The sequence below is a fragment of the Lissotriton vulgaris genome, chromosome 7 (assembly GCF_964263255.1).
Source record: "Lissotriton vulgaris chromosome 7, aLisVul1.2, whole genome shotgun sequence".
Taxonomy (NCBI): domain Eukaryota; kingdom Metazoa; phylum Chordata; class Amphibia; order Caudata; family Salamandridae; genus Lissotriton; species Lissotriton vulgaris.
Genome location: NC_141695.1, coordinates 1,027,099,532 through 1,027,243,710, shown reverse-complemented (window position 1 = coordinate 1,027,243,710; position 144,179 = coordinate 1,027,099,532). Strand labels below are relative to the sequence as shown.

General features: G+C 46.7%; 1 protein-coding gene across 1 annotated transcript; it reads right to left on the bottom strand.

The window, feature by feature from the left end:
• Positions 1-31,777: 31,777 nt before the first annotated feature.
• On the bottom strand, positions 31,778-119,233 carry PFDN1 (prefoldin subunit 1). The gene is made up of 4 exons (XM_086928839.1): positions 119,011-119,233; positions 99,871-100,037; positions 73,876-73,960; positions 31,778-32,032 (listed from the first exon to the last, which is right to left on the bottom strand). The coding sequence occupies exons 1-4, from the start codon at positions 119,041-119,043 to the stop codon at positions 31,949-31,951; spliced, it is 369 nt and encodes a 122-aa protein (XP_086784965.1). The 5' UTR covers positions 119,044-119,233; the 3' UTR covers positions 31,778-31,948.
• Between the last annotated feature and the right edge of the window lie 24,946 nt (positions 119,234-144,179).

The following is a 144,179-nucleotide window of genomic DNA, read 5'->3' as shown; positions in this document are numbered from 1 at the left end:
ATTACCTTCTGGCCCTTCTGTAACGGATGGGGATCCCTTATAGCTTTCTTGATTGGATCCGACTGCTATATTGTAAACCTCGTGCCTCAGTCCTGCTAAATGGCTCCCGTTCAGCACCCTTTGAGATCCATAGGGGTACCCGGCAGGGATGCCCGCTCTCCCCAGTTCTCTTCGCGATCGCCATTGAGCCCTTGGCGGCCAAGCTCCGACAACATCACAATCACCGCTCTCTAATATACCCGGAACGTCAGCTGCTCGTCGCACTGTATGCTGATGACATGACCTTATATGTACACAAACCACAAAAAAACCTCAAACCCCTGTTGCGCGAAATTACCAAATTCGGGGCCATATCGGGGATACAAATTAACTGGTCAAAGTCTCCACTATTCCCCTTAACGGATAAGACCTTGCATTTCCCCCTGGACTACTCCCTAATATGGGAGACAGAGGAAATAAAATACTTGGGTATCACAGTGTCCAGGAACCGGGAGGCTCTCATTAGAGCTAATTATGGTACTGTCCTGGATAAATTGACCGACACCATCACTAAGTGGATCCATCTCCCACTGTCAATGGCGGGGCGCATCTCCCTTATCAAGATGGTGGTTCTCCCCAAGCTGCTATATCTTTTCACTAATATACCGTACAGTCCAGGCTCATACTTCTTCCGCGCCCTCAATTCCCAATTATCACGGCTCATATGGGGTGGCAAACAGGCCAGGATTAGTCTGAAGACACTCATGTTACCTTATCATCAAGGCGGGTTTGATGTTCCAAACTTTCAACGATATTATAACTGCCCAGGGCCACTTCGTTGCGTACTGGTTTCATCCTCCTCCCTTCATGGCTCACCTGGCGGTGGAGGACGGATATATGAGGCCCGTACAACCGTCGGGATATTTATGCACTGCAGCGCGTATCACAGACCGGGACCCAACCACGGTGGACTGCACGGTACAGGCTTGGAAGCGCCTAGCGGATCACATGGAGGTCGAGTTTCTATATTCACCATGTATGCCCCTGGCGCATAACCCCAGACTAAGAGTCTCCTGTGAGGAGATTGGCCGTAAAATGCTCACGAAACTGGCGATCCATACATGGGGCGATCTATACCTCCAGGGGCAATTTCGCACATCGGCCCAATTTTATGGGGATAACCATCCCTCAGTGATGGATACGTTCCTTTATATTCGGCTTCGTCAAAATGCTAAGGCGGTCACTCCCAGTTTCCCTGATGAGCCGGATACTATGGCGCCCCTACATGCCCTCCTACAAGCAGACACCCCAAGACATGTTGTCTCCATGCTATATAAACATGCGCAGGCTGCCCCATCGCCCCCACCACTAAAAGCACGACGTGACTGGGACGGCGATCTAGACGTCCCGTTGTCGGACGAACAATGGGAAGAAAGCTGCTCGCACACCAACGCTGTGACAGGCAATGCACATCACAGACTGATTCATTTAAAATTTTTACACCGACTCGACTACACCCCTGCCAAACTGTTCCGCTTTGGACTTCGAGACAATGACAGCGGTCTAAGATGCAAGAGCGAAGGTGCAGACTTCTTCCACCTGGCTTGGACGTGCCCTGCTGTAGCGGCGTATTAGAATGAGATATTTAAGGCATTGTCTGACATGATCAGGGTGGACATCGCTCCTTGTCCTAAGGTTGCCCTACTGGGCCAGTCGACTCCAGCGATAAAATCACATAGGAAATTTTTCGCGCTAGGCCTTCTATTAGCTAAACGCCATGTGGCATGTAGATGGGGTCGGGCGCCTAAATTCAAGATATGGCTGAACACGATGTCTACTTGGCAGGATCAACTGCACAATTATGCTGAACTTTTACCACATAAGTCACGTCCTAAGGACCTATGGGGTCCCTTCACTACATATCTACTTCGTGAGCAGGGCGAGGATTCGTCAGAGGTGGGAAGTAACAGAGAAACAAGCTAAACTAACCAGTCTCCTTTACCCGGACCTGACCCAGATAGCCAAGTCTAGCGGACTCCCTCCTCCCTTGTGCATCATTCCACTTGTAGGTCAGCCTGCATGTTAGGCCCTGGGGCGAATGACTCGGGACACTGTACTATCCTCTGAGATTGCAGGAGACTAGACCACATATTTCACCAGCGTCAGCTACCCGGCGGTTGGCTGATGTGCCGCTTGTCCTCATAACAAGATTGTTTACTCACTACATTAGAATGTTATATGTAGCACAGCATCCAAGGACGTTACATACTGTTAAACTCACAGATTGGATCATGGACTACACCCCCCCTTCCCTCCCATGTCAGCCAGAAGAGTTCATCGGGTGCTGAGTAACATTATCCCTGACGAGGGTCACTTTTTGACATAAAAGGTACCGCTCTACAGCTCTTCACCTCAAGGTCCTTTACACCACATACTGAGTATGGTGGGGAAATCATGGGAGGGAACAGTTTATGTTGGTTTTTTCAGTTTGTTATAAATGATAAAAGAAACCTCAAGTATATACTGATTGTATATATCGTGTTACCTTACTGGCTAGATAATGCATCCTTAAACAGCTTATATCAACTTTACATTGCGGCCGGCCCAGAAGGGTTGTAGGCGGCATGCTGTGTTAAATTACTATTGCCTTACCTTTTTAGACGTAAACACACACATGACTTTTAATTGATAGCTGCCGGCCTGCAGACGCAGGTTGTAGGCACGAAGCTGTGTACTCTTTATTTTGTCACTAATAAAGGTTTAAAAAAAAAAAGTTATCCTCCACCGTCCGGAGATCCTGCTGGAGCTGCTTCCAGACTCCATAAGTGAGTCCCATGCAGGCTCCCCTCACCACTGCCTTTAGGGCCTCCCATTTGGTGGCCAGCGAGAGGTACCCCTCCTCCCAATTAAGGTCCACATAGTCCAGAGAGCTGTTTCTATATGTTCCCTCCCTACCTAGTCTTGGAGGATATCCACTGGGAGTCTCCAAGTCTGTGGGCAGGGAAACCGGGGTCCCCCATCGTACCATGCATGCTACCGGGGAGTGATCAGATAAAAAGCGAGCCTCGTGGGTACTCAACATTCGCTACTAAGACCCTATCAAGACTACTATATGTGTTATGAGTGGGGGAAAAACAGGTATAAAATTTCTGCGTCGGGTTTGTCTGACGCCAAATATCCACAGCTCCTATATTCTCCATAACCTCCCCAAGCTGCGCAGTCATACAGGGTTTTGTACCCACTCGGGGTGGGAACCCATGTAGGACCGGGTCAAGAACACAATTAAAATCCCCGAACCAAAGGATTGGGGCCCCCAGATCATGAATCAGGACGTCCTGGAGGGCCCGAAAGAAAACCAGGTCATCTACGTTGGGTGCATATGTGTTCAATATGATAATGTTCCTACCATCTAATTTTGTCCTGAGAAGCAGGTATCTGCCATGTATGTCCGCTTCTACATATTGGATTGCGAAGGGGACACCAGGCGCCACCCAAACAAATACCCCTCTAGCATACGTAGAAAAGGAGAATACCTGACCCGCCACTTTTTTCCCAATTTCTGTGCTCTCTCATCCGTAAGAGGAGTCTCTTGGAGGCATGCAATTGAGTCCCCGTGTCTAAGAAGAAAAGAAAGGACTCTATACCTTTTAGTGCATGTGCCCAGTCCCCTCACGTTCCAGCTCAAACTTATACCCCATGTCTGATGATGTAGCCCGCTACCCCTGGTGTCCCTCCAATCCTGTGCCCAAAATGTAATACATGCAATGCCTAAAACATTCCCCTTCAACAACCCCTTCCAGAAGCCCCCCCCACCCACGAGCAATATACTTGCAACAAAACTTGCCAATATACCCTTCCCATGCTGGTGCCAGGACGTGCACAGCCACACCATTCGCCCGACAGGGCTAAACCTGGCAAAAGATAAAAAGGAAACTCCCCATCCCCCACCCAGCTCCCAGCAAGGACAGCTATCACATCAATAATACAGGGCTCGGGCCATTATAGTTAAGGATCCCACAATTTGTCCAATCCTTCGCTCCTTTACGAGCAGCCACGTCCCCTCCAGCATTAAACTGAGTGCAGTCCCACTTCTGGGAGAGGCCCCAGTGCGGCCGGCCACCAGCTCCGGAGTCCAACAAACCATACAGGAGCACACCCGGTCCTCAGAACAGGGCCACCGATATCTGCCCCTGAGCCCAGGCCGTCTCAGGAATCGTAGCACTGGTAGGTGAAATAATATCCGTGGTAGGCTGCAGTGCATCTGGGACCAGTACTTCTCCCGGAGGGCGGAGTCTTTGATGTCATCAGCAAAGTTTCAGACTCCGCCAGATCCAGGCGGAGGGCCCCATCCTCCCCCACCGTGACTCGCCGTCCCTCCTCTCGCTCAGCCGCATTTGATAGACGTCGTTGCCTGCTAGTGCGCCTCCTCCACGGTCGTGTTCCCCATGTGCTTCGGTTTCCTCTCCGCTCTCCTGGAGGAAGGGCATCCCCCCTGATCTCACTCCCAGACTTCCTCCGGGGCTTCGAAGAAGTGCGCCTTTCCCTGGGAAATTACCTTAAGCTTAGCCGGGTAGAGCAGCATATACTGTAGGTGTAACTCCCGGAGCTTCTGTTTAACTGTCAGGAAGGAGGACTTCCGCTGTTCCTGGACCAGTTGGGTGTAATCCGGAAAGATGGAGACCCTTGCATTTTCAAACGTTAGATCCGCAGTCTCCCTCGCCGCTCTAAGGCTGCAGTCCCTATCTAGATAGTTGAGGATCTTGGCTATGAGGGCCTGTGGTGGAGCTCCGGGTCTTGGCGGCGGAAGCAACGCCCTATGGGCTTGTTCAATCACAAAGACTTCAGACAGACCCGCAGGGCACAGTGTTGTACGAATCAGTTCTCCAGAAAGCGCTCTGCGTTACCTGCCTCTGCCTGTTCCGTATTACCAAGAACCCGGATGTTACTGCGGCGTGCTCTCCCTTCCACATCCTCCGCTCTCCGCTCCAGTGCCCCCGTCGTGGCAGTAAGTTGTGGAACTTTTTTTTGAGGGACGCCACCTCCCCTTGCAACTGGACGATATTCCCCTCCGCATCAGAAACCTTGTCAGCCACTTTTCGCAGGTCTGGCAGTAATAAATTCACATAAATGGATATCGTTTCAATGTCACGCTCCAGGGCAGAATAGGACCCCTGAATCGCCTTTATCAGCTCCGCCCGGGAGGGCTCTTCGGGAGTTGCATCCCCCTCGTCCTGCCCCGACTGGTGCGTGATCCTCTGCGAGGGGAGCCGCTGGGTAGTATATTGTGTTAAGGTGTTTGGCTGCGAGGCCGGGGCGTTTTATCTTTACTCATTGCAGACCTCAAATAGATTCACCCCAGGGCCCCTAGGAGGCAAAAAAATATTTCCTAACAGACCCACGCCAAGATCTGCGTGGATGAAGGCGATATAAGGCCTATTCCCCAGTCACTGCCTCTCACTCTGTCCGCACCAACTCACCACGGTGTCTCTCTAATGCTTCACGGGCCCATCTCGGTATGTCCTCTGTGCCGGAGCCCAACACCAATGCCGCGTCCGGGGCCAGTCCACTGCTCAGGTCGGGCACGCCAGGGCAATCAAATATTTCCAGGGCCACCATTTCTCCCCTGCTGCTCAATCAGGCGACCTTGTGGTCGAGGGAGTCCCTCAGATTCAGTCCACGAGGGCCGAGTCCCACACCTCCACCGGGGCCCGTCAGGAGTCACACGTTGTAGTCCAGCTTCAGTCACCCGAGTCCTGAACCGGCAACCTCAATCCTGAATTCACCATGCAGGATAGTCCCACACCACAAGCGCGTGGGCCAGCCAGAGGGCCTTGCGGACCCCCTGGCGGTCCACAACCGTTAGCAGGAGCCCTTTTGCCGTCTCTACAGCCCTCCCGGGCCTTCCACAAGCTTCACCTGGCTCCCGGGGCCTCCCCTGCCTTAATAGCAATGGCAGCCGCCTCAGCCCAGGCCGCCCGGAGCGCCGACCCGCAGTAGGCCGCAGCAGCACCAGTAGGATTACAGGCCCCCAGAGGCTCCTGACGCCACAGGGAGTCCCCTCCGTCCGATTGCTGCCCCTCGGTATCAGCGCAGTAGGGCCAGAGGCGCCGCCAGTCCACCGGGCTCACCTGCCTCGGCGCTCGGGCCCGATACCAGTGGGCGCCTCCCAAGCCGGATCGCCCCTCTAAGGTGCAGGCCCACAGGGCTCCAGCTGCGTACTCCGGTCCCCTCCGCTCCGTGCAGTCCGGCGCAGGGATCGCCTCCTGATTCCCCCGGCGCTGTTCAGCCTGCCTCAGGCGTCTCTCTCTAAGATGGGGCCCCAGCTGGCAGTGGGCCCAGCTCTTTCGTCGACGCTCCCCACGCCTCAGGGGGTCCCGATGTCAGTGGGCCTCCGTCTCGTGGAGGTAGGCCGCAGACCCCCGGCCTTGCTTGATTACGGCCCGCCTCTGCAGTGCCCAGGCCGTCGCTTCCGCTTCCCAGCCAGTTAACAGCCCCAAAGTAGGTCAGGATGTGCCCCTCGGCTTTTGGGGTTCGTGGACACCTTCTTTACTGCCCAAGAGTCCTGGGAAGGATATTTTTAACAGAATTTTTGTGGCGGCCTGCCGGGAGCCGACAGAGCCTACGTCCTGTCGGCCATGTTGCTTGGCCACGCCCCCTAGCATAGTTTTAAACCCCCCTACAAGAAGTCTCGCGCTGCACGAGAGTAACGCGCACTGCAACGCCAGGCGCGAGACCTAAAAAGTACTTGTGCAAATCAACACACTGATTCCAGGAGAACTCCATCTGCCACAACCTCAATGGTACATTGGCGCGGGGAAAACGTGCATTACAACATTTAACTTTTTTCCTCAGTGAAACATGTGTTTTTTCTGGTGTACATATCAATTCAACTTACCCCTGAAAATGGGGTAGTGTTTTTCAGAAACAATTTGCATACAGGGCTCTGTTAAAGAAGAACTCAGGCAGTCTAAAATTGACGGTTAGATGAGAGGTAAACTCAAAAAAACGGAACACCCAGTGGGTTTACCAGGGTTGACGTGGAAGAAGCAATAGTCTGCGCCTAGTACAAAACACAAACGCGCTACGAATTGCATTTATGAAGCAAAGGCAGAAAAAAAGGTAGTGCATCGGATCAGCCCATAACTGCCAAAGCCAGTGGTGATCCACACTTTGAGAAGGCGACCCGGGGGTCTGTATCTCTGCCAGTGTCAAAGCAGAACGCCATGCTAACGACCGCCAAGTACACTGAACATGCAGCCATGTTCGAACCAGGCAAAAGCCTTCAGCACCCACTTGCACTTACAATGACAACGCCAGGCACAATGGTGGCACTAAGTGACAAGGGATCCCTCATCACCCACCAGAAGGGCTCGCCCCATAAGCCTCCATAGAATCCCCCGGGGACACGCACTATCTATTCTAGAAACTCTTTGCTGCCCTCAGCCGACCATAACTGCACGCCCCGGCAGGAAATACACCTGAAGTGACGTTCCAGGAGTCATACCATATTCAGGTGCCCTGGCTCAGTGCAAAGAGTGCATGTTTTTTTTGTGTAGAAGTCTAACTTTCATACACACAACTCGCACTAACTTCAGGCAGACCAAGTCATAAACTGAGAAAGGAAATGTCTACTCACCATTTTCAGATTTGTTCTGTCTCTTGATGCCTTCGGGTTATTGTTTGCGCGGTATAAATTTTATTCAATCAATCAACTCGGAGAAATTCCATATTATGCATGATATGAGCAAGTGCATCAGGGTTTGCTAAAGCAGGAACCATACCCACGAAAAAAGCAGACAGGCAGATACAGACAAGAACCCCCTGTGCTGGCAAACGCCCCAGGGTTCGCATACAAATCTTAAGGCGAAAAAATGTTGGAGCGAACTTTAACAGGAGCGAGGGGCACAGTTTTTTATTTTATTTTATGGAAGTAGGAAAGTAAAGAAAGAGAAATACTTTTATGTATTGTTAGACAATCCTGTCTCCTGGTTGAGGAAAACTTTACTTCATTCCCACTGCGGATAGTCTTTGAACTGCAGTAATGAACATTAGTGGTAAGCAACTGGGCGATTCGCAGAGACGAACTCCTGCCCCTCACCCTTGAGAGTACCAATGTTATTGTCCACAATCATACAATTACTACAAAGGAAAAATCTGATGTACTGACCTATTTTTACACTGTAAAGTGTGATTCTCGGGCGGTAGAATCCTCAAATCCAGATGCTGTGAACTGCAATTTTGACCAAAGACCCTAAATCAGTTTTTGTAGAGCAATATGACATTCACGACCTTAAAAACTTGGAATGAGAAACAAGAAGGTCATTTACAACTTCAAAACATTTGTGAATTAGTCCTTTAGGCACAAAACCTATGTTCCCTAATATACAGTAGCTAAGTTTACCTTCCAACCCGCAGTCCAAACTCACCAGCCACCCTTAATTCTCCAGCGCAGTTCACCAGCTAAAGTACTCATGATTTCAAGATTGTTTTCCAAGCTGAATAACCACAGTGATCCTATTTTTCTGTTTAGCCTCGGTATGTCAACACTGGTTTCCAACATCAAGAAGTCAGCTTTGAGACCCCAATATTTAATGTCTCAATTTCAGAGCCCTACAGCATTTGCCTCCAACAGGCAGGAAATGTTGTTTATTTCATTTCCAGTTTTTCGGTTGCAATCTTGTCCGCGTGTAGGAAAACTGATATCCAAACGGAAGATCCTTTCACCACCTAGGTTTTGTGTATTTGGATCACCAATTCAAGCAACACCTGTAGTGTAGTTTCTCCCATGGAGGAAAGGGGAGAATCTATCATCTCCAGATATGCAGCAAAAATAGGATTACATTTGTCCTGCAGACATGACAGACTCAATGGTTTGTTGTAGTTAGCACCACTCTGAAGCACTCCTTTTAACCAATGGTGGCGTACTGCTTTGGTAGTCCAACTCCTGGGCTCAGATGAGTTTCATTTGAATTTTGTTTTACATAATTAAGTTACTCCAGGTGACTCCTGTACCACTGGGAGGGAACACATGCAAGGTCACTCTACCTGCCATCTCGCACCCTGGCCAACACTATTACTACACCTCAGCAGCACAGGTTTACAGCAGATAAGGCTACACAAATCCGCTTTACGATAGGATAGCAACCCAGGGACAACTACTCCTGGGCAGCTTTAGTCTACGAAAATCCCCCCATACAGTGAAATAAAACCATGGCTTCCAATATATATCTCATTCCTAAGAGTGGGGGGAGGGGAGGTCAATCTTGATAATATCTTCCACTGCTGGTGGGGAAAGACATGCAGAAGTTAAAGCAGAGATTTCTGACGAGAGAACCATGAAACGTTAACCAAACGTGTATCAGCAGCTACATTGGCCATTGGGAAGGTTAAACACAATTGTCTATAAAGTACCACAGTTTCTCATAGCCCAACAACCATCATCATCATTTTAGACTCAACAGAGTTCAGTCTGAACAAACAGCTGGCCTTTGAGTCACTGACCTCCTTCACACACTCACTACGCTGTTACATGAGTATCCATCTGTAAGGTGGTATGTGTCAAAGGAAGCCATGCAAGATTATTAAACATTGAACAAACCGGGTGAGAAATAACTTCAGGGCACACCACAGGCATGGATTTTTGATGAAAAAAAAAATGTGAAAGGCGCATTTCCCGAACTTTCTTATGAGAAGCGATTTATCATTAAAACCTTAGCCACCAATGCTGATCGCTAGAAGGCAATTCAACAGAAGAACATGTATCGGCTGTGAAATGCCAGAGAAATATCCAACACCGTCAACATACTGAGACACAGCTTAGAGGTCACCCAGTGCTCCAGTGCCGACTCCATACCCACATTAGGTTTAATCCCACCTGAAAGGCGTCCAATACTACACTATCCTCAAAGTAAATCATACGCTGACGAGTAATATGTGATTCAACGTTTTTTGTAGTAGCTGCAGTCTACTGAAGCTCTGCAAGAATACTTTGTCTAGTGTAGTCACTAATTGCATTGAAATGGGGCATGGCTCAAACTGTTGTGCCGACATGGCGACTACAAGTGGAAGTCCTCCACAATGTGTCCAACAAGGCAGGAATGGAGTCCTACAGACCACTATTTCACTGAATGCTGGTACGACTAATAACAGCAATAGAATGGATTGCGCCCAAGGACTGGGTTGCAGAGAAGGTGTATAAAAACAACATATGTTGAGGACGGAGAGTAAATGGAGAAATTAAACATGTCGAACAAAAAAATAAAGAAGCTTAAGGATCCAATGTGGCAATGGCCCATGAACAATTGCAAACTCAGGTTGAGGTTCAAAAGAAGTATAATGCATTGGCGGGGCGACTACAATGAGCGAATATTAAAAAGTATTTTGCAAGACAGAATGATAAAGACATCAAGGCCAGGACGTTGTTGGTGTGGCTGGTTAGGGGGAAATACTCCAATTAAGCCAATTTGTGCCCTAACTCAAGAAAGTAGGGCAACCACAAATTCTCAAGTTGAAATAAATAAGTTGGCAACCTACATGAAACAACAACGGTTCCCCCTAGAGTGGAAAACTGCCTATCTGGAGGGACTCTCTTTGCCGTATTCAAGACCAAAGAAGTGTGAACTGATAGATATGCTCTTGACACTTAAGTGACTAATGCAACAGACCAATTCACTAACAGTAAAACATCAGTTCTAGATGAACTGCTACTTGAATTCTATAAGACTTTCTATACATCTTATTCTGATATTTTTCTTGGTCTATACAGAGGGCTTGACTGCAGGTGGTGGTCTGATCAAAACAGAGCAGAGACACTGCACTGCATGATTTGCTGGGCCATGTTGGCCGGAATGTAACATCAAATACAAAAATCAATAACATTGGTTGTGGAAAAACAAAAAACAGGGTAGGGAACCTTTGGATGCGAGGTCATCTAAGCCACTGTCCCTACTAAACTCTAAATTTAAGATACTGTCGAATGTGCCTGCAAAAGGATTATTAATGGCCAGTTGACACACACAAATGTGACACCTTTTGTTACTACTAGGCAAAACTGTTCAATGCACCGGCATGCTGCGGCTTCATCACTAGATATAAATAGGTGTTTGGAACACTGTTGCCGCCATACTTCTTTGAAGTACTGAAGAAAATGGGTCAAGGAATGGGTATTAGGAACTGGATTGGGTTAATGTATTGCCAACCACTGGCCAGAGTACGTACAAAAAGGATACTATGAGGACATTGGCTTATATGTAGGGTGACAAGGGAGGTTGGCATCTTTCACTGCTGTTTGCAGTGGTGGTGAAGCCTCTGGCATGTGCTATGAGAACGAGTGGTCAAAACTGGGCTATACTGTAGCCTGACAGACTGCATCCCATCTCCCTTATAAGACGATGCACTTTTATTTCTGGGGATTCAGTTGATAGCTTGCCTACTTCTCATCAGAAACATAGGCAAATCCGGATTGGTCCCAGACCTGGTCACTCAGCTTACGAGGGAATTGGAAGCGTTCAGGTATTTAGGAGTTAAAGTAAATCACACAGATGACAAACTGATGGCAAGAAACATGGACAGTTGTAGCCGTGCCGTGCACCGTTACATTTTGGTGTAAAATACCCCTTTACCCTGATGGGAAGAGTGGCTATAGCAGATCTGCTAATACTACCAAGGCTGTATAATCTTTTTTGCATTGTCGCTCATACTCGGAGATATTTTTTTTCAAGAATTAAAAAAAACTTTGCTATCGGAACTAATCTCAGTGTAGCAACTGGGAAAGGTATACAATCACTGGGATGCAGGGGTGTGGGGGTATTGGTGCCCGCAAATTTTGATATAAACTATACAGTATCTCAACTCGAGTGGATGAGGAGATGGGTCTGACTTCGATAGTATGGGCTAGTTTGCTGGCACAAAGGGATAATCAATCAATCATGGCCTTGTTGAGAGCGACTACTCAACCGTAAGGCTCTCAAGGCGCTGGGCAGGTGTAGGTTCCAGTCCATCAAGAAGGAGGTCTATCGAAGAGCCATGTTTTGAAGTTTCTCGTGAAGAGGGGGAGTGAGGTCGTCTGTCTGAGGTGGAGCGGTAGGGCGTTCCAGGCTCTGGCCCAGAGGAAGGAGGAGCGGAATCCCGATCTAGACTTCCTGGCGTGGGGGACCACGGCGTAGGAGCAGCGTGGGGCTGCGAGAGGATCCCTTGGGGTGCGTGGAATTAGAGTCGGCTTCTCAGGTATGCTGGTCCGGTGTTGTGGAGGGCTTTGTGTGCGTGGGTGCTAATCTTGAAGGTGATTCTAGCCTCAATGGGGAGCCAGTGGAGTGTGCGCAGGTGCTGGGAGGTGTGGCAGTGTCTTGGCAGGTTGAGGACCAGTCTTGTAGCAGCGTTATGGATGTTTTGTAGCTTGCAGTGAGGTTTTTGTTTATCCCGGCGTAGAGTACGTTGCCGTGGTCAAGACTGCTGGTGGCAAGGGCGTGAGTGACTGTCTTTCTGTGCTCGAGGGGGATCTATTTGAAGGTCTTGTGTAGGAGATGGAGTGTGTGGCAGCAGGAGGATGCAACGGAGTTGATCTGGCGGTCCATTTTGAGTTCGGAGTCCAGGATGATTCAGAGGTTACGTGCGTGGTCTGTGGGGGTAGGCGTCGGGGTGTGGACCCATGATGAGTACTTCTGTTTTGTCAGTGTTGAGTTGTAGGCAGGTGATTTTCATACATTTGACGACTGCTTTTATTCCTTCTTGAAAGTTGTGTTTGGCTGCGTTGGGTTCGTTGGATAGTGAGGATGAGTTGGGTGTCATCTGCGTATGAAACCATGTTGAGTCCGTGGGTTCTGACGATGGGTGCGAGCGGAGCCATGTAGACAGTGTGGGGCTGTGAGAGGATTCCCTGGGGGACTACGCAGTTGGTTGGTGTAGGGTCCGAGAGGAAAGGAGGGAGTCTGACCCGCTGCATTTTGCCAGAGAAGAAAAAATGGATCCAGTCAAGAGCCTTGTCCCGAGTACCTGCGTAGTGAAGTCTACGTGTTAGGGTGCAGTGAGAGACTGGGTGGAAGGCCCTGAGAGGTCGGAGGAGGATGAGGGCTATCTCTCCTCTGTCCATGAGGGAGCAGATGTCATCTGTTGCGGCGAGGAGGGGGGTTTCCGTACTGTGGTTTTTTCTGAAGCCGGATTGGGAGGAGTCGGGGATGTTGTTCTCTTCGATGTATGTGACGAGTTGGCTGTTGATGGCTTTCTCAATGACTTACGCTGGGAACGGGAGCAGGGAGATGGGACTGTAGTTTTTGAGGTCGGTGGGATCCACCAAGGGTTTCTTCAGGAGGGGTTGCCCTCCGAGTGTTTCCAGTCGTCTGGGAACGAGGCAGTTGCCAGGGAGCGGTTGATGGTGTGGCAGAGCATGGATGCGATGGTGTCGGCGGCTCTGTTGGAAGATGTGGTGGGGGCAGGGATTCGTGGGGGGCCCAGAGTGTATGGACTTCATCGTCTTCAGCGTATCTTCGGTGGTGAGGGCTGCCCAGCTGTCGTTCGTTGGCTTCAGGGTGTCCGGGGTGGTTGGTGAGGGTTCAGTGTGTTGGCTGTCTTCACTGAAGTGGTCATAAATGTTCTTGATTTTGTGGTGGAAGAAGGTGCTGAGTTTGTCACAGAGGTCTTGTGAGGGAGGGATGTCTGAAGACTCGCTGGTGGGTTGGGTGAACACCTGCATGATGCTGAAGAGCTCTTTGCTGTTGTGCGCTTGTGTGGAGACTGTCTTTGATCGCTGTTTTTCTTGAATTTCTAATGAGTTGATGGTGGGCGTTGGTGGCGGCTCAGAAGTTGTTGTCGGCTTCTGTAGATTTGGAGTTCCTCCAGGCCTTTGAGGCGGCATGTGCGTCTGGACTCTCAAAGTTCGTTGGTAAACCATCTGGCGTTCTTGGTGTGTGCGTTGTTCCTCTTGAGGGGGACCATTGTGTTGGCGCTGTCGGCGATCCATCTGTGCAGGGTTCGGGCTGCGGTGTTGGGGTCGTCTTCCGCAATGGTTGGGGTTGGAGTTGCCGAGTGAGTAGGTGAGCTGGTAGTCAGTGATTTTGGTCCAGTTTCTTTGTGGGAGCTGGTGCTGTGGTCTGTGGATGGTGGGTGTTCTGAAGGTGAAGTGGATGCATCGATGGCCCGTCCACGGGAGTTGGGTGGTGTGTCTGAAAGGGATGGAGTTTCATGTAGTGAAGAGGGGGGTCGAGGGTGTGTCCTGCTGAGTGCGTGGGTTCGGTCACGATCTGGCAGAGTCCAATGTTGTGGAGGTTGTGCAGAAGGCACATGGTGTTGGGGTCTAGCTAGTTGTCGAGGTGGAAGTTGATGTCTGCCAGCAAGATGTAGTTGGTGGATGCGATGGCTTGCGGGGAAATGATGTCCGTGATGGAGTTGGTGAATGGCCCGCGGGGTCGATGAGAGTGCCTCAGAGGGTGGTGGTAGGGCTGGCCTGTATCTTGAAGTGTAGGTGTTCCATAAGGTCAGTAGGCTCATCGGAAAGTGTGCTCAGTTGGAGGGCGGATTTGTGGACGATGGCGATTCCTCCTCCAGGGCGGGTGGGGTGGTCCTTACAGGAGATCTTGTAGCCTTGGTGAATGGTGATGGCCGGTCCGAGGTGGTGTTGGTCCAGGTTTCAGTGAAGAATGTGACGTTCGGGGTGGTGCTGTCGAGGAGTTCCCAGATTTCGGTGGAGTGCTTGTGGAGGGATTGGACGTTGAGGAGGAAGCATTGCAGGGTCTTCAGTGAGGTTGTGTTCTTGCTGGCAGGTTGTGCTGGATCCATGGTCTTGGCGGTGCTGCAGGTGTGCCGGCAGCGGTGACAGCTGAAGTTTCCATGGGTGTCGGCTGGTGAAGCTAGTTTGCATTTGTTGTTGCGCCCTGGGTTGAGTGCGTGGAGTGCAGCTTGGTTGTAGCATGGAGGTGCAGAGGTCCAGGGTTCCTGGTGCTGGTCGTGTTCGGGTCGCAGACGGGCTTGCCTTTGGTGCACCTTTAGCACGCCAGCGGTGCATCTGCTGCGTGGCCGTGCAGCAGCCCTCATTAAGTAGGGGTTGGGGAGGGCTAGACAGCACGGAGGTGGGAGCGGGGAGGTGAACTGGCTTGGGCTGGCCGTGCTGGAGGGAAGGGGGGTCCTGCGGGAACAGCAGCTGTGGAAAAAAGGGCAGGAGGTGCAGGAAAAAGGAACGAAAAACAGCGCAAAAGTAGGAATAAGATAGCTGATTCTTACTTCCCTGCCCCCGCAGCGGCCATCATTCAGTAGGGGTCGGGGAGGGCTGGACAGCTAGGAGGCGGGATCGGGGAAGGAAGCTGGCTTGGGCTGGTCGCGGGGGAGGGGGAAATCGGGGGCAGTAGCTGCAGCATCAAAAATGGACGGGAAGAGCAGGAAAAAAAGCAAAAAAACAGCGCAAGAGTAGGAAAAAAGAAGATAGCAAAATGAAAAAGTGAAGAAAAGTGATGGAAAAAGAGTAAAAGGGTGAAAAATGAGGCGACGGAGCAGAAAGGAGAGGACAAAGGGAGCAGAATTCCATACATAGTATATTGCTGGGAGAGGTTGGATCATTGCATGATGACCCTAGGCTGTTAAGAAAGACTAGATACTGATCTCAGACTCATGAAAAAGGTAGACTGCCTATAAAACGAAGATTCCGCTATGGTGTTTGTCCAAATTTGTATCCATTCCATGCACGCACGGTTAATGACCATAGCAAGAGGGAAGGACACTGTGCAGGGGACCTACATACACAATGGACATCCTACACTTTTGATGCATTAATGGGGACATATGGGCTGAGAGTGAGTCAGGTTGTTGCCTACAATGGTTTTATGAGGGCATGTAAGCTTACAGGGGGTAATGAGAACAATGAACCAACAAACTCAGAGCTTTCTATGATTCTGACATAGGGCAATGTTGAAAATACAGTATCTTTAGTACCCAATGGTTTAGCACCCACTTATTATTCAGACATTAATATATTGAAACTATATTGGGAGGAGCAGTTCGAGAGAGATAACAGCGAGAATAGAATATTACGCTTGAATATGTTGAGTAACTGGTAACCTATGCTTTAAGTTTGCATTATTTAATTATCTGCAGAAAAACAGATACGCCCCAGATGAATATGTCAAAGACTGACTTCTTCCATACAGATGGGGGGATCCTTTGGGGAGCTTATTGCATTGATCTCGGAGGTCACGGGCAAAAGACTAGAAGCAATACTTGTGCTGTGCTTGGTAGGTGAAATGTACAGAACTAATAACTTGAAAGAGTTCTGGTGATTTATAGATTTAAGGTGGATAATTACATTTTTCCTACTAGCGGTTGCCAGAAGATAGTTATAGTTAGGACTTAGTTTCCATAGGAAAAGTGTTTTTTGATTTGCCATTATCTTTGGCGCAGTTTGACAATTCTTCACAATTCTTTTTTTTAACTAATTAGGCGCTCTGGTCAGCTCCTTTCTTGAAAGTTTTGGGGTGATTTGTCAAGCAGGGGCCCAGAAAAAAGGGGGTCCCAAAACACGTTTTCCCCATGTAAAATTCCATAGGTAAATTTTGACATGGCTACAGCTCAAACTGCTGAATGGAATTACACCAAATTTGGCAAAAAAAGTAGCTCTTGGTTCAGAAAGCAACCCTTTTTTAAATGGTGTAAATCAGTTCAGTAGTTCGAGAAATTAAAGAATTTTTTTTAACCCCTCCCATGCCCATGCCCATGACTAGCTCAACTCGTCATGAGCCAAGGTGCTCCGGTGCTCATGATGAGCTGAGCTTGTCATGGCCCGTGGAACGCTCGCACGCTGGGCTAATTCCCCTGCTGTGCTGAGCGTTCCATTAAACGGGCGTGGTCGTGACGAGCTCAGATCGTCATGAGCACCGGAGCACCGTGGCTCATGACCAGCTGAGCTGGTCATGAGCATGGGGGCGCTGTGCTCATGACTGAGCGCTGTGCTCAGGAACACCCCGACCCCCTAGGCCTGCTCGGGGGTCCCACAAGGACCCCCAGGCCCAAAAAAAGCATTTATAAAAAAAAAAACAATTTTGGCCGAATTCGCGCTGGGTGCGCAGATCCAGACAAAATTATTTTTTTAAAAAGCACGCTCTCCTGCGCTTCATTTGTTAAAAAGCCCCCGGTCAGCCAGGTCCCAGGGGCAATACCAAATTATGATGGGGCCCGTGGGAACCCCCACAGCCCCAGGGACCACCACCTCCACGGGGCCTTATAAATGTATGCATGGAGGGCACGCGGCTCCCCTGGGGACCACCACGTCCCGGGGCATAATTAAAACAAAGGGTGGAGGGGCCTCATGGCTCCCCCAAGCCCCGGGGACCGCCACGTCCCCGGGGCTTTGAAAATAATTAGTGTGGGGGGCTCGTGCCCCCTCACACTGCTCCGTGGACCACCACCTCCGCGGTGCATTGAATATGCTAATATGGAGGGCTGTTACGGACCCACGTCCCCGGGGACCACAACCTCCCCGGGGCTATGCTACTGGGGCCCTCCATGGCCCTGGGGACCTCCGCCAACCCCCAGGGCCGGCTCCTGCAATGTCCCAGGGTGCCCAACCCTGGGATATTGCGGTTTTCTATGGCCGTGGGACGGGGGGACAGGGGGGGGGGGCACAGCTTCCACCCTGTCACAGCAAACGCTGCTTTGCTTTTTGGACACAAGAGCAGGAAACCTGCTCTCGCTTTTAAAAAGCAGGGCAGGTTGCTTTTGGGAAAGGGGAGCTGCATGTCAGCAGCTCCCTTTGCCCAAAAGCAATGCCGGCTCCCGCAAGAGGCAGGGAGCCAGCTGGGACTGTGGGGGCATTGGGGCTCCCCCAACGTATGGCCAGGCCCCGGGGGATGGGGTCTACAGAGCCAGAAGTGGCCAAGAGGGGGCCACGCGGTGCCCCTCCATTTTAAATATTTTTTGGGGTTTTAAACGTAAAGCCGATCCTGGGGATGGGGTTCCCAGGGCAATTTACTGGTAAAAACCTAATAAATTATTTTTTTTAAAGTGCAAATCATTTGACAACTATCCTCATTATTGATCAAGTATCTAAACAGTTTATGATTGAAATAATATACAGGAAGACAGCACTTTTCCCCTTTTATTTTCCGTATTAATGAAACCAGAGGCTACAAGCCACAGTGAGAATGTGGATGTTCCAGGTTTCCAGTCTGAAGATTCTAACCATAAACTTAAATTACAGGCTGAGGATCTTTTAGGTTTAATGTCGTAATAAAGTTTTTGGGGATACAAACCAACACGACGCAGCCCACGCGGATCATTGACTTTTGTTGTTTCCCCTACGAAATTTCACCGGCTGCCTCATGATGGGCCTTTCCTCAAAGAACCCCATCAGGCTCCTGACTTCCGGCCATAAAGCCCAACGTTCAGTCTCGCCGAGCCCTCGGTACCGTGAGTTTATAGACTAGGCCACCTGGGCCAATCCAGTGACTTCTTGTAATGACAAACTGCTTGTGTTTCTTATTGAATCTTGCTTTATGCAGTTTGGTACAACTAGTACAATATACTCGCTATAAGGTGCCTTTTGCCTTCCAGGTAGGCTTCCACATACCTACATCTAATACTTCACCAACTAGGTCTTTGTTTTGGGTAGGTTGATTCAGCTGGTACACTATGCGCGTCATAACGCACCTTTCACATACCAAGTAGGCCGCTGCCTACATAGTTCCATTGCTTTATAGAATAGATCTTTGCCTACTTGTTTTCGAAGTTATACCAATACCTAAGTTGTCTCGCTTAATGGCATTACTGTTAACAAAGTTTATTCTGAGCCATATGCTCGTTTGATACACAGCCCACTACGTTCAACATTGGGATTGCTAATATGTCATTGCTACTGTTATTATTACTCCTGTTTCGCTTAGCAAGGTACTGTCGTCGTACTCCCTACTTACGTATTTGGGGGGGGGGGGGGGGGGAGAGGGAGGGGTCACCTGGGGAAATTGGAAAAGAGAGAGTATGTAAGAGATAAAAAACATCAGAGTTTAAGAGCTTTTTACTTCATTTTGTATTGTATTTTGTTTTTGATGGGGTCTGTTCTTTACAGATATAACATTCACAACCCAGCACACCAAGTCAGTTTGCTTCCCTACTGTATCCGCAACCCTATCTGTAGACTTGCATCTCATCACACTGCCGTATACAGCCTATCCTTAAGTTTCACACTGAAACTTGACCAACATTTCCAACTCATTGCGCATGAGTGTCACGACAACTCGCTCATCACACGGCTCTCCGCCAGCTCTCTATCTAGCGGTAAATTCTCATACCAATGTCCAACGCCAAATCATTAACAGACGGTCTTAACAATCTCCTTGAACGTCAAAGGACTTAATCATCCTGTGAAAAGGCGGAAAGTGTTTGAATATCTTGCTAAAACAAAAGGGGATATCGTCCTGCTGCAGGAAACCAAGCTATCAGAGGATGACTTGCGCTTCCTTAACATTCACTGGTCTTCCCATGTTCTGTCCTCTCCTGCGTCACACAAAAAGGGTGGAGTAATCACCCTTCTATCGAAAAAATCCAATCTGACACGGATATCACACACTCACGACACAGAAGGTAGACTATTAGTGACCCATCTACGCAGAGAAGATGACCCCATCCACGTGGTGAACATTTACGGCCCCAATTCAGATGACCCCGAGTTCTGGGACTCAGTCTCTCGCTCAATGGAGCATATCCCACAAGATGACCTTCTGATAGTGGGGGGCGACTTTAACCTTCCCCTCGATCCCATACTGGACAGGCAGTCCAAGTGCTCATTCCACCCTTCACGCTCGCATGAGGCCCTACTACGTCTCTGTGAGCGTTACTGCCTAAAGGACTCATGGCGTCTCCAGAATCCCGATGGGAGAGACTACACCTTTTACTCTGCTACAATTCCTACTCGCGTATTGATTTTATCCTAGTCTCCACTTCTTTCACACACTTGATTGAGGAAACCGACATTGCCCCCAAACTGGTTTCCGATCATGCCTGTATCCACACCAAACTTGCCGGCTCCCGCTCGATCCGTCCACCTAGAAGATGGCGCTTTAATGAGGAAACCCTAACCAACCCCAACGACAAACTTCTGATAGCAAACGCCATTGAGGAATACTTACTACTAAATAATATCCCAAACACCGCGCCTAACACCCTATGGGACGCACTTAAAGCCACGATCCGTGGAGTCATTATCAATATCAGAGCCAAAGCCAACAAGGCGCTAAACAAAGACCTGGAACAAGTGGAACAAGAAATCAGATCTCTAGAATCCCAACACACAGCCAACCCCCAAGATCCCAAGCCCCTCGACCTAATCAAAAAGAAATATGAATACAATGCCATCACTAGTAAAAGAGCGGGTGTATGGATCAACCGATTCAAAGCCCTAAAGTTATGCGAGGGGAACAAAGCGGGTAAACTGCAAGCTTCTTACCTCAAACACAAACTAAGGCTATCAACCATATCCTCAATAAAAGACTCCGCAAACAACACCCACACCAACCAGACCAAGATCTTAGACACATTTAAAACCTTCTATGAAGAGCTTTATAGGAACGACAAACCCCTGGACATAACAGCTTGCACCGACTACCTTGAGTCCCTCGACCTCCCTAAATTATCAGAAGCTGACAAACTACAATTAGGGTCCCCCATCAGTAAAACCGAGATTTCAGCAGCCATCAAAACACTGAAGAGCAACAAAGCCCCCGGTCCAGATGGCTTTTCTGCTTCTTTTTATAAAGCCTTTGAAAGCCAACTTACACCTACGCTCCAAACAGTTTTCAATTCTACCGCGTCTAGTGGGAGTATTTCCCCCTCAATGAGTGAGGCTACGATAATTGTTATCCCTAAAGAAGGGAAAGACCCTCTCCAAACCAAAAACTACCCGATGATTCTTGCTGGAACTGTATGGTGGAAGGTGGAGACCTTGAACACCTAATATTTAGATGCCCTAGTGTCACTGCCTACTGGGATAGAATCTTTGAGTTCATTACCAAAGTCCTACATATTTCTCTCCCGAGAGAATTTGCAACTCTAGTCCTGGGATTTACCAAAGCCGTCACTCTCAATGAAAATGACAAAGCCCTACTTGACCTACTTCTGACGGCGGCGGTTAAAATCATATTGAATAATTGGAAGGACACAGGTAAAGCCTCTTTCCCCCATTGGCTTAATTGGATCTCAAATCTTAGAGGAGCCAATAACATAGGTCTTGCCTCTACACCCTGGCGTCCCCCACATAGGAAACTATGGTCCTAACTCGATGCTCACTTCGACCTTTTCAAGCCTCCGTGATTGTCCCCTTCCCAAGATTCTGTTCTTCATAAATTGTACTGTTAATTTACACCTCTTGTTATGTGACAACTTCACTGTGTACTGATGCTATGTCCAATGTCCTTTGTTTCTTTATTTACTGCCCCCTCCTTTTGTTTTTGCTTTTGCTTTCGTCAAATATCTGTACCATGCTTGATATATGCTCAAGACTGTAATGCTCTTTGTTACTCCATCTCTCTCAATAAAGATTTTGTGAAATACAAAGGGTCCCAATATAAGACAGGTACCTGCGAGAGAATCCTGGTACTGAGCAAGTGTATGGGCCTAGCCCTACAGATGCAAATTCATTCTTTGCAGAAAATGTGTCATAGTAGCCAGTTTTAGAAAGTGGCAAATAACTTTACGGTGTCAGAAATGAAGTGATAGGAGGTAGCCATCGAAATGTCAAAGTACATTCACAAGTATATAGGTCTGAGGGTATTCACAAACCTTTCACAAGACATTCTCTAACCTGAAAGACTCAAGAAAAATACATTGAGATTTCCACAGGCTAGGAAAGCGAAAATTCCCATATTTCATTAGGATTTAGGGAAAGGAATATCTTAATAGAGAAAGAAGGCTTTAACTGTTGTGGATTTTTTTGACAGATTCTCTAAACGTACTCCTGTGGATTATACACACAAACAACTACACTTTGGTAAGATTCCATGCCGATCTATGATTTTTTTTAAAGCTCTGAATAATTAATACACATACAAATTCTAAGTGAACATCTAGGCACAGTAGGGTTTTCAACTTTACACTAATTTTGTTTGAAGTGGGCAAAAGTAGACAATTCTAAAACCGAGATGTACTAGAGTTGCCGAGCGATGGTGGGTAAATGTTTAAGATCCTGGTAAGTACAACCATTTTGGCTTGGAATGCATAAACAATCTTGTTAGTAGTCCAAAACAATATTGGGAAACAAATCTAACCTTTTACTCTTATACTTGCAAATATGTAATGCTTCGTTATTGCCAAAGGGAAAGAGTGGCATCGCTATATTTTTGGCAACGGTTATAAGCGGGGCCACTGGAAATACCGGAACCTGCGGAAGTGGCGTTATTCACAAAATTATGTATTTGTCACAATCTATCATCAGTTGCAGGATCTACAGATTTCAAAAAAAATGTTTTCTAGCTCAAGCAGATCAAAAGTTACTAAAATTCTACAGAACGCGGGTTGCCACGCAGTGGATGGCTCTATGCAAAGGCGGACTAGTCATCTTTCAGTTGCTGATTACTGTATTCCCATGTAAAACTGGTACTAAGGTGGTGAAATCTCTGCCTCAACAGTGTTAATATGTAAAATAAAGAAAAAATGATGCAGTCATTTTAGGCACTTTGACAGACTTTGTCTAAATAAAGTATTTTCTGATGATTGATTGATGATGCAGTAATACTATCACAAAAATGTGCAGCATTAGGTTGCATATTTGCCTTTGCTAGGTGCATCATTTAGTTAACCCTGCCACATTATTTAATCATCCTCTGCTGCATAATTCTAGGGGCCTGCTAAACTATGGCACTACTGGAACATTCAACTGCAGTACATTTGGTAAACTCCAAACATGTACTGATGAATACAGATATAAGAGTATATGGATGTTGGTATATAATATATTTTTCTTTCCGACTGTCTGCCTTTTTTATATGCATTCACTATTAGGGTGCAAATCAACTTTTCAATTGGTCTATCTCACAAAACTTGGAGGTTCTTGTGCCTTTGCCCTTTTTGATTTCCTCTATATACCTACACTGTATGGTGTTTGCACAGGTCTTATGGGGTTGCATGTACGTTATAAAACATTTGCTGAAATATCCTCTCTCTTTGAAGGTTAGTCTTACATCACAGTGTTTTTGGTTATGGCACTGCTCAGATAACATCTAAACCTAGAGGCTGATAATTACAACCAAAGGGAACACAGTTAGACAGACATCAGGGCACCTGTTAAACGTCTGAAAAAGATCACAAAGTGGGTCTTATTGCAAATTCTACAGCACATACCTTGTGCAGCTAAATATCACAAACTAAAGTTTTACCGGACATATGAGGAATCATAGAAGAAGAATTGTATCACTGGACCGCTTACTGGCCTTAAAACGGCCACCTATATAATTTTGCTTGGCAGTAAAAGTAAACAAAGATTCTAAGGATTAACAAGCAAATAAAAAAAAAGTGACTTAAAAGCTAAAAATGAGGATTCAGAGAAGTAATAAGTGTATGCATATTGGTTATACTCATAGGTAACTATCTTTTCATACAATTATATCTTTGTGTCCTCCCGAAAACCCAACAGCAACCCTAGGTCCATTTTGGCATAAACATGCAGGGTTAACACGAAGTTAAAGATTCTTAACTGGCATTTTTACAGCACACATTCACCATAAGATTTCCTGGAGCTGAGGAACAGCACAAGTTGCATAGCCAAACCATGAGCCAAAATCTAGATTATTTGAGATGATAGGCTGGCTGAATAGCCAAGTCTGGAGTGCTTTCCTTAACTGCAAATTGTCTGTCAACCTGCGTATTGGAAATGGCAGTGAATTTAAAATCATAGGAGCTTGCCAGGAAAATCAGAGCCAATCTGAGATCTTAGTGCGAGCTTGTTGTCAATTACGCCAATACTTTTTTGCAGACGTTTTGGGGCAAGGAGGATTCCCAATTTCAGTAGTCCAAAAAGAAGGATTTAACAAGCATTGGAAATGCAATAGGTCTCGCAGTAGGAAAGTTTGAGCTATAGGTGTTAATTATTTTTTTGTTTTTTATTTATGTGTTGTTTTTTCTAAATAGCTAAATTAATAGCTTTCTTCTTTACAAAGCCAATAGTTATAATTTTTCTAAATGTGACACCTCTAGCATTTGTAAAGCAACATGTTTTGTATTAACGGGACTTATATGTGACTTATATGTATTGATATAAAAAAAATCAATGGCTTTAAAAAACAATAATTAATACGTAAATAAAATGGATTTTATTTTATATTGCCAATAGCTTAAAGTATATTAAATATATTTAGTGAAGATGCTGTGGTTGCGCTGAGTGAGGGTGAGGGGTTGAGGGTGAGGGTGGGTGAGGGTGAGTGAGGGGTTGAGGGTGAGTGAGGGCGAGTGAGGGTGAGGGGTTGAGGGTGAGGGGGTGAGGGTGAGGGAGTGAGGGTGAGGGGGTGAGGGGTTGAGGGTGAGTGAGGGTGAGGGTGAGGGGTTGAGGGTGAGTGAGGGTGAGGGGTTGAGGGTGAGTGAGGGTGAGGGGTTGAGGGTGGGTGAGGGGTTGAGGGTGAGTGAGGGTGAGGGGTTGAGGGTGAGGGGTTGAGGGTGAGTGAGGGTGAGGGGTTGAGGGTGAGGGGTTGAGGGTGAGTGAGGGTGAGGGGTTGAGGGTGAGGGGTTGAGGGTGAGTGAGGGTGAGGGGTTGAGGGTGAGTGAGGGTTAGTGAGGGTGAGGTGTTGAGGGTGAGTGAGGGTGAGGCGTTGAGGGTGAGTGAGGGTGAGTGAGGGTGAGTGAGGGTGAGTGAGGGTGAGGGGTTGAGGGTGAGTGAGGGTGAGGGGTTGAGGGTGGGTGAGGATGAGTGAGGGTGAGGGTGGGTGAGGGGTTGAGGGTGAGTGAGGGTGAGGGGTTGAGGGTGAGTGAGGGTGAGTGAGGGTGATGGGTTGAGGGTGAGGGGTTGAGGGTGAGTGAGGGTGAGGGGGTGAGTGAGGGTGAGGGGGTGAGTGAGGGTGAGGGTGGGTGAGGGTGAGTGGTTGAGGGTGGGTGAGGGTGAGTGAGGATGAGTGAGGGTGAGGATGAGTGAAGGTGAGTGAGGGTGAGGGTGAGTGAGGGTGAGTGAGGGTGAGTGGTTGAGGTTGAGGGGTTGAGGGTGAGTGAGGGTGAGGGGTTGAGGGTGAGTGAGGGTGAGGGTGATTGAGGGTGAGGGGTTGAGGTTGAGGGTGAGGGGTTGAGGGTGAGGGTGGGTGAGGGGTTGAGGGTGAGTGAGGGTGAGGGTGAGTGAGGGTGAGTGAGGGTGAGGGGTTGAGGTTGTCGTATTACAAGCTGTGCTGTCATCTATGTGTGTACTCTGGAAAGGGAATTGCTGCACACTGTGTTTTTTTTTATTGTCTCAATCAGCGTTTGCTTTGAGCAACGCATCAACTGGGTGGTTGTCAGTGCCCATAATGTTTTTTGGGCGTGTTTTTACACACGCAATGCTTTTGACTACTTGGTCTTCTTATCGGGTGGCCAGAGGGGGCCTTCAGAGGTGAGACAAATATTGTTAAACCAAGACGGACGTGCACGCGCTTTTAAGCTCAATGAGCATGCGCATTGAGCTTAAAAGTCACGGGCACTGCAAGGAATCGCCACGATTCCTTGCAAGTTGGGGAAAGAGTGGATAAGTCCCAATACTCTTGCTCGCAACATGTTCTGCCTAAAATCAGCTCCTGCTGAAAATGGGGAAATATGTTTTTTTTTTAAATTGTTCATGAACTCAAATATATTTTAAATAATGAGAGCTTCCTCAATAAAACAAATGCATACAAGGAGACAGCTTCTCATACACATGTGTGAGTGGATGCACGTCCAGGAGGCCTCACATGTCGGTGTGCACGAGTGGCAATGGGCATTGTAGGGGCACTATATTGAGGGAAGAGAGGTGCTGACATTATTTGAACATGGCCGAAGCATACAGCTGTAAATAAATGAAAGTTCAAACAAGGACTATAAGTACAAAGTGCATATTTATACGTGATCGCAGTCTTTTAAAATACATAAATAAAAGGATGCCAATAGGTCAATCTCTCACAAATGCGAGACCTATTGCATTGAAAATGCTTTTTGTATGTTGTAGGCATGAGGTATTTGGACATTAACATATGTTAGCACAAAGTGCTTAATGTGTGTGGGCTTAAAGAAGTATGTAGGGGTAGATAATGTAGCAAATGCATTGTTCAATAGGTAGTAATTTATGAGCAGTTGGTATTGTGTTACATTGTGGAGTAATGGGTCATTTTAAAATATTTGTACGTACTGCAACTAGTGTAAACATGGTTGTATTTTTAGCGACAGGACATGGGGTATAAATGTGAGCATTGTTGTAGTAAAGGACTTGAAATTGGTACAATGCATGTGTATAGTTATAATCGCTAGTGACGTGATGGAAGGAGGAAGGTGAGATGGGTGGTGAGACAAGCGAGGAAGCAATGATCAAATTGTATTTTGTGTAGTATGGGTTACAAATTATCATGGGAATTAGTGGGAAAAGTGCTGCAAAACCCGTGTATAGCTTGTGAAAAGTATGGAAGAAATAATTTGTATTTAAAGGCACAATAAAAGGTGCATTAGCAGAAGGCTCGTGCTGCCCGTGCCGTGCGGGGTAATGTCCGGTGACAAGATTGTTATTGTAGCTTTGTTCCTAGTTTAAGATGGCTGTTTGTACAATAATCGAACGTGTCGTAAGAGTATTGGTTGTAGTGGTTTGGCATTGATCTAAAAGTATTGCAAGATTTGCGGAAATGTACCGGGCATATGCGCCAAGGGCGCCTTTCAGTCTGGCTGTTTGCAATTGTCATGGAAGCATTTACGAGGAGGGGTAAAGGCGCAGCTTGAGGTATACGAACGGGATAAGCTTGTTTTAGCGGCTAATTGAGATCACACATAGATGGTGTGATAGATTAGAAAAAGGAATGTTTCTTGCAGACAGTAAACAGCGCTGCAGGGCATGTGTTTGCTATATGGAAGTTTGTACTTCGCTAAAGATGCAGAGAACATAAGAATGCTCTACTGTAATTTGGAGTAATTGATGAAATAAGTTAGTGCTAGGACTTTAGTTAAAAGCAGATTGCTGCTGCTTAAGCTATGTTATCCATTTTTGTGGCAGAGAAAGTGCACATTTACACCTTCTTCGACAAAAGTGACTTAACCTACAGCAACCACTAACAAGATAAAATCCTGGCCCCACGGGAGGAGACTCAGGTGTTACTGCAGCCGAAGCCTGGCCGCGTGCTGAATGCCGGACCATGAGACGAATGGGAGCAGCGGCCTCTCACGCCTCAGTGCGCCCAGCACTAATGAACCCAGGGAAAGAGGCCCAGGGCAAGGCATTAAGACGAAGGAGGAAATACCGCGGTAGGCGAAAGGGACTGCCGAGAAAAGGGGACGGGGAAGAGAGCGATGGGGAAGGGATGAAAAAAAACCACCTTGCCAGTAGGGAGAGCAATGCATGAGGAAAAGAAAAAGTGGGTAATAAAGACGGAGGAATGAAGATGCTGGAAAATATTTTATTTTAATGGCCTCTTCTGTACAGTGGTTAATATATATATATATAGCCTGTCTGTAAGCAGTCCTAATGGCGGCAGACATCGGACTCGGGACCATGGATATAAAATGCTCGCTGTGCCAGCGGATACAAGTTGCACATCACTAATGGGATATAAAAAGGCCGAAATCGATGTGCGGTTGGGGGTGATGGTACCTATTGGAGAAGGGCCAAGGCTGATTAGCAAATGGTTGCTTTGTCTGGAGGGAGCAGCGGCCTCTCACGCCTCAGTGCGCCCAGCACTAATGAACCCAGGGAAAGAGGCCCAGGGCAAGGCATTAAGACGAAGGAGGAAATACCGCGGTAGGCGAAAGGGACTGCCGAGAAAAGGGGACGGGGAAGAGAGCGATGGGGAAGGGATGAAAAAAAACCACCTTGCCAGTAGGGAGAGCAATGCATGAGGAAAAGAAAAAGTGGGTAATAAAGACGGAGGAATGAAGATACTGGAAAATATTTTATTTTAATGGCCTCTTCTGTACAGTGGTTAATATATATATATATAGCCTGTCTGTAAGCAGTCCTAATGGCGGCAGACATCGGACTCGGGACCATGGATATAAAATGCTCGCTGTGCCAGCGGATACAAGTTGCACATCACTAATGGGATATAAAAAGGCCGAAATCGATGTGCGGTTGGGGGTGATGGTACCTATTGGAGAAGGGCCAAGGCTGATTAGCAAATGGTTGCTTTGTCTGGAGGGAGGCATGGAGTAAAACAAGCCGGTGGCTATATGTATGCAGTGTTCATCTCGAAACAGAAGCGGATGAAGTCGGAATAGAATAAGAAACAAGCTGTCGGCATTGCTGGGGTGGTGGGGGGGGGGGGGGCAGACGGGGAGCAGCAACCTTTGATGTCTTAAGCATGGTTAATAATCTGCAGTTGCATCTATATTTTCGCTGAAATCTCCAAAGTATGCAGCAGATAGTGGATTGTGCGGCTAATGCAGCAAATTCACATTTACAAATAAAAACGTATGGCAGTGAAGCGTTTCCAATTGCCCGGATTACGAAACAATGGCAATTCCAATATTATAAGTTCTTATCAGTTTCGGGTGCCTGAGCACCCTGCAGTTCTAAGAGTTTGATCGTTATGCGCTACTAGGAGTTTGACCTGTAAACCTAAGCACACCGTTTCCGCCTACAGTGCCCTTCCTCGTGTCACGCAGCTGCCGCTGTGATGTGTGATTAGCAGTGGGGCGGCGCCATGGGCGGGTCAGGCAATCCACTCTGACAGCTGCTGTTGCACATAGCTGAACTGTGAGTCAGGCGCTCGTGAGATTCATGCTCGTGATAAAGCACCAACCGGGCGAAGACAACAGCCACGGCCTAAAAGTAAACAAGGCGTGTGTTCAAGGTACAGAAGAGAAACACCATCCACGCCTCCCACGAATGAAGGGATGGAGCAAGGCGTGATGATGGAAGAGAAAACAGTAAACCCCAAGGGGCAGAGGAAGGAAAGGGGGAAGCAAAAGAAGTGTACTGAGACAGATTGAGCGAGATAGAAAGGGACAGACAAGCACAGGAAAAATGAACAAAAAATACATAGCAACGACCCAGAGAAAGAAAACAAAGTAATAATGGACAGATGATAGACCAAGAGAGAAACCGAAATGAGTAGAATAAAAATAAGAGAAAATATTGAAGAAAACAAATAAAATAACAAGGGGGAGAGAGCAGCGCAGAGGGGCGGGGGAGAAGGACATGAGAGAGAGACGCATACCTGTGTGAGACAGCAACAGGGAGCGTTGCGAGTGGCATACAAGGGGGAGGGGGAGGAGAAATGCGACACGGCGGGAAGGGGAGGGGGCGGAGCGGGTAAACAAAGACGGACGTGCACGCGCTTTTAAGCTCAATGCGCATGCGCATTGAGCTTAAAAGTCACGGGCACTGCAAGGAATCGCCACGATTCCTTGCAGTGCAGATAAAGAGTAGATAAGTCCCAATACTCTCGCCTTGCTCGATGCGCATGCGCATCGACAGGCGAGACCTAAAAAATCAGTTTTGACAGTCATTCTTTTCCTTGTTGAATTAAAAAAAAAAATTTACTCATGCAATCTATGGTATTTTGGAAGTTTCTCTGAGAGGCTAGGGAACCATCTAGTCTCAAAAGTAAATAGCATTTGCATACTTGTACAGTTCATGTTGCCAAAGGCCTGAATAAGAGGTCTAATATAGATGTTAAACCAATCAATCAGGATTTGTAGAGCGCTGCCGCATCATTAATTAGGGTCTCAAGGAGCTGGAAGAACATACTGCCTGTTCTTCTATTGGTTGAACATCCAGGTCTTGAGGTCCTTCCTGCATTGCTGGAGGGATGGTGAGACTGAGGTGCAGGGGGAGGTTTTTCCTGGTCTTAGCCGCCAGGTGGGAACAAAAGCGGCCTCCACTGTCCGTCCGGCAGATGCGTCGGAGCGGCGTTTCCTGGCAGGTTGGTGGAAAGTAATTAAATTGTTGAGGTACGCAAGTCCTTCATTGGGTAGTCCCTTGTAAGCGTGGGTGAGCAGCTTGAACTGGCATGTCTTCGCGACTGGTAGCCAGTTTAGTTTCCTGAGGTGAGGGGTGATGCGAGTCCGTCTGGGGAGGTCAAGGATGAATCTGGCTGCTGTGTTCTGGATAGTCTGGAGTATTGTTAGGAGTTGGGTGGTCGTTCCTACCCAGAGGGAGCTGCCATAGTTTAGTCTGCTGGTGGCGAGAGCTGGTGTGACTGGTCGTCTGGTGTTGGGTGGGAGTAATCTGAAGGCCTTTTTTTGAGCATTCAGAGAGTGAAGAAGCAAGCGGAGGAGACAGTGCTGACCTGCTTCTTCATGGATAGCTGGCTGTCGCGGATGATGCCAAGGTTGCAGGTATGTTCTGTGGGTTTGGGCCCAGCTCAGGTTTCTACTATTTGTTGTTCCAGAGGGTGTACTTGCCTTTCCAGAAGAGGAGTACTTTTGTCTTCTCAGTGTTGAGTTTGAGACTGTTGTTGTTCTCCCAGGCAGCAACTTCTATCATGATTCTTAGAAATTGTCCTTCGTGTTGTTGGGTCGTTAGTCAGGGAGAGGATGAGTTGGTCGTCGTCAAAGTAGGTGATGATATGGAGTCCGTGGCTCTTGATGATGTTGGCCAGGGGTGTTATGTATAATTTGAAGAGGGTTGAGCTGAGGTATGAGCCTTGGGGATCACCGCAGGTGACGTTCTAAGGGAGCAAGGAGTAGAGAGGGAGGATGACATTCTGTGTTCTTCCTGTGAGGTAGGATGCGATTCACTTGAGGGCTTCTCTTTGTATTCCGAACTGGTGGAGTCTTTCAGTGTGTGGTGAGATATGGTGTCGAAAGCTGCTGAGAGGTGGAGGAGGATGAGTGCTGCTGTTTCTCCATGGTCCAGCAGCATTCTGATGTTGTCCGTGGCTGCCACTAGGGCTGTCTCTGTGCTGAGGTTAGCTCTGAAGCCGGATTGGGGGAGGTCCAGAAGGTTGTGGTTCTCTACAGGTCTAGTAAACTAGATTTTGATGCAGAGATAAGGAAGAACCCTGTGAAACATGGCAATCCAAATGGAACACATAGGGCTTATAAGGGCCAAGCCAGACTAACTGAGCTTGTTCTCCAAGGAAGGTTTCAGCCAATCAAGAGCTGAGCCTCGAAATCAGCACCCTCCACACGGTACACCAACAGATTATGGCCAACCATAGCAAAGATAACTGACAGGTCTAACAAAACCAAGGCATATTTCTAAGCGTTCACTAAAAATTGTGCATATAATGCACAATTTTGTATTGGAGATGAAAGTATTTCTATTTAACTAAAAAATGCTATACTTGCAAAAAATTTCAGAAACATGCAACAGAATTTAAGTTATTCTTCCACAAACATAAATGTTATATTTTGCACAGCAATTTACAAACTTAGTATTTAAATATAGTAGGTATATTATGTATTTCACTTAAGGCTCTAGATAAATAGGTAAAGGAAGGTCACAGAAAACAAAGGTGAGCATGGTAGAACAGTGGTTAGCCAACTCACGGGAAGGGCCTATCATCAACTTCCACCTGGTATTTCCTCTATCTTGAAATATAGTCTGGCAATTTGCAATCATTCTCAGTTTCCAGTCCTGGCCTTCTAACGGACAACCAACATGATGGGCATGAAAAATTATAATCAGTACATATTTAAAAGAAAAGTATGGTATAGTAGTGTAATTGTTCACGATTAACCTGGGGTGGAGATAAACTTGGACAAGTTTAAGTCAACTGTGTTTATTTGCGACAATGAATATATAAATAATGAAAACGTAATTGTACGAACAAAATTTAGTCAGTGTACATATGCAAGATATCGCATGTCAATTTGTAAAGTTTTTTCAAGAACAAAACATCCTTCTGGGTATTATTTTTGGCAATATCAATTCCTGCTACTGTGCTCTTCTGGCCATCAGCATTTCCCTTATGTTATCTTCGGCATCTTTTACACTTCGTTCCAAATACGTTTTCTTCTGCTGCAAAATAGAATTAAAAAAAGTCAAGAATTTTCAGTAACTGAAGCAATAATGCAATTAGGTTATGTTTTCTTCCACGCAAAGCGGTTTGTATTTGTTTTTTTCTATTGATCTATGCTATCAGGAATGAATCTCAACAGGAAGAACACTAAAGGCCTTCTCTGAAAAACATTTCATGAACACACAGGGTTGCTGTTTCCTGTTGCTAGCACCAGAACTATGGAAAAACAACCAAATAGGAGAATACCTGCTACGAAAAACAACAAGATCTGAACAAGTTCCAAGGGGCGGATGCTAGCATAAAGAAAGCTTGACATGCTTTTCACTTCCTGGAGAACAAGTACAATGCACTCTACTTGCAGTTCAGTAAGTGCGCAGACTAGGCTAGACATTATTTATTGTGCAATTTCAGCAGACGAGATGCCAAGTACTGCTCTATTTGCAATTCCCCGATAAAAACTAATGTCACTGCAGTAAACAAGGAACTGGCAGAATATCTTGGCTTTAGACCCCCCCCCCCCCCGCACTAGAATAGACAACTTCTAGACTATGAACAAAACAGCAACCGTTTTTTATGAATTTAGCGATCAGAAAAACGAGAACGCTACTCGGAATCAACGTATTTGTCTCCAAAGCACAGCTCCACTTAGATGTTCAACAGTGCTAAACATCATTGGGGAGGAGGAGGGGAGGGGAGGGAGGGGGGGGAGGGAAGTTGGAAGCGGGTCACTCAGGCCACCATGTTTTTTTCATTCACACATTCCAATGTTATGGTTTAAATCTTTTTATTGGTTTTAATTTCCATTTTCATAGCGATATTATATATCGACATCATAAGCAAACACAGCTCCATTGTATTATGAATTACAAAAGGAAACTGATAAACTCCAAACTCCTCCCTGCCCCAGAACCAGGTGTTATGAGTGATGTGATCGTGCATGGTGTCCTAATTAGCACCTCAATGTTCGGGAACATCTGTCAATCGAATGAGACGGAGGTATTTGGGCCAGGTAAGCTCCCGATAGTATGAAGACCATAGAGTAATAAAGGTACGCCCGGGAGCATATGGGACATAATTTCTATCCGTAGTATATAGCAGAGGAGTTGAAGCCACCCCTGATGAATAGGAATCCGGTTAGAGCCCAATGTGTCAGGATATTTTGTAATGCAGCACAGAGAGCCAGAATAATCTGTCTACCCCTAGTGATTTTAAGGGGAAAGTGAGTGGGTTGGGAAGACCCAAGATCACGTAGGCTGGGAATCTGGGTAGTTGGGTATTCAAGTGGGCATCCACATCATCCAGAATCTGGGACCAATAGGAGGTTAGTTTTGGACTTTACCAGAGAAAATGCAGCAGAGTTCCTTTAGAGCCACATCTACGCCAACAATCCGGATTTCATATTGGGTTGCCCATGTGTATATATGGGGTAAGGTACCAATAAGTGAAAATTCTAGTAGCTGTTTCTACAATAGCCACATTCCTAGCAATGTGGCGTGCTCAATACTATATATCCTGGCATTCTCTGGGTGCCTGGGAACGGCCCAATTCCACCTCCCAACGTTTCTGACTTGTATGACTGACCCGAGGGGTGGGCTGCTGGAGGAGTTTATAGAGCTCAGTAATCAGATGCTTATCAGAGGACTTGGATACCATCCATTACTCGAAGGCAGTAAGCAATAGTTAAGCTCCAGGACGAACTGTAGGATGCATTATCTAATGCCGGATTACAGTTTCAGGTAATGCAAACTCTGAACGTAGTAGGCAAAAGACAAGGGGCTTTCTGTGCCAAATAGGTGGCCAAAGGAGGGACACTCAAGTCATTGCCAGGGATGGAGTTCCATGAAATTCAGCCCTGTTGGGGAATCTAAGTTACCCACAATCGGGGTGAGTAGGGAGGGGAATTAGGTCAACCCCCTACATACACTGACTCGATCCCAGACCTCTAAGAAAGATTTAGTGATAGGTGACGAATAGAGGGTTTATGGTCTAGGCCCCAGACTCTAGGGAATCTAGAAAGAAAAGGAATCTTCCAAAGGGTAAGCCTTTAATGTCGGTGAGTGTGAGTGCCGCCAAGACTTTAAAAGATGGCGCCTGCAAATCATGCTTTTTGTCTAAATTCGATCCCAAACCAACATGGCGCTCAAATACGAGCTGCCATGTTCATATCAAATAAGATATACATTTGTCAAGAAAATTCGGGATGTTTAAAGAAATTATGTTATTACCCATAGTATAATGACCCATGATAATAGACACGATAATAGTTTCTCTCCCCAATTTCTCAAAACTTTCATGATAATTGTGGTTGAACGATACTGTAACTTATGAGACGACTTTTAAGTTATATTACCACTTCAATTCGTATTCAGCTCGACTTCAACTATATAGATTTTAAAATGCTAAAACGAATAGGTTCTGTACTGATAAAATCGGGACGCCTAAGATGGCGCCCGCCGAAACTTGACTCACGCGATCGTTTACCCCAACCTTACAACCCAAACAAGCTTCAGGTGCTAGTAATTTTCCAATTTTAATCACTATAAAAAGACGCTTTTCAAGGTGATTTAGACATCACACGAGAAGACGCCACGCGATGGAGCCGGCCTGATCTACATTCTCAAGTAAGTTGTAAGCCGCCAGTACAGCTCTCTCCTAAATCGGGATGACGCCCCACTGTTTTTGTTCCTCGAGATAACATTGGGATTATTTTCACCAAACTTTGTTGGTTTGATTAAAACATTGGAGCCCTAACAGCACGCTCTTCAGGGGCTTTAGCTGTTATACTGATGTGGGATGTGACATTACAACATGGCGGCTCTTGTTCCCCACATAGTGATTTGAAGAGTAGCTTTCCTGGAATATAGAATTTTCATAAAAAACATGGGACAGGGTACAAAATGGGAGATAAATTTAGTTCCTTGAAGATATATCATGGATGTCATTTATATAATTAATCATTAGATGCTGGTAATGAACCTTTTACATATACTGACTAGAATGATAATACAACTTGAAATAATGTAGGTTCAGGGCATGTTTTTTTTTTCTCTTTGGTAGTAAAGATCTGTTTAGATGCCATGCAAATGCTGGCAAGTATGATTTTTATCCAACACGTTAGCGTAGGCATTGTACTAAATGCAGTTGTAGCTATAGATAAAAGCTCTTAGCACTTCTTTTTCGTCTTTTGTAGATCCTTGCTCTTGGGCTATCTGACCCTTACTGCACAAAACCTAACAAAACTGAATTGTCTCTTCATAAAATAAACGGTAGGCATTCTAATCAGAGGTAATACTCGTGAAATCATTAGTCACATAATATATGAAATATTAATATGGCTTCAAATCCCTTATTTTAGAACAAATCTGATTTTAAATTGGAATCTTCTCCGGATGGAATAACAGTTACATGACCTAAATTGAGAAGGGCTCACTCCAATTGGTAAGCTAACCCTATAGGTTTTACTATGCTAAACTGCCCCCATATAGACTCTTGATCCAACTCTGGTACACCCCTAGTGTCTCTAACCGCCCAGCATGTATCACACATGATATCTACCCACCAACAGTTTCTAGAATTATGAGGTTGATAGGCCCACCATTTCCCAGACTATTTAGGTTATGTAATTAAGCAAGTAGCAGAGTCTAATTGTATAATAATGTGTTTCTAATATGTGCTTTTGGCAAATTTGTAAATAGATGTTAATATTGTGTAAATAAATGATATTTAAGTAATTGGCACTCAACAGGGTTTGGCACAAAATATATATATTTTTTACTAACTGCCACAAGATTGAGGTTGTGGTTCTTTTTATCGTATTGTTAGTAATTGAGATGTGAAAAGTACTGTTTTGTATTACATTCATTGTATATATTTTAATTGTGTGTATATGTGTATATATATTGTTTGTAGCCCTGAAGAAGTCCGTGGAGGACGAAACGCGTTGGCTACTGGATTGAAGAAATGAATAAAGATTAAAAACTTCAAAAAACATCTGAAGACTCTGCTATTCAACTCACTTAATTTTTGATTGTTGTGGAATGGTTATTAGTGTAACAGATCTCTAAAATACTGACGTGTGTGCTGGATCAATTGCTAAAAAAAGACAAGGGGCTTTCTGTGCCAAATAGGTGGCCAAAGGAGGGACACTCAAGTCATTGCCAGGGATGGAGTTCCATGAAATTTAGCCCTGTGGGGGAATCTAAGTTACCAACAATCGGGGTGAGTAGGGAGGGGAATTAGGTCAACCCCCTCCATACACTGACTCGATCCCAGACCTCTAAGAAAGATTTAGTGATAGGTGACTAATAGAGGCTTTATGGTCTAGGCCCCAGACTCTAGGGAATCTAGAAAGAAAAGGAATCTTCCAAAGGGTAAGCTTCTAATGTCGGGACTCTCTCTAGTGTGTTTTGCTAGGGCTCCAAATACAGCGCAAATAATAACAGTGAGAGGGGACAGCCCTGGCGGCTGCCTCTAGAAAAAGAACACAGAGCAGAAGTCTGGCCATTAACTCTGACCGTAGATGTTGGGGAACTAAGTTACTAAGAATCTAAGAGCTAAACCGGGTCCCAAACCCAGAATCGTGGAGAGTCTCTTGTAGATAGAGCCAATTAACCAATTTGAATGCCTTCTCGGCATCAATAACTCAGAGCATTTGTTCTTGATTAGAACAGTGAGCTTTGTCAATAAGATAGAGAATTATTTTCGTGTTGTCACTATATTGGCAATGTTGAACAAAGGCCAGCCCGATCTTGGGCAATGATAGCGGGGAGGAGTGAGCACAGGCAGGCCGCCAAAATCCCAGTGAATATTATGGTCTACATTAAGAAGGGAAATATGCCTATAAGAGGCACATTGGTGTTTATCCTCATCTGGTTTCAGTATAACTATTATGAATGCCTCATTCATAGTTAATATTGGGGCAGGAGATCAATCAATCAGGGGTTTATAAAGCACGCTACTCACCCGTGAGGGACTCAAGGCGCAGGGGGGGGGGGGGGGGGACACGGGGGGCGGGGGCTGCAGCTCAGTCGAAGAGCCAGGTCTGGAGTCTCTTGCTGAAGGTGTTCAGAGTGGGGGGGGGGAGCGTCAGATGTGGACTAGGCGCTCATTCCACGTCTTTGCTGAGACGTAGGAGAAGGCTCTTCCACCTGCTCTGGTTCTGCGGATGCGTGAGGGTCTTTGCCAGGGTGAGGTCGGTGGAGCGAAGGTTCCTCTTGAGTACGTCGAAGACGGTTTTGTTTAGGTATTTGGGTCCGATGTTGTGGAGGGATTTGTAGGTGTGGGGGAGTAGCTAGAAGGTTACTCTCTTCTCCATGGAGAGCCAGTGGAGGTCTCGTAGGTGCGGGGTCATGGTCTCGTGGCGTTCTGAGGAGGAGTCTGGCTGCAGTGTTCTGAATGGTTTGGAGCTGGTCTAGCAGGGTTTTGTTGATTCCGGCATAGATGGCGTTACTGTAGTCCAGTCTGCTTGTGACAAGTGCATGGGTGACGGTCTTTCTGCATGTGTGGGGAATCCACTTGAAGATCTTTCTGAGGATTCAGAGGGAGTTCAACCAGGTTGAGGCGACAGCATTGATCTGGCTGGTTATGGTGAGGGAGGTGTCTAGGATGATGCTGAGGTACTGTGCATGGTCCCTCGGCATGGGTGGGTTTCCGAGAGCAGGGGGCCACCAGGAGCTGTCCCACGCCATGGGGGAGGGTCCAAGGATGAGGATCTCGGTCTTCTCTGAGTTCAGCTTTAGACAGTTGTCACTCATCCAAGCTGCAACGTCTTTCATTCCTTCTTCGAAGCAGAGTCTGGTGTCTTCGGGGTTCTTCGTGAGAGAAAGGATGAGCTAGGTGTCGTCGGCATAAGATACCATGCTGAGCCCATGCTGTCTGACAATGGTGGCGAGGGGGCCATGTAGATGTTTAAAAGCGTGGGGCTGAGCGAGGATCCATGGAGTACTCCACAGCTGATCTCTGTAGGTTTGGAGAGGAAGGAAGGGAGTCTGATCCTTTGGGTTCTGCCAGAGAGAAAGGAGCGGATCCAGTCAAGAGCGGTTCCTCGCATTCCGGCGTCGTGAAGTCTGGCTGTCGGAGTGCGGTGTGAGGCGATGTAGAAGGCTGTGGAGAGTCCGCAGGGTGGCCCTGGTAGAGCAGTATGCAGTGGTCATCGGTGACGGCGAAGAGGGCGTTCTCGGTGCCGTTGCTGCGAAATCTGGACTGGGAGGAGTCAAGGATGGCGTTTTCTTCGGTGAAGGAGTTCAGCTGGACGTTGATGAATCTCTCTGTGACTTTGGCTGCGTAGGGAAGGAGAGAGATGAGCCGGTAGTTTTTCCAAGCCCGTTGAGTCGGCCAAGGGTTTCTTGAGGAGGGTCTTGACTTCTGCCCGCTTCCAGTTGTCGGGGAAGATGCAGGATTCGAGGTAAGTGTTGATGGTCTGGCCTAGTTCGGGAGCTACAGCGGCAGCGGCTCTGTGGTAGATGTGTGGTGGGCAGGGGTCCATGGGAGCTCCTGAGTGTGTGTTCTTCACGATCTTGGTGGGGTCTTCAGTGGTAGCAGGTTTCCAGGTGGTGATGATTGGCCGGTTATCTGTGGTGGTGAGTGTGGTGGTGTCAGGAGTCTGTTCGCTGACCTTGTCGTAGAGGGCCTTAATTTTCAGTGTTATACTCCGTGCCGTCTAAGACCCCAGTAGATTATTATTGTGCCTGTAATCTGTTGGCTAACAGGCATTCACCAATCAGCCCCCACATAGTAAGGATGCTGATCGTGAAGTCCAGCATACTCTACTCTCTCTAGGTCAATGCCAGTTATTGGTGTCCGTGCAAGCATACAACTGACGCCAAACACTTGGAGCAGCGGTTCGCTTATGAATGCGTTCAAGTTCCTAGACTGGCCGTGTCAGTTGCTCCCTTTTTTCCCAGCATATCTTATTGTCAGCTGCAGAAATTGCATTAAATGTGCCTCTGACAGCTTTTAGAGTTTCCCACAACGTTACAATAGAAGTGTCAGGAGTGTCGTCTAGCGTAAAAAAGTCAGCTATTTTCTTATCAACCTGTTCGATGACCTCTAAGCGGAGTAAAAGCGTGTCACATAGCCACCACTGCCTGGAAGAGGATAGAGTCTGAGGGAAAGTCAGTGTAAGGGATATAGCTGCATGGTCAAATTAAGAGTGGGGGTCTTTCTCAGCAGCAATAACATTAGTTTGTATATCGGAGGTCCCAAAAAATACATACATACATTTTGTGGGCAAAAGAATAAAAGGTGCAATCTACTGTTTTGGGATGCTGTTGATGTCCCCAGATCAATCTCCCGCAGCTCCCATCTTCGAGAGCAACCCAGACTGGCCATAAAGTTGGGCAGATCTATCAGTCATTATTGAAGAACCGATTAAGGCAGCACCCTCCCCCAATAAGCACCCAGCAGTCTGTGTAGCCATGACCTCTGTAATTTTACGGCATAGAAACAGCTCCTGGACTTCATTGGGGCCATAGACAGTATCCCTGTGTAAATGTGTGATTGCCCATAGTGTCAAAGTGGGCGAGCTGCCGTCCTCGTATTTCTGCCAGTTTAGGACCTACTGTGCCCCGAAAAAAGTTAGAGATCAAAATTGCAACTCTTGCCGTTTTAGAAGGGCCAGCATAGAAAAATTGAAGTGGAAAGGCTTGGGATCACAAACAAGGACAGTCTGTCACAAGATGCTTCCTGAAGCAAACATAAGTGAGCTCCTGCGTGTTCCCAATAAAAATATATATAGCCCTACGCTTAACTGACTTATTTAACCCTTTCACATGGAGTGTAAAAATTCGCAGGCTCTGGGTCATAGTGAGATAACGTGGAATCTATAGGCTCTCCTCAGTGTGAAAACCCGGGTATGGTTAAATAGAGCGCTGATGAACTTGAGATGCCATATGCGGACCCAAAAAGATAGTGAATAAGGATCAACATCTGCAGTTTTCTCCCCACTCAAATAAAATGAAAAAACATCATAATTAAACATGATAACGAACAAGAAATTGTCCATCAGTATGGATATACAAGGTGAATTCCCAGGTGGTGTACGAAGTGGTGAGGGGCTATGTAGTGGCTCATGGGTATAGCCCCCACCCCAACCGATCAACAGAGGAGCCACATTATGACCAGATTCATGATTCTCCTGGAGCTGCCGAGTCTCCAGACAAGGAGTCTAAGATCGCCTGGTGCTCCTTTGCTATTGTCTCGAAGTCCGGATGGAGCACCTAGACCAAGGCCTCCACACACTGTTGTGCTCCTCTTGGCTGGTGTCGCGAGGAGGGCGAGGAGGAGGGCGAGGAGGAGGGCGAGGAGGAGGAGGAGGGCGAGGAGGAGGAGGAGGGCGAGGAGGAGGAGGAGGAGGAGGGCGAGGAGGAGGAGGAGGGCGAGGAGGAGGAGGAGGAGGAGGAGGAGGGCGAGGAGGAGGAGGAGGGCGAGGAGGAGGAGGAGGGCGAGGAGGAGGAGGAGGAGGAGGAGGAGGAGGGCGAGGAGGAGGAGGGCGAGGAGGAGGAGGGCAAGGAGGAGGAGGGCAAGGAGGAGGAGGGCAAGGAGGAGGAGGGCAAGGAGGAGGAGGGCGAGGAGGAGGAGGGCGAGGAGGAGGAGGGCGAGGAGGAGGAGGGCGAGGAGGAGGAGGGCGAGGAGGAGGAGGGCGAGGAGGAGGAGGAGGAGGGCGAGGAGGAGGAGGGCGAGGAGGAGGAGGAGGAGGAGGGCGAGGAGGAGGGCGAGGAGGAGGGCGAGGAGGAGGAGGAGGGCGAGGAGGAGGAGGGCGAGGAGGAGGAGGAGGGCGAGGAGGAGGAGGGCGAGGAGGAGGAGGGCGAGGAGGAGGAGGGCGAGGAGGAGGAGGGCGAGGAGGAGGAGGGGGAGGACGAGGAGGAGGAGGGCGAGGAGGAGGAGGGCGAGGAGGAGGAGGGCGAGGAGGAGGAGGCGAGGAGGAGGAGGAGGAGGGCGAGGAGGAGGAGGGCGAGGAGGAGGAGGGCGAGGAGGAGGAGGGCGAGGAGGAGGAGGGCGTGGAGGAGGAGGGCGTGGAGGAGGAGGGCGAGGAGGAGGAGGGCGAGGAGGAGGAGGGCGAGGAGGAGGAGGAGGGCGAGGAGGAGGAGGGCGAGGAGGAGGAGGGGGAGGACGAGGAGGAGGAGGGCGAGGAGGAGGAGGGCGAGGAGGAGGAGGGCGAGGAGGAGGAGGGCGTGGAGGAGGAGGGCGTGGAGGAGGAGGGCGAGGAGGAGGAGGGCGAGGAGGAGGAGGAGGAGGAGGGCGTGGAGGAGGAGGAGGAGGAGGAGGGCGAGGAGGAGGAGGAGGAGGGCAAGGAGGAGGAGGAGGAGGGCGAGGAGGAGGAGGGCGAGGAGGAGGAGGGCGAGGAGGAGGAGGAGGAGGAGGGCGAGGAGGAGGAGGGCGAGGAGGAGGAGGAGGAGGGCGAGGAGGAGGAGGAGGGCGAGGAGGAGGAGGAGGAGGGCGAGGAGGAGGAGGAGGGCGAGGAGGAGGAGGAGGAGGGCGAGGAGGAGGAGGGCGAGGAGGAGGAGGGCGAGGAGGAGGAGGAGGAGGGCGAGGAGGAGGAGGGCGAGGAGGAGGAGGAGGAGGGCGAGGAGGAGGAGGGCGAGGAGGAGGAGGGCGAGGAGGAGGAGGGCGAGGAGGAGGAGGGCGAGGAGGAGGAGGGCGAGGAGGAGGAGGGCGAGGAGGAGGAGGAGGGCGAGGGCGAGGAGGAGGAGGGCGAGGGCGAGGAGGAGGAGGGCGAGGAGGAGGAGGAGGAGGAGGGCGAGGAGGAGGAGGAGGAGGAGGGCGAGGAGGAGGAGGAGGAGGAGGGCGAGGAGGAGGAGGAGGAGGAGGGCGAGGAGGAGGAGGAGGAGGAGGGCGAGGAGGAGGAGGGCGAGGAGGAGGAGGGCGAGGAGGAGGAGGGCGAGGAGGAGGGCGAGGAGGAGGGCGAGGAGGAGGGCGAGGAGGAGGGCGAGGAGGAGGGCGAGGAGGAGGGCGAGGAGGAGGAGGAGGAGGAGGGCGAGGAGGAGGAGGAGGAGGAGGGCGAGGAGGAGGGCGAGGAGGAGGGCGAGGAGGAGGGCGAGGAGGAGGAGGAGGAGGAGGAGGGTGAGGAGGAGGGGGAGGAGGAGGGCGAGGAGGAGGAGGAGGAGGGCGAGGAGGAGGAGGAGGAGGGCGAGGAGGAGGAGGGCGAGGAGGAGGAGGGCGAGGAGGAGGAGGAGGAGGAGGAGGAGGAGGAGGAGGGCGAGGAGGAGGAGGAGGAGGAGGAGGGCGAGGAGGAGGAGGAGGAGGGCGAGGAGGAGGAGGGCGAGGAGGAGGAGGGCGAGACGGAGGAGGAGGAGGGCGAGACGGAGGAGGAGGAGGAGGAGGGCGAGGAGGAGGAGGGCGAGGAGGAGGAGGGTGAGGAGGAGGGGGAGGAGGAGGGGGAGGGGGAGGAGGAGGAGGGGGAGGGGGAGGAGGAGGAGGAGGAGGGCGAGGAGGAGGAGGAGGAGGGCGAGGAGGAGGAGGAGGAGGAGGAGGGCGAGGAGGAGGAGGAGGAGGAGGGCGGCGAGGAGGAGGAGGGCGGCGAGGAGGAGGAGGAGGGCGGCGAGGAGGAGGAGGAGGGCGGCGAGGAGGAGGAGGAGGGCGGCGAGGAGGAGGAGGAGGAGGGCGAGGAGGAGGAGGAGGAGGGCGAGGAGGAGGAGGAGGAGGAGGAGGAGGAGGAGGGCGAGGAGGAGGAGGAGGAGGGCGAGGGCGAGGAGGAGGAGGAGGGCGAGGAGGAGGAGGAGGAGGAGGAGGAGGAGGAGGAGGGCGAGGAGGAGGGCGAGGAGGAGGGCGAGGAGGAGGGCGAGGAGGAGGGCGAGGAGGAGGGCGAGGAGGAGGGCGAGGAGGAGGGCGAGGAGGAGGAAGAGGAGGAGGGCGAGGAGGAGGGCGAGGAGGAGGGCGAGGAGGAGGGCGAGGAGGAGGGCGAGGAGGAGGGCGAGGAGGAGGAGGAGGGCGAGGAGGAGGAGGAGGAGGAGGAGGAGGAGGGCGAGGAGGAGGAGGAGGGCGAGGAGGAGGAGGAGGGCGAGGAGGAGGAGGAGGGCGAGGAGGAGGGCGAGGAGGAGGAGGGTGAGGAGGAGGAGGGCGAGGAGGAGGAGGGCGAGGAGGAGGAGGGCGAGGAGGAGGAGGAGGAGGGCGAGGAGGAGGAGGGCGAGGAGAAGGAGGAGGGCGAGGAGGAGGAGGAGGGCGAGGAGGAGGAGGAGGGCGAGGAGGAGGAGGAGGGCGAGGAGGAGGAGGAGAGGGCGAGAGGAGGAGGAGGGGCGAGGAGGAGGAGGGCGAGGAGGAGGAGGGCGAGGAGGAGGAGGAGGAGGGCGAGGAGGAGGAGGAGGAGGGCGAGGAGGAGGAGGAGGAGGGCGAGGAGGAGGGCGAGGAGGGAGGAGGAGGGCGAGGAGGAGGAGGGCGAGGAGGAGGAGGGCGAGGAGGAGGAGGGCGAGGAGGAGGAGGGCGAGGAGGAGGAGGGCGTGGAGGAGGAGGGCGTGGAGGAGGAGGGCGTGGAGGAGGAGGGCGTGGAGGAGGAGGAGGGCGTGGAGGAGGAGGAGGGCGTTGAGGAGGGCGTGAGGAGGAGGGCGTGGAGGAGGAGGAGGGCGTGGAGGAGGAGGAGGAGGAGGAGGAGGGGGAGGGTGAGGAGGAGGAGGAGGAGGGTGAGGAGGAGGAGGAGGGCAAAGAGGAGGAGGAGGGCAAAGAGGAGGAGGGGGAGGAGGGCAAAGAGGAGGAGGAGGAGGGCGAGGAGGAGGGCAAGGAGGAGGGCGAGGAGGAGGGCGAGGAGGAGGGCGAGGAGGAGGAGGAGGAGGAGGAGGAGGAGGAGGGCGAGGAGGAGGAGGGCAGCGAGGAGGAGGAGGGCGAGGAGGAGGGCGAGGAGGAGGGCGAGGAGGGCGGCGAGGAGGGCGGCGAGGAGGAGGAGGGCGAGGAGAGGAGGAGGAGGGCGAGGAGGAGGAGGGCGAGGAGGAGGAGGGCGAGGAGGAGGAGGGCGAGGATGAGGAGGGCGAGGATGAGGAGGGCGAGGATGAGGAGGGCGAGGATGAGGAGGGCGTGGAGGAGGAGGGCGTGGAGGAGGAGGAGGGCGTGGAGGAGGAGGAGGGCGTGGAGGAGGAGGAGGGCGTGGAGGAGGAGGAGGACGTGGAGGAGGAGGAGGGCGAGGAGGAGGGCGAGGAGGAGGGCGAGGAGGAGGAGGAGGAGGGCGAGGAGGAGGAGGGCGAGGAGGAGGAGGGCAAGGAGGAGGAGGGCAAGGAGGAGGAGGGCAAGGAGGAGGAGGGCGAGGAGGAGGAGGGCGAGGAGGAGGAGGGCAAGGAGGAGGAGGGCAAGGAGGAGGAGGGCAAGGAGGAGGAGGGCGAGGGCGAGGTGGAGGAGGAGGAGGAGGAGGAGGAGGAGGAGGAGGAGGAGGGCGAGGAGAAGGAGGAGGGCGAGGAGAAGGAGGAGGGCGAGGAGAAGGAGGAGGGCGAGGAGAAGGAGGAGGGCGAGGAGAAGGAGGATGAGGAGGAGGGCGAGGAGAAGGAGGAGGAGGAGGAGGGCGAGGAGGAGGAGGAGGGCGAGGAGGAGGAGGAGGAGGAGGAGGGGGAGGAGGGCGAGGAGGAGGAGGAGGGCGAGGAGGAGGAGGGCGAGGAGGAGGAGGAGGGCGAGGAGAAGGAGGAGGAGGGCGAGGAGGATGAGGAGGAGGGCGAGGAGGATGAGGAGGAGGGCGAGGAGAAGGAGGAGGGCGAGGAGAAGGAGGAGGAGGGCGAGGAGGAGGGCGAGGAGAAGGAGGAGGAGGGCCAGGAGAAGGAGGAGGAGGGCAAGGAGAAGGAGGAGGAGGGCGAGGAGGAGCTGGGCGAGGAGGAGGAGGGCAAGGATGAGGAGGGCGAGGAGGAGGAGGAGGAGGGCGAGGAGGAGGAGGAGGAGGGCGAGGAGGAAGAGGAGGAGGGCGAGGAGGAGGAGGAGGAGGGCGAGGAGGAGGAGGAGGGCGAGGAGGAGGAGGAGGAGGAGGAGGAGGAGGAGGAGGAGGAGGAGGAGGAGGAGGAGGAGGGCGAGGAGGAGGAGGAGGAGGGCGAGGAGGAGGAGGAGGAGGGCGAGGAGGAGGAGGAGGGCGAGGAGGAGGGGGAGGAGGAGGAGGAGGAGAAGGGCTAGGAGGGGGGCGAGGAGGAGGGCTAGCAGGAGGGCGAGGAGGAGGGCGAGGAGGAGGGCGAGGAGGAGGGCGAGGAGGAGGAGGAGGGTGAGGGTGAGGGCGAGGAGGAGGAGGAGGAGGAGGAATCTGCTTGGGGATCCTCTATGCCAAGAAGTCTACAAGCTTCCTCTAGGGAGCGGAGCTGGTGAAGTTTTCCTTGCAGACATAAAACCAGCTGAAAAGGATGGCCCCAAGTGTAGGAGATGTCCTGATTGTAGAGGTGCGTCGTGACTAGGCGAAAAGTTCTACGCTTTATAAGGGTAGAGGCAGCTAAGTCTTGATAGAGTTGGGCGATGGTTCCCAGTGTGTTATCGGGGACACACGCCAGCTGTCAGCTAGTGGTGCAGAGTTTGGTCTCCTTGGGCCCACTCTGTGAATACGATCCAGTTTGATGTTAGTCTCCAGGAAGGTCTGCAGAACCAAGCAAAAGAGATTCGCAACAAACAGATTGATATCAGATCCCTCTGCACCAGTTTTTTATGTCTTTAATGTGGATGTTGTTGCGCATGGATCGATTCTCAAGATTTTCAGTGAGTGCATTTAGATCTAGAGTTTGGTCCCAGAAACTGACTCATTTGCTCGGGCTACTCTTCCCGGCTGGATTTGAGGTATTCTAGGGAAGACACTCTATCCCAGGTTGTCAACTATTTGCCATATTTCCTTGACCTCAGCCGAGAGGGCTTTTCTAAAGGTCTAGAGGTCCTCTCTATGAGAGGCAAAAGGAGCCTCCAAGAATAGTCTTGTCACTGGGGATTCTATCTCTCCACCTTTCGACGCAGAGCCTTTACCTTTTGACGGGAGGTGCTCATCACCCTGATGTCCTCTGGATTGATAAGCATATCTTTTAGTGTGTGGTCCTTTTCCCCTCATCCAGTGGCCATAATGCTTATGGGGTGGGGCAGTGAGGGACGTGTGACATTTGAATTTGAAACTAGTACTTAGCCACAGTCTTACCGCATTCGGGAGGCTGAGTTCTCTCACCCGCTCTAAAGGCGTGGGCTCTCTTCCAGGTTTGTGCTGCCCTTGTTTGGGTCCTCTAGGCTCCCGTAGGTTGGAGTGGGACTATCTTGCGAGGCAACAGTCCAGTCACGCAAGCTATAAAATTAGAAGCCTGTCGCGACCCCGCCGATGGCGCGCCAAAAGCAAGCCTGTCCGTGCCTTGACGGCACCAGGGGCCAGACACCTGCCACTGGTGGGCCAGGTTTAGTGCAATACTAATCAGACGAGCTACGCTGTTTCAACTGCAAGTGCAATATTACATGCCAGCATTCAGTTCAGGTTGACATGGGGCAGAACACATGCCAAGGGTGCTCCTTTGTGCTACACCTGAGGCCCTCCAACCCTGCTGAAAACCCTACAGGGGCCCAATATCTTCTATTAAATTGCTGATCCCTCCCAAAGCACAAACATGAAATAGCCGACCTCATTGTAGCTAGGCAGATGAGCGCTCTCTTCCTGGTAGAAACGTGGCTCCATGATCAGTCCTCTCCAGACATTTTAGATGCCATTCTTAAGGGTTATGCCGTCACCAGGCAGGATAGACCGCAGGGTAGGGGAGGCGGGCTTGCGGTGATTTGCAAGCAATAGCTATGGTGCAACTTCTCAGAAGTATAGATCAGTGGGGCCGAAGCATCCTTCTTTTCCCTTAGTATCTCAGTCCATTTGAAATGATTCCGTTTTTTGCGGTAGAGTACGCGCACTTCCTAATTTTAAGGGATTCAAACCTACATCTTGATGGTCCAACCTCACCTAAGAGCGTGGACTTAACGGAGGATGTAAAGCCACTCCAGCTTCATCAGTTGGTAAAGGATCAGACACACATACAGGGGCACATTCTTGACCCCATTTTTGCCAATCCCGATTTAGTGAAGGTGGCCGCCCCGATTCAGATTGCTTGGTCCAATCACTATACTTTCCTTTTCAGATTCAGGACATTGATCCCCCCGTTAAAGTAGCGAAGGCCCAACCACTAAAACTGGTCAAAGATTAGTCAGGAGGTTTTCCTATCTATCCTGAGCAGTAGTCCTCCATGCCTGGAAAAGTGCCCACAGGACGCCAACCAGCAAGTATCAGCAAGGTTAGAGGAGGCGTTAAGATATGATAGCGCCGCGTAAAACACGGAATTTCTCTTGCTTCAGACTTTCAGCAGGCTGGTTCATGGAGGAACTAGCACAAACAAAAAAAATATGCATGAGTTTAGAACGAAACTGGCAGAAGAACTACTTCTACCAAGACAAGGAGATCTATCTGCTGCTGCTAAAGGAATACCATAAAAAGATGAGGGTGGCTCGTTTGTTTTTTTTTACACACTAGTTCAACAAAGCTAAGAACGGACCCAGGGGGGGGGGGGAGCCAAGATGGCGGACGGGACGGACGTGTGAGCGCCCGGCTCCCCAAGCCGTCTGCTTCGCATAGATATCCTGGCACTAATCCTTGCTTACACCGCGCTGAGACGATGACATGAACGCGCTGATGACAGTCGCTTTCATTTGCGACTTCCGCCGGCCGTTTTGGATGAAGACTCGGGGAACTAGCCGATCACCGGGGCTGCCCACGATCCTTGTGCCGATTGCCGCCGCAGGTCACTGGTGCTCTTAGCCGGGCGGACGGGCTGTGGAGGTGCCGGCGTTTGGGACTGACCCGATTGCGGAAGATGGATGGAGTTTATCCTGTCCTGTGAGGCGCGACTCCAGTTGGCTGAGGAGTGTGTGCCTGGGAAACGGGATCCCTTTGTTCCTCGCTCTCCACTCCTACGCTGCCTCTATCCTGGGCGGACTCCATCTTGCGGCGTCCTTCTAGTCGCGCATTATCAGTACCCACGGGAGACGAGAGGGCTCTCATTGTGCATGGCCCCCCGCACTGGTAGCTGCATGCCCTTCCGTGGTGGGACGATGGCTCTTCCATAACGGAGTCGCCCCCCTCCCTCCAGTGTGGATCCGCGGGAGAGAAAGCAATGGCGCTTGCCCTCCAGCATGGACAGAGGGCTGTTCCCTTATCCCCAGTTTGCGCGGACCTGCCTGCAATTGACCCGGGCGATGATCCGAATGCGACACTGTGCGAAGCGGATCGGCTGGTGTTACAGAGCGACCTGACCTGTGGCGATATCCTTGATGCCCTCGCAGACCTACGAGCAACATGGCGGCGCAATGCTCAAGAACTGGGAGGTAAGATCGATGAAGCTGTGCTTTCCATAAAGCGACCGAGGCTGCCTGTTTCCCTACTGCCTACGTGTGCTTTTACAATGGATACAGTGTTGCTGCAAGTGCGAGCGGAAGATCGAGATGTTCCTGGCTACAATGTTGCGTGCCTCCCTACCGACACTGCTACTGCTACAAAGTCTCCCCTCACTCCGGGAACTATGACTCTGCCTGAACAACTGCTATCAGAGCTCCGCTTATCGCTCTCCCAGCTGTTTGCCCCCTTTGAGGGTGTAGCCTTCGGAGCCCTCTTTCTACATTGCCGGAGTGAGTGTCATCCTGCATGGCAGGGGGGGGTTCGTCATCCTGGCCGCTGAATTTGTTGGAGACTGGGGACGCTCATCTTCTTCTCTTCTGCTCCTTCCATGTCGAGAGCGGCCATTTTGCTCCTTTGTTCTGCTGGACAAGTATCCGCTGAGATGGTCATGCTTGGAGAGGTTTCGTCGTTCAGGCCAGGGTTGAAGGGGCCTCTCACCTCGGCTTGTTTGATCGGCTGGCGGAGACCCGGACTATTTTTCGTTTTGCTATGCTGACTGTTTTGCAATTGCAGCCTCTTTCCCATTTGAGTTTGCGACTATCCTGTACTGTTGTGTTCCTTGCAGATGGGAGGGCGGTTCTGTATGGGCCCGGGGTTCTAAATGTGAATGCTTTACTAATAGTGACTGGCCTTGTCATGTGCCCGCTACCATGCCGTGATTGGGGTAATTAATAACGCTATGGCTTCCCGTGTGGGCTGAACAGGGATTGGAACTGCTTTTGTATATGTTGTGAGCACACATCGTGAAATGATTTCTTCCATCTCTTCTATTGTTGCAATTTATTACAGCGCTGTTGCTTTCGGAGTAGGAGGTTTTCAGTGTGGGACACAGTGGATGGCCGAGGGTCCCGGGTGTTCTGATGCTAAGTAGGCTCCTCCCCACTTTCTTCTTTTGGGAGTGGTAGATTAGCTTGTCCTTTTCTCCCTCCCTATATTCAAGAGTGACAATTTTCTTTCTTTTCGTCTCCTTTTTTCCTTCTTTCTGCATTTTCTTGCTGTCCCTTCTCCTTTCTTCCGACTTTTCTTCTTCCTAAATTTCGGGTTTATAGGGCGACAGGCCGCTGCTAGGGGGGGGGTAGGCCATAGCCTCTGCATGTGTGTAGGGTGGGGGGTTATATTTCATTTTTGTTAGTTTCTATGGGACCTGTTTTGTTTCCTCTATGATTTTAGCTTTCTTGCCCATGTTTGGGAGTGCTGGGTGTAGGGTGGCAGTGGTAATGTGACTGGGTCATAGGTGCTACTCTGTAGCATAGCTATTGTGTAACCATCCTGCCTGGCGGGGACTTGATTATCGATATACGAATTGCTTGATACAGTTGCCAACGTCATGTCCCACCTGCATGGACCTTGTTCTTAACTTTTATTTTATCAGTACGGAACACTACGGCCTGACTTCGGTAGTTGCATAACAAAAAACTTTAAAATTTAACCTTCATTCATCCTGTGACACGGTGCTGCGACATCCTTCAGTCTTTCTTCCTTTAAATGTTTGCGGTTCTGCTGCAGTACTGTGTCGCCATAACGTAAGCTGTTGTGCTAACTGATTGTTCGTGGCCGGCCGGATGGTTGTAGGCCCGCATTTGTTATTTTCCTCATGCACAATAAAGGTTTTCAAAAATTTACAAAAAAAAATTTAAAAAAAAAAAGAACGGACCCAGAGATATTTTCAGGATTGTCAAATCGTTTACTTCTCTAACGAGGGTAGTTCCAGTTAGGGCTCCGAGTAGGAGCAGTTGCACTGAGATTGCCCATTTCTTTGTGGACAAAATCTCCTCGATATACACATCGTTTCCAGATATCGCATACAAGGTTGGCCTTTCCTCTAGGAGGGACTCATAGCAGCTCACGGAGGGCACCTTCAAGATTGAGAGCATCTCAGGGGATAAGCTATGCTCTCTAGCGGCTAAAATAGCTCAAATCAAATCTGGTTCACGGATAGACTCCGTGCCTCCAGCCATTTGGAAACTGGGGCTATCAGTTCTGGCTTCCAGCCTATGCTCTGTGCTTCACCTACCATTTGAAGCAGGCCGACTTATTGCGGAGTGGAAACACACAATGGTGGTTCCACTCTTTAAAAAAACCATCTCTTGACCCCCTCCAAACTTGAGAATTTTCACTCCATCTCTCTGCTTCATTTCCAGGCAAAACTGGCTGAGAAACACGTCAACTGCCAACTCGCAGAGTTTAGCACAGGAAATAATATCCTTCATAATACTCGATAGGGTTTCAGACCACAATATAGCACAGAATCGGCCTTGCTTCTGGCCTCTGAGACACTACGCAAAGTGGTAGATGAAGGGAAAATAGGGGCTCTGGTCCTGCTGGATATGAGCGCAGAGTTCGATACTGTGTCACACACTGTGCTATTAGATCGTTTGTGGACAGACGGCATAAAATGCAAAGCTTATGACTGGATTGCAGACTTTCTCTACAAGCACTCTTTCCAGGAAACACAGAAGTCCTACACCTCGGATATTATCACTTTACTGCAAGGAGTGACCCAGGGATCGGGAGTGAGCCCAACTCTTTTTAACATATAGATGCGCCCTTTGGCAGACCTAATCAAGGGACATTGGTGAGAATGGCGTTATTTGCTGATGACACTCCGCTTCTGATCACACTAGCTAATGATCACAACAGGGCCACAGCAAATGTAAAATTTTCTCGCTGACGTAGCAACATGTATGCATGCTAGCTGCTTGAAGTTTAATGCTGACAAAACTGAGGTGCTGGTAGTGGGGAAACAGCCCTCTATCTGGTTCTTGGCAAGGTGGCCGGCAGATCTGGGCCACACCCTAGCCCCTAAACCTAAACTGAAAAACTTAGGCATCTTATTCGAAACTCAGCTATCATTTGCTAGTCAGATCAGGGCCACAGTGTGCTCCCGTTTTGGAGTGCTGTGACCGTCAGACGTTTGAGGCGAATACCAGCCGCGGCACAAAAAACAGTTACGCAGGCCCTGCTGGTGTCGCCACTTGACTACTGCAATGTGCTGTATTTGGGGACCTCAAGAGACAGACTGGCACCGCTTTAAAGAGTACAAAACGCTGCTGCCCGGATGCTATAAAGAATACCAAAATGGACCTCCATTAGGTCAGGTTTGGCTCAACTTCATTGGCTTCCAGTCAGACACAGAATCTCGTTCAAAGCCCTATGTTTCACGCACATGATAATACACCAGAGGGGTCCCAGCTACCTCATTCCCTTGATCCATTCATACACTCCCGCTAGAGCACTTAGATTGGGAAATGCAGCACTGGCAGAGATTCCCAGAGTACGCTAGGCACGACTGGGGGGCTGCTCCTTTGTTCTTCTTACAGCCTAGCTGTGGAACTCTGTACCACTCAACCAAAGACTTGAACAGTCGGAAGCATGTTTCAGCAGAAATCTGAAGACGTGGCTCTTTAGACAGAGCTAGAGCCCACCTGGCCCGACTATCCGGACCTTGACATGATGCTACTGCTCAGTGCAGGGGCACTCCGTCCGGAGTAACCAGGTACTCTATAAATGCTAAATCAATTCATGGTTTCATTCATTGTGTGCAGGAAGCCGAGGTCTGTTAACCTGGTCATCTATCCTAGAGTGCCTTACTTGGCAGAGGGGCAAGCTGATAACGTAAGCTGCCAACATTAGAGTGTTATAACTGAGGATGAAACCCACGGTTTTACTAGGCCCTGCAGCAAACCAGTGTCTCTCTCTCTGGCAGGGAGACGGAGCGGGATCCATCACCTCGGTGTCAGGTCCCCACGGACGCACCGTACACACCCAGCCAGGTCCAGGACACTGAGGCAATCTGGGGTCCCGCGGGAGAGGTCAGCAATGTACAAGGTCTCAATGTAGACTCAAGCCCCAGTAGTGTAGCAAAATGTCCAGGAAGTAGCAGGAGTGCAAAAAGCCAAGAGGAGTCAAGGCTGTGTTGCAAGTTTTATCCAGTGGGGGGCTCGGGTCCACCCTACCAGCAGCAGGGCCCTAAGCCGAGCAACAGAGCGTGCCCCACCCCATCCTGGGTCCCAGGCGTTCCCCTTGTGCCAGAACCGAAGCAAAAACATTGCAGGAGGCAATCGGGATCCCAGGCATGTTGCACTCATGCTCTCCTGACGCAATGGCTTCAAGTCTTACAGGGCCTCACTTCCTCCTCCCAGGCCAAGTCAGCACAGCTCAGGCAGTCTCCCACCGCAGAGCTCACCATGATAACTCAGCAGGAGCCCCAGCCCGGAACTTCTCAATGTCAGAGTGGGGCCCATCTAGTTCAACCAGAAGGCTCAATGGAGCAGGGACCACTCCCCACTTGGGAAACGCAATAGGCCCCAGTCCGGCACTGCCAGTCACCTCCAGCACTGGCACTCGTTGAGGGTTGGCCTCCCAGTCCACCGCTCCCAGTTTCAGTCCCTATAGCGGGGGAACCAAAGAGCCGGTAGTGCCCAGTGAGATCCCTCTCTCTCAGGTCTCAGGGATGCACCGCCAACTGGGTGTATGGTGTGGACGCGGAGACTTCAAGCCGGGCGAGAGTTGCTCAAGATGGAGGGGGGACCGGCAGACAACACCGTGGTCTGGTGGTAGGCTATCTCCACCTTGTGCCCCTCTCTGGTGGTCACCAAGTCTCCAGGCAGAGGTACCCACAGTCGCAGGGGAATGATGAGTCTTCTAACTCCGCCCACCGTGAAGCTTCGGCTAGGGTGCCACTAGGTTGTGGGCTCCGCTCGGCAATCTTCCCTTGGCGGTTCCAGGCTTCAAGGAACCCCACAGATCACTCAGGCGATTCTCTGTGGCCTACACTGTCACCGCGCAGCAGCCAACAGGGATATTTTGCCGCATGTACCCGCTATCTAGAGGGCCGGATAGGTGGAGGGGACAGAGAGAGAAAATCACATCTCACTCATCCACCATCTTGGCCACGACCCACATATTCATTTTAGAAGACTAAAGAAAATTGACATATAATCTTTTGCATTGTAGAGGTCTTCACTGAAGTCAGGCACACAAACAATCCAACCAATATGCAGATTCCCTGGGAAATTATTATTTTTTTAAAACCTAAATTTAAAGTAAAGTAACTTTTATTCAGCATTGGTTACAACTTTATGTATGGTTAAAAAAAATCAGGAATTCATTATAGAAACAGTTAAAGTCCAATTACAGTTATGAAATAAAACCGAAAAACCACTGAAATCCACCAGTGCTGGATAGCTAGACAATCCATTACTTGCAAAACAGCAATACAAACCATAACAGAGCGGCCAGAAAGAGGGGAGACATAAAGAGGACTACCACCAAATACCAAAGAGCACTCTAACAATGTACAGGTTACATGCTAACACAGGCTACTCCACTTCTCATGCACCCAAGAATGTTTATGTGTGCTGTAGCAAATGGGTTCCACCCATTTAGTCCCCCTGAATTTTTCACATTAGACTACCTAGTTTTTGGACTGCTACTGTGAGCAGATTTCATTATCCAAGTCTCACTCACAATTAATTTATTGTAAATGGGCTGGGATTGCTTACACCCTGTGTGCGTCTTTTGAGAATTTTGCTGAATGCAACGTAAGAGGTGCAGAGTTGGCTACTCGAACATGTGCGCATGTGTGTGAGCTGCAGGTGTGAGTGTATCGCCTTGCTCAGACCTGCATCTGTACATAGGTAGTCTGCCCGAGAAGGGACTCATCAATGAATGGTACTGATTTGGAGTAACCCTCATCATGTTAGGGGGAATTCGTTGTGTAGGACTGGCACTTACTGCAGGTTTGTGGTGCTTACACTGCATTACACATTATGGGCAAAATCTGTCCTAAATTTTATTTTTGCGCTACTTGGGTCAATCTAGGGCATGGGTACTCGCAAACATTTCCCAGGGGCCACAAAGTAGTGACTGTGGCTTCCAGAGAGCCGCAACGATGAGGCAGGACAAGGGTTGGGGTGCTGAAAGGTGGGCAAGGTGGGCGTAGGGGAGATGCAAAGCAGATGCGTGGTAAAAATAAGTTGTCTAGGAAACATTATTTGCTTCTTTACCTTTAGTTTAATTGACATGCAAATAAAGTTTGCCCATTTCACAGCTTTTGGTGAAAAACAGCCCAATGCTGTGGTTCACCGGGGGCCATACTTAAGGTCAGGAGGCCGCATGCAGCCCTCGGGCCGTACTTTGAGTATCCCTGATCTAGGGCATGGGCACTATGATATTGAGCCCCAGACTCTGATGTTTAAGAGTAAACAGGCATCAGAGTGTAGATTTACAGTTCCTATCATACATACACTCCTTATGGCACATCAAGAGTTTTCATTTTTCCATAACTCAGCCCAAACAGATTCTAGGCATTTGTCCCCGTTTCTGGGCAAAGTTAATTACTCTGCTTTGCAGAAGGGTCAAAGGCAAGAGCACATTACAGCCATTAACAGTGCTTGACCCAGTTCATGGGAAAGAAAGAAGTTGGGAGAAACTCTGCATCTGTTAACTAGCTTGTTACACTGCACCTGGACTGAGATAGAGGAGATAGAGCAGGCCCACAAAACCAAAGGCTGAGGGTCACATTTCTGAAGCAAACACAGTAGGGTGCTCGCCTTGTAAGTTTTGATGGGAAGGGATCAGGCAGCTGATTCAGCTAGAGGCGTAGTACAGGCTCTTGGGTAAGCTCTTTCCACAGACAACTTGAAATCGCATTATTGGATTGTCTCAGGGAGGACAAAACTTGAAGCCCTGAGGACCGAACAGTGAATAAAACTATATGGCGCTTCGCAGCATTCTCAAGAAATGCACCCTCCGGAGGGCCAAGCGCCTGGGAGTCGACGTAATTACATACATTTGTTTGTTATGGGAAGGGGTGTGCATGGTGCCCCCTCCTCAAGCACAGTTTTGGTCCTGGGGCATCCTTCTCCTTAAGGTCGGTCGCGTGAAGTAAGGTTCCGGGGTCCCCAGGACTGAAGACTCAGCCAGGTGTGGTTCCTGCCCCCCATAGCTCAGTCTGTGCACATAGAACCTGCTCCCACCAGGTAGGAGCAGAAAAGATGATGTACCGGCTCTAGCATGCAGCACAAGAGGTGTGTGCCCATTGGAAGACGGCAGGGGCTGCTAGGATCCTGGGACTACCCCAGCAGTCATCTAACGATCCTGGCAGCACCCTCGTGCCTGGTGGGCATGGGCACAAGGGATTTAGAAAAAGAAAAAAAGTGGAGCAACGCCACTCCATAAAGCGAAAAGACACTCATTAAAATTGCATCACCTCACCAAAGGAGCACCCCAGAACCCCCGGACCACTCTGAAATCTCAATATTGCTTCTTATGTGGTGCCCCACAACGGAAAGGGGACATCACCAACCTTTCAGTAGATGTTGAGGAGGGCTACAGGGAGTGCAGCAGGCCCCCCAGAATGGTTCTTTGAAAAGTGACCCCAAATCTCCTAGGGGATATACAGATGATTCAGAGAGAGGCTTAGAATATTCCATGTGTCTATAGTTCTAGATATGGGCTCTGGAGAGCATTGACCTCTAGTGGTGGGTCCTAAGGATGCATCAGAAGCCTGGAGGGAATAAAAAAGTCTGGGCACATGTTTTTTAAACCTATTTGTTAATTGGCACGGTTTTCCAGAATACTAAATGCTATTGATGTTACCCCCGTTGACTTTAAAGGCGGGTTATAACATGGACATGCTGATACAGTCTACATTGATTTCAATGGTGTTACATTGGTGATATATTTATGTTGCTACTTGTACAGATGTGGTGATACTCTGGCAAAACAGTAGGCCTGCCTTTGGGATAATGACACCCCATATATTGTGATGTTGAATCTAGCATACATGGGGATATTGTGGGTATAGGGTTCAGAACCCAACACGGGTGTAATGCGATATGAGGGGGTCAAGCAATGCGGTTTCTATTAACTCCATTGTGTATTTGTAATTTAACTTGCAGTATTCAGTAGTGTGCGTAGTAAAAGCAATTTTCCTTTTTAAAACAAAAAGCACTGACTGGACAATAATTTAAGTGCTGCTGCTGTCATCTGGGGTTTCTAACCCACACCATCTCCGCAGAGTAGCCTCGGACTGCACTGCTTCGCTACGCAGCAAGAGTGAAGTGCTACGATGGGGGGGGGGTTAGTTCCCAGTAAGGAAACAATTGTGAACATATTACTTGTGCACATCCTTTGCAACTAATAACCTAATTTCATACATGTAATATAAATAATCGGGGCTCCATTCAGTCTATTCATGGCACATTATACCAAATAACATAGGGATATTGGCATTTAAAACAAGCATTGGAAATGTAATAGGTCTCGCATTAGGAAAGTTTGAGCTATTGGTCTTATAAATGATTTTTATTTATGTGTTACTTTTTAAAATAGCTAAATTAATAGCTTTGTCATTTACAATGCCAATAGTTATAATTTTTGCAAATGTGACACCTATAGCATTTGTAATGCAACATATTTTGTATTTACGTGACTTAGATGTGTTGATATTACAAATAACAATGGCTTAATTTTTAAAAATATTTAATACTTAAATAATTTATTTAATTTGTAATGGCAATAACTTAAACTTTTGTAAATAACTTTTGTGAAGATTATGTTCAGTTTTTTTTATTGTGACGAAAATCCAAGAACAGAAGTGAAATATTAACATCTTTTTGTGATTTGTAATGAAGCGTGAAAGCTTGAAAACAGCTTGAAACATTGAAGGAACATATTTGAACCAGTGATGCTGTGGTGGCGCAGAGTCATGCCGGGGTGGCGCAGAGTCATGCCGGGGTGGCGCAGAGTCATGCCGGGGTGGCGCCGAGTGATAATGTGGTGGTGCTGAGTGATAATGTGGAAGGGAAGAAAGAAAGAAAGAAGGGAGGAAGGAAAGAAAGAAGGGAGGAAGGAAAGAAAGAAAGGAATGAAAGGGAGGGAGGAAGGGAAGGAATGGAAGAAAGAAAAGGCAAGAAAGGATAGAAAGGAAGGAAAGGAAGGAAGGAAAGAAAGGATAGAAAGAAAGAAAGAATTCTAATTGCAAGTGTCAACATGAACAGGCTTGTTTTGAAGATGTAGTTCCCAAATTTGAGATTCCACGACAGAGAGGGGCTGTGAAGGACGGAGAGGCGACAGGCAGAGGCCACGGGGACATCAAAGGAAGGGTGGGAGGGGAAAAAAATGTGACACCTATAGCATTTGTAATGCAATATGTGTTGTATTTACGTGACTAAGATTTATTGATCTTTCAAATGCCAATGGCTTTTATTTTTTTTTTTATAATGAATATTTTAAAAAGTTGTGGCGAGAGCGAGAGCACTAAGCTGTGCAGCTCTAACACTTCCAAAAAGGCAAACAGCTCCTAGGCTAGGTTTATAAGGGCAATGCAAAAACACCACGAAGACGACATCCAAGTATTGATGTAAGCAAAAAATATAGTGGAATAGTTGCATGAATTTATAATTGAGCTTAGGTGTGGCTTCGTGAACCTAAGGCTACTGGAGAGTAAACCTCAAAAGTGTGCTATGACATTAGTTGTGTAAGAAACGATTGCAAGCAGGACTGGAGTCTTGATGTTTTATACTGTGTTAATGTAATTGTCTGTTAACATGGATCCTGCCGTTAGTTTAAAAAAGTGCATGCATGTTCACCCAGTGGGCCTACCTTATATTGTTTGTCTCTGTGCAAAATACCAAGTCTCAGTCACAGAAGTGTGTATAAAGCGTTAGTGTTGTGTGAGGAAGAATGTACAGAGTGACAAATAATGTACTGAAAGAGGATAGTGGAAAATTAGAATTAAAATGTCGCCATATCTCAAAATTTGGCACGTGATATAGAGACAGAAAGAAGTGGAATGGAAGTATGTTTATTTTGTGTTTGGAAGCCACGCAGATAAAGGGGTGAGAGAGAAAGCCTCCAAAATAGTATAAGCGTAGAGTTATTGCAGTATAATGAGAATGAGAGAAGGAAGAGATAGGGAAGCAGAGAGATTAAAAACTATTGCAGTGTTTGATGTTTTAAATCATGAAAGGTTTAAAGTTGCTAAATTGAAATGCCATATTTAAAAACAAAATATACTGTTAAATGTGCTTTCGTACCGACTTTAATTTCAATATAGTGAAAGGCTGAAAGTATTCCACCATGTTTACAATAAAATGTGGAACTGTCTAAGACAGTATTCTTAAAAAAGTACATTCTTTTTTTTTTTTTGCAGATTCAAAATGGTCCGAGTAAAGCGTGAATTAAAGACATCAATAAAGGCGGATGTCTCTGTGTAGCTTGTGCTCTCCTGGCACCTCGGGTCGGTTTAGTGTTAACACGTAATTGACAAACCCATTGTCAAGCAGGATGTCTCTGTTGTTGCCCACTGGCGCCTGTTGTCTGTTTCAAGCAGAGAGGAAAGAGCTGGGAGGGGGTACCCCCATCAGAATGGCTCTGTCTGCCTTGTCCCCAGTGGCGCCAGTTGCCGGTTCCAAAGTAACACTTGCTAATTATTATTTTAATAATTGTAGCTGCGCAAATGAAAACTAGATTACAATGTAATCAGAATGGTAAAAGGTAACAATGAAGAGCATGCTTCAGCTTTGTGCTGGGAATAATTTCAGTGCCACAAAAGGTAAGAGCAATATGCGAGTTAATGTCTTCGTGTGGGCACCTAGTATACACACGGGCCACAAATGAGGAAATAAAATGATCAAATGAATATTGCCTTTGCAATCCTGTAATTTTTCTGGGCACATGATCCAGGCAACATCTCTTACTGTGTAGTTTTTCAGTAGACTATTTGTTCTTCTTTGAAAATTAATTATTTCTTTACTTTAAGTGTATAAGCAGTTCTCATCATAACAGCAATAATAATGTAAGCGTGAGTAGATTTTTGTTTTACACAAATACACATTTTGTAATAAACAACGGCCCAGAGGCAAACGAGAGCTGGCAAGACTTCTCTAAAGAATATCATTTTTTTTTTTAAAGTAACACTAGGTGTTGGAGAGCAACAAAGGAGCCGATGGGGGCGGGGGCAGAATGGATAGTCGGCAGGGTGAGAGAGCAACAGAGGTGCTTGAGACTGACCAGCTGCACGAAGAGGACGAAATTATTAGCAGAACTTTAAAAACTGTAACATGCTCCCTGGAAAATGCATTTACAGTGAAGAATGTTCGTGAATGTGCTTGGGTTAAGTTTAAGTGAACTTTACGTGACCCTTCATTGAAGTTACTGGCTTTCTATAAGATAAGAGTGCCAGACTGCAGAAGGAAATAAAACAAACGAAAAGGGCTATAAAGGGACAATGGAGGAACGAGCCAAGTATACAATAAATAAAAAATAAACTAGGCACAAATGAATAGAAAAGGCGCGCCACGCGATGCGTGGGCAGAGAGAAGGCAGGCGCTGGAGAGGGAGGGGTGGGTTGCCTGCAACTCGAGCAACCATAAGGAGAGGGAGGGGGTGGGCTGCCTGCAGCTCGAGCGACCATATGGAGAGGGAGGGTGGTGGGCTGCCTGCTGGGAGAAGCTTGGGGCAGACAATGAAGAAAAGTCTGTCTAATTACAGATCGAAAGAGTAAGACATTTTGGAAAATACACAAAGAATTGATGTGTGTGCAGGTTACAAAAAGGAACAAAGTACAAGGAGAGGTATAACACTGCAATAAATGGCAGGCACTGAAACGGAAGAGAAGAGCAAAAGAAACGTGCTAGGAGGAGAGATGGGGGGGGGTCTAAAGGCCTCTGAGCACGAGTGTGAAGCTCTCTCGGCATTGCTGTGGCGGCGACCATATGGAGAAGGAGGGGGGGTGGGCTGCCTGCTGGGAATAGCTTTACACCCAAAGAAATTTGACGAGTGTGCACGTTACAAAAATGAACAAAGTACAAGGAGAGGTATAACGCGGAAGAGAAGAGCAAAAGAAACATGCTGGGAGGAGAGATGGGGGGGTCTGGAGGCCTCGGAGCACGAGTGTGAAGCTCTCTCGGCATTGCTGTGGCGGCGACCATATGGAGAGGGAGGGGGGTGGGCTGCCTGCTTGGAGAAGCTTGGGGCAGACAATGAAGAAAAGTCGGTCTAATTACAGATCAAAAAAAATTGACGTGTGTGCAGGTTACAAACAAAGTACAAGGAGAGGTTGGTGTTTGAGTGAGCAGCCTTTGATGTTCGAGCGAGTGGGAGGGAACAGCAGGGGGCGGAGCGGATACCTTAGAAGAGCTGTTTGCGGCACCAAGCTGGGGAACAGATGGCTGGCGATGTGCCCGTGCTTTTTAGGTCAATGCCCTTGCGCATTGACCTCAAAAGCGCACGGACACTGCATCAAATCGCCAGTTTGGTTAAACTCTGGATAAGCCCCTAGATCTCTCGCCAGCTCGAATGCGCAAGCGCATTGGCAAGCGAGACCTAAAAAAAAAAAAAGGGCTTGTATCGAACTACTCTTATTCAGCTGCCAACAACAGTTATTTCGGTCAGGTTCTGGTTTTAGGGGTAGCTGTCACTAATGTTAAATGGAATTCACTTGTGGCGGACCCCCAGTGTAATATAGTACTCTTCTGGTTATTGAGATACAAAATCTTGTAGAGCATTTATCAGGAGACTCAAGACCCATTCTTCTGAGAGAGAAAACATACCACGTCTATTAAAATGAGATGGTTGTCACATGGATGTTGTGCCAGTGACTTTCGATCTACCACTCAAACTGATTTGGACAGGCCTGCTCTCTACAAACCATACAGCACATTGAAAGTAAACACTGTTGCCAACCAACTGAATACTGAGAGGTATGTGGTGATATAGATGTTTGTTCTGGAGACAGCAGCCACTGCTGTCTACACACCATTGCAAGTCTCTCTTGGTAGCCTAAGAAATCAACAGTGTACAAGAACAATGCTCCAGCTTCTAATTTACAGTCATAAGTCATTGGATAAAAAACACTCCATGAAACAAGCACAAGGAATCACTTGAACACTGGTCACTATTAAATAGAGAGCTCTCTGAAACCACAAAGCTAGCCTCACTGTTGCATAGCTGACAACGGAGGCCATTAGCAATTTGCTTGCTAGAAAATTCTTTATAATGGTTGAGAATGTAGAAGAGACCATAACTCTAGTCTACAGAGAAGACAGAATAAAATGTTAGACTAAGCTCAGCCAAAGGAAACAGTGTCCATCAATAAAGTCTCAAACAGCAAAATATCAGTGAAAGGGCTGCTTGTGTCTGCCATAAAAGAAAGAAGCAAGGGCTGCAAACTTTTGAGAATAGGTTTTGAGGAAATGATAACCAGATTCTACCCCAGTCTAACAACCAGTAAACTCAAAGTATTGATATTGAAAAAATAACTTCCAATAAGGAAAAAGCAGGCGCAGATGAGCCACACTTATGGGGTTCACTCTCTTCCAAACTTTACTAACAAGCCCTCAAGTAGGTCTTTGTACATGGTATAAGCCAGATTTGTAGACGAACAGAGGGTCGAGTTGTTCGGAAAAAGCTTCATAGTCATTTGACCTCAACATACAGTGGAGCAAAGATGAAGTCAACTGTTCCCAACTTTCAACCGAGTACCATTTGAGTTGGTTTTTTAAAAGAAAACCCGCTCCAAACTAAACTGGGGAGTATGAGGAACCCCATGCCCTAATTATGTGTTTCTTTTCCACTAGATGGCTGGCAAAAGGCTTATAGCACATTTTCATCATACAGCTAGAACGGTTTGCCTGGATGCAAATCATTCCCTATTCTTTCATTACCTCAACGATTATACCCAGTCAAGCTGAATTAAAATTAATTCTACCATTAACTAGAGAGACTCTACCTCACCAGCAAATGTAGAACACTAACTCTTAGCATTAATCAGTTATTACATTTTTATTAAAATAATGTGCACTTGCACTCCTCCTTCCAAGTGGCTCTTCCTACTATACATTTTCACTTCCCAAAATATATGCGCAAACATAAATAAGATACAAGAAACTAAAAAACAAAGATCTGACATGGAAACTAAATATCAGTAATTGCCATTTTTGCATGAATGCCCTTTTAAGTAATCGTATATTAAGTATATTAAAAAGAAATGTTCTATCCCAGCCTACATTTCCGAAAATATCACACCACTTGCCCAACCATCATTCCTCCTTCACAAACAGCTAAAAAGTAAAGTGCATACTGCAGATGGTACACATCTTTGGAAGTCTGCCAATACTCATTCTGTTTGATCACAAATGGCAACACGCTTGGAACTATAACCGCAATACCTGGGGGCGTATCTCCTGCTACTCTGCAATGAGAATATCAGGCACCAAAAAACATGTTATGGACTAGTCAGTTCAGAACAAAGGTGTGAAAACTTCTCTTGTGCAAAATGTTTTTGCAGAGCTATGTGGGCTAAAACACTCGCTTAAACAGACATCCATCAAGTATAGGGTTACCATTCAACAACAAGTCACTAGAACATCTCTTAATACCCAATTTATGCTTTCATTTACAAGTGTGTGACTTTTAGTTTTGGGTTAGTTTAACAAACCCATCTTGTCATACCTGAAAATGAAGCCAAGATTAGAAAATGTGCGTCCTTTTAACACGGAGTCTTAAGATGCAACCCTAGTCCTATACATATGGAGCACTTTGTGAAGCCCTATATATTGCAATGCAATTCCTGAACAGGATATTTAAAAAAATCCCAAACAGGAAACCTTATCAGTAAAACAAAAGCATGGAAAAAAAAAAAAGACAACCACTGGCGCCGTAGATGACAAAACGAGAATTCAAAGATAGATGCATTCTCCGATGTTTATTTCCAGTAAACATTGAAGGACTATAATCTCTAACAAAGTATCCCACGTTCGGGTCAGTATGGTCTCACAATGAAACACATTAAACACGTTCAGCCTTGATATGATGGGTTCTTGTAACGACTAGAGAACACCAAAGGGCAAAGAACTGCAGATATACGTCTTTATAGTTGCATGCTTCAATTAGCAGAAGGGAGGTTAAAATATTTAGCATCCTGGTGGAAAACGATCACTTGTTCCACGTGTAATTTTCCACTTTCACAAATATTGTTTTCTCATTGCAAAAACAGTGGAAAAGGTCAGTTTCCTGAGCAGGAAGTGCTTAACTCTATTACTAGTGAAATTTTCCAAGTAAAAAATTAAAAATACAAATAGGCTGATATTAAAAATGGATTTCTTTACACTATGAGCGCCTGATAGTTACTTATACAAATCCAGCTCCCAAATTACTATTGTGTAGGATGTATTGTTCTAATGTAGATGTCAGAGTATACAGTATTTTTAGATGCCGAAATTATAAGTATGTTGTTTACAGGCAATATACAAAGAGTTTATCACTCAAAAATAAAAAAAAAAGTGCCATATCAGTACTTTGCTGGCTCTTCTAGTGGGGCAAAACCTGAGGCTCAGTAGGCTCCCGGGCTAGAATTCTGGTGATTGCATTACTGAAAGAGCACACAAATATTTTAACTCCAAGAACACCATAACACCACATCGGTTGTATGTGTAAGAGAACGTTGTAGTTCAAGTAGCTATGTCTGTGTTGGTCAGTTAACAAGGTTGGCAGTGGTCATTTCATTTCATAAGGCTTTATTCGGAACAAAGAACAATGTCCATAAAAGCACATTAAAAAACATTTAAAAAATATACAGGCAAAGGGTTAATAAATAATTAAAAACTCATACTTTTCCTTACATTGATTGCTTTAAGGAGGAAGGTAGCCGTAAAAAAAAAAACATCAGGATGGTACAGATTAAAAAGCAGTTTCATGGAGTCCTTTACAGTCCTCACTCCGAACTTCACAAAAATAGGTTTTAAATAAACAATTCGCAAATACCTATACATTTGACACAACAGAAGAAAGTGCATAGTGCTTTGTGTTGAAGTATTGTCACACGGACATGGTCCAACCGGGTGCCTGTTCTGAGTAGGGAAAGCCACCAGTTTGTGGACAATCCCGATCCTTAATCTTGTTAATACAAACCGGTGTGATGTTCTAGTCACTTGGGTCAGATATGGTTGGTAGCCCACAAATTCATTCAAACCATAATATGACACACAAGTGGATAGGTTGCCACTATTACTAAGCTGCCTCTCAGAAAGAAGATTCAAGAAGGACTTCTTCATTTCGGGTTTAGATAAATCAGAGGCACCGCAGTGATCTAGTTTAATATCGAGGCCATAGATTGCCTTGAAACTATCTAGATTATATTTAATCCATGGGATCTTAGAATAATTATCCATTGAGAGGCAGTCATTAATGATGGCTCTACATAGAGATGTTTCTTCTTTTATCCAGATAGATCGCCACAACATAAGGGGTCTAAGGAGAATCAGATCGGTAAGGTGTTGAATGCCGAGTTCTCTATGTACTAGTTCATTAGAGGCAGGATTAGGTAGACACAAGAGTCTTTTTAAAAAGACGTTCTCCTCCACTTGTAAGCTCCCGGCAGGAGCGAAGCCCCATACCCCGGCGCCATACAAAGCGGTAGAGAGACATCTAGACAGAAAAATTTTAAGCATGTCTCTAACCCGCCTATCCCCTAATTTTGTGGCCAATGTAAACACTCCGTAAGCACTCTTTACCATCTTGGCCCTCACATTTTTATGCTCACTAGTCCAGCTATTATTGTTAGAAAAAGTGATACCCAGGTATGAAAAGTTTTCAGTTTTTTGGACCTTATCTCCATCAATAAAATAAAAGGATGAATTTCTATTACGCCCCTGCCCACATTCCATGATATAGGTCTTGGATTTGTTGATCACAAGCTTTCTCCCTTTTATAAACTGTGAAAACCCATCTATCAGGCGTTGGAGGCCTATCGGGGAGCGTGACAATAAAACAGCATAATCCGCGTAAAGTAATACCGGGACGCTGACATCATTAACTTTAGGGGCATCTGCTGCAATGGTTTTTAGGACGGAATCCACTTCATTAATAAAAAGGGTAAAGAGCAAGGGGGCAAGAACACACCCTTGTCTAATACCCCGCCCAATCCTAAACTGGTTTGTACACTCACCATTGGTACCGTATCGTACACAAGTACGTAATTTGGTGTAAAGACGGGCTAAAAAATAGACGATACCCTCCGGTGCCCCCATTTCGATCAGCTTGGCCCAAAGAATTGCATGGTCCACCAAATCAAAGGCACTACTCAAATCTGCAAAGCAGAGATAAATAGTGCCCGGCTTGGCCTGCGTATACTTTCCGATCAACAGTTCAAGGTTTAGACACTGTTCGATCGTCCCCCGCCCCTTTCTAAATCCAAATTGACACTCAGCCAGAATGCCATTGGCCTCAACCCATTCCTCCAGCCTAACCAGAAGCACCATACTTCTAACTTTTAACGAAGAATCTAACAGAGAGATCGGGCGGTAATTCTTCACATCACCCCGGTCTCCTTTTTTTATAGATAGGGATGATGATCGATTCTTCCCAAGTAGGAGGCACCCCATTACAAACTGCTGCGTTAAAAAGTTTTGCTAAAATAGGGCCCCATAGTTCTGGAACTAATTTATAAATATCAATAGGCACCCCGTGCCTTCCCCCCTTTGCTTGCCCTAATGCTAGCTAAAACTTCAGTGACAGTAATGTCCAAAGGGACGATGGGCCAACACGCCTCTTCATGACCCATAGCTTTGTCTGTATCAAAAATTGTAGAAAAATGAGTGACCAATGTTTCTCTGTTAACCTTTGATGATAATTCAGAGACCTTCTCATCTTTAAGAAACGGACTGTTCACTGTAGCCCAAAACAAGGTACAATTATTGGTTTTGGTTGCCTGGGCCAAGTTATCCCAGGCCTCCTGCTGGAGTTCCAGTTTCCTTCTATTTAAAGTGACCCTATAGCTAGCTCTAAGTTTAAAAACCAGACTCTTTTCTCTAGGTTTGGCTACCAATGCCCTTTTTAGCTCTTTTAGCGCAGAAGAGCATGCTTGATCAAACCACCCCCTTAGGAGGTCTGCCTTGCGCCTAACTGAAATAGTAAGCTTGCAATCAATGACTAAGTTAATTTGGATAAAAAGCCGAATGATTTCCGCAGTGACGTCAACATCCTCAAGGATCTCAGTGATTTCAGATAGCCAGCTTTTTATAATGAGATCAGACGTCATTACTGCTTTATCCCCATTCCATCTAAGTCTTGTCCCATTAGACCTATGGGGTTCGATATTATCAATAAGCCCCGTACTAGATGAACTATTCTCTTTCCAGAGAAAGGCCTCAATAGTTAAACAGTTATGGTCGCTGAGAGAAATATCAATGACTTTAGGGGGCGAAATTCAGGGAACAAGGCTAGAGGAAGCACAAATAAAATCAATCACAGTATTTGCCCCCCGACCAGTAAAAGTGGGGATTATCTCACCTTGCTCATTTTTCTCATTGACCAAAATGTCCATGTCATATGATGCTAGTAGATTATTTAGGGACTCCTCATATTGATTATGATGAAAATGGAGATCGCCGTCTCCAAAGCAGTTGACCATCCCACATATATTAAGATTAGAAAGTGGGCAAACTGACATATTAAAATCCCCAGCCAAAAGCAAATCAAAGACAACATTGGAACCCATTGTGATTTCATCCAGTGCGCTCGTTAAAGCATTCACCACTAGGACCCTGGAGCTGTCAAAAATATTGTTATAAAATTTAATCAGAAGAATATTTCTACCCTTCTTCTGGGATAGCCATAAGATCTGGGTGTGTGCCCCAACCAATACATATTTTTTTACAATAAAAGTGGTCTTGACAGAAATCAGAACTAAAAGCCCACCCTTAGCTCTTTCAGAGATGGAAGCCATAGCAGGTTATTGATAAGAAACAAACCCATTATAACCTTTGAAATCTTTACACCACGTTTCCTGGAAACAGATGATATCAAAAAGTGCCAGAAAATCTGACCACCCCAAACAGTCAGATTTAGACGTTAAACCCGCGATATTCCAACTAGCAATATGGCAACTAGAGCATCCTGTTGCCACATTGTTATGTTGACTACCCCGTAAATTAGTTATGGGCGGGGTTATAATGCTTTCACAATCCTCTTCTTCACCCTCCAAACAGGCGATCATACAATCTGCATAAGCAGGATTTCTTTAGGTACAGGCCCTGAAGTTGTTACAATGGTTCTACTCCTGATAAAACGAAATCCTCATAGGTTAAACAGGGCACCAAACCAGAATCCAGTCAATCGTTAGAGTCTAACCCACTTAAACATTGAAAACGATTGAAGGTAGCCAGCTGAGGCCCACTCGGCATGTTAAACCTACTATGACCTTTCACTCTGTCCCATCCATGATCAATATTAGGCTGGCCAGTGTGATGTCTACAGAAATAGGCCAAGGGTCGGAGTGAAATACCCTGGTCATTTGGTGGGCGAGAAGTTGCTCTAATCAAAGCGGTGGTAGCAAGATAGGGGCTGTTAAAGTTGACAATAACACAATCACCCAAAATATTCTTGTGTGAAGTACCTATCCAGTCGGTTCTGGTGGTTACCAAAATCTGGTCTGCCAGGGCGACTGGAAAAACACATTCTCTGTTAAGCCAGGCCACAGTTTTGTTTTTTAACGATTCATGTGTTTCGTGGTTACTATCAGGTCCCTCCTCCCTTACTGGAGGGACATTAGTCAAGACTGCCACATATGGTGCGCAGTCAGGTGGTAGATTAGGTTGAGAATAGCCATAACGCTTTTTCTTAGCTACATTGATTCTCGGTGGATTCTCTGTAGTCAAAGTTGAGGGTATAGTTGGGGGCACGGGGTTAGAATTCACTACCGTATCGGTGCTTGAACCCCAGACGATTTCGAAGGCTCACAGGCGCTACCCTGAGCCGTTTCTACAGGTACCAAACAATTACTAGGACCAGAATGGGTTTGCACAAGTCCTCCTAGCCGTTTCAGTTCCCCAGAAACAATATCAAGTTTGTCCAGTAGGGGTTGTATAATTTTAACAAACCTGTCACCAATAATACCAACCAGCATCTCTAACTGCTCAGGTGCTAATTTCAAGTAAGTGTTATTTGTAGCATTGTCAGAGTCTTGATGGTCCCTTTGGGAGTTAATTCGATGTTTTTTTTATTTTTTCGATTACACCCCCGTTTGGACAAAACAGGCCTACTTGCATTTCTTCCAGAGCTTAGGACCCTCTGCACTTTTGGGGCTGGTGAACATGATACCACAGAATCGTTAAAGGTCTCATTCCCCGCAGGTGTGGACTCTGCATCGAGGGATACTGGCGTGATAGAAGGATCTGGGGGCTTATAACGCAGCTAGTATCCACGGAGGGAGTAAATAGGGGAAAGGAAGCCTGAATAGGAATAGGGAGGGGGTCTGAAGAGCTTCCTAGTCCTAAAGATTGTCGGCGTTCCTTGTTAATTTTGTCTACCACCTTGACAAGGTAATTGTCAAGAGTGGCTACAACAGGTCGAATATTCCCTCCGTTAGTTTTGGTCATTTTAAATATAAAAAGATGGCCCTTCCTAGTAGCAAATGAATATTAAATATAAAATTAAAAAACCGAAAAGCACAGTTTATGAAATGGTGATTACCCTAACACATGGGATATTAAAGAAGCAATCCTAGAAATTGCCATACAATACTCAAAAAAAGAGAAACTGTCTCCTATACACCACATATAGTATATGGGGTACTAAGTTGGGAAACAATTCACCATTACTGGGTCAAGTTCACTGTTCTACGTGTCCTCAAGGAACTTGGGGCCACAGCCCAGCCCAGCCTTGCCCTTGTCCCGGGCTTCACCCGGCGCCGACCCGCGGGGGGGTTGCCTTGATTTTAAGCGCCTCGTGGCGCGGGTCAGAGCGGCTTCCTGCCGCAAGGATGCTGGGTCTTGTAGTTCCCCGGGCCGGCAGCAGGAGGAGACCCCGGTCAGCAGTGGCGGCAAGGCGGTGGTTCGGGCTGCGCAGACGGCCTCACAAGACTCACAAGCCTCACAAGATTCCCCCAATCAGCAAGCTGGTCTCCGGACTGGCGCTGGTGAGTCTGACAATATACAGTGAGCAGCAGTGTGGGCAGACCTGGCAGCGTGCGAAGTGGAGGTTTGGCTGGCTTGGCTGAGTCCTCACCACTTGCCTCTATCCTCTGCCCTCATTGCCTCAGTTCTCTTCCTGCTGGCAGCCTCTCACTGCTGCCAGTCCCCCCCAATGCCCCAAAGATGCTTGCGCGGTGGTCCTGAGCTCACCGTGGGCGCAGCTTCAAATGTGGCACCTACCTGGTCAGTAGCAATCTGGCAGGCAGTTATCAGTCATGTCAATCCCGAGAGAGCAGGTTTGGGCAGGGCAGCGCTGCGACTCTGATGCGGATCGCGGGCTCTCAGGCTCTCAGGCCGACAGGCTCTCTCCGCTACCTGCAGCCGCCGCACGTAGCCCCAGCTCAGCTCCTCGAGCCTCTTGAGCCTCTCAGCTCCTCCTTCGGGTGCTCCGCACGGCCAGCAGCTGTGTCGGCTGGCAATACTAGGAGCCAGGCGGTTTTCACTGCGTCGGGATCGGACCAGGGGTCGAGTCGGGGTCGAGGGCTGAGGACTCCTAGCCTCCCAACGTTCTATCCTGAATTCTTTCCGACGGCCCGCCAACGTGGCAGTGGCAGTGGTCAAAATTCATGAGGCACCAAACAGATCCCTAAACTTGAGGCGTGGAAATAAGACATGGACTAGTGTATGATAGCATAGAGGGTTGCCTATGAAGGTAGGGGTTGTCCCAAGAATTGGGGCAATATTTGGAAGGTCGGGAATACCTATAAAGGTCAACTATGTGGAGTACTTGGTTATCCTGGTGCGGAGACGCTGCATCAGTTGGCTGAGACAGGAGTACCAAATGATGGGGATTGAAAATGGGGGGCTTTGGGGGCAGGGGTGTTGGAAATGAAGATTAATAACACTGTCAGATGTATCACAGTGCTAGGTTTCGAAACAGTCAATAAAAGAAATTTGTTAAAAAAAACTGTGATCAACATTTCCTGGCTTTGTAGTTTTATTTCCTCAATAATAGTTCTTGCTATGGCTGGAAATTTTCTTTTCACCCAGGAATACCATTATACCCAGGAATCAAGCAGGGCTGGCTTTAGGGCGGTGCAAGCAATGCATCCGCATTGGGTGCTGACTTTGGTGGGAGGCACTGGGTTTAAAATAACTTTGTACGTCCAGCAGTTTTCAGGCAACAATAAAAATGTCAAGATAACTCTGTTGATCAATGTTCCTACTGGTGAAAGATCGGAATTGTGTCTAGTGGCAGTTTTGACTCATCATAAAGTAGCCAAGAGGGTTAATGTACCTGCTACAAAGAACACAACACCATGCAGATCACAGAAGAGTGCGAGTGAACTCGGAGTAGCGGTACAAAAAACATGAAATGTCAGAGATGGATTATGAACACAAGGGGCACTGCTAGAGAGTGGTAGTGAGGGAATTAAGAGTAGAGGTAGGTCATATGGGGAGGGGGGCACCAATAAGGAATGGTGCATTGGGCGGCACTAGCACTAAAGCCGGCCACGGAATTAAGGCTGCAATGTTAATCGCATCAGTTGCTTCACTAATCGCTTAGACTGCCAGTGTGCAGTCTATAACTTTAAGGACACAGGCTTGAATTTCAGTATCTTGCATTGTTCAAATGTTTTTTTTAATTTTAGCAGTTTTACAGAGCACAAACTGCCTTAGAACACTTTACGTGAGAACCAGATTACATTACACAAAATCAGATTACTTTTGAGGCACAACGAGATTAGATCACTCGCCCAGAATCAAATCACATTGAGCCTTTGCCAAAACTCTAACCAAGCTCACAAAGTTCCAAAGCAGGCAGCTAAGACCATTAGGCCACAATTCTTACCCAGTATCAAGAGTACCACTGAATTGTGTACTAGTAAGACCGGTTTTATACAGGGCTACAAAACAGCCTAAGTGAGTTATAAAATGCTACATGGAAAAACCATATGAACATTATTACCACCATTACTGTCCCTGTTGCTAGTCTTTATATTAGGAAGGTAAGTCACACCAGCATAATGTAGAACAACCCGATACATTTAAAATCCATTGAGAAGTTAGCCACTTTCTTATTAGCCACTTAATTTGAATGGAGACAATTACCTGGCCATTTTCTGTAATACCCCAGCAGTGCCACAGCAGTTGAACTACAACACCACAAGGTAAGAGGGAGGAATTAGCTACCATGACGAGTTAGAAGAATGCTGAATGTAATGCTGAATACTGGTAACTAATCGAAGCATTAACACATCACCCCTCTTTTTTGTCAGTCTTTACATTATAAGAATATACTACTAAGCAGAGACAAGCATTTAGCAACTAACCCTTCGAGGTGCAACACATGTACAGTTGATGACCCCAATGTAGGCACTCATGACGAAAATAGGATGCTCAATTGAAGATAAAAATAATGGCTAAATAAGACTGATCATTTAATTTATGCTTGGGGTCATCAATCAACCTACCCAGAGGAGAGCAATCTTACTAAAACGATTAAATGTACAAATGACGCAGAAGGCCAAAATGACCCAAAAGACTAAATGAGACAGTAGCAGGTACTTTGGTATTCAACTTCCGATTACCAGTAATCTTCATGTGTAGTCAGGGGATCTAGCAAACGATAAACGCCATGCTCACAGACCAAGTAACATTGAAAAGACAATTCTCTCAAAACCCTCTCTGAAACAATAGCACAGCATAACTAATTTACAAATTAACCATAAAACATCAAAACTATATTGATGCCATCAAAGATTTCGAACAAAATGTAAGATTTTAACTGGGAAGTGAAGGCTAAGGAAAATCCATCGTCAGTGGAGCTGTAGCAAATTCTCAAGGCAGGGCCTGCAGCTTTGTACAGTGTCAACGCCATTTATTTTGCAGTAGAACCAGGTCAATCAAAGCGGCATCCTGAAAACCCCTCTCAAATAGGTCGTCTGACAGTGTCACCTGTCCCTAAAGAGCAGCAATCAGCTAACCGTGCTGAGTCTCTCAGCAAAATAAACGTGCCTTCTATGGGAAAGCTATGCCCTCATTTCATACAAGTGCAGAGACATTTGGTTACCAAAAGGAGAGTAATCAAATGCACCCCGTTTTCCCAGTGTGCAGCCTAGTCCATTATTAAAAGGAAAAAAGGGCAATGTTCTTGCACTATTTAACTTGAAGATTACAGTGCAAACACTCCACCTGCGTTTTTACATCGAGGATGTAACATTCAAGATGGCACACACGAGTGACAAGGAATATTTTTAAAACAAGTGCAGTATAGAGCGATCAGTATAATATCGGTGCATCACTGAAACCGATTAAAAAAGAAATATATACTTTTGAAGCAAACACTGTCAAGCTAGCAGTGTAGGTTACATCTATGAAGGAATTGGAATCAACAGGATGACAATCTTTTTAAGCATTAGGTTATGTTGTTGGGTCCTCTCTGTCTGCAAACTATTGAACAGAAGTAAAAGTTAAAAGACCATTTTCTCCAATATAATCTTTTTCTTACTTCAAAACTTTATTCGATCATCAAATAATCATAGAAGTACACAAGATAAACTATTATCATGAAACATTAAAATATCAATCAGTTAAAAAAGACAACAGTTTATACAAACAGTAAACTGACAATATTATTAACACCGAGAACATCAAAACAATTAAAACAATGTGACAAGTCAATTCCAATCCGAAAATTTCGAATAGATCATGTGGCTATTTGTCAAAAGTTGCCATTGATGCCAGTGAGAACTAATGAGCATAAAGTATGTGTAAGCCCAGGGGATAGTTAAATGATGCTGGGAAACAGGAAAACCACAGAGTAGAATTCAGGTGAAGTGCACAAGAAATGCCAAGAGAACAAGAATCCGTTGTAGCTAGGCTAAAAAGAGAGTGCTTCTTTAGAAAAGGATGGACGTATGAAAACCTAAACACATTTGAGGGAGTTTCTGGGTATGTATATGGACAGATACGTGTTTGCACCCAAGCTTTCAAAACAGCTATGTTTTAGGGTAAAACGATGTTCCAGTACTCAAACCGGTCTAACAGAACAATACTTGACACATAAAGAGGTTATTGAAAGAAGAATAGATATAGGAGGCAAAGTCAAGAGGAATTACAGTTAGCGTAAATGTGGGGGTGTCTGGTAACCACACTAACCCTCGTACTATTTACAAGAATATACAGGGCATACAATATTCAGAGCTCACTCTTTATGGGTATAGCTATGCTCTCACCTGCCACCACGAGTCTTGTTCGCTGTGGGACAGTGCTCCCATATGCCTAGGTCGAGTGCTACGGCAATAGAGGAGGTGATCAAAGAACAATTTACACTGGACTACACATGGGGAATACCAGTTACAGTAAGGAAAACGAAAAAGAACAGATAGCGAGATTTTCATGTTGCTGCTATATTTTAACATAAAATCCTCCAAGTGCAACACATTTAGCAAAACTGCTTTGCAAAATACTGTCAATTTGCAAACCACTGTAGGCTAAGATCAAAAGTAGAACGTGACAAACATAATTTAAGAAGATGGGCTGGCAAATTAAAATCAGTTATGATGAACTAAAAGCTTACCTCAAGTTCTTTAATTTTCTCATCTGCTACTTTTTGCTTCTCTTTTAGTTGATTGTGTATACATTCCTTGGATTGAAGGATGAACCTGCAAAATAAAGAATGTTACCAAGGGTTCTTAAACTGTTTCATGAAAGAGGTCATGAAAACCGCTACAATAGTAAACCTACTTTTTTTTATTAAAACTGTACATTCAATCATTATTCCAACATGAACCACAAGCTTTAATGTTACCATTCATTTTCAAAAGTTCAAACAAGACCCACTGTGGTATATAGTCGATACACGATTCAAGAAGGGCTCTGGGGGACCAATACCTATAGGCTTTTATAGCCGTATGGATAGAAAGAACGGAAAGTTGACTTATAGACAATAGGAATCGAATTATTCATGTCGGAGCACAAACTGCTGACAAGCATAGCCTGGCGTTGCGATTGGATACCTGACTGGAGAAGAATGCCAGATGTTGAAGACACTGAAGTGACTATGAAACACCATAAACAGCTGCAAAAGCTAATTTTTTTCCATGCAACAAGGATGTATTAATTACAAATCACCACTGGAATACTGGATCTACTACATGAAAGGAAACCTCAAGTGCTACTTGGCAAATCCATAAACGAGAAACCTATAAAGTGTTTTCAGATTTTGACCCCATATAGCCTTATTAGCAAATAGGCAACCCTAACCCTCACCTGAACGCCTTATCCACCAAAAAAAAACCTACAAAATACATTGAATCTAAGACGAAAACTCAAACCGAAACAATCAGCCAGCTTAGCGCAATGGCATGGCCTTATCTCATTAAAGAATACTTAGAACTAGACCGTGAGGTTTAATAAGTTCCCAGTGAATACAATCATGCACTATTATAGTCATTTGAAGCCACATAATTGCACAAGCTGCGACTCCACAGGAAATCACAAACATTTCTTGATTGATGGCAAGGTCCGCAATTCAGTTACAAAGACGAAAATCTGTATTCTGGGTCCAGACCAAGGAAACAAACAATTAAAAGACCCAAAAGTATCTTTAGAGTCTCCTTGACAAACAGTAAAGCTGCTACACTTTAGTAATAAAATGCATAAAAAACAAGTGTGAAATGTACCTCTGGAAGGTTTAAGCTATTCCTCTTCTCGGAATCCCCTTCCCAACTACCCTTTTTTCACATACCAATGCAAATCGACAAGCTAATAGGAGCAGGTTCACCCAACTTGAACATTATTGAATGCCAGCACACGTTGCATATTTTATTTTTATAAAGAAGTTGGCACTGTACCACAAAGATGTGGCATGCAGGCAGCAGCTCCAGGAAAAAACTCTGAAAGCGTATGCTGTACAACCTCCAGCCACCATTACTAGCCTCTTGAACAGCCACATTCTATGCTTATCATTCAGTCAACACTAGATGGAAGAACAAGTTCTTTACCATCAGGGGTGATTTTTATGATTGAAATGACGGCTCCTTCGGACTCCATTGTTTTAATTTTTTCTAGGCCTATGACTATCCAGAAACTTTCACAGGTCATCAGCACCACGTGGTGCCATACAATGGATGATACAATATTTAAGTGGATGCCGGAAATTGCTTTATGCAGACATGTAGGGAGCTACAAACACCTGTGACACCAGTTATACTTAACAGTTTCTGCACCTATTAAAGGCTTCCGTCAGGACAGAGGAAATGCAGCTTTTTTAAATACATTTTCCAAATCATCCGTATACGGGGAGAAGCAGCAGGCGGAAAGAATCTGCGCAAGCCGTCGTATCCACTTGAAAGATCATAATGACGGTAAGTAACTTGTTCTTCTAATGGATATAGGGTCGGACTGGCCTATGCTTTAATCAGGCAATGCCCAACTGGCTGGTCTGACAGCTCAGTATGTGGACCGTTTTAAAAAAAAGTTGTTTCTGGTTTCATAAATAGCAGCATCAAGTGGCATAGATAAATACAAAAAAAAGACAAGGAAAGAAAGTTCAATTGTGTGTACTCTCCAGGATGTCAGCGCAAGGCTAGAAATACTCCACATTTATCTCAATTTCATCTGTGCATGGGAAAGACAGGCCAGATGGCTTTTGCACAGTACTTAGTTCACTTTTTTAGGGCGGTTTACAGCAACATAATAGTACAAGACGAGGAAGAGCGAGAAAGACTTGGAGCCTAATTACAATGTTGGTTGGAAAGCCTACGACCACTGGAAGGAGGCTTTACGACCGACATTGTAGATTAAACTCCGACCGCCGCGTTACCATGACAGTAGTCGGAGTTTAAATCAGACACGGAATCCAACTCTGTTCCACAGGTTCAAGGAGCCCGCCAGTCAGTCGGAAAGGCCTCATAATTCCTTAAGGCGGCGTTTTCGCCATCGGGATTATGATGGCACTTTCCGACAGCAATTCCATGTTGGCCTTTTGGACATGGAACAGCTATCGGAAAGTGTCTTTGGGGGGCCCTTCCTCAATTCCCCCCCGGGACTCCGCATGTGTCTCTGGGGGACACCTATTGTGCCCCCCTTCACATCCCTGCACATTGTGGCAGACACCATGAGGTACCTGCTGCACAGTGCAATGATGTTTAAAAACTTCCATGTCACAATGGGAGTTTGTGCTGTGTGCGGTTTCGGCCGCTGCGCAAGCTCCCATTGAAAAATGCTAATTGCCGTGTCGGAACCACCGACCTGAGGTTGGTCGGTTCCTCATCCGCAGCGATGTCGGTTGGAGGCAACTCCGACAGACATCGTAATTAGGGTCTATGTATGTTGGTAAAAATTGTACGTTGCGCGTTAGTAATCATCCTGGCTCATCTGTTAACTCAGCCCAGGCACCAGACCCACCATCGCGCAATCTGCTTTCTGTGAAAATATTCACTTTTTAATAGTCTTACCTTCTTCAAATAGTTCTTCAAAATCTAAAGAGAAGTCATCTAGCCTAAAATAGGACTACCTATGAACATAATGACTCAGGGATAGTATAAGATTTAACCGTGTCCTCATCCTTTGAATGATGTGGAAGAGAAAATTGATGGTAATAAGATGCCAAACAAATCAATCGGCATGACCTTGTGCATGAATAAATGCCTTAGTCCGAGGGCAAGTAGATTGAGAATGTTGTGAAAGGAGGGAAACGAGATAGGCTTCAAATTTACCTACTCTCCTCGCAGTACTACTCCTAAAAAGGAGGTTTTTAATTTTAGAAATTTAAGAGAACATTAATACATAGATTCGACAGGAAAGCAAATTAGAGAAGAAAAAAAAAGATTCAAATCCATATCGGGGACTACAAAGGACCTTGGAGAAAACATATTTAACTCTTTGAAAAATCTTACTGCTTGCACAGTGACCTCTTATTGAGCAAATACATGGCCAAATGGCTGCCAATTAACCTTTAAATGCACCCACACAGAGGCCCTTTTTATCAAGTGCCGAGACGAATCTGGGAATCTTCTACCCTCAAGGAAGAAATACTGTCAGGTTTACATTTTGAAGAAAATAGAGACCATCTTCATGTTAGAAGGAGGAAACTTTACACACACACACACACACACACACACACACCACCACATATAGCACCACCTGAGGAAGATCATACCTTTTTGGAGTCAGTCTTCCAGGTTCCAAGCAAGAAAGCTAATCTTGGTTGTAAAAAGACCACTGTGCTGAAAGAGTAGACCTTCCAGTGGAACAAGCGAAACCGAGAGTCCAGTCTCCACATCAGGAGATTGAGGTACTAAGACCTTCTTGCCCAATAAAGGGCAATCACCACAAAGGCACCTTGTGTTCTTTAAAGTAGAGGCAGCTGAGATAAAGCAAAACGCAGTAAACAAAAAGCATACTGCCACATTAAAATACACACCATTAACTTTTTACCAAATGACCACTGAGAGTTGCACTCAATGAAGCAAAATCCAGGGCATTTCTTTTCATTACCAACAGATCGACGTGCAGAGCTTCACATCACCGAAAAATAAGCACCAACCAATTCCATATATTTGAAGCCATTTAGGCCCCATCATGGCATAAATGGCGACACTTTCCACATGGGCTCTCGACCGGACGAAAGGTATTCTATCCTAGACCAGTGACCTGACCCTATGGCTTTGCAGACCTGGTGACGCTCTGTTGAATTTTGTTCACATGTTTCATTATCGCTGATTCCGCTGTTCAACCCCAACCCCAAAGCCCCTTACCCCTCCCATGCATAAACCGCACCTCCCCATGGTGCTTTCCTTGTTTATCAGGGTGATGAATGGGATATAAATCCCCCAAGAACAGACAATCAGAGCGCTATAGATTACAGCAGTGCGGTCACTAACCTATCGATCTGGCATGCTATTTAGCTCAGATTCTTTTCCATGTTGCTTGGTTATACCAAACTTTGCATACTTCTCACCTTAATTGCGCCCCCCCTGTGTTGCAAGCTCGTAGTGGCGCTATCCTGTATCAAAGTGGCACATTATCACTAAACCTTCAATAAATAAACGTTAAAAAAAAAGACAAGAAAAAGAGCATCAACTTCGGGATGAAGGTGCATTTATGGATGACTAAACGCAACCTTTTGAGGCAATATGCATCCAAGTTCAAAGTTCCAGCTAAATGAACTGCTCACAACCCAATGTGTTAGTCTATTTGTTATAATTGGCGATCTGCGGTTTCATTGCAAAGAGGGATTAAGGAGACTTATACCCATTTGTTTATAAAAGTCACAGTTGTCATGCTGCCTGTCAATATCTATACTTGCAGACTAAGAATTTGATGAAGGAGAGCTTGAAGCTCCAAACTTAATTCCCTCAGCTACAAGAGACTGATGTGTAATCAAAACTCCTACTACAAACAAAGGTCACTGGTCAACACCTCTTCTAGGTGGGCCTCCCATTGGGAATTGTCATTCAACACATGAGGCTCTGGGTTTAGAAACACCTACCACTTGAAAAAGGAAATGAGAGACATTCATCAACATCATTGGGATAAAAGACGAAGGTAAGAAGTTTCTCTCTAACCACTTCCTCCAAAAACTGGTTCCATCAAGTACTAATACAGATCCAGGCATATAAATGAAGGCATCACACCCTAGTCTCAAAATCACCCAAGCAAAGCAGAGGGGGCACATGCTGAGCATCACCTGAGTGGCGTTTGACTGCCTGTTATGTGAAAGGGAAAAGGTGATCTTTTCACGTTTATAAGAAACCCCAGCAGCTGTTAACCCGTTCGATGCTGATGACGGAACCGCTCCGTCATCAGCTGCGGTTGGGCTGTGCTGATGACGGAGCGGTTCAGTCATGGCCCGGCCGCCGCGCCTGCGCGGCGCGTTCTATTGAGCGGGGCGGGCCATGACGAAACCGCTTCGTCACGAGCACAGCCCAACCGCGGCCGGTGACGAAGCGGTTCTGTCACCAGCATGCGGCCGCCGCGCGGCCGCCCCACCCTGTTAGCGCTGCGCCGGAATAGCCCCCGCAGCGAACGAGTTAAAGGGTAATGATATTTCACAGGAGCTTTAAAATCAGCCCTGGGAAAACGGACTTGATAAGACACTAGCTAAAATAAAGGTACAGATGCAACATCTGACAGTGCAGGAGAGCAACCTTTACAGCCAGGGCTAGGATAAACACCCCAGGGGACTTCAGGTTGGCATGCTGAAATACCTTAAACTGACAGTAGTAGCTACTCACCAGAACCTCGTGAATTGCCTGTCCTTGAATGTTATTGGTATGTGAAAGCAGGCAGCTTGTAAACCCAGCAACTCCTCTAGACATTCAACCAAAAACCTTAAAAAATGAACACTTGCTCGAAAACTGAAGATTTACCCTAGGGTGTAAACCTTAGTCTTTCTTCCATATTTTAAATAACATGTATAGTACATATTTCCTCTACCAGAGTGAGGAACTTTCTAAAGAATGCCTTTCACTGAAAAAGGTGGTAATTCCCTGCATTAAGTTGTGTTCAGTGGTGCTGGGAGCACTTGGAAGACTAAGAAGGCATAGATGTAAGAGCACGCGAATAACCTTTGTGAACAACCTTTATGACCCACTAGTCCGATGTAACTTTCACTTTTTCAAAGAGGACACTTCCAGCCCTCACCTGAGAATAGAATGGCTGAACCTCCAAGGGCAGAGATTTTTTTGGGGAAACTGGTGCATTAGGAGAGGAAGAGGGTGACTGGTTCTGCTTAACTATTTTCTCACCAACCCTGGGAAACTGCTGCTCTGCAGGCTGAGGCTGCAGGCTTACCCCATGAAAGCACCAGTACTGCTGACTAATTATCCTCAAGGAACAGGCCAAACCCAGAGCTCTGTAGCTTTAGCCTGCCTAAAACACCCAAATGAGCAATGACCCTTCTTCCCAAACCACCTTTGGTCGTAGACGCTCCTCTCAATGAGTGGTGGATCCATATCGCCTAAGCCAGAACCCTAGGCATACGCTTACTTGAATATCATAACTCCAGTACCCATACAGCATACAGTAGGGTCTGTCACATCAAGGCCAATTTGTAAAGACTGCTTAGCACCTCCAAACCATCATAAACCATGGACCCAAAGAAATCTCTCGTGCGCTAAGACTGTACACTGCCAATTTCCACTTCCCACAAAGAATGGGAGTACACAGCAAGCATGCAAGCAGCACACATTAGCTACCCACAGAGCTATACTCCCTGAAGCAAAACCTTTCCAACTCAAGGTATCCAATTTCTCACACTACCTATCCAGAGGACCAGTGGGAAAAGTATTACTTTAAGTCAGATTAATCCTTAATGAATTAGCATTAAAAGGTAATACTTAATATAAAAGCAGACACCAAAGCAGGAGCTCTGATGATGGGGACTTTGGAACAAGAGGTATATTGTTGTCAGGTGAGACTTTATGAACATAACATTTCTATAGGAAAGATCATTTATATGCTTGGATTGAAATGGGGTCAATGCATTTACTTGGTGAGCGATAACCATTTTGGAAATTGAACTGAGGCATATGAATGACCTATTATTAAAAGGAGACAAGTCATATTAATAGACATACTAAAATAGGAAAACGCTAAATACTCAGACAGGCTGTGAGTAAATCAAAGTAGAATCGTAGTTCTTATTTAGGGTAATGATGTCGAAGTTGCTTTAGAAGCCAATATAGAAACTGGTAGTATCAGAATACATAACAAGTCTTTTAAAAGACAATGAGGCAAGTGAATTTCTTGGCAACGGTTTATTAAGAGTGGTATGCCTTTGAGCAAGGGATATTTATACATGTTGAGTAGTTCACAAATCATGTGTTCAAGTACTATAATAAATTATTAAAAGCTGTGTGCGCTGGGTTACTAATAGCAAGCTCTAGAACACAGAGTATCTAGCAGTAGTGTTTAAAACAAATTAGAAGCCCCTGGGAAGCTGGAAAAACCATTTACAGAGAGTACTGCTGTACCACAAAATCTATCCTTTCCTCTCAGAACCCAACGAGTGCTAATGTAGTTTGGAAGGCCATGCAGACTCTTAGTACTGTGTTTTTTTGCCTTACGTTAGTCCCACCAGTTGCTCATACATCTGCACATTGCTTTAAGCAATAACAATTTAAAATTCCCAAATAGGTAGTAGCGAGAGTTACACTTTTTTGTGACCTTTACTATGACGATAAATACCACCTGACTTATTACATCCAGTACCTCCATGACGGCTCAGTGAAGCCCGGGGTACCGACGGACAGGTGAGCAGGCTAATATTAGACCGCTTTTGTAATCTTTGTGGGAATATCCTCTCCTTATTTTCCATATTTCCTTCTCACGATTAATATCCGTCTTTTGAAGAAATTAAGCTGGAGGCTTTACATTCTCTATCCGAGTTGTTATAATGAATACATTGCTTGTTGCTATAAGAACCTTTATGAAGTGTACAGAGTTAAACAATAGTCCCGGTATCTACGGGGTTTCAGCCTAGATATATTTGCCAGCTTTGTTGCAGGCTCCGTGGTGAGCATATTTATCGCGGTTTGTATTTTTGAGGCCGGGTTTACGAGTACTATGGTGACTGCTTTGTGCTCCATATTATTTACTCTACTACAAAAGGGAGTCCGAATACGTTTGTATTCTCTATATGCACAGTGTCTCTCTAAAAGTGTCATTTGGGACAGTGCATAATTTGTAGTCATCATATCTCAAATACAAAAACACTTTACCATATAGTTCAACATACAAGTTCATAAAAAGATATGAACCGGTTTCTATTGAACCAAGTGACTATAGACATTTGTTTTTATACATTTTCATGGAATTGACAGCCTAATCTGTAATTGTTGGCGTGTTTAATGCGGTCTGTTTTATGGATTTTCTTCTAGAGCGGGGCCTCACGTCCTGAGCAGTTGCCAGGAGAGGTGAGGGGATCTACCCATACATAAAGGGGCGAGTCATTAAATTTATAATTATAGTTTTTTCACCAATGAGTGTTGAAATATTGAGTACATTTGACTAATTTTCTATCACCATTCAAGTATGAGTACTGTATTTTAATTTCCATGTTCATACCGCTTTCTCTTTCTCACACAGATCTGACAAATATTACAGTCCATAATTTGTAGATCTGCTGTGTAAGGTTGTATCTGTTTCATCGTGAACAGTAACTACATAATTTTTTTAAGTTATTTTTTAGCACTTTTTCACCTTTTGCAGTAGCTTTAAATTATAGGTCCTGAGGAATGCTCTATACTCTGTAGGTCGCAGAAGCAGAAACATGTAGACCAACCCTCACATACTTGATAACGGCAGTTATTTTTTCAAACTGCACGAGCACTGTTTTTATTCCTGAAACCATGGGCTATATATTAAAGTTGTTAAATACACTTCACATTTTTTTCACTAAGCACTGCACCCATCACTGTAAATGATAGTTAACTCTTCACCTGACAGATCTTAGTGTATCCGTTGGTACCTATTAAAAACATCCCAGAGCTCCTCCCTCGTAGCTGAGGGGTTTGTAGCCCTCAACTGTACTAGGTTTACAGTTGAGAGGAGATCCCAGATGATGAATGATGTCACCTTTGGGTGAGTGATGGGATTTCGTCCTTTAAATAGGGCTTTCCTTTCAGAGGTCATGGTTGTGAACATAGTTTTTAGTATTTAGGCACAGAAATAGGATGCTTAGGCGCCAGGTGATGTATGAGACCCACAGCTATATTGTTGTATTTTCTAAGAATATAGATTATGCAATAAAAACATGGTTTGGGGGAAACACACTTTCATGATATTCTGGTACCATTAGTCTCTGCTTGCTTTTTAATTTGTTGTGAATTGCTTGCATCACAGGCAGGATTAAAAAAAACCTCTGATAACAAACGACGACAACTATGGGCCGTAACTAATCAAAGTTGTGCTGATTTGCCTATGGCCAAGATAAGAGATTGGTTAGATTTTTTGCCTAGATACTGCCCCACGTTTGACTCCTAGTCCATAAGTTATATTAGAGGAACATACATTTTCCTTTCCCTAATGGAGCAGTAGCCAACCATGGCAAATTTTGTGAAAAGATTAGTCTTTAATACAAGGCAATCCATTGGGCCTGTTGACCTTGGCATCCAAGGATTTTGATGGAGGGCTCCAGATGAACTTGTCCAGGTCCATATAGCAATGGACTAATCAGTTAAAAATATTTCAAATAACTGCTGAAAATGAACAGATGGAGCTAATCTCAAGAAAAGTACTAAAAACAGTCTTAGAGAAAGGACATACAAGGTCTTCTTTGGATATTTAGGTTCTTGTTCAGCACTAGAATCAGGAGCTTTATTAGTAATGTGCACATTTTCCTAATCAGGTAATGGAAGAACTGGTTCTTCCTTTCACGCCTAAGAAGCAGACTGTAAACACTCAAGTACAAACAGGAAAAGCAACACTATCAGGTGCTGGCATAGCAATTCTGTACTTTAAACAGGCAACCAGTGTATTAGGAAATACACCTGAAAAATAAATATGTACCTCGGTCTGTGTTATCCCTTTCAAGTGTAGATTCTTAATCAGGCTTTATCGTGTTCACTGATGAACAGTGGAGAAGTATCAATCTTCCTTGTAATGGAGGAGTCGTAAGAACTAACAAGGGAGCAGACAGTCCAAGGCTATTGGTCTAGGAGCAGTCAGAAAAACAGGTGGATCCCGACATAAATTAGAAGATTAAAAATCCAGTTCAGTGAATCATGGGCAGTTGTTCAAATGTTACAACAAATATATTCAGTAGGAGGACACCCAATATTTCTCCTTGTGGTCCCTAACAACTGCTTAGATAAAAAGAAAATTCAGTACACTTTGAAAAATGGTTATTCAGTCGAAATATTTATTGTTTCAAACAAGGAATGCTTAAGAGCTTGAGAAACAAATAAAATGGTTTACTCACACCATGGAAGGATCCTGGAGCACATTCATCAAGCTAAATTAATCTGCTCTTTCATTAGAAAAGTCAATCAGTAAAATTGGGAGGGTGAGATTTCTTCCCTCAATGAATTTTTAATGAAAAAAGAGAAAATATGAAGAGATGGAACCAGATAAGCAGCAACATTCCAGAGGTAACATTTGACACTGCACCTTTGAGGTAGGGTGAAACTCCACCTCCCCATGCCCTGTATTGGCAGTTACTATAATTTGTTAAGAGAACTTCAAGATCCTGGCTTAATATAAACTGCCATTGTGAGGCAAATGGCAAGGAGGAGGGTGGGTCCTTAAGGATTTTTATGAGGAGTCTCATGGCAAAAAAAGTGTTAGGTGACAAATATGGTTACTCTGTTGCTCCGTCTGCAACAGCTTTTAAAATGTAGCCACTTGATTGTTCCTTTTTGCGTAAGTTTAGTTTAAAAAAAATCTCATTTAATTCCTTTATAACTGCCTTTGTACCAAGCGTGGGATATCAGAAGGCTTCCAATGTTGTAGATTCACTGAGTGAGCAAAAGACATTGAAACACTTACACTCCAGGCCTGAAACAGCAGTGTTATTTCTTATATATTCAAAAATGATAATAAATGGGCCAGGAGAAAAATCCGTATTTTATTAAAAATTTAAATAAGAAAAATGTGGATTCAAAAATTAGCACGTTGCCAGTCTCCCAGCCCATTTTGCTAACATCTGAACCAACAATTAGGGAAATATGGAAAAAACGTATTGATAATTAAGCAGCAGTCTTGATAAACATTCCAGACTTCTGAAATTGGCTGCTCTAAACACTTTATAACTATATTAGATGATTAAACCCAGTTTGCGCATTGTAAATCCACTACCAGTATCATTTTCAGTTCTATTAAAAGGGTGGGAAGGAGTGAGGTTTGTTCAATGTGATACAAGCAGCTATACCAGATCCCAAAACCTCCAAGATTAAACTTAAATAGCATTTTTACAATTAGGTTAGCATTCTCATTAACCAAAAGTGGAAACTGTTGAAGCATACTTTGAATCTTTAACCCCTTCGATGCTGTCGGTGGTCGTGTGCTGATGACGAGCTGAGCTCGTCATGAATATATGGCATCAAGAATTTTACAGCACAGGGGAAAAATAACCACAGCAGCCAAGGTGTTAAGAAGCGAACCCGTAGCCCCGGCCATTTTATACTATTGGATATCTCTGTCCCCAAGGCTTCAAAGAAGAATTCATTTCATTATTTCAGGGTTCATGACTTGAAAGATCCAGGCCCAGACCATAGCAGTCTTTAGCCGAAAAGTGTGACAATCTGATATTATACTCTAAAAAATTATTTCTTACAAAATGAAGAGTGTAAATAATTTTATATAGAGTTCTATTGGGCACTTTAAAGATCTTAGGGGTAAAAAAAAAAAGGTAAATGTATTCGTGACTCAATCATTACCGTATATAAAAGATATTTGTCAAATACTTGGGTAATCAGTGTATTATTAAAACAAGATATAGTATCCATAAAGCGGGCTGGTAATATAACCTTAGGTGTGGCAAGACCTAAGCCAACCCCCAGACACCCCCCCCCCCACACACAATTACAATGGAAAAAAGCTTGTTGATTATTTAAGAAAAAGTAACAAATCAATGCATCAACTTCATGAAAGTGTTTCAGGATTTTAATGGGAACATTAGAAACTAAAAATATAAAAAGCTGTAGAATTTCCATCTTGACAATAGCTACTCTACTCTACCAATGACAGGGGAAATTGCTTCGATTTGTCAAGACAATTCCAGACTTTAATAAAATTAGCTATTTGGCTGAATTTAAATAGGCCAGATTAGTAGGTGGTAACATATCCGAAATAGCAAGAGAGGGCTATACCCGCATTGGCACCTAAAGGGAAGACTTTTATGGGGCATTAGAAACCAGTACTTAATTTTTTTTTTCTAGGATTGATTTTATAATCTCTAATCAGAGTTAAAGTGTACATTTTACTTAATGTGATTTATATGTTGGATTTCACGCCTTTTAAGTAAAGAATCATGTTGTCGGCATAAAGTTTCAACTCTGGCATGCCAGAAACTGAAGGGAAGAATGTGGCCACCTTTTTAAACACCAATTAGTTGAGGCCGAAGCCCAGACATCGAATTTTGATAATTTTTTTAAAACCTTTATTTTCAAAAGTTTTTACGAGAAAAACAAAAAGCAAAAAGACCCCCCTCTCCCCACATGGGCAGCATTACAAACAATAGTACACAGGTCGATGGACTCATTATGGCACTCTACAGAAGGGACTACATCTGTAAACAAGGAAGTTCATGTGACAGAGAAACATTACCAGAATTACATTTCAAGTATAAGTGAGGAAGTCAGAGCAGGACCCAAGAGCCGCACCCCACATTCAGGTATTCATAAACGTGCTCCCCCCGGGCCTGTTTCAGATGAAGAGAACAGGTCGCCCCTGGTCCCCTCGGAATCAGAGTGTGACTCCGCTCCAAACCCTGCCATACACAGGGTTCGCCAAGCCAACAGGTCTTCCTGCAATTGGTCATCTTCTCTGGAGCTCTGCATATGCGTTTCCTCCGCAAGTGCCCACTCCCTCACATCCTTAAGCCAAATATCTACCTCAGGGTCCCTCTGACCCATCCATGTAATAGCAACCCTGCGCCTAGCTTAAACTAGCATCAACTGCAGCAGCCTATACAGAAGTTTCCGTTTCCTGGGCCTCGGCACCAAACCCAACAGACAATGCAAGGGGGACAGGTCAATTCGGAGGCCGGTAGTGGCCGCAATGCGACCCACCACCCCGGTCCAGAAGCTCCCCATCGAAAAACATTCCCAGGCCATATGCAAAAATCCTGCCCCTGCTGCGCCACACCTGGGCTAGTTGTCCCGTCCATCCGTAGAGTAACGGCTCACCGTTTTGGGGGTAAGATAGGTGCGATGAAGAAAGTTAAAATGAATAAACTTAAAACGAGCATTACAGGACACGTGTTTCGTCAAGGTCCCTATGCACCTCCTCTGACCCTGAACCATGAAGTGCACCCAAGTCCCCCTCACACGCCGCCCAGGACGGCGGGACCTGGGGGGTGGGGGGGTGAATCGCGTCTCATCGCCGCGTACAACAGAGTTATCAACTTACGCCCCTACCACAGGGCATTATGATATGAAGTGTATGGGTCATTTGGGGAATCTCTGGACACTGCGGCCAGATTGATCGCACAATGGAGCGCAGGCTCTAATACTGAAGGAATTGCCCTCCGCTCAGGCCAAATGTGTCCTCAGCCTGCTCGTAAGTCAGGAAGCTATCCGATGGGTACAAGTCTGCAAGCAGTTCACAGCCCCGTCCCTCCATGCTCGAAAGGACATTTGACTCTCCACCACCACCATCGAGGCCAAGATCCAAATTGGCAACTCTCTATGAAAGGGCGCAGAGCGCAGAACCCTCTCCACAAAACGCTGCCACACACTAGCCGTGTGCTGTACCACATACGGAAGCGCAGGTGAAGCCCCCGAACCCCGCATCAGTGCCTGCTGAAGCTCATGCGCCATGGCCCGCCCAGCCAACAGCCTCGTCTCCCACATATCTGTGTCCGAAAACCATCTGGCCGCCAGAAGGAGCTGTGCCCCATAATAATAAAGATTAAAGCGTGGGGCCTCTAAACCTCCCTCAGAAAAGGAGCTCACCACAGTGCTCAGGGCCACTCTGCTACGCTGTCCCGCCCACAGCAGGGACGTCAGTAGTGAATTGAGGGTCCGAAACACCCCTCGGGGGGAGAGGGCATAGCGTATTCTGCAGAATATACAGCATTCGTGGCAGCATCACCATTTTAGCGATGGCCGCCGCCCCATGAGGGAGAGTGGCAAGGTGTTCCAAAATTTTACAGACTGACCCAGCGAGGCAATCACAGTCTGCATTACAGGCCAGGGCCGGAGCCTCCGACGAGGAAACGTGGATGCCCAGGTATCTAAAGCTGGTCAATTCCCATCGTAATCCCAGTTCCGGCAGATCCTCGATGTGTACAGAGTCAAGCCCTGAAAGCGGGAAAATCAGTGATTTATTGCGATTGAGTCGCAGGCCTGACGCATCCCCAAAGGAGTCTAGGAGGTTCAACAACCGCGGTAGGGCCTCTCTAGGTTTGGACAAATAGAACAAGGCGTCATCCGCATAGAGCGACAGCTATATCGCCAGGGCGAAGAGCAGGGGCGACAGGGGGCAACCATGTTTCGTTCCCAGTCCTAGCTGCCACTCCTCCGATCTCGCTCCGCCAAGGCGGACCCGGGCACTAGGGGAACTATACAAAATCTCGACCCAGCGAGCGAAGTTGGGTCCAAAACCAATCCTCCGGAGTACCTCCTGCAATTTGCCCCAATCGACCGTGTCAAAGGCCTTGGCCAGGTCTAGTCTATAGAAACTAACACCGTCTGCTCCTCGCTACCGCTCATCTTGTGCTGTATGTGGTGTAACCGCCTCAGATTCATTGCCGTATTATGACCAGGTATAAAACCGCACTGGTCCTGATGCACCAAGTGTTCCATTTGTGGCGCCAGCCGGGTAGCCAGCAGCTTGGTCTGAATCTTGACATCAGTGTTGATCATAGTGATGGGGCGGTATGAGGAAGGGTCCGGTTTGTCCCCCCCTGGCTTGAGAATCATGCAGATCTCACCCTGAGCCATGCTCCTCGGGAGGACCCCCGTCTCAAAGGCTTCAAGATAGGCCTGCAACAGGAGAGGCACCAAACGTTCCCTAAACTCATAGTAAAACTCCGGGGGGAATCCATCACTGCCCGGAGATTTCGCGTGCGGCAAACGAGCCAGCGCTCCCTGTATCTCCAGAAGGGTCAGGACCGAGTCCAGGTCCTCACGGTCCGAATCCGAAAGGGTCAGGAGGGGAGATTCCTGTAAATAGGGGAGATAGGTGGCAATCGAAATAGCCGGGTCCGCCAGATACACAAGCTGTAAATGGGACTGAAGGACCTCTAGGAGGGTCCGTTCTGAGTAAACTTTTTCACCTTTCTGGACACGTAGGGCAACAATACGTTCAGGGGTCTGCTCCCATTTCAGGATCCAGGCCAAAAGCCTCCCCGACTTGTCCCCTTCCCGGTGAAGGCGTTGCCTATATTGGCCCAGAGTGTACCTATCCAACCGATCCAGGACATCATGTACCCGGGCCCGAGTCGCCTGTTCCTCCCGCTGCTGGGGACCACTAGGGTCAACTACCGATTGGTCACGCAGGAGAGCTTCCTCCTCCCTCTGGAGGTCGTGAAGGAGCTGCTTCCGAACTCCATAGGTGAGCCCCATACAAGCGCCACATACAACTGCCTTGAGGGCCTCCCATCTGGTGGCCAGGGATACCGTCTCATCGCTCCAATTGAGATCCGCGTAGTCCTCTATCGCCTTATCCACATGCGCCCTGCCCACCTGATCACGAAGGATGTCCGCCGGGAGCCTCCAAGTGCGAGGCTGAGCCACCGGGGAACCCCACCAAACCTCACAGGACACCGGGGAATGATAGGACAAGAACCGGGCCTGGTGAGTCACCTCTACCGTCAGGCTAGTTCCACCATCAGCCACTAATATCCTGTCGAGACGGCTGTGCGTATTATGTGTGAACGAAAAACCGGTGTACAGCCGCTGGGACGGGTGTTTCAGGCGCCAGGTATCTATCGCGCCCACATTATTCATGACCTCTCTAAGCTGAGCAGTCATGCGGGGTTTAGTACCCTCCAGAGGGGGGGACCTATCCAGGACCGGGTCAAGGATACAATTAAAATCCCCGAACCAAAGCAACGGGGTTCCCATATCCTGAATAAAAGTGTCCTGCAATCCCCCAAAAAATGTCGGGTCATCAGTGTTGGGTGCGTAGGAATTCAGAATAACCAAATCCCTCCCATCGAGCGTAGCCCTAAGGAGCAGGTACTGCCTCTGAACGTCTGCCTCCATATATTGCATAACGAACGGTACCCCAGGTGCCACCCAAACCAGAACCCATCTGGCATAAGGCGAAGGACGCATGAAACAACTGCCCATGCCATTTTTCCCTAGCTTTTGTGCCCCCTCATCCACCAGGTGGGTCTCCTGCAAACAAGCTATAGACCCCTTGTGTCTCTGGAGGTAGGAGAGGACCCTGTATCGCTTGGTGCATGTGCCCAGCCCTCTCACGTTCCAACTCAGAAATTTATACGCCATGGGTGCCAAAAACTGTTACCCAGTCGTATTCTCCTCTGCACAGTGTGTACCCCCCGCAGTGCCCGACCTGTAATACAACGGATGCCCCAAACATTACCCCACAATTTCCCATTCAAACAAGCCCCCCGTCCACGAGCAAAATGTCAACAACAACCACACGCGCCACTCTGCCCGTACCCTGCTGGTGCCAGGACGTGCACAGCCACCCCATACGCCTAAGAGGCCAACCCTCTACAAAAACAAAGAAAAACTGACCCCCCCCCCGCCCCCGACTCCCCACCAACCCCATTGTCCATATCAAAGACCAGGCTCAACATTTCGATTCCAGACCATACACACACACTGCAATAACCCAAATCACGCTCTCGGCCCCGCAAAAGCAAGGCCCTCCAATTAAGGGGAGACTTCCACCCCTCCCTCAGAAACAGCCCCAGGGAGCCCTTACCAACCTAACTGGCTCACATTCAGCCGCCATACTGAGTCACCCATCAACCATTTGCTCACGTTAATGTCCAGGTCTCTCAAGAGGGATCTCCAGCCCCTTGGGATCCGCTCGCCGCAGTCTCCGGGACCGGCGTGGCAGTAAGCGGCTCGGTTGAAGCCGCTTCCAGGAGAGTGTCCGGGACCAGGATGCCATCACGTTCAAGGGGGAGTCCAGCCATCAGGTCGTCGGCCACCTCCACCGGACTCATATGCAAAGCGCCGTCCTCACCGACCAGAACTCTGCCGCTCACTTGACTGGTCGCAGCCCCGGATCGGCGCCGCCGTCTGCTATTGAGTCTCCTAGGCAGTCGGGAGCCCCATCTTTCACGGGGGGCCCCCCGCTCTCCCGGAGGAAGATAGTCTCCCCGGATCTCCAGCCCCTCCCAGACCTCCGCCAGGGCCTCGAAGGAGTGTGCCTTCCCCTGCGACAGAACCTTCAGCATGGCGGGGTATAAAAGCAATGTATTGCAATTGCATCTCTCTGAGTTTTTGCTTGACCCCCAGGAAGGATTTCCGCTGCTCCTGAACCTGTTTGGTATAGTCCGGGTAAATGGAGACCTGCTATTTTCGAACATAAGGTTTTCTGATTCCCGCGCTGCCCGCAGGATACAATCCCAGTCTTGATAATTCAGGATTTTTGCGATGATAGCTCTAGGTGGTGCCCCCGGGCGGGGCGGCGGGACCAAAGCCCGGTGGGCCCTTTCAATTACGAAGACCTCCGAGAGACCGCTCGGGCACAAGTGAGTACGAATCCAGTCTTCTAGGAAGCGTTCCGCATTTCCTGCCTCCGCATGTTCGGGCACCCCCAGGACACGGATGTTACTGCGACGCGCCCTCCCTTCCGCGTCCTCCGCCCTGAGCTCCAGGGCTCCCATCGTGGCAGTCAGTTATAATACAGTCTTCTTCAGGCCGGCCACCTCACCTGTAGTTGTTTGATGTTACTCCCTGCCTCAGTCACTTTGTCCGCTACATTCCGCAGATCGGCCCTCAACAGATTGACATCTATGGATACCGTCTCTATTTGGAGTTCCAGTGCAGAGTGGGAGCACTGAATTGCTTTCAAAAGTTCCGCCCGGGAGGGCTCCCCAGCGGCATCCGAGCCACAGTCATGGCCCGACTGCCTCGTGAGCCGCTGAGACGGGAGTCTTGGGGTAGGGTATTGTGGAATGGTGTTTGGCTGCGTGGACCGAGATGTCTTATCCTTACGCATCTTGAGCTCCAGCTGCGGCCCTCTCGGACCGGCAAGGGGGCACAGGCTCCACCCAGAGCAGGATCCTCGGACCCCAGATGACCCGTTGGAAACGAGAAGCCCCTACGTCTCCATCCACCTATTGTAGGGGCCGATGCGCCAGCAAGCGCCGTGGGGGCACCAGGCCGTCTTGGCAAGAAGGAGCCCCTGCCACAGGCAACCGAGCCCAATGTCCACCAGCAAGGGGTCCCAGGGCCACGAGGGTCCAGAGCGTCCGGGCCAGCCCCCGCCCACCTCAAGATCAAGGCACAGACTTCTCCAGCTGCCCCCCCCCCCACCTGGGGGGCAAACAAAGCATGTGGGTGAGGCGCTCAGCAGGCTCTTTGTGTGCGCAAGCTGCGAGAATGGTCTGCGAAATCGGCCACCAAACCACCCGAAGGGTCCCAGTCTAGGGCGTGGTTCCGCCCTCAAAATGGCGCCAGGGGCCCAAAAGGCTGACCAGCCAGCCAGATTTAGACCCTGGGCACAGATGAGGCTGCAGCCTCCGCACCCCCCAAAAGTCAGCCAAGCGTCAGGCCCTGCCCGGGCCGAGGTCGGCCCCCGTGCAGCCCACGGTCCGCCGCGAAGAGGGGGGGCGGGAAGGGTCACACAGATCAAGCGGGAGGCCGGGATCACGCCGCCCGCCTCAGTCAATGCGGCAAATTCCGCCGCTGCACCCGTGTGGTGCCCACAGGCGCCCCCTGGCCTCTCAGCGACTGGAGCCCCAGATGGCAGCGGGCTCCGGTATGCAAATTCGCCCCCGCCGCGGGGTTCTCACCCTCAAGCCTCCACCAGCCCGTTGGAGGCCGAAGGCCGCAAGCCCCGGCCCCAGGCAGATAGAGGCGCGGGCGTCCCACAGCAGGAATCGACGGCAGCCAGCCCCAGAGGTCCGTCTCACTAGCTGGCCCGCCGGCCTCTCCTGGCAATAGGGGTCGTCAATGGCAGGCCTCCGTCGGCCCGGAACAGGGCTCCGCACCCCGCAGTGCAAAGGCCGAAAGCCCCGGCCTCAAGTAGAAAGAGGCTCGGGGCGTCACCCGGCAGGAATTGACGGCGGCCACCCGCGGGGCCAGTCTCAGGATTCAGTCCGCTGGCCCTCCCAGCCAGTAGGGGGCCGGTTCCGATCGCCGGTCGGCTCGTCTAGGAACCCGAACAGGATATTTGGCAAGATTTGTAGGGTCCGATGGACGGAGCCGGAGGAGCTCACGTCCTGCCGGCCATGTTGCTTGGCCACGCCCCCTAGAATTTTGATAATTAGCATAAAATGTTGAGTTATAAGCATACACTTGGAGAATTCTTATTCAAAAGCTTTTTTATTTATCATTATTATTGCAGATTTATTAGTTTATGAAAAGTACTGGATTGCTTGAATCAAAGAATTCATGTTAGCCGAAATGGAATAGCCAAAAAAAACATTCTGATTTGACCGTGATGTATTAAAGTAGAGGTTTCCCCACTCTTCAGAATACGGACTACCATTACTTCTGAAAAAGGACCTGGAGTTAACTTACGTTGCATAATGTGATTACATAATTTTACTAAACTTCCTGTAATTAAGGAAATAAGTCTTTATAAACCTTTATCTGTAGCTTTTGCACTGGCAAGCCCATATAATACTATTTTAATATCTTAAACAGAAATATAATAAAGGTTGTTTGTTGATCAGAAGATATTTTTGGAAAATATATCTACTCCAAGTATTTAAATCTGCGTCAATTACTTTGAGGGATTCATACATTGTTTTGGAATGATTTAGGAAGACTTGCACAATGGAGCTTCGATGGAAGACTGGTAGTTTGATCACAGGATAAATAGTTTCTTAATAACCTTTTAACTTTGCCTCGCCTGTGATGATCTTTGAAGATTCTCTTGACAAAGAAACAAAGCAATGGTTGCCTTATCACCCACAGTACGGAGATTCAAAATTATTTTCTAGCTCTATACAATTTAGCCACATATGCGAAAGTGGCCACATTGCCCCTAAAAACATTTCACATTATAGGAACTGGAGTGGTTTCAAGGTTGCTGCGGAAAAACAAATATACTATAAAACTGCAAGATGAAGTTAACCACTTTGTCTCTAAAAGTAGGTTTTTATTAAAGGACTATCTTGTATTAAAAACATGGTTCGACTCCATCGCTTAAGAGCAGATTGCAGCCGGAGAAGCAATTTTAACAACTGAGGAGGTCTTCCTAATTAAGTTCTTGGAAATTTAAAAGAAGTCTAATCAAGAAACAGAGTTTAACCTTTCCTGGAAAAGCAGATTAGAGCTGCAAAGCCTCTTCTACAAAAAAGAGCAGAGATTGTCATATCAGAACAAACATGGGACATAAATTCTTCTGAAGGCCTAAAGGATCTTTACTTCGATTGTTTTAGTTAGTATTTACTCCTTTGTGCAATATTCAGCAAAATTAACAAGCATAGTATGTGGGAACTTGGCTTGCGGATTACGGGTATGGTTGGGACTCTTAACTCTGCTGTAGAATTTAATTAAGATGCGTTTCTGAGTTAACCTTTTCACCAAGGGGGATCATACAGCCTTCATTTGTGCAATTTTCAGAGACACCCAGAAACCTAAGATTTGATCTGCGCAAATGTTTTTTTTTTTTAGTTCTTCCAGTTTGTCTTTTCCTATCATAATTTCCTACTCATACACAGAAGAGCAGCTCTGTAGTACATTTTGCTGACTTTCAAGATCGGAGACTTTGGGCTACAGTTCCTATAGACTTATTGGGAAGAGGAGCTCAGATTTGAGTGCTGCATGCTCTCCACTTCCAACTCCTTCAGAAAGTGGAGTGCACTCACCTTAAGGCCTGATCCAATCAGACAGCCGGCGGGTCAATTCCATCGGTCACAGCAACGGCCGATGATGTGGCTTGACCTCCTCCACAAACCTTGTTATGTAAAGTTCTACTGCTGGCTGGATCAATTTCAAATTGTGCTCAAAGTTTTCCTAGAAATCGCCTCTCTGCCCTCCAGTCTTCCTAACCGCAATGCACTAACCGATTGCTGCTGCACACAGCAGCTCGGCACAAACTTCCTCCGGGATGCAAAGCAACAGGCAGGTATAATGATAATTCCAAATTTGTAAAGTGCAAACTTATCACCCCCAAGGGAATCCAGGAGCTGGGGGCTGTCAGGGAGATTAAGTAAACTATTTCCCAGAGTTACATGATGCGAAGCTGAGCTGCTGCCGGCGAACGAACCGTGAGCCTTGTACTCCAGGGTCAGCCACTATGGCTGCTGCGCCACACCTCTCAGTCACGGGAAGATCCACGCTCACTTGGAACAGACCTTCTAGGGTGTCCAAAAAAAAAAAAAAAAAACCCTTCTCCCATATCTCCTACATTTTATTAACTTGGGCCTGCAATTCTTCTCTGAAATGGTGCACTTTGCTACAATTAGGGCCTGCATAAAAGGTTCTAAGAGTCTCTTGTCTCACGGACAGTGTAGCAAGAATTTCTTGAGATACATTAAAACAGTATTCCTTCTAGTGAACTTAAACATATTTCTAACAAAATTAATGTGCAATCCTTTTCAATCTACTGAAGTTAGTTCACAACACCTTTCAAGAGAGATAGTATTTGTGGTAGCCATCACTTCTACATGCAGTCCTAATGAGAGAGAGGCCCTGTGTTTCCAGAATTCAAGAAGGTTTTCCAATCAGAGGTAGCCACAACGACAACGTTTTTTCTGCTGTAGGCGATTGCAGGCTTTCACATTAACCAACCCGTATTTGTTGTCTTTCTTGTAAAATACTAACTTTCTAGGGCAAAAATTATTACAAGCACTGGACATATATAATGTTCTGCATTCATATATAACAAGCATTTGCAATGCAATAGTTCTCGCATTAGGAAAGTTTGAGCTATTGGTATTGTAAATGACCAATTTTTTATTTGTGTGTTGGTTTTGAAAATAGCTAAATTAATAGCTTTGTCATTTACAAAGCCAATAGTTTTAACTTTCGCAAATGTGACACCTATAGCATTTGTAATACAATATGTGTTGCATTTACGTGACTTAGATGTATTAATATTACAAATAACAATGGCTTAATTTTTTTAAATAATTATCACTTAAATAAAAGTTATTGTAATTTATGATGGCAATAGCTTAAACTTTTGTAAATAACTTTTGTGAAGATTATGTTCAGTGTATTTTAGTGTGATGAAAATCCAAGAACAGAAGTAAAATATTAACATCTTTTTGTGACATTTTTAATAAAGCTTGAAACATTGAGAGAACATATTTGAACCAGTTGTTGAATGGTTGCACAGATTGATGCTGTGGTGGTGCTAGATAGAGTGAGGGCGATAGATAGAGTGAAGGTGATAGATAGATAGATAGAGATAGATAGATCTTTCTGTGTATCTATATATATCACCCTCCTATCTATTTATCACCCAATAGTACTACCTGAAAGGGCCTAGAGATTGCCTCCTTGCAAATGTCAGACATGAGGATGATTCTCAACAAAGCCAGTGGCAGCTTTCCCCTTTTATTATTTGTCATGGAGGCTAAGTAGCAGAGTTAACCAAGCACTGTCTGGGCGGGGTGAACTCTGGTTCCATTCTGCAGCGCTGTCGAGGGTGTCAGAATTGCAGAGAGGCATTCTCAGTATAATAGCGTCCACAAGCAAACAGGACATGGCAGGCGACATTTGCACACGCGGACACAATCCCCCACTCATTTCAGTACATTTATTATTTAGGGCTGCACTTCAAACCCCGTCCCTCCCATCCCATCTCCTCACACTTTTGCAAAAGGCAACAACCGTTATTAAAAGTTGGTTAGCAAAGGAAACGTAACTGATGAAAAAACGCGTGTGTTATATGGACGTACATATCATTTTTTTACGTCCATTTTACGCCGTAGGCTTTGGAACAACATTAATGAAATCTATCTGCCAATTCAGACGGATTAATTTAAGGAAGCCAGGGTCCGGTGGTTTAGTGATTCAAGGGCGTGTGTTTAGTGCCAGGGTTACAGGCTCTAGTCCCATTAGGTCTATTCATCCTCTCAGGGTCCACATCATTGTGTCAGGTAGCAATAAACAACTAGCGCCAACAAACCGTCTTCGTGCTAGTCTTTGGGAGCAAACGCATGCACATATCTGTGAGAAAGAGCAGTAATTTGCTTCTATGTTGTACTGCATTTTTCGCAAGTATTCCCTCCCACACCTGTTAGGGTACCCGGTCCCTGCCTCTGAGCAGGCCGTCACTGGGGTCCATCATGCAAGACGAGGAAGTTCGCCTTCAATAATGCACAGAGCTGAACAAATGTATTACGGCGATTAGTCATATCGACATACTTGTAAGATTTGTTCCTCGTGCGTGTTGTGCAGCCTGATTTCCGAAAAATGTCACCCGAGAGGAGAGGATCCATGAGAACTGATCACGTGGATCCTACCAATAACTATTAGCAGACAACCAAACAAAATTCTACACACAGTTTAGTGCTTTTGTCAAACCAGTCCCTTGATCTTGCTAATGGACCTTACTAAATTGTTCTGGACGTCTCAATCGATTTCTAGGACGCACTCCAAATCACTTTCACTGTAACCTCAATTTGCTGAAGGTCAATAAAATCACTGAACACTTAAATAAAAAAACTTTCCAGTACATGGGCAATCTGGTGATAAAAGAATCTCAAACCATGATAGTTAACCCTCATGCTCTCCAACAGTATTGGAAACTAAAAGAAACAGAAGATAATATATCAAACCCCCAAATCACTTCTGGAAATGAACTCACAAAGAAAACTCCTAAACAAAACCATTGTACACAAGAAATTTAAATTATAATATTATGGTAATTTTTTGAACACTCCATCGTTTCACATCATACTGAAGTACTGCTTAAGATCACCCCAATATTTCTGAAAAATATTCATAATCACAATAATTTATGTGCCTTCAAAAAACAGCAGCATTTCAAATCCACCCTTATTTCAGTTGGTATAAACTTTATTCGACAATTAAGTCATGAAAGTGATACATAAAATACACATTGTTGCAATATATAAAAATTACATTACCATTTACATTTATATAAATATTTAAAACATGCAAGCTTCCTTGCTCCGTATTTTCTGAGCAGATGGACTCCCTCACATTTCCGACTCTCACCTCTCAAAAACATTCTGACATTTTAACACAATTAATCAAAGTGTGTAGTTCCTCTGAACTCATCATTGCAGAATAAAAAAATACCCAACCACTATTCCATAGAATATATCTTTTATAAACTGCACTTTCCATAAATCTCCAAATCAAAACAGATAGAATTCATAAAGAAATCTAATCTTTACTCCTCACGCTTCAAAAACTTCAGACAAGTAAATTCATGTACTGGGGCAAAAGAACTGAAAAAACGACTTTGCTATATCAGAAGAAATCAACAATCTATCTTATTCTCAATCTTGATTCAGACCAAACAGCATAGAGACAGTGATCCTCAAGTAATTGGATGATGTTCTGTATTGCCCTGATGCAGGGGAGCCCTAATACTATCTATTCCTGGTCTAGTATCTACATTTAACAATACTGACCTTGCACCACTTACGACATAACTCTCTTTACATTTTGCAACTGAAGGAACTGTCCTGTGCTGCTCTTCGTTCCTATTTAGGATATGAAGATTTGTGAAGATGGAGTCCTCAGGATCAAATTTCCTTCCATTAGCCTACAGGAGGTTTCGGCATTCCATTCTCTCTATGACCACGTACGATCTCTAAATTGAATCCCTGGGTACAACCATGGCAGGCCAGTACATTTCAATTTGTCAGTATACAAAGGATACCAAACAATATTACTTGAGACATCTGCAAACTAAAGAGAGTGATACTTGTCTGCATGACACACAGTTAGATTTTCATTACATAAGAAATCAGGGTAACAATTGCATTTTTCTAAAACAAAATGGTAAATGACCCCGACACTCTACAGAACTTATTACAGATCTTAAGTAGGCCGGTCTCTAATTTCTTAAATTACTTCCTAAATAAACCCAGAAGACCAATATGAGTGCAAAATCTCACATTCCTTGTGTTATCAACCAGTCATGTCAGTAAAGCCATACATAGTTCACAAAGGAGCTTTGGGGGAAGAATACAATCAGGTTTCCTGGATGGTGTACAACCAACATTTATGATACTATGTACAGGTCAATTTGTATTTTGATTTAGAACACTGAAAACAGAGTACCCACACGACAGTGAAATTTATTAGAAGTATATCTGCAAAGGAAACAAAAATATGTGTCTTGTATTTTACAGAAATATGTAAAATGTTTCATATGTGGGGCATAATCAATAATCTTGGCTACCTGGTATCAGACATCTGCCACTTTCTTGAATGTGAAATGTTTCCAGTGCTTTCACCCAATTCCATATCTCAATTAGATGATCCTATTGACTGAAATAACTGGTACACAAAGTCCTGGATTTGTCACTTTCAAATAGTCACTTTACCAACCACACACATGCAGCCTGCCTCGGTTTGACCCACAGTATCGGAATCAAACTCCCTCATCAAAAGGTCTTCAGTCATATGTGTATCCTGCAATTTGACAATACAGGTTGCACTGAAATGAATAGGCACATCCAGCAGTCAGTCGTACATCACGTTACCTGTAGCTGAATGCAGAAATTTCAAAAGTGTAAAAAGGGAGAGAAAGTAACTGTTATTCAAGAATTCAATTACATTGATCAATAAAATCTGCTTTAGTTAATACTCACATTCTTCCTACTCCTTCAAACATGCGAGTTTGATCAGACAAAGTCTGAATCTCTGTATCAGTTAGGTGGGCATGTTTCTTAGTTCTGTTTAATTGCTCAATTTGTATGTCCGCTAATTTCACTTTCTGTTGAGTATCAATAACTTTTGCCTGAAGTTCAGTGAAAGCCTGCAATAAATAAAATTAAAAAAAAAACAGCAAATACATTGAGCAGGAGTTCACAAAACTGCTTAAAATTACTGGATAAATGCAACTCAAACGTTTCTTATAAAAAACTATTTCCTATGCTCAAATATAAATTACATTAGGTGCAGTTTTTTCCCAGAATAGCCAGTAAGAGTGATAAACAACTCTTAATTTCAACCAAAGTGGTTTTGATAAGTTAGCACTGGAAATCTTACATGAAGTAAAGTTGTCATAAACTTAAATTAAAGACACACATTCTGCTGATCTTAACTGCCTTCTTGGTCTGCTGTGGTTACGTTGATGCTCTGTTCTCAATTCAATTTAACTTTATTCGATTCACACAAAGAATCATAAAAGTTTGCAGTTCAATACAATTTTAAAACGAGAAAGTTATTCAAGTCATTAAAAACAGATTCAATAAAAACTTATGGTGCATCCATTAAAAACTTCCTTTTGGTGATAACTGACCTCAAAAACCTTGCCACTACTACACATGAAAACAAATCCGGGAGCAATTGTAAAAATGAATAGGACGGTCTACATTGTCTAAAATTTAAAGATTTCATTAAAGGCTTAATAAAAATAGTCCTTAAGTCAGTATAAAATTTACAAAAAAACAATACACAAATGGTTGATTGTTTGGAGATCTGGTCACAAGGACTACATGTTAGTCGACGAGACCAATTATTTGTGTTAGGGAAACTAGTCAAGCGGTAAAAAATATGCAGTCTAAAACGTGTCGAGACAAATCTATGCTGGGCATTTAAAACACTGATTAAATATGGTTGCATCGTATAACAGGTCAATACCATTTGGTTATGTTGTAAGGTGGGCTTCACAAGTTCCAATGTTAATCTTTTTTCCTCCAAGTTGTTCAAACATACCCTTTTTAGTGATTCTCTTGATATATGCAATAAAGATTCAGGCTTTGCATAATATTCAGAGTGGCAGATATCATGCATGACATTTTTTACGAACTTCAACCATGTTATTTTCATTACATGATCAGCACAGCAGCAGTCCTGTAAAATGGCTCTGCTAAAACTCGTATAATCTGATGTCCATAACTTGTGCCAGAGGAGGACTGGCTGCACCCTTATCAGGTCCTCCAAATAGGATATACCCAATTCTGCATGACAGACAAAATTAGAACAGCTGTTAGGAAGCCCCAACAGGTTTTTAAGAAACTCATTTTCTACCAGCTGAAAAGAATCCACTTCTACATGTTTCCACAATTCAGAGCCGTACATCGCTATTGACCGGCATTTGGCGTTATAAATGCTCAACATGTCCCTGGGGAGTTAACGTCACAGTTTCCTGGAAAAGTTACTCAGACCCGCAATTGATCTGAGAAACTGCATTCTTGATTTTACTGCACTTTTCCAGTTGCCATTACTATCAAACATTATTCCTAGGTATGAAAAAGTTAATGTTTGAGGTATAGTCTTGTTTCCTATTAAAATGCTGCGTCCCTTGGCTGTCTTTCGGCCAGCTTTCATTACATACGTTTTATCGATCTTGATTAAAAGACCCAGATTCTCCATGAAGTTAACAAATTTATCTAAAAGATGTTGAAGAGCATTAGGGGTGCGGGCCATGAGCACCGCATCATCAGCATACAATAATACTGGTACTGGCCTATTGCCAATTTAAGGCAGGTCCATACAGGAGTCCGCAAGGGTACCACCCAGACCATTGATATACAAATTAAATAGAAAAAGCGCAAGCACACACCCCTGACGGACCCCCTTCTTGATGTCAACTGGGCTAGCGCATTCACCATTTATGCCATATCGAATCTTGATAGAACTCGTTGAATACAAATATCTAAGAAAATTGACGATGGCACAGTCAACACCCATGGAGGTTATAATAGACCAAAGTTTATCATGGACCACAAAATCGAATGCGGAGGACAAGTCCACAAATGTCAAAAACAAATCGCCCCTTTTTACTTGTGTATATTTGCTCACTAGCAGGTTCAAGTTAATGGCCTGCCTTATGGTCCCAACACCCTGGCGGAAGCCTATTGAAGTCAGTCAAAATGTTATTACAGTCTGACCACACCTGTAATCTGTCTAGCACAATACGGCCCACAACTTCACCAAAGAATCCAGCAGGGAGATGGGTCTGTAGTGTGCAGGGCAGTTTCGATCCCCCTTTTTAAATATTGGTACAATGTGTGATTCCGACCATGACACTGGGAAACCAACTCCCCGAATGGACTTAAAAACCAGGGTCACGAGAGGACCCCAGAGATCGATATTGTCCTTAAAGATATCAATCGGAATGCCGTCAGGGCCAGGTGCTTTTCCTCCCTTGCTCGTTCTGTATGTCCGTATCACCTCCTCCAGTGTGAAGTTAAAATCAAAATATTTCCATGAGAAGGAAGGCCCAGTAGAGACAACTCTCATCCCGGTCACAGAGTTGTCGTGTCCTTCTTCAATCGGGCCCATATATAGTTTTGCAAAGTGGGCCAACCATTCCGGTTCTGTGATTACTACCTCTATGCTAGGTTTATCATTGTCACAGCAAAATGGTGAATTTACCACACGCCAGAATAACTTCGAATCTTTTTTCTGGCTCGCCTCTTGCAGATGGTGCCAGGCCTCCTCTTTCAGAATCTTTTTACGATGATTTAATGCTTGCTTATAAGCCCGCCTGCAGTTCTGTACTACTAAGTTATTCCTGGGTAGCTCCTTCAAAGCCCACTTTAACTTCTTATGAGCAAGAGTGCACGCATGGTCAAACCACATGCTTTTTCATGACCCCTCTAATCTGGTTAGTAGTCAGCCCAGCACAAATTTCCTCCCTAATATGTCTAAAGGGCTCCACAAACGCGTTGACATCGGCAGTCTCGTCCAGACAGACCTCAAAGGCCCTACTCTGATTTATGAATATTTTCTGTAAAAATCAAGCTGGGTCAACCATGGATCTGCGCAGGGCAAAGCCGTTTGAACGAGAGAGTGCTATATTTTCCACGGCAAGGGTAGGTAGTCCTATGCCAGGCTCACCTTGAAGGCGACTATCCAATGATAAACTCTGTGGAAAATGATCACTCAATGCAATATTATGTAGTATAAAATTAAAAACTAGTGCAGAGTAGCGTTTAGGAAATAAGAGAAAGTCTATTACTCTCCTACCTCGGCTGCAATCAAATGTACAGGGTACAACAACCGGACTGCCTCCAAATTCGTTACTAAAACCTAAATCATATTTAAAAAGCAGCTCATTGAGTTTCTCCCCGTACCCTGAATGAGAAAAGTGGGTGACGTTGTCACCCTTTGCAGAGGTCATACCACAGACTTTATTAGCCACCAATTGGCAAGGTTGGATATTGAAATCGCCCCCCAAAGCAGATTTTTTTCATTAGGACCTTTATCCAAAATAGATTTAAAATCCTCATCAAGTTGGCAGAGAGAATCTCTTATGTCCAAGTCACGGGCGTTATTGTAGAAATTAACTAATATCAAAGAAATAGAGGTTGTGCACACAATCTGGACAATTTGGTAGAACAAGTTCGATGGATGTACAATAACACTAGTGGAGGTCAATTTGTTAGATACGTAAATACAGAGGCCGCCCTTTGATCTTCCGTGACTGGATGGGGTTGCTTTGGAATGAAAGGTCTTGAACCCATTAAGATGTATAGCGTTGTTGGCCCAGGATTCTTGCACCATCGAGATCTCAAAGGCTGTCAAATTCCAACCATTCCGGATTACTGCATTTATTGCTATATTCCCTGGTGTTGTTATGGGGGTCATATTGTCATCATTAGTATCAACAATATTATTTCCGGTTGGATTACATGGATCAGTAGTATTATAAGCCAAGTTACCGGGAATAATTTTCTCTGAACTACACCTATAGGCACCCTGATCACCACAGTTGCTGCTGAAAGCGTCATAGGTATTACAAGGGAAAAAGGCATTAAAAAGTGGGCTGTTTGGTGAAGGTAAAGGTACACAAGGAGTCGTTATATTTAACTGATATAGACTATGTTCGTTGTTACAGGGTTCATCGCCATCATCTACCCCCTCAACATCTGGATGAATATCAGCCAATAGCCCCACTCTGCAAAAATTGCTGTCATCTTGCAAGACATCACAAGTGTTTTGATCAACTGTCTGCTTGGGAGGTGTAAAGGTCGAAGTTGGAGTTAGTCCCTTAGGGTGGCTTACAATGAGCTCACTCTGCGCTGCGTGTCTAGATGTGCGATTAAGTCAATCTATCTTTTCCAGGGAAGAGAGTATGTCAAATCTATTGTAAATTGGAACACTAAATTGAGGATGGGTATTTGGGGGTGTAGGTCTCTGCTGTGATGCCTGATGCTGGACATGGTTTATTGGAGGGTAGAAGTACCCGAGGGGAACTACATTTATACTTCTGGTCGACACAAACACTACCAAGTCTTCACAAGTTCTCCCGTATTAGACCAGGCGATCTAACTGTGAGGGCTATGCAATCACCGGATAGTGTTTTCTCCCTGGTCCCTACCCATCCTACTCTTCTTACCATTTTAAACTCAGCAAACAGAGCTTCTGCTAGTCCTGTCTTAGTTCCGAACCAGCAGAGCACCTTATTCCTTAAAGCCTCCCAGGTTTCCTTAACCTGGGGGGTAAGAGACGGTACATTTGCCAATACTATTATGTACGGTGTAGCTTCTGGCGGCAGATGCAGTCTCACCGCTTCCATATTCTCCCTATTCATGGGAGATGCTTAAGGCTAGACAGTGGTTGGGAGCGACAAGAGTTCTTTTTTATTGGGGCCTCGCTATGTTTCATGTTTATATTACTCTCATGGCCTTCAGATGCCCTGGCTGTAGTTTGAGGGATATCTTCATGAGGGGCGTGAGTTTCCTATCGTTATCCGGTATAGGAGTGGGTATTACAAACTTGATCAAATTATTAAAAGAACATACCCCTTGAGCTCTACTCAGTGCATCCTCAATAGCAGAAACCCTGACAAGTATTTTCTCAATGGGAGCTTTAACTGATGAAAATAAATTATAAAAGACCCACACCCACCCCTTTAGCAGCTGCAATATGAGAAGGCACACTTTGAGGCACATTTTGATTATTCAGCTTCAAGTTATTCAGAACCATGACTATATGTTCTAGGTGTTCGTTCATTAGGGCAAATTTAATGTCAATCTGATCTGTAAGCTGGGTTAGAGCATTGTCCAGAGTAAACTTGCCAGCCCCAGCAGTCACATTCTTTGAGAAGATACCCGATATGGAGGGCGAGAGATCGTCAGTTTGAGTGCTTATGGAATTTATTTAGGTCAATGCAGGGTAAGTATGCCGGGGGTCCTTTTCTGCTTTAGGCTTATGTATGTCCTTGCCTTTGCCCCATTTACCCTTCGCTGTTAAGTCTCTTTTCATACGATCACTTTGACCTTTAGAGGTCCGAGTCCTTAAGGCAGTGGTTCCCAAACTTTTTTGACCCGTGGCTCCCTTGACCTAATTGGCGTTGGGGTCCGGTTCTGAGGCTGAATACAGGTTTCTAGCGGGCTGAGAGCGGTGTGGGCGATGTGCCAGGCACGCTCCAACCCCCCTCCCGAGACCCATGGTGCAAGTAGCGCCCGATTTTAAAGTGCTGAGATACTCCTGATTTTGGAGTTTTTTTTGGAATGAGCAATCCGCTCTTCCATTTTTTCTAAAGCACTTTTTCACCCTTTTTTTATAATTTTCACTTTCACGCCCCCAGGTCAGGGTGGACGATTAGAGAGTCCATACCGCCGGGGTTTAGTCCTGATGAATGCCGTGGTAAATTGAAACCACCCATATGGCAGAAACATGTTGACTGACTTAAGTATTTCTTCTGAATTTAACCAATCCTAAACCTTGGCAACTAAAGTCAGTGACCGGCTGGCGTAGGCAATGGGTGCCCAGTCTTCACCTCCCTGGCGCTGTGTCAGCACTGCTCCCAGACCATACGGGCTCGCGTCCACGGCTATGTTGGTCGGTTTTGCCGGGTTGAAGTACGCTAGGGTCTTATCCGCCGACAGCGCTGCCTTGGTGTTTTGGAATGCAATGTTCTGTTCTTCTCCCCACTGCCACAGGGTGGTGGACTTGGTGAGTTCCCGGAGGGGCCTGGTGAGGTTGGACAAGTCTGGGATTAATCTCCCGCAGAAGTTTACCATACCGAGGAAGCTTCGTACCTCCGATATGTTTGTCGGCGCTGGGGCTGCTTGCACGTCTCTCACTTTGTCTGGGTCAGGGGCGACCCCTTGGTCCGAGAAGGTGTATCCGAAGAAGCTGATTTTGTTCTGGACAAACTGGCACTTCTCCCGGTGCAACGTTAGGCCTGATTCTTTGATTCTCTGCAACACGCTTCTCAGTCTTTGGTGATGCTCCTCGACGGTATTTGCGTATATGAGCAGGTCATCGTTGACATTTAGGACTCCTGTGAGTCCACTCAGTACTTCCCTGATGGTGTTTTGGAAGACTTCGGCGGCGCTAGAGATCCCGAAGTTGAGTCTTCGGTATCGTCTGAGGCCCACATGGGTGGAGAAAGTGGTTTTGTACCGGGAGTCCGGGTGCAGGGGCAGCTGATGGTATCCTGACCGGAGGTCCATCTTAGAGAACCACTTCGCTCCGTTCAATTCCCCGAGAATGTCATCAATGGTGGGTGTCAAATGTCGTTCCCTCTTTACTGCTGCGTTGGGTAGGCGCATGTCAACGCAGATGCGGACCTGTCCCGGCTGTTTGGGTTTTCGCGCCACCACGATTGGCGATACCCACGGAGTGGGCCCGCTGACCTTTTCGATGATACCTTGTCGCTCAAGAGCTTCAAGTTCTTGTTCCACTTTTTTTCCTCAGATGGAACGCTATTCTTCGGTGCCTGAGGGCCACCGGTTGAATGGACGGGTCGATATGGAGAGACACCTCTTTTCCTTTTAGACATCCTATTCCTTGGAATGTGCCTTCGAATTCTTCGAGAATCGTGTCCGGCTCCTCTTCCAACACAGCCATTGCGAATGATATTAGTTGGAGTTCTTCGGCCGCCTGCCCGCTGAGGAGCATGCCGCTGCCCTCTTTAGTTACATAAACGGTTGACGGGATCTTCCGGTCCTGGTGTTGTAGTTCTGTTTGGAAGCACCCAATTAGCGGGATTGGGGTCTTTTGTCTATAGGCGAAAACTCGGATCTTTGCCGTCTTCAGAGCCGGTCTTTCTCGCAGTTGGTTGTATACACTTGCCGCCATGAGTTCAATCGAGGCTCCTGTTTCGATCGTCGCTCTCACCTCTTGGGGGTGTATTCTTATGCGGCACCTTGGGAGACGCCTCTTCTTCCTTTGTGGTTGGTCGATGGCGAACACGTAGTGGACTGGGTAGTCATTTGAATCATCGTCCATGTCTTCGCTGTCTGGGCTTTCTCTGATGGCATGGGCTGCTTCGGGTTTTTGCTTGGAGGACCTGCAAACAGTTGCAAAGTGGTTCATTCGCCCACACGAGCCGCATTTCCTTCCTCATGCCGGGCAGTCCTGAGCACGATGTGGCATGCCTCCACAGTATCCACATTCTTTTCGACGGTCTTGCGGTCTTCTTCCTCCGAATTGGCGCTGCTTCAGTCGGACAACGTTGACTTGTTCGGCTGTGTTGACTTGCTCCGCTTTGACTGGTCTATGGAGTGCCGCTTCCATGTGTGACGCTCTCGCTTGTGACAGTTCTTTGGAGCGGCCTAGCTTCAAAATGTCCACTAGCGGTTTTCCGTCTTCTTGGAGGATCTTTACTCTCAGGTTGGAGGAGTAGCACCCCTGTATTATTTGGCCACGTATCTCCTCTTGCTCGGCGCGGAAACCACACGTGCTGGCGAGTTCTTTAAGCCTACCATGGAATGCGTCCAGTGATTCTTCGGCTTCCTGTCTCGCCTGCCTGAAGATGAATCGTTCATAATCTTTACTGGCCATAGGCTCGAAGTGTGCGTTGAGGAGCGTGACATAGGTGTGTGGAGTGGCCTCTACCAGGGTCTTATAAATTCTGTGTATATCCTTCCCTCCTAGATGAAGGAGAAGCGCCCTGCGCCGTTCCAGCACCCTCGAAATAGAACTGCAACCGCTCCATCCAGTTTTTCCAGCGTGGCGCCAGGGATGCCGGTGCGCCGTCAACCACAAACGGCTCGATGGGGGGAATATCCGCCATTTTGGCACGTGGGTCCTTCAGCACCTCGACGGGAACGTTGGAGCAGTGGCTGCCAATGGCGGAGTCTTCCTGGCTCACCTCTCCGATGGGCGGCTTAATTGCGCTGGATTTGAGACAGTCGGGAGATGACCAGGCCACGTGTAGACTTGAGGCGCCCTCTGGGGCTTTCTCTGGCCAGTTGCAGGCCGCGCTTTGCCCATACCCTGTGCTGCTTATCGGGGGCACAGTCTCCGCCTACCCCGCCTTCGGGGGACTACGCTTGCCGCCACTCTCCCCTACCTGGGCACTGTTGCGGGGGCCACTGGCCATGCGCGTCGTCATGCACTGACGCCAGCGACTGGGGCAGATAGTTCTGATCGGGCCCACCGCATATGGGGCCTCTGACGTTGGTTGCACCTCAGCGCACTGCCGTAGGACAGACCGGATCGGACAGCGGGGCACAGCATGGGTCCGTTCAGAGCCTCGTCGCCATTGTCGGGCCCTGTGCCGCGGGTGCGCAGGGCCGCAGGCGCTGCGTTGAACACAAGGACCCGGGACACCAATTTACTGATCCGTGTGGTCCAGACTAACTCCCGGGCCACGCTTCCTTTATTTATCAAGTACGCGGTGTGACGTATCACGCCCGCGTATGCGCACGTCTACGTGCGCGAGCAACTCGACTGCTGACACGCCGTCCACTGACATTACAATGAGAGGCCTGTGGCGTCCCCTGCAGAGTAGATATCAAACAGGCTTGAGGGATGGATGAAACTGGGATGGTGCAGTGAGCTAAAAAACGGTGTTGGATCTAGCCCTGATCTCTTGACTGGGTGAGAGCTTTCTGCTTAATTCAGAGACTCTGTCCCTCACCACCCCTTGTTGTAAATATTTTTGTCCACCCTAAGCGTGGAAGGGTATTCTCAGATGTGAGACCCTTGCTCATTGCACCATCAGGATTCAAGCAAACCGGGCCGAAGACGGCTGTAATGCCAGAAACCGGTCCCCGGGAGCTTGTTTCCTTCCCAGTGTAAGAATTGGCTTTTGTAGTTTGGTTTGCCCTGTTCCCATCATGCACTGGGACAGGAACAGACTAATTTGCATACAGCCAGGTTCTGAAACTGGGATGGTGCAGTGAGCTAAAAAACGGTGTTGGATCTAGCCCTGATCTCTTGACTGGGTGAGAGCTTTCTGCTTAATTGAGAGACTCTGTCCCTCACCACCCCTTGTTGTAAATATTTTTGTCCACCCTAAGCGTGGAAGGGTATTCTCAGATGTGAGACCCTTGCTCATTGCACCATCAGGATTCAAGCAAACCGGGCCGAAGACGGCTGTAATGCCAGAAACCGGTCCCCGGGAGCTTGTTTCCTTCCCAGTGTAAGAATTGGCTTTTGTAGTTTGGTTTGCCCTGTTCCCATCATGCACTGGGACAGGAACAGACTAATTTGCATACAGCCAGGTTCTGAAACTGGGATGGTGCAGTGAGCTAAAAAACAGTGTTGGATCTAGCCCTGATCTCTTGACTGGGTGAGAGCTTTCTGCTTAATTCAGAGACTCTGTCCCTCACCACCCCTTGTTGTAAATATTTTTGTCCACCCTAAGCGTGGAAGGGTATTCTCAGATGTGAGACCCTTGCTCATTGCACCATCAGGATTCAAGCAAACCGGGCCGAAGACGGCTGTAATGCCAGAAACCGGTCCCCGGGAGCTTGTTTCCTTCCCAGTGTAAGAATTGGCTTTTGTAGTTTGGTTTGCCCTGTTCCCATCATGCACTGGGACAGGAACAGACTAATTTGCATACAGCCAGGTTCTGAAACTGGGATGGTGCAGTGAGCTAAAAAACGGTGTTGGATCTAGCCCTGATCTCTTGACTGGGTGAGAGCTTTCTGCTTAATTCAGAGACTCTGTCCCTCACCACCCCTTGTTGTAAATATTTTTGTCCACCCTAAGCGTGGAAGGGTATTCTCAGATGTGAGACCCTTGCTCATTGCACCATCAGGATTCAAGCAAACCGGGCCGAAGACGGCTGTAATGCCAGAAACCGGTCCCCGGGAGCTTGTTTCCTTCCCAGTGTAAGAATTGGCTTTTATAGTTTGGTTTGCCCTGTTCCCATCATGCACTGGGACAGGAACAGACTAATTTGCATACAGCCAGGTTCTGAAACTGGGATGGTGCAGTGAGCTAAAAAACGGTGTTGGATCTAGCCCTGATCTCTTGACTGGGTGAGAGCTTTCTGCTTAATTCAGAGACTCTGTCCCTCACCACCCCTTGTTGTAAATATTTTTGTCCACCCTAAGCGTGGAAGGGTATTCTCAGATGTGAGACCCTTGCTCATTGCACCATCAGGATTCAAGCAAACCGGGCCGAAGACGGCTGTAATGCCAGAAACCGGTCCCCGGGAGCTTGTTTCCTTCCCAGTGTAAGAATTGGCTTTTGTAGTTTGGTTTGCCCTGTTCCCATCATGCACTGGGACAGGAACAGACTAATTTGCATACAGCCAGGTTCTGAAACTGGGATGGTGCAGTGAGCTAAAAAACGGTGTAGGATCTAGCCCTGATCTCTTGACTGGGTGAGAGCTTTCTGCTTAATTCAGAGACTCTGTCCCTCACCACCCCTTGTTGTAAATATTTTTGTCCACCCCAAGCGTGGAAGGGTATTCTCAGATGTGAGACCCTTGCTCATTGCACCATCAGGATTCAAGCAAACCGGGCCGAAGACGGCTGTAATGCCAGAAACCGGTCCCAGGGAGCTTGTTTCCTTCCCAGTGTAAGAATTGGCTTTTGTAGTTTGGTTTGCCCTGTTCCCATCATGCACTGGGACAAGTCAAGTCAAGTCAAGTCATAACATTTATATAGCGCACTACATACCCAGAGGGTTTCAAGGCGCTTAGGGAGGGGAGGTGGATTATTTGTCAAAAATCCACGTTTTAAGCTGCTTTCTGAACGCTAGGTGATTCTGGGTGAGGCGGAGGTAAGAGGGAAGTGAGTTCCATGTTTTGGCAGCAAGGTATGAGAAGGATCTGCCTCCCATGGTGGACTTGATGATGCGAGGTACAGTGGCGAAGGCTTGGCTGGAAGAGCGAAGTTGGCGGGAGGGGGTGTAGAAGGACAGTCGAGAGTTGAGGCAATCTGGTCCGATGTCGTAGAGTGATTTGTGTGCGTGGGTAAGCAGACGGAAGGTGATCCTCTTATTGACGGGTAACCAGTGGAGGTCTTTAAGGTGGCCAGAGATGTGTTCGTTGCGTGGGATGTCTAATATGAGCCTGGCTGAGGCGTTTTGGATTCGTTGTAGTTTCTTCTGGAGTTTAGCGGTGGTACCTGCGTAGAGGGTGTTTCCGTAGTCCAGTCGGCTCGTGACTAGAGCGTGGGTGACTGTTTTCCTTGTTTCGGAGGGGATCCAGCGAAATGTTTTTCTGAGCATGCGAAGAATGTTGAAGCAGGAAGAGGATACGGCGCTGACTTGTCTGTTCATTGAGAGTGAAGAATCCAGGATGACGCCTAGGTTCCGTGCGTGGACTGTCGGGATGGGTGCTTTTCCAAGGGCTTCCGGCCACCAAGAGTCGTCCCATGCAGAGGGGGATTTACCTAAGATGAGGACTTCTGTTTTGTCTGAATTCAGTTTCAGACGGCTTTGTTTCATCCATTCGGCGACTTCTTTCATTCCTTCGTGTAGGTTAGTTTTAGCGGTGCTGGGGTCCTTGGTGAGAGATAGGATCAGTTGAGTGTCATCCGCGTAAGAGATGATGTTGAGGTTGTGTTGGCGGGCGATGGTCGCGAGGGGGCTCATGTATACGTTGAAGAGGGTGGGACTGAGTGAGGATCCTTGTGGTACGCCGCAGATGATTTCAGAGGCCTCGGACTTGAATGGTGGGAGGCGGACTCTCTGGGTTCTTCCGGTGAGGAACGAGGTGATCCATTCCAGTGCCTTTCCTTGGATTCCGATGTTTCTGAGGCGTTGTAGAAGGGTGCTGTGGCAGACTGTGTCGAAGGCTGCAGAGAGGTCGAGGAGGATGAGGGCGACTGTCTCCATTGTCCAGTAGAGTTCGAATGTCGTCTGTTGCTGCGATGAGGGCGGTCTCAGTGCTCTGTTTGGCTCGGAAGCCAGATTGTGAGGGGTCGAGTGATTTGTTGGCTTCGAGGAAGGCGGCGAGCTGTTTGTTGACAGCCTTCTCGATGACTTTGGCCGGGAATGGAAGAAGCGAGATGGGGCGGTAGTTTTTGAGTTCGGTGGGGTCTGCTGTTGGTTTTTTCAGGAGGGCGGTGAGTTCAGCGTGTTTCCAATCTTCTGGGAAGGTAGCGGAGTTGAAGGAGCAGTTGATGACGTCTCGGAGGTGCGGAGCTATGACGGAGTCTGCTTTGTTGAAGATGTGGTGGGGGCATGGGTCTGTGGGGGATCCAGAGTGGATGGAATTCATCAGGCGGATGGTGTCCTCAGTGGAGATTGGGTTCCAGGCGTTAAGGGTGTTGATGGGGGGAAGATGGTCAGCTGGTGGTAGGGTGGGTTGGCTTCCGGGTTGGTTGTCAAAGCTGTTGTGGATGTCAGCAATCTTGTTGTGGAAAAAAGAGGCTAGGGAATCGCAGAGGGTTTGAGAGGGGGTGATGTCGTTGGAGTTGGTCGAGGGGTTGGAAAATTCCTTGACGATGTTGAAAAGTTCCTTGCTGTTGTGGGCGTTGTCGTCAAGTCGATCTTTGAATGCTGTTTTCTTGGCTTTTCGGATCAGTTGGTGGTGAGTACGGATGGCGCTTTTGAAGGCGTCCTTGTTGCTGGTGGATGGGTCTTTTTTCCAGGCCTTTTCAAGGGAGCGGCACACTTTCTTGGATTTCTTGAGGTCGTCGTTGAACCATGAAGCCTTTTTGATGCCAAGTTTGTGTTGACGTTTTTTCAGTGGTGCTAAGGTGTCGGCGGTGTTGGATAACCAAAGGGTGAGGTTGGAGGCGGCTTCGTTGGCGTTAGAAGAGGGGGCTGGGGAGGTTTGAAGGAGTGATGTGGAGATCTGCTCTGTGGTGATTTTGTTCCAGTTTCTTTGTAGAGTTGGTTGGAGGTGGATGATGGGTTTCGGCTTGTTGTAGGTGAAGTGAACGCAGCTGTGGTCAGTCCAAAGGAGATCTGTAGTGTGGCTGAAGGAGACATGGTTGCTGGAGGTGAAGATGGGGTCGAGAGTGTGACCTGCGATGTGGGTGGGGGAAGTGACCAGTTGTTTAAGTCCGAGGTTGGCGAGGTTGTCTGAGAGGGTGGCCGTGTTGCGGTCGTTGATCTTTTCAAGGTGGAAGTTGAGGTCTCCCAGAAGGATGTAGTCTTTGGAGGGGAGCGCGTGTGGGGTGATGAAGTCCGTGATGTCTTCACTGAATTTTGCGCGTGGCCCTGGTGGTCTGTAGAGGAGGGTGCCTCTGAGTGTGGTCTTGGGGTCGATGTGGATCTGGAAGTGAAGGTGTTCGGAGTTGGCGAGGTTGGCATCAGAGCTGGTTGAGATGCGGATTGTTTTCTTATGGACGATAGCGATTCCACCTCCTGTATGGTCGGTGCGGTCCTTGCGTGTGATCTTATAGTCATCAGGGATAGCGATGGCGATGTCAGGGGCGGAGGAAGCGTTCATCCATGTTTCCGTTAGGAAGGCGACGTCTGGAGAGATGGTGTCTAGTAGGTTCCATAGGTCAATGGCGTGTCTGTGGACCGATCGGGTGTTGAGAAGGATGCATTGTAGGTGGTTGGGGTCGGGAATCTGTGGTGTGGTCGTAGCGGGGATGTTGTCGGTGCCGCTGAATTTGCAGGAATAACAGGAAAAAGGGCCATGGGTGTGTCCGGGAGCGGCTTGGACGCAGGTGGGGGCGCGGCCGGGGTTCAGGGCTAGGAGGATGGCGGCATCGTAGGTAATGCGGGGGGACTGGGCAGCGCGAGGGGCAGGGGGAATGGCGCTGGGCGCGGTCCAGGCGCGGACGGGCGTAGACGGGCTTACCTTTGGCGCACCTTCGGCGCGAACTGGGCGCGGTCGCTGCGCGTGAACGCTGCGCGCGGAAGAAACTGTCATAAATGGATGGTGGAGGGGGAGGGGCGAGGGAGGGTCCGATGGGAGGCGGGTGCGTGGTGGAGGGGGCGGGCTCAGGGCAAGACAACAACAACAGCACAGCAAATGGCGGCTGCAACGCGAGGGCAGACCGGGTTGGGGGAGATGCGGAGGTAATTGGCAAAGGTATATTTTAACACAACACACAGTGAACAAATACAATAACAATTGAGCGCACAAGCAGGCAGGCAGGCACGTTAAAGCGCTAAGTGAGGCCAGCGGCGCTATGCAGGCTAGCGTGCAGATACAATGGAGCAAGCAGCTTCAGGTGATAGGAAAGCTCACCAGCGTAGAGCACACGATATCAGGCAGCTTTGAGAAGGAGGCAGCGAGGGCAGAAGGGAGCGACCGTTCCCAGACTAATTTGCATACAGCCAGGTTCTGAAACTGGGATGGTGCAGTGAGCTAAAAAACGGTGTAGGATCTAGCCCTGATCTCTTGACTGGGTGAGAGCTTTCTGCTTAATTCAGAGACTCTGTCCCTCACCACCCCTTGTTGTAAATATTTTTGTCCACCCTAAGCGTGGAAGGATATTCTCAGATGTGAGACCCTTGCTCATTGCACCATCAGGATTCAAGCAAACCGGGCCGAAGACGGCTGTAATGCCAGAAACCGGTCCCCGGGAGCTTGTTTCCTTCCCAGTGTAAGAATTGGCTTTTGTAGTTTGGTTTGCCCTGTTCCCATCATGCACTGGGACAGGAACAGACTAATTTGCATACAGCCAGGTTCTGAAACTGGGATGGTGCAGTGAGCTAAAAAACGGTGTTGGATCTAGCCCTGATCTCTTGACTGGGTGAGAGCTTTCTGCTTAATTCAGAGACTCTGTCCCTCACCACCCCTTGTTGTAAATATGAGGGATGGTTGGAGCAGCAATACCCAATGAGGGAGGCGGGGTCTAACGATAACCTTCTCTCTGTAAATTCAATCTCATGGTTGAGCAGTGATTCTTCCCTAATAATAAATGCATCCAGTGTCCCTGTAACTCCCACAGACCCCTTACTTTTGCTCATTGTAAAAATAAGGACCAGTACCACCTCAACGCGCACAGAAGCAGCATTAATCTGTGATGGGGTATAACACTATGGTACCTGGCAAGAAAATACCTGTCGCTGCGGGAGCCCTACGGTCTTCTTAAGCGACTCCCGGCACTTGAGGCATGTGCAGGGGGGCATACGCACTGCAAAGACTGCTGGGGCTTGTAGTGCCGGCCAGCGTCCCCCCACTCACGGCCAGAACCGGGACTGTAGAATGCTCGAATGACTCTCCTGGCAGTGGTGGTAAGAGTAGTGCGATGTAGCAGCAGGCACCAGTAAGATTAGCGCTCAATAATACACGGTCAATAATGCGTGGTAGGCTGCGTTGCACTGGGCAATAGGTGACGATTAGTGATGATTAGTGGAAAAAGTGTTATGCTGGTGCTCACGCCCCGGGTTCCGGTGAGCCGGAGGTAAATATGTGCGTGACTAGTGAGGCAGAGGGCAGATGAGGGAGCCGCTGGTTCTGGTCGGCACCGCGCCTTTCAGTTCTTGTGCAGCACGACCTCTCCGGTGGGAAAAATGGCGACGCTATCTTTCTGGCCTCGGGAAAGAATCCCTGAACTGAGCGGGGAAGAGCAGGGGTGTGAGGCAAGCTCTGCTTCCTGCCTCGGCTACAGCGGCTGTTCTCCCACTCCCGTGCTCCCTGAAGCTGCCTCTCACGCTTCACTCCGACAGCCCCCGGCTGCACAGTCCCTCCTTCACCTCTGTGCTGCTCCAGAGGTTTCCCAGTTTCCCCCAACTTTAGCAACTTAGCAGAAGGCGGTATAGTTTCTTAAGATTGCAAACATGTAACGTATGCCTGAATGGAGTCTGAGTTTCTAGCCATAGGCTCCATGTGTCAGGGCAGTCAAGAGCCAAATCAGCCCTGGAGACTATTCCAGGGCCTCTAATACAAGGATTTGATTGCAATATGACAACACTGGCTGCAATAAAATAAAGATGCAATCATGACCGCAAAGTGGGTGAGACAGTTACACCTTGGTGGGGTACTTACAGAAGAATCTACTTTTTTTTATAAACCTAATACCTTCTGAAAAAACAAGATATGATAGCCTGTTTGAAATAGTGTAATAGCTACACCACTGAAGAATGTGCTAAAGCCCAGGCAGCTACATCTAGAAGTGTAGGAAATTGATTACTTTGATTCTTCAGTTACTTAAGTAAACAAAAAAATGGATGCTTTACTAAACATGTATACCTCATACAGCACCGGCATTCTAAAATACTACTTTGAATGCTATAAAATGGCTGATTATCATTTCACTGTGTAAAGTTGAAAGCACTTTTTGGAAAACACTACCTGATAGCCATTAAGAATTGTTCAGTGGAAGCATTACAGCTAGATTTAGATATGGTCGGCATTTTGTTTTGTGGACTTTTATCTAGCTACATCTTATATCTACGTTACAAGCATCCATGTATGTTATATGCATCCAACCAATGGCAAACAAACCATACGTTCTTCGGCACAACATTTGAAACAAATAAACGTTATAAAGAGTACCCAAAATCAAACATCATAATAAGCATATGCCATTTCTAAAATAAACTATACATTACTAATTATACACAAAACCATAAATAAACATTATGCACAATCAGCCTCCACAGTTGCCCACGCCAGAGCGTCAAGTAGACTGTCTTCATTTGACTTGTGGATAAGCTAGGATAGATGTACGCTGTCTGTTTTGCTCAATTAGACTATTTTTTCTGAGGAACAGTATTGATGCCATGATATTTTTGGGGGGGCACAAACGGAGGAAAATAATGACTTTTTTCCTGCTATTTGCAGTCCAAGGAATTTGCACCAGAGGTTTTAAACAGCAACTTTAAATTACTGTCACCGGTAAGGCATCGAAACAGGCATCATTTTACAATACCAGGAATATAGCAGTTAACTGTGTGGCTCTAAGATGAGTACATAAGAATAATGGGTCCACATTAAAGAAATACATGATTTATTTAATAGAGAGAGGATAAAGGAATGCAGTAGCTTAATTACAACACGGAGGACAAAGCCAATTTGAGATAGCAGGAGAAGACAGGAAATAGGTGAAATGGTATGGGCATATGCTAAATTTTTGAAAATGAGTTTTCAGAGCACAGTACAAAAGAGTTGCCAGGGAGGGTGGTGATATAAGGAGTTTATCAAAGGCCTGGCTTAAGATTTTGTTTTCAGATTTGCATAACCAGTGACATGAAATGTGTCAACTAGTTCAGAAAGTTGGTTGAGTGGAGGATTTTACAGCCAACCCAGCTTGAAGAGAACATGTTAGCCAGCAATGAGCTTTCAGGCTGTGGGAAGCAGCATGGCAAAAAACACCACAGCAGGCTGTTGAAATCTCTGTGAAACTTGCAGGTCATTTATTGGAATGACTGGTGGGCTTACTTAGTGCATCATCCTTTCGAGGTTAGAAACATCAGCACCTTTGCATTAAAGCTGCATGTCAGTGGGAAAGTTTGTGGTCATTTCAATTTAAAATCGGCCTATTACAAACGACAGTGGGCTCACCACTTCATGCTTTAGTTATTTATTAAAAGTGATAGTTTTTAACCATGATTTGAGAAATATTCCTGCCCCCACCCTCATAAAAATGCTATTAATGTGTATCGTATATGTGGCTAGATGTGTATTAGATAGGGAAAAAAGTTTAGGTCTACGAAATCAAATTAAAGAACTTTTGGTAAAAGCAGACAGCATTTGAAGGTGCGATCATATGTCAAAATGGCGGCTCAATTAACTAAATGATTTGCCCTCGATCACATCATTTGAAGCCAGTTTATGGGTCAAGAGCGTTACAAGTAGGTCAAGTAGATTAAGCCACTAGACCTGCAGATCTAGTAACATTTTCAGGATTTTTTCGAGCCCTGAGCACACTTGCTAATAACCAGCTATATTAGGACTGTCAGAGGAGTGATGTTTAGGTCTACACTGAAAAGCTAATTGCGTCAACCCTCTAAAACGAGAAAATACAGATACTGAAAGTACTTAATACCAATTAATAGTCTCATTGACTGGAAAAAAAGGGAGCTTTCAGCATGATAAACCTCTCACACAATTAAGAACTAAAACAAAAGAATCAGGAACATGGGTAGTTTGGCTTCACAGCAGCTACATTCCTACAGAGGTCCACCTCCACTCTGGGGGTCTTGAATTGCGCCAGCCAGGCCTTGGAGTTCACCCCACTGCATACTGGCCATATGAGGGAAACCGGAGTGCACCAAAGGTATTTAGTCTTGTCTGTTGGGTGGAGACAACTAACTAAGATTAACATACGAGGCAGTGGCACACTGGCAAACACGCGTGAGTAATTGAGAGTGGTTCCACGCACGATTTCCGAGTTGAATGAAAATCAGAACGCGTCCATCAGGTGGGTCGTGTGCCTTATTTCAGGCTCAACAGGGAATTGGGGACGTGGGATGTATGAATAGATTATATATATATATATATAAATATATATATACACACACACACAGACACGTGGGGCACAGCGAGATGCTTCTTGGTTGAACGATGGGGAGGGGGGCTTAACGAAAAATACGTGCGGTATACATCTTTGCTGGGTTTAACGTATATCAAACTAGAGTATTTGCTATATGCGGTTTCGGTATGAAAGATGGCTAAATACAAGACATCTTGTGCCTGGAACAAGGTTAAGGTACTGGTACTTAAGCTTGAATATACTTTCGGTCGTTCGAATCTGTAATTAAAACAGAGTTAAATAGCAGTACGATACCTTTTTCAGCTCCATATCTATAGGAGCCGCCATAGCGATCTTTGTGTCTAACTCAAAGAACGACAGCTCCCATCAGAGATCACACAACCGGCTACTACGTCTCTACGCGACATGCACGCAACGAGACGTCTTACGTCACATAAGTTCGTCTCACCGTTAAAGGGAAACGACTACCCGTTAGAGAAATGACCCTTAGCAACGCGACTCCTTTACTGTTTGTCACGTGATTCCCAGAGTTGCCCGAATCGTAAGTAACCCAAGTCCCTGTCGTGCAGGCCGGGTCCCACACAGCCTAAAGTCTAGAGGTGGGGAGCTAGCAAATAAATAGGGAGAGCCGAGTTGGGGTTCGGCTTGGTTCTTAGAGACAGTCCGTGTACTTGCCGAGCCCTGAAAACATTTACAATAGAACTCATTCAACAACAATCGCGTAAACAATGGACAAGTCTTTTTAAAAAGTGTATTTCTGTAACATGTGGAAGTTTTCACATTACTAGATCACATTGTAGCACTGCACTGAGAAGTACATATTAAAAGTGATAGTTTTTAAACATGCTGGTGACAGTAAAAAAGAGGCAAGACAGTTGTTATGTGATCCCTGTATGTGGTCAAGATAATTATTGAACAACATTAGAGTCTATTAAAAAATCAAACATAATGGATGTTTGTACATCTGGAATTCTGAACGCAGTATTTGAAAGCAGGGGGGGATTGGGATCAGAAATAGGCCCCTTCGCGCCGAAAACAGTGGCCCACATTTGGGTGTCGCCCCCGTTTCACAGTACACTGCTTAGTTACTATCAACTTTTTTTCTTGAAAACCCCAATCAAAACCGTTTGGAAAAAACAATTGTTAAATGTCCATGGAATTAGGGGGAGTGCATTCCACTATTCATCAGGCAGGACACCACAACTCTTCCCAGTTAGGCCACTCGCACACTCATAACCATTGCCCTTTCAGCCAGCCACAAGAATAAACTAATGTAAAGCAAATGTGTTCTATCGATCATTCATGTTCTCTCCACTTCTTACCAAGGCGCTGCAGTCTATCTTGACTAGCTGCCTGGAGTATGCTTATATAGTCTAGTGGAACGACGATGATGATAGTGCAGTGCCACATCAATTAACCAAGTGTTTCAGATGTTAGTTCCCAATTTGTTGTATGAATATCTGTGAATTGCTACCTTGTGTAGGTGAAGGTAACCGACAGTAATCAGAAAGGTCCACCTCAAAGAGGGTTAGTGTGTATCCTGTTGACTATGGAGTACACACACTTTGTTAAAATACCCCTCACACACCAAAAGGGCCCTTGGTGTCATGCTTCATCATAGGGGTCTACCCGCCCGGCTGCCGGACGGGGCAGTGCTGCGACAAGCGACTATACTGGAGCACCTTTTGAATGTATGTAAATGTATGTAAATGTATAGGCATTTATATAGCGCACTACTTACCCGGAGGGTCCCAAGGCGCTTCGACCGCTGAGAAACCCTTCCTGGCTTCCCTGAGAGATGGTCCCTTAATGGGTATCTCCAGGGTGAGACCAGGCATCCCCGGCGGTCTGGTGGGGCCGTTAGTGAAGATGAGGCAAGCTAATGCCCAGAGTTGCCGAGTGTGAACGCTGATCAGAGTGTGCACCGAGGCAAGAGAATTATCGAGTCCGCTGACCCTGGTCCAGAAACCTGCCGTGCCGGGAATCGAACCCTGGTCCCGGGCCGTCCTGGGTGCTATGTGAGTGAATTTGAGTGAGTGTCAGTGGGGTCAGGGGTGATAAAAAAGTGATGTTAAAAAATACCTGGCCTAGTGATAGAAAAAACTATTTAATAAGCACTGGCTGGTATTTTTAAAAAAGTGGTATCGGAAAGGGTAAGCGGGTTAATGGGCTTACTTTCCTCTGCGGGTCAACATGTTTCGGGGCGCCATACCCCTTCGCCAGGACCGGGGTAAGAGATCCCCCTGTCACTCACTAATGTATCGCCACAATAGGGTGTATGTACAAAAAAAGTGTAGAAAAGATCAATGTGTATTGATATACAATTTATATTTTAATACACATCCCTTGCTAATACTAAGATACTAATGTAGTATGCCTGAGAGACAAGAGGACAGTATTATTAATGCGCGGATCCCATAGCGCTATTTTCTGAAATACCTGTAACAAAAAGGACAAACATACATGTAGCAGTAGTCTCGCACTAGGGAACCTAGGGAGCAGTCCATAATTTCTATATTGATGTTTGACTAGGCATGGTTAAGCACACACACAAACTAAACTCGCACATTATATACATATATAGTACAGAAAGTTCAACTGGAGAGAGTCTGTACTTATTCTCAAATACATACTTATTAGGGTGAGGAACAGTGCCTCATGACCCAACACTAGATCGAAGGGTATTTGAGGGTCCAACTGCAGGTGAGACAAAGGTGAAAAAGGAAAGGCATATGTAGAGGGTTTTAGTCCCAGTATACTGATGGTAAGTATCTTAAAGTTGTGATAGTGACACCATATATGCCACTGTCTTTTAGTCCCTCCTTTTCGGCTATGCCGTACTTACTCAACCCCCAGCCTCGTTGTGCTTCCTCCTCCGTCCGTGGCTTCCGTGTTAGTGAGGGTGAAAGCTGGGGCGGGTGTTTATATAGCTGTGTTAATTAGTAAATTAGGGTTGGTCTAATTGCTTAAGGGTATTGTGGAGTCTAGTGGGGTAAAGGTGGATTTTTTCTTTAGTCCCGTGTCAGATTGGTCAACAGACTCATTCTCGGGGACAAAACCCAATCCCTTTGACAGGACTTTCTCTTGGGCTTCTGTTAATTGCAGAAGCCCAAGAGAAAGTCCTGTCAAAGGGATTGGGTTTTGTCCCAACCAACAAAATGGATAAATTCAAAATCTGTCAAGAAATGAAAGAGTTTATGCGAAAATTAAGGCTACGAGCATTCTTCCAGAACTCTGAGAATGAGTCTGTTGACCAATCTGACACGGGACTAAAGAAAAAATCCACCTTTACCCCACTAGACTCCACAATACCGGTTGAACTCCTGGCTTTTGAGAAAGCGGTTATGGAGGATCTAGATAAACTGCCCACAGACACAGGCACCAAATTCCAGAACATCTCCAGATCAGAGAGAGTTGCACTACATAAACTTGCCAACAACCAAGATATCGTGATTAAGCCAGCCGATAAAGGCGGGGCCACAGTTATACAGACCTACGAAAACTATGATCGGGAATGTAGGAAACTGTTGGAAGATAGACGCAACTATGAAATACTGAGAGATGACCCAATTGAAGAGGTCAGAATCTGTATCCTGATAATGGTCGAGGAAGCAACAGCACTTGATTGGCTCTCTAAAAAAGAGAGTGAATTTTTGATTCAGGACAACCCAAAAACACTGTACTTTTACACGATACCGAAAATTCATAAGGTTGCCCCTTATCCACCTGGACGCCCCATAGTATCGGGTATCAATTCAATCCTTGAACCCTTGTCGAAGTTTGCAGATGCGTTTCTCAGACCCATTGTGCAAGCAACCAGTACCTATCTGAAAGACACGAAAGCTGTCTTACAGCTGGTCAAAGAGATACAGTTCGACCCAGAACAACACCTTTTGGTAGGTTTGGATGTAGAGAGTCTCTACACGAGCCTCCCCCACAAAGAAACCTTGGAGATAATAGAGGAAGTTCTTTTCTCCACCCCCTGGCAATATCACACACCAAGACAGGTGGTACTTGAGTGCATCTCTCTAACACTGAAGAAAAACTACTTTCAGTACGAGAACACTTACTATCTACAGAAGCATGGCACGAGCATGGGCAGCACCTGTGCCCCTAGTCTGGCAGGTTTATATGTACACCACCTGGAAACGTCCAAGATCCTCAGCGACTGGAATCCCTACAGAAACCATGTAGTAATGTGGAAGAGGTACATTGACGATGTGCTAGTAATCTGGAGGGGTGATCAGGACTCAGTCAACCTGTTTATGGAATGGCTAAACCAACAAGATCGGTTCCTAAAATTTACCCACACGGTTTCCAAAGAGAACCTTGTGTTCCTTGATCTTAACATCTTCCCTATTGATGGGAAACTAGAAACAAGCACACATTTCAAACCCACAGCTAAAAATAGCTTGTTACTTTTCGACAGCTTTCACCCTCGACACCTACGCGAGAATATACCCTATGGGCAATTCCTCCGACTGCGACGCAATTGCAGCAACATCAGGGATTTTAAGACCCAAGCGGCAGATCTGGAGCGCAGATTACTGGATAGGAATTATCCAAAGGCTATTATCAAGAAAGGCCAAAAGAGAGCCCGCAACAACAACAGAGAGGCCCTACTAGAAGAAACTTGTAACAAAGAGCCTGACCCAAGACCCATCTGTGTTACAACATATAACACTAACTCAATCAACATCACTAAAATTGTTAACAAGCATTGGAGAATGCTAAACTGTGGCAATCTTGATTTCCCTAAACCCATGTTCTCGCATAGAAGAGGCAAAAATCTGAAAGATATGCTGGTCCACACAAGGCCTAGGAACATGGAGTCCAACGCCCCCACCAGACTTACTGAAGTAGGAGGCCACCACCCATGTGGCTCATGCACGTCTTGTCAGTACACACAAAAAAGTCGCACAATCACATTCTCCAATCAAACCACATGGGAACAACGCGCTTTTACCAATTGTAATAGTCGCAACGTGGTCTATCTAATCACCTGTCCCTGTAAGAAAGAATATATAGGGATGACAAGCAGACCAGTGAAAATCCGTATGAACGAACACCGCAGCAATGTGCGCGGCAAAAAAACCACGACAAAAATGGCGACACACTATGTGACAAAGGGTCACAGTATTCATGATCTGAAATGGACGGTCATTGAAGTTTTCAAGAATGACAATGACTTACTAACAAAGGAACAACGTTGGGTGCATCTGTTAGGTACACATCACACCGGCCTAAATGATGATATACCTTGGTCCCATTTAAATTCATGACCAGCTCCACGAGGTTTCATTATAAGATGACATTTGCCCAATCAGCTGTCACCATCTATGCCTGTAAAAGAACTGTTTCCCCCCTTTTTAAAAAAAAACTGCAACCTTTCAATATTGCTAGACCACACTAGCATTATTTATATAAAAAACCATCCGTTCTTCACTTCCCCCGTCAAATAACTCTAATATGGATTATAACACCCTTTGCATTGCCTACATCAGAATGTCTTCAAATTTGCTTTGGAAACCGAGGGATATAGAGAGCGAGAACATCGCGCATCACACCCCGGTGGTCCGCGCATGCGCGGTGCTCTACCCACTCCTCCGCGCATTCTCGGTCCGTCAACATGCCACTGCGCATGCGCGACTCGGCAACACTCCTCCGCCATAGGCAGCGGCCGCACCCAGATAGAATACTGATCTCCCGAACCACTTTTACCTAACTTTAAAAAGCGATCCACATGGCAATAAGTCACAGGGCACATTGGAACCCACCCTCCTTCCCTATGCCAATACAACATCGGTGACTAGTTAACAATGGCCACCGTGGAAACCGGACCTCGGCACCCTTCCTCTCGAGCACAGCTATTCGGAGTCATAAACCCTTAAGCAATTAGACCAACCCTAATTTACTAATTAACACAGCTATATAAACACCCGCCCCAGCTTCCACCCTCACTATCATGGAAGCCACGGACAGAGGAGGAAGCACAACGAGGCTGGGGGTTGAGTAAGTACGGCATAGCCGAAAAGGAGGGACTAAAAGACAGTGGCATATGTGGTGTCACTATCACAACTTTAAGATACTTACCATCAGTATACTGGGACTAAAACCCTCTACATATGCCTTTCCTTTTTCACCTTTGTCTCACCTGCAGTTGGACCCTCAAATACCCTTCGATCTAGTGTTGGCTCATGAGGCACTGTTCCTCACCCTAATAAGTATGTATTTGAGAATAAGTACAGACTCTCTCCAGTTGAACTTTCTGTACTATATATGTATATAATGTGTGAGTTTAGTTTGTGTGTGTGCTTAACCATGCCTAGTCAAACATCAATATAGAAATTATGGACTGCTCCCTAGGTTCCCTAGTGCGAGACTACTGCTACATGTATGTTTGTCCTTTTTCTTACAAGTATTTCAGAAAATAGCGCTATGGGATCCGCGCATTAATAATACCGTGCTCTTGTCTTTCAGGCATACTACATTAGTATCTTAGTATTAGCAAGGGATGTGTATTAAAATATAAATTGTATATCAATACACATTGATCTTTTCTACACTTTTTTAGTACATACACCCTATTGTGGCGATACATTAGTGAGTGACAGGGGCATCTCTTACCCCGGTCCTGACGAAGGGGCATGGCGCCCCGAAACATGTTGACCCGCACAGGAAAGTAAGCCCATTAACCCGCTTACCCTTTCCGATACCACTTTTTCAACAATACCAGCCAGTGCTTATTAAATAGTTTTTTCTATCACTAGGCCAGGTATTTTTTAACATCACTTTTTTATCACCCCTGACCCCACTGACACTCACTCAAATTCAATCACATAGCACCCACATTCAAAAGGTGCTCCAGCATAGTCGCTTGTCGCAGCACTACCCCGTCCGGCAGCCGGGCGGGAAGACCTCGATGATGAAGCATGACACCAAGGGCCCTTTTGGTGTGTGAGGGGTATTTTAACAAAGTGTGTGTACTCCATAGTCTACAGGATACACACTAACCCTCTTCGAGGTGGACCTTTCTGATTACTGTTACTTTCGCAAGAGGAGGACGTGCCCACCTCGGTGCCACACAGCACCACCTCTTCCTCTCCCCTTTGATTTCTCTACTAAGGTGAAGGTAACCGTCCTGCTAGTGCATAACCCCCAGAAATGGGAATGAAGTGCGAAACTGGGTCGATTGGGGAAAAAGAGGGAAGGGCAGAGTGGGGCATGGCTGAAACCAAGGTTTGTAAGAGGGCGTCGGTAAAGATCAGGTGGCTGGAGCGGTGGTAAGGTGTAGGTCTGCAGTTCGGGAGGTTGTAAAGGAGAGTCACAGGTGATATTAATGCAGGGGAGGGACGGTGTGCGGGCAGTGGGGCAAAGCTGTATGCAGGCAGGGGTCGGTGGAGGCCTGGTCGGGAGTGTGTGGGGCCTATCGCTATGGTTAGAGGGATGAGAAAGCTGGCTGTGTAAGTTGACGGAAATGGTCGCGAAGAGTGTCTCATGCTGTAAAAACTGGGTATTTGTGGAGGGGGAGGGCTTCTGTGTATCTACGAGCACCCCTTTCCGGTTTCCCCCATCTATTTATTGCCTCATGCCAGGCCCTAAGCAGTGGCGCCACCCTTGTTTGCCCCCCTGATTCCATGACTGTATAGTTGTGCTTGTTCTTGGAGTGGAATGAAGCAGACAGGGAGATTGTTGCACACATGCCTACCATCATTGATTTATTTTAGCTGTGGCCTTGGCTATGGGTGGCTGTGTGGGCAAAGCCGAGTGCCTTGAAGGCAGAGCAACTGACCATCGGGAGTCAGCGGAGTGCTTGTTGCACTAATGTAATGGTGTAAGAGCACGATTGTGCTCTTTTCATTGTAGTGATGCATCATTATCACAAGTAGTTTTCACTTACATTTATTCTTTTGTCGTATTAACATGGAACTGTAGAATGTGTGCTGTAATAGTATGAAATGTGATGTCCTAGGTTTATAGTTCACATAAACGTGAAGAAATTAACGTTGCAATACACGTGTTTAGCTGAAATATTACTGTTCACAATTTGTGTAGGTTGCTCACAATTATACCTGTATTTGATGTGCTCATGTAACGCGTTGACTTAGAAGTGCTCAGTAAAAGAGTTCATTTATATGTGGTTCGTGAGGCCTATGTGCTATTTTCTTATGGTGGCCAATTTCTGTAGGCCTGAAATGCATTCTCCCTGAAGGTCTTGTATTAGAGATGTAATAGTTGAATTACATGTGCATGTTGGATTTGTTCTTTTTTCACATTTCTGTTGCAGGTGGAGAATTTCATCTTTGTTAGATTGAATAACGCTTTTGTTTTAGGAGCTAGGTTCAGGGAGGAGAGGATACATTTGTACCGGGAGTGTTGATAATGTGAGACGGTGTTCTTTCTCACTGGAGAAGGCCTCGGAATCGAGGTCATCGAGCCAGGAGCTGGGAGTATCGAAACTGAGCAGAAAATCACCTATGAGGAGGTGCCAAACAGGATGAGGCGATCAGACGATGTGTAATGGGTGTGTCTTATGATTTTGGTGATGGAATTAGGGACCATGCCTCGGGGGGTGAGGAACGAGATGAAGAAAAGGAGGAGAAAGTAGAGGAGAATGATGGTGAAGGAAGTAGCATCTTAGAACGAGCTCTGTAGCCTTTGGCTACTTGACCCATACAACGTGAGTGCACTTCTTAGGAAATCTTCATGTGCTGACACCGTTTCCTGACTTGCCTGGGAAATGCTAAGTAGGAGTGACACGTTAGTGGTATTGCAGGGACAGACTAATGCTTTATACTTACAAACCCCATGAAGTCTTATATTTAAGTGGGGGCACTTATTGCCTGTGTTCTGATCTTGGAATTCGTCATTCTTTTCATGATCCAGAGATTGAACATTGCACATAGATTCGGCTTTGTATTATTTCCAATGTATTTCTACAACCTCGTCTTGAGGTGCTTGTATGTTCAGCTATTTTTGGCTTTGTAATAAACCCACTACATTTAGAACCTGGAGTCTGCGATTCTTCGGAGTCATAAATCATTATGCTTCTGAACCTGATGTGAAAAGTTATTTCTTTCGTCTACAATACTAAGCAGGCCCCAACGGTCCCTTGACCTAGGGTTTCAGAGTAAGTTGGAATCAGGGAACCCAGCACCATCAATGGGATCCACAGTGGAAGGTTTAGGAAATGTTTTCCTGTTGATTTTTGGATCATTTGCTCTTTTTGGAGTGCAAAGAGTGAGGCCCAACATATCCACAATTTGCATCATCCACTTGAGGCCTGTCAGGGGCGAGCATGGCCTGTTGATTCTGAGGTAGGACTAGACAGTAGGGAAGATTTGTGGAAGGATTTACATGGTGTTAAAGGCACATCTTGACACAATTGGCTCTAGGTATTAAGGGAAGTTCACGGTTCATGATCTGAGGTTTCTTACTTCGTTTGATGTCGCTGTTGGGCACTCTCTTCGTGGGGCCAGAGGGTTTAAGGTTGGTAGTTTCTGCTTTGATTGATGCTATGCTCATCCATGGCGTACTAACATATGTGGTCTGATATTGTGCCAACCAGGGACTCTGTATCATCAGTGGACTATTATTGTGTTCCAAAGTGACTCATTAGCCTCAGTGTATCGGTATTCCATACACCAATGCAACAAAAAAATTGACAGACGGAATGTTGAACATTGTCAAACATTCACCCCCAGTCACAGATCTAGGTTTAATCCATTGTTATTTTGCCTGCCATGCCATTCCAGTTTGGACCTAGCCATATGTAAATCAGCCTTGACCCTGTTCCCCATGAGAACAGTCCAGCCTGAACTGCCAGGCCAGGTCCTCCCTGGACTGGCAAACAAGCATCCTGGGATCCGTTTCCGGGAATCACCCCTCATCAGCCAGGATAACTTTAAACTGGTGGCGTAGCGAGTACGGAACCCACGTCTGGGCATACCTTATGATAAATGCAACCCATATCTGTGACTGGGGCTGAGTGTCTGAAAAGTTTCAGCGCTCCATCCATCATCTCCTTGTGTTTGCTTTGTTCGCCTATGTTGGCAGCGTATGGCCAGACATGGGTCCCTTGCTCACTTTGCCACTGGATTCAAGCTAGCCTGGCTGATGAGGGGTGTTACCCTGAAACCGGTCCTAGGATGCTTGATTCCGGTCCAAGGAAGACCTGGATTGGCAGGTCGGGGTGTACTGTTCCCATGAAGAACAGGATCAAGACTGATTTGCATATGGCTGGGTCTGAACTGGGTTGGCGACGTGAGCTAAAGATTTCTATCCTAAGGTACTGTGCCCTCATCTTTGCATAAACTCGTGCCCAACTGTATAACCTATGGGGAAGAGGAAAATCGCGGAGGATGCGAATGAATGTACGAACACTATTCCAAGGGGTGGTAAAAAACCTAGAAAAATGAAGCCATCTTCCCCAATCCCCCCAAAGAAACCCACATCTCACGCAGGGTGAAATTGTGTGATGGACCGCATCAATGATCTGATTGAGGAATGCAAGGAACTTTTGACTGCGAAACCCCCACCAAGTGGGAAGAGCTATGGGGGTGGAGGCAACATTGAAGTAATTGAAGGGAAAGGGGGCTAGGAGGAGTGTATCGGTAATTCCTGAAAAGTTTTTAAGTAAATTGAATGCGGGTGGTAGTGCTAATTCTCAAGCTATTGAAGGGGTGAACACATGTAAAACCTTGGGTTTAGAGCAAGTTCAGAACCCCTCTCCCTTGATTTTCCTTTTGCCTAACCCACCAGTCTTGCTGTGTAAAAACAAATTCGCAGTTTTGGCGCAAATTGATAATTGTGATAGTAATCCTGCTCCAGAAGCTCCCCTGGAAGACACCTCTCGAAGTGAGGGCGAATCTCAGCTGCAAGCTATTCCTGGTATCCTCGCACAAATAGAGGCAGCCACTAATCCACTATCCCTAGTAGTTTAACAGTTGTGTAAATTGATTGAGGTTATGCAAGTTAAACTAGATCATCTTGCTGATGCAGTAAACCGTGGCAGGGCTGGCCCGGCTTTGGTTTCCTGCTCGTCTTGTGTAGCTACTATGAAAGGTAATGGAGTAAGTAGATCCCAGACAACTGAAGTTGTAAAACGTAGTACCCAACCCCCAAGCAAGCAAAGCACTGTTGCTCTAACAGGTATCTCACATAGTGAGGTGACTAGAACAGGGAAGGGTGTACCACAAACACATCACAAATCTGCCAACGGTCCCAGGCAAATATCTTCAATTGTGGGGGGAAATCACCCAGGGAAGAAGGGTGGTGGCTCTATACCCAATGGTAGTTTTACTACGCAACAGAGTACCGTTAGCCTTCAGAAGAATGGAAAAGACATGTTGAGCCGGGGTACTCCCCTTCTGTAACGGGACTCATGTATGTGGCATGTCCCCGCCGCCTACCCTTACCAGAATCCCGCGGGACGGTCTGCAGACCTTAGCGGAGAACGACATTGCACTTTTACCACCCCCCCCTCTCTCTCTTCCCTCACCGCAGGACATTGAGGCAAGTGTTGCTGATCCGGAAGAAGAGGAATGGCCCTTTAAGTCGTGGAAGGAGGCGGAGTGGGAGGAGCCGGCCTACTACGCATTCCCGTCAAAAGGTGAACCCTCGGAGACGCAGGTGTGCTTGTTCACCCAGAGGTCGGAGGAGAGGAGTGTTTGGAGTGCGGGGTTACAAGAGGCGAAGACGGAGTCAGGAGGTGCGGATATCGGGAGGAGAGGAACATCGGAGGAAGGATCGTGGAGTATTGAAGGAGGCGGAGAGCGGCGAGGAACATCCGAGGCCGGAGGAGTCGAGTCACCTGACAGAAGCGGAGTCGGCGTCTGCTACGGACGTTGGAAAGCCAGGAGGCCACCGTTCCCGCGAGCCGCCCAGCCACTCACCCAGGGGAGGTGCGTGGCTCACTCAGGTGCGTGACCGGTTGCGGGGCTGGGTAGGCAGTAGAGGTACACTAGGTACACAATCACGGGACGCCTGATATCCCGGTACCCTTTCCCTGTGCACTTACTCCCTCCCTCACGTTAGTGCACTGTTATATAGTAGAGCACCGGTGAAAACCCCCTCACTCCCTTACCTTGTACAGACGTGTTTGGACAGAAGTCTCACAACGTCCTTGTTTTCTCTTTACTTTACTGGGGAGCCCCAAGTCCAGCCGCGACGGACTCCGAAGAGGAAGAACCACCCCTAAGAAGTCCGGAAGGGTTCCGCAAGAAGGAGAAAAGCCGCCATCGGAGACGAAGCCGAAGCAGATCCCCACGGAGGCCCCCACCCGGGAGAAAGAGTTGTACTGACCATTTACTAGCGTCAATAAAACCGCATTTAACCCGAGCCCGGTTGTTGCCCATAACTGCTGCGTCCCTACCCGCTCAAAGTGTAACACCTTCCTAACCCTAGTCTTAACTTAAGCAACACACCAGCGGTCTATCTAGTTAATATCCCCAAGTTGAGCCCTGAAAAGGCCCTGGAATCCTACGAATCTCTAACAAATAAAGCAATCCATTAAATAAGATACGTTCGGGGCTGTAGATCTGTAATCAGGGATGATATCCTTAGCACCAAGCGGCTCTCATCCCAAGGGGACTTAGTCGATTGAATTGAGCTAATACTTAAGAACACCAAGTTGGCAGAAAATCTAATCCACTTGGAGTTTAGGAGTTGTTCCCCCGACTATTCCAGAATACAAATGAAATCATCCCCCCCACAGAAATGGCCAATGCACTGTGAAAATCGACCAAGAGGGAACATAGAAGGAAGTTCTGACTTGGACTGCAATGATTGACTATTGAATAAAGCGGCCCTAGCAGGTGGTGCTGATGGCCTGGGTAGAGAAAAATTATCCCAGTCTGAAGTATCGATCCAGGGTCCCGCCCCAATACCATTATCTTTGCATGCTTCTGTGGATCTGACTAACTCTATGTCAGATATGAATACTAACCTGAATCTAAATGCAAGCCTCTTAACTGAGCCTGGCAAGTCCTGTTCAATTTTATCGTGGAATGTGGCCGGCCTGAAATCTAAAGCAGAATCACCAGAATGGCTTCATTCATTAATCAACACGAAATATGTCTATTCCAAGAAACCTGGTTGCTAGAAGCATTGCATTTCCCAGGGTACCTGAATTATAGTGTCCATGCAGTAAAGGGAGGTAGAGGACGCCCATCGGGTGGCCTATCAATTTGGGTTAGCCAGGATCTTGATGTTATTATTAAGCCCCTTCCCTCTAATCACAGGGACGTCCAGATTTTCACTCTCAAGTTTAGAAATTAAAAACCAGTCCATATTTATAACTTGTATGCACGGAGCACGGGGGTAAGAACTCGGAAGTTCTAGCCCGCCTGGATGAATGTATTGATTGTTATTCTCAGCATTCACATATTATCCTAGGTGGTGATTTTAACACGACTTTTGAGCCCTTGTTAGGTGGCGATTGGAACATCATGGATGAGGAAGATAGAGAGCGGGGTGTTCCGAAGCTAGAATTAGACCCAGTTAAAAGGTGGACCGAACTCTCAATTCAGTTAAATTCATTTTGTTTTAATAAAGGGTTGAGAGCAATCAATGGCAGGACCCCGCATGATAAACTAGGGGCCACTACTTTTAGGAGATTTTCCAGAATCAACTATATCCTGATTAGTCTGGGATTATGGAAACATCTAGTGGATATGTGGATAGTCATTAGTCGAAAGGGTTGAAGCGATCACAACCCCTTATGTATGTCCCTGACCTATTGGGAGGTATCCACCGATGCCAGGGGCGAGGGACAAGACACACCAACTGACATAGTCATTTCAAACGACATGCGCCATCTTCGATGGGCCAAAGTCGCACAGCGCCATGAGCACATAGATTTTATATCAAGCAAGTTTTCAGAAGCTACATGTGACCTGGGAAAGCAGGCCATCAAAGGGGCCTCGGTCCTGGCTTTAGAGAGGAGTACAAAATACATGAATCCTTTTTTGTCGACCTAAGAAGCCTTTTTGTTAGGCCATGCAGGCCGAGTGACAATCGTGCCTGCCACCCGCCACGTTGGTACACGAGGGATTGCCGGCAGGCTCGAATGGACTTAGGTAGAGCAATAAAAAGGGAATCAAATAGAAATGTCCGGCTTGCCAGGGTGGCATATCAGAATGTCGTTTCTAAATCCAAGCGTGCATTGGACGAGCAAAGGTGGCAAGATTTAAAAGAAGCAGGTGCCCAAAAAGACCCAAGAAGATTTTGGAGTGTCCTCAAATGGGGAAGTGAGGGTAATCCTGATAAACCACTAAATTGGGTGGCACAAAATGAATGGGTGGCCTATTTTAAACCCCAATATGCTAAGGGTGTGGAACTAAGCACAATCATGGAGGTTCCGCATCTATCTTTCACAGAAGATGTATTCAACCTAGGTGATATGCTTACTGCCCTAAATCTAGTTGTCCCTGGAAGAGCACCAGGCATAGATGGAGTCCCTGCTGACTTATTTTTGCACGACAAAGATTCTTCGGGCAGGTACATACTGCTGTTAGCAAATGCAATAGCCAGAGGAGCCCCTATACCCCAATCATGGAACGGAGCTGAAATCATACCCGTATTCAAGAAGGGGGATAAATCTTTACCTGGTAATTATTATCCAATTAGCCTGCTAAAGTTCCCATTTTAATGTTTGCCGACGATTGTCTGATTATTGCAAAAACCCCGAGTGGATTGCAAAAGGCTTTGGGAATTTTTAAAAACTTTTGTTCCACCCAAGGTTTGGAAGTGAACGTTTTAAAGTCAAAATGTATGTCTTTTAACGAATCAAAATTCTTCAAGGGTACTGTAACTATGAATAAATTACCACTCGAGAAGGTCCAAGCCTTTAATTATTTGGGTATTTGCATCCAACACGACCTTTCCTGGAAGCAACAGACCGAGCTGGCGTCTCTCAAGCATCGCCAGCTTGTTGGAGCTTTGAGTCTGGAACACTCTAGGTCTCTTACCAAGCCAATAGGTCTGGTCCTAACAGTGTATAATGGCAAAGTTGTCAGTTCCACATTATATGGTGTGGAGATCTGGGGATTTGAGAACCTAAGGAAATTTTCATCCTCTGAAAACCGGTTCTTAAGAAATCTTATTAAGTTACCCCAGAGCACACCAATGTGTCCCCTGTTTTACGATCTGGGATTAAGCCCAATTGCACTAATTGCTTCCTTGCGCCCTGTTTTATACTGGAGGCGGTTATGGATAACACCCGAATTGAGAGTGTTTGCTAGAGGGCTTATGGATGTAATTAAGAGGGCACTTTTCATAAGATTAAGTGGTTATGTAAGATTGGTCAGGTATTACTGAACTTAGGCCTGAATGAAATGTGGGAAAACCCCGTAAATGCTAGGTTTCCTTCCCAAAAAGTTTTAAAAACCCAGTATTCGGAGGCAGTTGCCGCGAAAGCCTATAGGAATACTGCTCCACTTTCATTGACTGGCACCTTCCTGGTTCTTAAAGATGCGGCCAGTTTTGAAGATTTCTGGGATGTTATCACAAAACCTTTAGACCGCAAGCTTTATTTTCAACTTAGAATCGGAAGCCTACCAGTCAGAGTGTTTACTAATCGGTGGTCTAGTGGGGGTAAGGTTGCCTGCCCCGGTTGCCTGGCCCCTAGGGAAACTGTTGACCATCTACTGTTTGTTTGTCCTGTGTACGTAGCACCTCGCAGGACATGGTTAACTCCCATGTGTAAATTACTGGGTACTAGGAGCCAGATGGTGGCTGCCAGAATCATCTGTACCTGTACCGCTCAACCTGTGGTTATAGCTGTGGCAAAGTTTCTAGGGTGGGCTTGGGCAATAAGAAGTAAATTGCTGCAAGGGCAAGCCCCCTTACAGGCCAACCAATAAAATTCCGGACCCAGTCTATGCACTTTAGCTCCCTTGAAGTACATTGTATATATATCAAGAGAATGTTTTGTATGAGAATGTAATTTTAACCTCATTTATTGTTTTATTCTTCGATAAACTGTATTAGTATTATATGCTTTTATGACAACCGTCGAATAAAGCATGCTTGACTGACTGACTGTGACTGGGGGTGAGTGTCTGAAAAGTTTCAGCACTCCGTCCATCATCTCCTTATGTTTGCTAAGGTCGCCCTAAGTTGGCAGGGTAAGCCCAGGCATGGGACCCTTGCTCACTTTGCCACTGGATTCAAGCCAGCCTAGCTGATGAAGGGTGTTAACCTGAAACCGGTCCCAGGATGCTTGTTTCCGGTTCAGGGAAGGCTTGGCAGTTCGAACTGCACTGTTCCCATGAGGACAGGGTCAAGACTGATTTGCATACGGCTGGGTCTGAACTGGGGTGGTGAAGTGTGGTAAAGAACAATGATGGATTCAACCTAGATCTGTGACTGGGGGTGAGTGTCTGAAATGTTTTAGTGCTCTGTCCATCATCTCCTTGTGTTTGCTTTGTTCGCCTAAGTTGGCAGGGTATGGCCTGACATGGGTCCCTTGCTCGCTTTGCCACAGTATTCAAGCTAGCCTGGCTGATATGGGGTGTTAGCCTGAAACCGGTCCTAGGATGCTTGTTTCCGGTCCAGGGAAGACCTGGCTTGGCAGGTCGGGCTGTACTGTTCCCATGAAGAACAGGATCTAGACTGATTTGCATATGGCTGGGTCTGAACTGGGGTGGCGAAGTGAGGTTAAGAACAATGATGGATTCACCCCAGATCTGTGACTGGGGGTGAGTGTCGGAAAAATGTTAGTGCTCCGTCCATCATCTGTTTGCTTTGTTCGCCCTAAGTTGGCTGGGTATGCCCAGACGTGGGTCCCTTGCTCACTTTGCCACTGGGTTCAAGCTAGCCTGGCTGATGAGGGGTGATACCCCGAAACCGGTCCCAGGATGCTTGTTTCTGGGCCAGGGAAGACCTGGCTTGGCATTTTGCATGAGTGATTTCCAGACTGATTTGCATATGGCTGGGTCTGAACTGGGGTGGCGAAGTGAGCTAATGAACGAAGATGGATTCAGCCCAGATCTGTGACTGGGGGTGAGTGTCTGAAAAGTTTCAGCACTCCATCAATCGTCTTCTTGTGTTTGCTCTATTCCATACACTGATATCAGGCTTCAAGATCCTCAGGAACAGTACTCTCCTAAGAGGCCCACATTTGGGCAGCACCAGCTAGGTATATGTATGTACCAGAGTTGCAGAGAGCCCAAATGGGGGCAAGGGATGTTAGGGAGAGTACGCCAGGGTGGGAGACCCGTGAAGGTAAATATGGTGTAGATCAGATGAGTAACAAAAGGTTACGCCTCAATATGGTCTGACCCAATTGGTGTCCTCTAGTATTCCAGTCAACCCAATATAACTCAACATAGATAATGCCAGTCTGGCATCCATAAATAATAAAAATAGGAAAAAGTTTAAGCACTGAAGTAAGTTAAGCGCGCATTCCGTATTTGATTCCGAACCTAAGAGCATATGGGGAAAAAACTTTAGAATTTCCCAAGCATACACCATATGTCAGGTATGGTATAACATGTCACAATGCAACAAAGCATAAAAGAGCATACCTACAGTGACCACAACATTAGTTCATCAATTTGTAACTACGACTACCATAGTCAAATAACATTACATAACATGTCTGTTTGTCAGATAGAGAGAGAGCATTGCACTTGGCACCTCAGTACATAGTATTACATTGCAGTTGAGTAAGATCCAGCTCGCTTGCTCCTGTCTGCTGCTCCTGTTGCTGGGCCAGGGGGGACCACATCCACCAGCTCTCCTTGCCCTCCCTGCGGCGCGTAGCCGCTAGCGTCATCGTGTAGCACCAGGAGGCGCTACAAAAATGGCTGCAGGCTCCGAGACCTTAAGAGGCCGGGCTGGGTCACATTATTGATATTTTGTTTTTGGGACGTTTCTGCATCTGTTTCTGCATCCGATGTGAAAGGTACTGTGCTAAAATCCAACATTGATTCTAGTTCTAGGGAACCCGAAAATGAGCAAACAAAAGTCTATTATAGGGCAGGAAGTTGTGGGGACACTTGATGCTTTTCTCTTGCGGGCAGAGTCAGCACTTATCCATGAGATTGAGCTTACAAAGTGGAGATTATCGTTAGGACCCCAGCTTTTCCAAAATCGATTTACACCTACAGAGCCCCTTTTGCAAAATGACTCTGAAGACATATCTCTCCAAATCACCCAGTCTCTACCCATATAGCTTGATCTTCAGTCTAACATATCCTCTGAGCCAGCAAGTAGACCAAGCAGGCTTAACATAACTACAAGGGGTCAGAAGGCTAAAAACAGGCCAGGATTACAGTTATGAGCCACCACCAAAGAAGAGGAAGGGTCGGGGCCCTCAGAAGCAGAATTATGATCTACTGGGGCGTAAAACTAAAACTAATGAGAGACCCTGTAGAGAAGGGCCTACCATAATCCCTTCTCCTACGGCATCCACGGTATCAGACAGAGTACCACCTTGGACATCCGAGGAGTGTTTTTGGGAAAGGCTAAAAACAGTGGTATCACTCTTGTTGGACCCTCTGTCCCAAAAACTGTCCATCTTGGAAAGTAGATTAACCCCTTAACCGCGGCCGTTATTTCGCCGCAGTGCAGCGGTTCCGCGGAGTGGGCAGGGCCACGTCGGCCGTTAGACGTTCGCAGCACCAGCAAGGTAGTGCTCGCGACGGCCAACGGCCGACGGCAGCAGGAAAGGGGTTAACACACCTGGAGGGGCTTGTCACCAGCCTTATCCCAGCCCGCCATGACAAATGTCTATGTATCAGCAATGGTACAGGGTATCAACATCTTACCATTGGGGTACTTTTACCAACCTCCTTGGAGCCTAGGGTTTACTTACCTAGATGAGAGATTCATAGGAAGTAGATACCCTAAATATGCGGTCCCAGTCAGGTACCGCTACGACACTCTGAATCCATTGGAAGACATAGACTGACTCACTTATCTGGGTTCTCCCTCTTTAAAAAATAGTTTTATCCCAATTAGAGATTGAGGTGACAAAGCCCACAAACAGAAAATTATTTCTGACCAGGCCTGTGTAGTTTTAGATAACCATCTTTCACCCCCAGGTAATATTGAGCAGGGGAAGATGTTGGGGGAACGTTATCTGTAACTTGGGTGTGTCCTTGGAGTGCCATGAACACGTCAGCCAAGATCAAACATCTTTCAATGATGGCAAACCACCTTGTGGAATAGCAGTAACAACCAGCTTCGCCGCTAGCAGTGACCGAGCCATGTGTAATCTCGTCTCTTGGAATATCTCTGGGCTGCGCTCTAAGCTGACTAACCCCATATGGTGCTATTTTGTATTATACTATGACATACTGTGCCTTCAGGAAACATGGGCTAAGGAAATAATACACATTAATGGGTTCAAAACATTCCATTCCAAAATGTGGAAGGGTCAAGTGGAAGGGCAAAGGGTGGGCTTTGTACCTACATCTCCAGCATGTTGAAAATTAAAAAACTGGAGATGTACGTGGAGGAAACGTTTTATCAATTGATTAAAATCCATGTGGATATTAGGCACTGTAATGCATTGGTCAACTTTTATAACAATATCCCATCGGAAAAAGTTGGGCTGTAGTCAGAAAATTGGGTAATGACCTGAATTCAAATTCAAATTCAAAAAGCTTTATTTCGGTATTCAAAGTAATATCATAAAAGCAGCAGTGTTAAAAACAAATATAAATCACAAAGTGCCAATTGCATTTCCATCATGGGTACATCATGTATTTTGAAACAGGGGTATAATCAGAAAGTGCCAAGTGCATTAAAAGACAAAGGAAAAAGAAGTAGCAATAAAACTACAGACAAGAGAAGTCATGTACTTTAAAATCTAATTGGTAAAAAAAAAAAAGTCTAAAATACATAAATACATATCATATATTACATCGAGTTCCTAAATTTTACCAAAAGTTTCAAAAATTTAGCTAGGATGTGGACCACATCCATATTTTCTAGCCGTTGCAGTCTAAAAAAGGCGTTTCTACAAGACCGGAGGCCCCGCTCCTTAAAAATTGGTTTAAGTAGGATCTTTCTTGGAACCTCATAAAATTTACAAAATAAAATACAATGGATATTAGTTTGGGGGGCGAGATCATCACAGGGGCAGGGCAGTAAATCTCTCGACCAGTCATTGCAGGCTGGGAAAGTAATTAAGTGCTAAAAAGATCCCAGTCTGAACCTTGAGAGAAGCATTCTAGTATAACAATTAAGATCACTTGCAAGGTACAATTGGAGGCCCGGTTCTGTGGTAATTTGCTGATAAGCTAATACAGATTTTTAAAGTTTTTCCATGGACCATCTTTTATTTGCTAGATGGTCCATTGCTAGTTTACGCAGGGCTTTCCTAGGCATCGTTTCCATACTAGATGGGTTATTAAAAAACTCTGGATGACCAATCTCTGTCAACATTGTTTCCACATAAGACAGCCACTTGATTTGCCTTTTACCATCAAGTTTTAAACAGTCAGAAATTATGTTACAGTTAAAAGCTGTCTCAGGAGTAACCCACAACTTATGCCATAACAGGATAGGCTCAGTCACTATGGTATCGGAAATATAAGGGAGACCCAGTTCTATATGTGCAAAGTAGCTGGGTGAGGATTTAGGGACCCCCCAGGAGATATCTGAGAAAACAATTTTCAGATTGCTGAATTGAAATTTAAGTATCAATCCCCCAGATGCCAGAGCCATAAATGGCTGTGGATACACATTTAGCCTTATATATTAAAATCAACTCCTTGACGGGTCTACCCCCAATTTTGGCCGCAAAATTCTGCAAAGCTCCAATCGCCTTAGAAAATGCTAATTTTCTAGCTTTAATTGCTGTATGCCAGGAACACTTCCTGTCAAAAGAAATCCCAAGGTAGGGGAATTGTTTCTACCCTTCTACCCTCGAGGAAGATGGGACAAGGTGCTTTTTTTGTTCAACGGCCACAGGGCATGGAGAAGGTTTTTGGATAAATTAACCTTAAGACCCTTTTCCCTCATAAAAAGCGTAAACTTTGATACGGCCCTCTGTAAGCCCAGCCTCGTCTGCGACATAATGGCAGCGTCGTCCGCATACAAGAGGATGGGGACGGAGTGACCCCGGACTAAGGGGTAATCAAACTGAGAACCCTTAAGGTGGTCGCCAATAGAGTTAATATAGAGGGAGAAGAGTAGGGCGCTAAAATGCACCCCTGTCTCACCCCCCTCTTGATGGTAAATCTTGACGAGCACGCCCCTCGTTGTCCAAAGCGCACCCTCGCCCCAGCATCCGTGTATAGTTCCTTAATGAAGTTAAGAATTAGAGGTTCCATATCCAGGTCCTCAAGTGTGGGCCATAACTGATTATGATCGACACAGTCGAAGGCTGAACTCAAATCGATAAAAGTAATAAAAAGGTTCCCTTTCTTAGCTTGAGTATATGTGGAAATTAAAAAGTACAAATTTAGACTCTGCTCAACCGTTCCCATACCAGAGCGAAAGCCATATTGAACAAGCATTTACAATGCAATGGTCTCGGCATCATTAAAGGTAGAGCTATTGGCATTGCTCATGACATTTTTTTTCTTTCAATCATAAATAAATGGCATTGTCATTTACATTGCCAATACACAGCACTCTGCACTCAACAGCACACACTACTCTGCACTCAACAGCACACACTACTCTGCACTCAACAGCACACACTACTCTGCACTCAACAGCACACACTACTCTGCATTCAACAGCACTACTCTGCACTCACTGCTCTGCACTCAACAGCACTACTCTGCACTCACTACTCTGCACTCAACAGCACTACTCTGCACTCACTACTCTGCACTCAACAGCACTACTCTGCACTCACTACTCACTACTCTGCACTCACTACTCACTACTCTGCACTCACTACTCTGCACTCACTACTCTGCACTCACTACTCTGCACTCACTACTCACTACTCTGCACTCACTACTCACCACTCACTACTCACTACTCTGCACTCACTACTCTGCACTCACTACTCTGCACTCACTACTCTGCACTCTCTACTCACTACTCTGCACTCACTACTCACTACTCTGCACTCACTACTCACTACTCTGCAATCACTACTCTGCACTCACTACTCTGCACTCACTACTCACTACTCTGCACTCACTACTCTGCACTCACTACTCACTACTCTGCACTCACTACTCTACACTCACTACTCTGTACTCACTACTCACTACTCTGCACTCACTACTCACTACTCACTACTCTGCACTGACTACTCTGCACTGACTACTCTGCATTCACTACTCAATACTCTGCACTCACTACTCAATACTCTGCACTCACTACTCTGCACTCACTACTCTGCACTCACTACTCACTACTCTGCAATCAGTACTCACTACTCTGCACTCACTACTCTGCACTCACTACTCTGCACTCACTACTCTGCACTCTGCACTCACTACTCTGCACTCACTACTCTGCACTCACTACTCTACACTCACTACTCACTAATCTGCACTCACTACTCACTACTCTACACTCACTACTCACTACTCTGCACTCACTACTCACTACTCACTACTCTGCACTCACTACTCACTACTCTGCACTCACTACTCACTACTCTGCACTCACTACTCACTACTCTGCACTCACTACTCACTACTCACTACTCTGCACTCACTACTCACTACTCACTACTCTGCACTCACTACTCTGCACTCACTACTCACTACTCTGCACTCACTACTCTGCACTCACTACTCACTACTCTGCACTCACTACTCACTACTCTGCAATCAGTACTCACTACTCTACACTCACTACTCTGCACTCACTACTCTGCACTCACTACTCTGCACTCACTACTCACTACTCTGCACTCACTACTCACTACTCTGCACTCACTACTCTGCACTCACTACTCACTACTCTGCACTCACTACTCACTACTCTGCACTCACTACTCACTACTCTGCACTCACTACTCACTACTCAGCACTCCCTACTCACTACTCACTACTCTGCACTCACTACTCACTACTCTGCACTCACTACTCACTACTCTGCACTCACTACTCACTACTTTGCACTCACTACTCACCACTCACTACTCACTACTCTGCACTCACTACTCACTACTCACTACTCTGCACTCACTACTCACTACTCTGCACTCACTACTCACTACTCTGCACTCACTACTCTGCACTCACTACTCTGCACTCACTACTCTGCACTCACTACTCACTACTCTGCACTCACTACTCACTACTCTGCACTCACTACTCTACACTCACTACTCTGCACTCACTACTCACTACTCACTACTCTGCACTCACTACTCTGCACTCACTACTCACTACTCTGCACTCCCTACTCAGCACTCACTACTCACTACTCTGCAATCAGTACTCACTACTCTGCACTCACTACTCACTACTCTGCACTCACTACTCACAACTCTGCACTCACTACTCTGCACTCACTACTCTGCACTCACCACTCACTACTCACTACTCTGCACTCACTACTCTGCACTCACTACTCACTACTCTGCACTCACTACTCTGCACTCACTACTCTGCACTCACTACTCTGCACTCACTACTCTGCACTCCCCTACTCTGCACTCACTACTCACTACTCTGCACTCACTACTCACTACTCTACACTCACTACTCACTACTCTGCACTCACTACTCACTACTCTACACTCACTACTCTGCACTCACTACTCTGCACTCACTACTCACTACTCTGCACTCACTACTCTGCACTCACTACTCACTACTCTGCAATCAGTACTCACTACTCTGCACTCACTACTCTGCACTCACTACTCTGCACTCACTACTCTACACTCACTACTCTACACTCACTACTCTGCACTCACTACTCACTACTCTGCACTCACTACTCACTACTCTGCACTCACTACTCACCACTCACTACTCACTACTCTGCACTCACTACTCACTACTCTGCACTCACCACTCTGCACTCACTACTCTGCACTCACTACTCACTACTCTGCACTCACTACTCTGCACTCACTACTCTGCACTCACTACTCACTACTCACTACTCTGCACTCACTACTCACTACTCTGCAATCAGTACTCACTACTCTACACTCCCTACTCTGCACTCACTACTCTGCACTCACTACTCTGCACTCACTACTCTACACTCACTACTCTGCACTCACTACTCACTACTCACTACTCTGTACTCACTACTCACTACTCACTACTCTGCACTCACTACTCACCACTCACTACTCACTACTCTGCACTCACTACTCACTACTCACCACTCACTACTCACTACTCACTACTCACTACTCTGCACTCACTACTTTGCACTCACTACTCACTACTCTGCACTCACTACTCTGCACTCACTACTCACTACTCTGCACTCACTACTCTGCACTCACTACTCTGTACTCACTACTCTGCACTCACTACTCACTACTCTGCACTCACTACTCACTACTCTGCACTCCCTACTCACTACTCACTACTCTGCACTCACTACTCACTACTCTGCACTCACTACTCACTACTCTGCACTCACTACTCACCACTCACTACTCACTACTCTGCACTCACTACTCACTACTCACTACTCTGCACTCACTACTCTGCACTCACTACTCACTACTCTGCACTCACTACTCTGCACTCACTACTCTGCACTCTGCACTGACTACTCTGCACTCACTACTCTGCACTCACTACTCACTACTCTGCACTCACTACTCACTACTCTGCACTCACTACTCACTATTCTACACTCACTACTCACTACTCTGCACTCACTACTCACTACTCTGCACTCACTACTCACTACTCAGCACTCCCTACTCACTACTCACTACTCTGCACTCACTACTCACTACTCACTACTCTGCACTCACTACTCTGCACTCACTACTCACTACTCTGCACTCACTACTCACCACTCACTACTCACTACTCACTACTCTGCACTCACTACTCACTACTCTGCACTCACTACTCTGCACTCACTACTCACTACTCTGCACTCACTACTCTGCACTCACTACTCACTACTCTGCACTCACTACTCTGCACTCACTACTCTGCACTCACTACTCACTACTCTGCACTCACTACTCACTACTCTACACTCACTACTCTGCACTCACTACTCACTACTCTGCACTCACTACTCTGCACTCACTACTCACTACTCTGCACTCCCTACTCTGCACTCACTACTCACTACTCTGCACTCCCTACTCTGCACTCACTACTCACTACTCTGCACTCACTACTCTGCACTCACTACTCTGCACTCACTACTCTGCACTCACTACTCACTACTCTGCACTCACTACTCACTACTCTACACTCACTACTCTGCACTCACTACTCACTACTCTGCACTCACTACTCTGCACTCACTACTCACTACTCTGCACTCCCTACTCTGCACTCACTACTCACTACTCTGCAATCAGTACTCACTACTCTGCA

Bases quoted from the DNA above. Each gene is read 5' to 3' on its own strand.
- PFDN1 (XM_086928839.1), bottom strand. From the start codon at position 119,043: ATGGCGGCTCCTATAGATATGGAGCTGAAAAAG. The intron at 100,038-119,010 runs GTATCGTACTGC...TATTTATTGCAG, and splicing joins TAGATATGGAGCTGAAAAAG to GCTTTCACTGAACTTCAGGC. The intron at 32,033-73,875 runs GTAAGCTTTTAG...TCTATTTTGCAG, and splicing joins AGAAAATTAAAGAACTTGAG to CAGAAGAAAACGTATTTGGA.